The 138,806-nt window shown below is 40.0% G+C and overlaps 2 protein-coding genes, 1 long non-coding RNA gene and 1 pseudogene across 7 annotated transcripts; 3 read left to right on the top strand and 1 right to left on the bottom strand.

The window, feature by feature from the left end:
• Window positions 1–41,206: 41,206 nt before the first annotated feature.
• Znf474 (zinc finger protein 474) lies at window positions 41,207–89,173 on the top strand. Of its 5 annotated transcripts, none has more exons than XM_090340061.1 (3): window positions 41,207–41,371; window positions 64,086–65,328; window positions 65,491–65,814. In XM_090340061.1, exons 2-3 carry the CDS (start codon window positions 64,298–64,300, stop codon window positions 65,540–65,542), a joined length of 1,083 nt encoding a protein of 360 aa, XP_090196187.1. In that variant the 5' UTR covers window positions 41,207–41,371; window positions 64,086–64,297; the 3' UTR covers window positions 65,543–65,814. The 5 variants fall into 5 exon arrangements, with proteins under 5 accessions (XP_090196187.1, XP_090196190.1, XP_090196186.1 ...); XM_090340064.1 differs by lacking the exons at window positions 41,207–41,371; window positions 65,491–65,814 and adding exons at window positions 55,899–56,040; window positions 89,089–89,173; XM_090340060.1 differs by lacking the exon at window positions 41,207–41,371 and adding an exon at window positions 55,899–56,040.
• On the bottom strand, window positions 83,650–116,792 carry LOC150057320 (uncharacterized). Its single transcript, XR_016536815.1, has 3 exons — window positions 116,386–116,792; window positions 115,592–115,686; window positions 83,650–83,977 (listed from the first exon to the last, which is right to left on the bottom strand). It is a non-coding gene; the product is annotated as an uncharacterized LOC150057320 (long non-coding RNA).
• Znf475 (zinc finger protein 475) lies at window positions 89,095–92,553 on the top strand. The gene is made up of 2 exons (XM_090340066.1): window positions 89,095–89,269; window positions 92,386–92,553. The coding sequence occupies exons 1-2, from the start codon at window positions 89,095–89,097 to the stop codon at window positions 92,535–92,537; spliced, it is 327 nt and encodes a 108-aa protein (XP_090196192.1). The 3' UTR covers window positions 92,538–92,553.
• Window positions 116,793–116,840: 48 nt separating the features above from the next.
• LOC150057322 (glycerol kinase pseudogene) lies at window positions 116,841–118,739 on the top strand (annotated as a pseudogene).
• Window positions 118,740–138,806: the final 20,067 nt, after the last annotated feature.

The raw sequence follows: 138,806 nt of genomic DNA on the forward strand, positions 1-138,806 counted from the left end.
GCTAAACTCCTGGCCCCATTCCTCTGGATTTCTTTTTCCTAGGTTCATTTTCTCTACTTGAGGACTGCATATAAATTAAATTATATAGCAGATCCATTTTTGTGTCTGTTCTTTTGGATGTCTGCAAAATTCATCTGTGTCATTGCTCAGTCAGTGGTTCATTTGTTTTCCTTACTGAGTAATTTTCCATGCTCTGAGCATACCGTAAGGTTCAACTGTTAATTTGTTTCTTTGCTTGCTCGTTTCATCCAGAGATTGATGGTATTATGAATAAAGCTACTATTAAACATTCTTTAATATAACAGTCTTCATTTCTTTTTGGTAAATGCTCAAGTTACAGGTTTATTTTTTTTTTAAATTGGTCATGCGCTCGAACTCTGGGCCTGAGTATTGTTCCTGAGTTCTTCAGCTCAAGGTTATTGCCCTACTGCTTCAACCACAGTGCCACTTCCACTTTTCTGGTGGTTAATTGGAGATAAGAGTCTCACGGACTTTAGTGCCCAGAATGTCTTAGAACCGAGATCCTCAGATCTCAGCCTTCTGACTAGCTAGGATTACAGTCATGAGCCACTGCACCCAGCTCAGTTTAGGTATTTTTTTTAAGCCCTCGAATTCTTTTTAAGTACTTATATTGTTTTACAGTTATACTCACTGTGTATATAGTTCAGTTTCACTCCCGCCCCCATCTTTTCTTTCTGTATGTATGAAATTATTTCATACTGTCATTTTCATTTGGTATAAATTAATAAATTATCATTTAATGGCTATAGTCTTTTTTAACATAAGCACTATATGTGTGTGTGTGTCTGTGTGTAATATTATATATTTGAGTGTGTGTGCTAGTACATACACTTGAATTTAGGACCTTGACTCTTACTTGGCTTGCATACCCACAGATGGTACTCAATCTACTCTATCACACTTCTTCTAGTCAAGCATTTTGCTAGTTATTTGTAGATGAGATCTTTCAGACTTTTCTGCCTGGACTGGCCTTGAACTGTGCGCCTTTGGATTTTACCTTATTACATAGCTAGGACTTGCACCTGGTTTGAATATTTTTTTTTCATGTACTGTTATATAATTGTGTTTTTTTGAACTAATTTGAATTTATGTGAATTTTCACTGAATTATAAAAGTTTTTTGATACAATCTGGTTGTAAGATTGACATGAAATTTACATATTCATCACAAATATAATTTTTCCCATTGGTGAACTTGTACGATTACCCTTCCTTCCTTTGTTCCTTCCTTCCTTCGTTCCTTCCTTCCTCTCTTGTGTGCACGTGTGTGTGTGTGTGTGTGCGCACATACATATGCATTCATGTTGGTCCTGGAGCTTGAACTCAGGGCCTGGGAATGATCTTTTAGGTTTTTTTTTTTGCTCAAGGCTACACTTGAGCCACACTTGAGTCTCAGCTCCATTGTTTGCTTTTTGCTGGTTAGTTGGAAATAAGTCTCCCAGACTTTACTGCCCGACTGGCTTTGAACTGTGATTCTCAGACCTCAGTCTCCTGAGTAGCTAGTACCTTTTTTTTTTTTTAATAAGCCACAGTGCTGAAACACCATTTCTTTACTTTCTTTTTCCTGTTTGCAGGAATGGGTTTGAATTCAGGGGCTGGGAACTATCTCTCAGCTGTTCACTAAGGATAGCTCTCTACCACTTGAGCCACAGCTCCACTTCTGACTTATTTTTTTGTAGTCAATTGGAGATAAGAATCTCATGGGCTTTCCTGCCTTAGGCCAGCTTTAAACCACAATGCTCAGTTCTCAGCGGTTCTCAGTTCTCAGTTAGCTCACTTCTCTCTGGAGTAGCTAGGGTGCTAGGTGTTAAGCACCAGTAATTGGCATTGTTGCATTTTTTTTTTTTGCCATTCCTAGGGCTTGAACTCAGTGCCTGAGCACTGCCCTTGGGCTTTTCCTCAAGGCTAGGACTTTACCCCTAAAGCCACAGAACCACTTCTGGCTTTTCTACGTCTGTGGTACCGAGGAATTGAACCGGATCTTTGTGCCTGGTAGGCAAGCACTCTATTACTAGGCGTAACTCGCGACTCCACTGTTGCATTTTTAAATGATGTCTTTTGAAGAACAGAATGTTGTCATAATAAAATTTAGTTTGGGCTGGGGCGCTGTGGCTTGTGCTGTAATCCTAGCTACTAGGAGGCTGAGATCTGAGGATCATAGTTCAAAGCTAGCGCAGGCACTAAAAAAGTGTGAGACTCATTTCCAATTAACTACTAGAAAACTGGAAGTGGCATTGTAGCTCTAGGGGTAGGGCAGTAGACTTGTGCTGAAGAGCTCAGGGACAACGCCCAGGCCCAGAGTTCACGTCCCAAGACAACAAAATAAATACAAATAAAATAAAGTAAAATAAAATCTAGTTTGATAATTTACAATTTCTCTTATGGTTAGTGTGCTTTAAACCTTAAGAAATTTTATTCTGGCTGAAGGACACAAAGATTGGCCTCCGTGTTTGTATTCTATGTGCTTTCTTGTCCTTATTCTGTTTATAGCTGTGTTCCATTTTGAAACGCTTTTGTTTCTGACAGGAAGTAGGAGTGAGGGTTACATTTTTTCTGCATGGATTTCTAGTTGATTACTCTATTTCTAAAACACCTCTTTACATGTTGGTCTAAAATCAATTTATTCAATATGTTCCTGAAGCCTCAATATTTTTATATATGAAAGAATTCTTCACTTGCTCCTATATAAGCAAAATTATTTTAAGATAAAATGTTGTAAAATAATCATGTACAGGAGTATGTGAATGCACATGTCTTCTAAAACTTTTTTCTTTTTGTTGGTTGTGGGATTTGAACTCTGGGTCTGGGTGTTTCAGCTCAAGGCTAGTGCTCTACCACTTATGCCACAGTGCTACTTCTGGTTTTCTGGCAGTTAATTGGAGATAAGAGTCTCAGGCACTTTTTTTGCCCGGGCTGGCTTTCAACCATGATCCTCAGATCTCAGCCTCCTGAGTAGCTAGGAATGCAGGCATGAGCCACTGGCACCCGGCTAAAACTCTTAATAAACAATATAAAATACCAGACATTTTCTTTATTGTTTTCTGTCTTCATAACATCAGAAAACTAAGCTTCATCCTTAGGTCACTCTAAACCTTAACTCAGCATCTAATAAATAAATCTCCAAATATGGCCCATTATATCCCCTTTATATTTATGGGTCATTTCCACTTCTACCTATCTTCATTCTAGCTCCCATTCTCAAGTCAAGTAACAAACCATTTCTGTCTTCAGTCATAGCGTCCTAAATAGCCCCTCCCCCATCTATGCATGCCCACCACTCAAATATTCCACACTGTAGGCAAGGGGACAAATGAGGAGCCAGTGGTTCATACTTGTAACTCTAGCTACTCAGGAAGCTGAGATCTGAGGCTGCTGATCCAATGCCAGCCCAAGCAGGAAAGTCCATTAGACTCTTCTCTCCAATTAAATGCTACAAAGCTCGAAGTGGAAGTGTGGATCAAAAATGGTAGAGCAGCACCTTTGAGGGGGAAAAAGCTAAGGGCTTAGCACTTAGTTAAAGCCCGGGTCCTGGCACACAAAAAACAAAGACAATTTAGGAAAATCCCATTAAGGTACTCTAAAACCCACACTATGCCATACAGGAACTCTCCAGGTTCAACACCCGGGCTTTTTCTCCCATTATCCTGCTATATTTCATTGAAGTGTACAGACCAGTCTCTCTAGCTTTCTTCCTTAGGGTTTTTTACTTTTTCTATTCCCTTGAGGAAACCATTTTCCTTCTGCTCTTCTGCTATCCACCTTTGTCTCACCCTTTAAGTCCCAGCAGGCTGTCTTCAACCCCAGATAAGGTCATAGATACAGAAGGCACAGCAATGCTTTGCCAAGCTGCTCATATGTGATTATGTATTCAATGTGTATCTCCTCAACTGAACTGCAACCTCCATGAGCCTACAAACTGAACCAGCAATATATTCCCTCAGGCTATTCACAGGCTACCCATAGGAATTATGACTTCCTTTATGTATTGTATGTGCAGACCAAGTACAATATCTACTTTTAACACATGGTAATAAGTGCTAATCATAACAAAAATTATTTGTCCCAACCCAACCCTGCCTGCTTTCAACAAGCATGTGTTCCACTGTAAGGATCAGTGTGCCAAATGAATAGTCACTTCAGCTGTCTCCGCCTGGGATCATGATTTGGGAGAGAAACAGGCCTAGTTGAACCAGAATAGCAAGAGTGTCTGCACCAGTGAGGTCTCAAGCTGAGCAATTGGAACCTTCATCTTGTTGAAATGACAGGGCCTTGGCAGATGGGAATAAGACTCTTGCCCAATGGTTGACCACACCAAGCTGGCTTTAGTCAGGTCTCACATTACATGTGCCAAAAAAAGAAATCACATGCTTCACAATTTAGAAAAGGTAAGAGTTCTATACTACATAAATAGCTTAAGGGATATACCACTTACATTTATTTGCAACTGAATAATCTTTTTAATTGAGTAGTGTTTTGCATGTCTTTAGGACTCTAGTTATTGTGTGAGTTGTATTAAGAATTGTGGTTGGGTATATAAAACTATATGGTGACCATATGGTGATGGTGAGTACAATGCATCTTGATCTCTTATCCTTCTCCCTAACTCAGACCCAGCTCCTAAAACTCCTGTGGCTCCTTCTGGAAGATAGATAGCTGAGTCCAGCTAAAAGCGCCATCTGGAATCCAAATCAAGATATATTCCTATGTAAAATGCTAAGTGATCATTTAGTGATCTCTCAAGGTAACCACAGAGGAAATCCACAAATTACAATAGCAAACTTTGTGTATGTTCACAGTTGTGCACACAATCAAATAGGCTTCATTTTCTAAGTGTACTTGTTATATGGGAATTGAGTCATGAGAAACAGAGAAGCCACATTTTGAGAGGTTGAATTGGGAGTCTTTATTGGAGATCCAGTGGCTGCAGGTAAACTCCGGTCTCAAAGACCTACAGCCCAGAATTGAGCTTGAACAAAGCTTTTAAAGAAAAAAAAAATCAGGGGCTGGTAATTTGGCCTAGTGGTAGAGTGCTTGCCTAGCATGCATGAAGACCCAGGTTTGATTCCTCAGTACCACATACATAGAAAAAAAGCTGGAAGTGGTGCTGTGGCTCAAGTGGTAGAGAACTAGCCTTGAGAAAAGTCCAAGGACAGTGCTGAGGCCCTGAGTTCAAGCCCCACGACTGGCAAAAAAGAAAGAAAAAAAAATCACATACTTGGGGCAGAGATCCAACAGAAGCATGCATTATAGAGAGATACTCAGATGCAAGCAAAACTTTCCATCTAGGGAAATAAGTTAGGGTTCAGCTAAACTTTCCATATAGGGGGTTACTCAGAGGCTATGGAATTAAACCATCTGGGGAAAGTCAGAGGCAAATGTTCTCTGTAGCAAAGCTCTCCTGGGGCTAAATAGCATGACATTTGCAATGCAATGAATGGTCTGTCTCACCTCTAGGCTTTTCTGGGTTGGGTGGAAAAACCTCTACCTAGCAAGGCACCAAGATGGCTATGAGAACCAGGCGAAGTTATTTTGACCCAGTATGCTTATTTCATTCTCATTAAAAGGTTAAAAATATAATCCCAGCAAAAAGGACAGGAATAAGCATAAACAAAAATGATTATTTCCTGTATCAACATTTTTTATCAAGCTATAACTCTTCCCTAATAATCAGTCATGTAAGCAAGTGACTGGTGATTATGGCATTGAAAGAATTCACTCATTTGTACATCAGTAGTAGCACATAATATTAATTACTTTGGGAAAGAAACACGCTATCCTACTGTTACTAAGGGAATTTCCAATAAGGCATGACTACATTATATTATGGTATATTTACTTATCTTTTTTCAGAAAGGTACATTTTACATGATGACACTTTAACTTGATTTTTGAGGCAGGCCATAACTCCATAAGAGAATAGAGATCTGTCCTAATGACTCAGTGTTTTTCTTAGTTGATTAGAGATTGAGTCTGAAGATCTTGTCTAAAGAGATGTTTTTTGCTAGCCCTGGGGCCTGAGCACTGTCTTTGAGCACTTTTACTTGAGGCTAGCTAGTGCTCTGCCATTTGAACCACAGCACTACTTCCAGTTTTTTCTGTGTATGTAGTACTAAGGAATTGAACCTAGGGGTACATGCATGTTAGGCAAGCACTCTACCACTAGGGTACTCTCTAGGCCCTAAAGAGATTTTTTTTTTTAAGAGAAGACTAGTTATGTGTTGCATAAGGGTTATTTTGACATTGTCTTTGGAGACTGTACCTTCTGACTACTGCATTACTGGTGGGGTGATGTTCCATTGTTTTTGAATTGACACCCTGATGGTTTTGTCTGGAAGACGTTTTTTGTCATTATTTCTTGAATTTTAAAGTCTCTTTTTTTTTGCCAGTCCTGGGCTTGAGCTCAGGGCCTGAGCACTGTCCTTGGACTTTCTCAAGGCTAGAGCTCTACCACTTGAGCCTGAGCACCACTTCCGGCTTTTTTCTATGTATGTGGTACCGAGGAATCGAACCTGGGTCTTCATGCATGCTAGGAAAGCACTTTAACCACTAGGCCAAACTCCCGGCCCTATTTCTTGAATTTTAATAGCAGTGTCTTGTCATAATTCTTAGGCAGGGGAAGATCATGATAGGTTGTTTAAACTTGTTCTTACAAATTTAAGATCTCTGCTCCTTTTGCAAAATCCTCATGTCCTGAAAACATGGCTTCCATGGGGAGACTTGAAATCAACATTTTTTTTGGGGGGGTGGGATTTACTGATTCAGGCTAGGTGCCACTAGGAATGTGAATGGAGTCACATAGTGTGGGAGTGTTTCAATAGGAACCTAAGAAATGGAATGTTAGGTATGGCTAGTGAATGACTTAAAACTACTTTAGTAGACCTCCTTGAAGACAAAAAAATGTTCCCTGTAAGTTTAGAGGAGTCAAAGCTACAATATATTTTCCCTTCCATAATGGACTTCCTTGGTTTCTAGAATGAAGACTTGCTGGGATCATAACTGTGAGTGGGTGAAAGCATTGCTTTAAAAGGCCTCCTACAGAATACCACTAACATGAGTCATCCTCGAGGGGGCAGTAGAGTGACTCAGGCACGGCATGACCTAGATCAAGTAACTGATCATGAGAACTGACTAATCAATCCTGGGGCTTGAGAGAACCTTAAGCAGCCTTAGCCCTTTTATAGCATTCCCAGAATTGTCATGAGTTATGAAGGATAACTGAAGTGGTGTCCACTTGTCCTGTGGGAATACAATGGAGGCTAATCCCCGGATTTGGGAAGACTTGAAGAATAAGTCCTGACTCTTGGAATGGGTTTCCAGGGGCCTATGTAAAACAGGCCCCTGTATTTGATTCCTGGCGTTAGCTGCTCAACTTTGTGTTTTGTAGAGTCTGGGATGAATGGAAACATTTTCTAGATCACTACAGATTCCCCAAACATTAGTGACTTGGTTTGTACCCAACTGTCTGTGTTGGGTTGGTGTATTTGTGCATATAATACAAAAAAAGCTTGGTGAAATCACTGTGAAGTAGGACCCCAGACCGGGAGTGTGGCCTAGTGGTAGAGTGCTCACCTAGCATGCACAAAGGCCTGGGTTCGATTCCTGGGTACCACATACACAGAACAATCCATAAATGGTGTTGTGGCTCAAGTGGTAGAGCATTAACCTTGAGAAAACCCAAGGACAGTGCCCAGGCCCTGAGTTTAAGCTCTAGGACTGGCAAAAAGGAAGGAAGGAAGGAAGGAAAGAAGGAAGGAAGGAAGGAAGGAAGGAAGAAAGGAAGGAAGGAAGGAAGGAAGGAAGAGAGGGAAGAGAGGGAAGGAGGGAGGAGGGAAGGAAGAAATAGGATCCCAGTGGGTGGGACTAAAGTTTTAATGTCAATGTATTGTTGTATGGAAATTCTGCCTTCCTTATTTTGTGATAAGCTCAGGCGTAGGCTAAGTACACTTTCCAGGCTTCTGGTGGAAAATCAGCTTATGTAAAGGGAAGAAGAAAGTAAAAATTAGAGTTCAATGAGTGATGGGAGGTATTGTGGAAACACAAGACCACCTAAACACATAAAAACAAATGGTAGGCCAGGCATTAGTGGCTCATGTCTATAATCCTAGATATTCAAGAGACTGAGATCTGCAGACTGAAGTTTGAATCTAGCCTGAGCAGAGTAGTCATGATAGGCTTATCTCCAATTAATCACCAAAAAAGTGGAAGTAGAGCTATGGCTCAAGTGGTGGAGCACAAGTCTTGAGTGAAAAAGTTAAAGGACAGCAAGGTCAACTCCCAGAGTCTGAGTTCAAGCCCCAGTGCTGGCCAAAGTACACTTGGAGGAAGAATGGGGCGGTGGTAATATCGGAATCAAATTACAAATATCCATAGCGTTTTCCATCTCTGTTTTTGTTTTCCCTCTAGAGAAAACTTCTTTCTATCTGGATCTCATTTCTATGTAGAATTTGAATTGTGGGATAGTTTTTGTTTGTGTGTATACCAGTCCTGGGGCTTGAACTCAGGGCCTAGGCACTGTCCTTGAGCTTTCTCAAGGCTAGCACAATCTCACTGTAGTCATAGCACCACTATCAGCCTTTTCTGTGTATGTGACAATGAAGAATCAAACTCAGGGCTTCATGCATGCTAGGCAAGCACCTTATTACTAAGCCACACTCCTGGGCTTCTTAGGAACAAATCAAAGCCTAAGACAAAGGGCTGTGGGAAGCAGGCAGCCACAGCTGTGGGTGGGAGATTGGCCTTAGCTAAAGGACATTGCTGCAAGCACAAGGAGAGGAAAGAGAGCTGATATTTTAAATGACTGAGAACAATAAAACCATGCAAAAGAAGAAAAAGTGTATTAATTCATATGGCTTATATTAAAAATACAGTTTATTTTCAGAAGTTTTTTTTTTCCAAATGTTTTATTTACTATTTCAGAATAGGCCATTTGGGGGAAGAGACTTAATCATAGATTATACTTACATAGTATATTGCTTGGGAATATGGGTCTCTGTTAGTCTGATACTTCTTTTACTTCTTTCTCCACTTTATATTTTGATAATGCACTCTACTAAGTAGCAATAAATCTCACAAATATTTTAGAAATGTATTTTTAAGTCAATAAAAAAATAAAGTTCCAGCGCAGTATGACAAGCTTTCTGCCAAGCACAGTAACTGTTACTTGTGGAATTTTCGTGGAATGGCCAAGGCGTTTGCCTCAGGAACTATAACTTTGGAAAGAGTATCTGGGTGGAAACATTTACTGTGAAGCTAGCTGGTGAGCCAGTTCACGACCATGTGTTCTACAGGATTTCTTGGTAGAATCACTACCTCCATCCAAGAAACACAGAGTGGGTTTTGTTCAAAGTGGACATATCAAACTTAAATTCACATAAAACTTTGCTGCTTTCTCCCTTTGCTTCCAAGTAGATACTTTTCTCCTTTTTCTAGTTATCATTTTTGTTCATTTTCATAGTGTGATGAAACACATTCATTGGTTTACACAAAGCCTGCACTCCAGTCACCTGAAGTACCAGTGGCACTTATAATCCTAGCCACTTAGGAGGCTGAGATCTGAGGATCATGGTTCAAAACTAGCCTGGGTAGATAAGTCTGTGAGACTCATCTCCAGGTAAGCAACAGGAAGCTGGAAGTGGCTCAAGTAATAGAGCACCAGCATTTAGTTAAATAGCCAAGCAACAAGTGAATGCAGAAGGCCATAGGTTCAAGCCCCCTTATCTGCACAAAAGACAGAGGAAGAGGAATAGAAGGAAGAGGAGGAAGAGCAGGAAGGGGACTAAAAAGATGATGATGATGAGGAGGAGGAGGAGGAGGAGGAGGAAATTTTATGGTTATTTAATAGTATACCTGTACTGGAAACAAGCAAAAAAAAAAAAAGAAAAGAAACCATAAAAGTTAGAGGAACTGAGGCAAGAAGAGAGTAGAAGATCACACAATCAGATGGGAGCATAGCCATGAGGAGGAGACAGTTGTGAGCCATGGGGTTCAGCATCCTTCAAGCTGAAATTGAATTTCCTTATTCTTTCTTAGGTGGCCATGTAGGGAACCTAAAATTTGTAGAAATACAATATAAATGAAGAATTTGCAAATGGGTTATCAGTGTAAAAGTTAACTTAAAAAATTCATTTGTGAATGGGTTGGTTCATTTGTCAAGTGTTAGTCTATTTGGGCCCAAATAGAAAGAAAAAAAAACATTTTAATGAAATTTCCACTAGTGTTCATTTATTAGGTTATAAAAATGAATTTGATAGCCTTAGTTTTTTCCCTTTTACTCTACTCTACTGAACATATGTGTGCTGATTTGCTTTTCAATGCAAACTATTACCATAAATAATTAAAAAGAATAAAGTTTTTCCTCTTCCTTCATTAGACACACAAGAACACCAGATGTGGCCGTTCAGATCTCCTGTGGCATTTTGAGGTGCGCTGGTCCATTTGCAAGCACAGCAGTTAGGGAGAGACTGGTGGGGGCTGGGAATCCCAGCTGCCTCTGTACTCATTCTAAGCTGCTTTAAGCTTGGGAAATCCCTGCATCTCATCAAGATAGAATTGGTTACTTTATCAGATTGTATAAATAAAAGATAAGCAGGTTTTAAAATTTTAAGTTTACTTTGTGTAATAATTTATGTCTGTGAGAGAGAGAAAGAGAGAGACAAAGACAGAGACAGACAGAGACAGAGAGCGTACTGGGGCTTGAGATTTTTGTGCCAGTGCCAGTGCCAGGCCTGGACAGTGTCCCTTAGCTTTTTCTTCAAGGTTAGTGCTCTATCACTTGAGCCACTGCTCTACTTCCAGCTTTTTTATGTTTAATTGGAGAGAAGAACTTCACAAACTTTTCTGCCTGGGCTAGCTTTGAATCTTCTGAATTTTGGGGGGGGGGGAGGTACGAGGGGAGCAGGTCCTGAGGCTTGAACTCAGGGTCTGGGCACTGTCGCTGAGCTTGTTTTGCTCAAGGCTAACACTCTGCCATGTGAACCACAGTGCTACTTTCAGCTTTTTTTCTTCTCTCTCTTTCTCTCTCTCTCTCTCTCTCTCTCTCTCTCTCTCTCTCTCTCTCTCTCTCTCTCTGTCTCTCTCTATCTCTCTCTCTCTCTCTCTCTCTCTCTCTCTCTCTCTCTCTCTCTCTCTCTCTCTCTCTCTCTCTCTCTCTCTGTGTGTGTGTGTGTGGTACTGAGGGCTTCATGCATGTGAGGCAAGCACTCTATCACTAATCCTCATTCCCAGCCCTCGCTTTGAATCTTAATCCTCAGATCCCAGTCTCCTAAATTGCTAGGGTTACAAGCATGTTTCACTAATACCTAGCCTAACACTACATTTGAAAAGAAGCTAGCAGACAAAACCAAGGAAGAAACTACTCAAGCAGAGAACATTTCTTTGTTCTAGCAACAGCCTCTAGAATCAGACTCAAAGTACGAAACATAGCTAAACTACATTTATCATCAATGAGCTTAAGTCTCTCAACTTTTATTTCAGAACTTTAGAGAAGATGTGACTTCTTCCTAACCTGGGGAGCTGGAGAGCTCAAATCTCTCACTGTTCATCTCCCTTCAAGCTAGAGTTCGAGTCAGGTGCTAATATTCAATGTTCATATATGAGAATATATGAACATTGGGAAGGCTAGAGGAGAATGGGAGTGGTGGCATCGATTGAGAGTCATGGTACTTCATGCATTGTTGAATTGTAACCCTTTTGTATAACTAGTTAAAGATAAAAATAATTACGATAAAGAAAAAGTCAGGTTCTGTACAGATTTACGGATTAACTGGATTCTCTTCAAGCGGTGTCTTCTGATGTTCTGATACAAAGGTGGATCAATTGGAATTGTAGTGGCAGAAGAGTGCCAAGTGTGTTCAGTATCTTTGTGGATTTGGGACGTAATAGAACAGAGCCAAGCAATCCAGAATGGCTCTGGAACTCTTCGGGCCCAGGTCCACAGCAAAAGCATATGTTACAGGAGCAAGGCTTTCATAGCCAACAGCCAGGCCCCTAGCTTCCCCAATTACCTTCCAAGTCTTTCAGCAGTTATTTCTAGAAGCTAAGCTTGATCCCATTTTTTTCCCATAACTTTCTGTGATTTTATGAGGACCCAATTACCCAACTTAAATTCCTTTCTGGGTAAGAGAGAGTGTTTTCAGTTATTTGTACCTGAATCCACATAACAATGTTTCAGTCAACACTTTGGCATTTTGCCTACTTAAGTGAAAAGGAAATGAGAATCTACTTCCTAGTAAGTGATAGAATATCTACACTCTTCTTTTTTGGAGGTGGTAGCTGGGGTTTGAACTCAGAGCCTGTGTTTGCTTAGCTGGTACTCTACCACTTGAGCAGTACCACCAGCCTGGATTTTTGCTGGCCATTTCTGTAGATAAAATCTCTTGGCCTGGGCTGGGTTTGAAATGTGATCCTCTGAATCTCACCCTCCTGGGTAGCTAGCATTGAATGTATAAGCCATGGCAGCCGACTGAGTAACAGTAACTGTTGGCAGCAGGTGGTAATATGGTGATTCACCTTGAAAGAAGCACCATAGTAGATGTTGGCTGGGTGGAAAGGGCTCTGGTGCAGCTGGAGTACAAGATGGGCAAAATAAATTGGCAGCTATGCAAGGCACCAAGGAGATTTAAAAAGAAATGAAAAGTCCAGGGCTTAAAATCATCCATGCAATGTGGTTACAGAAGCAGGGAAAGTTTAGCCTTAAAAGAATCATCTTTCTTGTGGCTGTTGGGCTGATGTGGCCAAAAATCAATCACAGAGTCTGGGCCCTTGGCTTGGTAAATTATAGCATAAGCTGAAACCAGAGTAATCTGTCAGAATTCTTATATGAAAATACATTGCTTTGGAAAGAACGAGACTCAAACTTGGAGAAGCAGTCTTTGAGAGGGTTCAGAGTTTTATTTAATCCAGAACAAAATCCACTGGCCTTCCCATGTCAGCAGATGTGGCCTCTCTATCCCCGTGCAATGAGACACATCTCTTTGGACATTAAAACCTGTAGCTGGCAGGGGTGATGGTATGAGCCTATAATCCCAACTAGAGGAAGAGAAGCATTTTTCAAGGCAAACCTGGAGAAAAAGTTAGTGACATCCTATTTCACAAAACAAACTAGAGATAGCAGTTGGTAACTCACACCTATAATTCTAGCTACTCAGGATGCTGAGATCTGCGGATGGCAATTCAAAGCCAGCCCAGGCAGGAAAGTCTCGGAGACTCTTATTTCCAATTACCCACCAATTAACAGAAATGGATATGGATCAAATGGTAGAGGACTAGCCTTGAGCAGTCTAGCTTAGGGATAACACCCAGGCCCTGAGTTTAAGTTTAGAAAAAGCAGAAATCTTTATCTGAAAAATAAACTAAAGCAAAAAAGTGGGAGAGGATTGATAGTCTGAAATAAAAACTCCTCCACTATCACAAATTCCCCCAAACTTGTAGTAATCTTTGCTGACACAGAAATATTACATCAGATGCTAACTTGCCTTGTATACTTACCCTCTTAGCAGCATTTTCTCAAGAGCCCTAGGTGGAATCTGACCCCTGATACCAGATGGGGTCAGATTGCAAAGCTATACTTAGGAAGCAAGTGCTTTGTCCTTCAAGACACTGGAAATGTCTCTAAAAGCATTGAAGAAAAAGTGTTCTTATCACTGGATTTTAGACCTTCCCCCACATCCCACTGTTTGAAGAGCAGTGTCATGGAAGAATGGAATGGTCCATGAAACCTATGACTTCAACTCTGATTTGAGCTCTGCAGGGATGGACATCAGCTGTGAATGTGCAGGGCCTGGCGAAAGGTGGAACTCTGAGAACTCTATGATGAAATGACCACACATGCTACTTCGCAAGGACTGTGGAACTCAAGTGCCTCAGATATTGGTTCTGTGCCAAAACCTAGAATGGCTTGAGGATCCAAAAGAAATATAAAATGCCAGAAAAAGGGGAAAGAATTTTGGGGAGCCAACAGGCAGGTGTGAAGTCACTTCAGAAGCCATTGTCATAATTATCCCCTAGTCTATCAGAAAGCCTGGAAACATGGTACAAGGAAGCAGTGACTACTACTGAAGACGTGTCCGGACACCTGCCAGTGTGACCTACTGATTGCCTTCTCTTCCCTCTAAGCCCCAGAGCTCTGACAATCTGTCCATAGATCTGCTTGATTGCAAAGTCTCTGTATGTTCAAAGCAAGTGAGGAAACAGGCATGCACACATCTGATTCCAGCTAGCTTGGGCATCTGCCACCAAGTTTTGTGTTCTTCTGTGCACACCCATCTGCACACAGGTAAAAGCACATATAACCTTTTTATCCTAAAAAATGTAAGAAGATAGTATTACATCATATTTTATTTATTTATTTTTCTAAATTCACCTAGCTATCTTAGCAATTATTGCAAATTCTTCCAGGAGACTGCTCTTGTATTTACTAATTCCTCTAGTTCATTTTCTGTGTGAAGTCTATATGTAGAGTACTAGCTATCTGTAGCCTACAATCTGTAACTCTATACTCTATATTCTAGGGCTCTATACTCTATAACTCTTCTCTGTAGCTGTACTAACACATCCTTAAGTTCTTTCCAATCTTTTCCTATTGCAGGCATTGCTTTTAAAAAAAAAAAGAACACAAAAACTCTTGTTTGTATAAGTTTGAGCTCATGCTCAAATGTACGAACATGCAGGATAAATTCCGAAAATAAAAATTTTAAATTAAACCACATGTGCATTTTTAATTTGCTAGTTATAGCCAGATTGCCTTCCAAAAGGATCCATTCCATGTGTGCTAACAAGAACAGAATAGGAGGCGTCTACTTCTAAATCCTCCTTAGCTTAGGGCATAACTTGCTATTTTGGTGTTCATTAACCTGATAAATAGGATTTTATTGGGGTTAATTTTGGATATCTGCTCTTAAATATAAAAGTAATTTGTCTTGCCATTCCTAAGCATTCATAGCCTTTGTCTCCTGCAGTGTTAGTCCTTTTGACTTGATCGATGGTAGTTAATTATATATTAATAAAAAAGAATGATGTATTACATATTAATGGAAGAAGAGGAATGTGGAAATATGGTTCTCATCTGTTGATAGTATATTTATTCATAAGCAAAATAGGTTTTAACTTCCATGTAGTGCATATGGTCCCCCGTGTAGCTGAGGTGGTGAAAGTTTTAATGGATGGGGCCTACTGAAAGGCATGGGTCATGGGGTGACCACCATCATAGGAAATGAACATTGTCTTGCGATAGGCTCTTAAAAGACAATGCCATTGGGATGGCTCACCATGGAGCCTGGGTCTCATTCCCTTCCCACTTCTCTGGGTGGTGTGCTGCTAACAGGAAGCCCTTGCATCATTCCCAACTTCTAGGCACCAGAATTATGAACCAAATAAGCCTCTTTACTTTCTATGGGACTTAGCCCCAACTATTCTGTTACAGCAGCACAAAACCGATGAAGATAGTCTTATTCTAGACTAACTCAGCATTTTTTTTTTTGTCTGTCATGAGTCTTGAACTCTGGGCCTGGGCACTGTCCCTGAGCTCTTCAGCTCAAGGATACCATTTGATCCACTGTGGCACTTGTGGTTTTCTGGTGGTTAATTGGATGTAAGAGTTTCATGGACTTTTGTGCCCAGGCTGGCTTTGAACTGTAATCCTCAGATTTTAGCCTCCTGAGTAGCTAGGATTACAGGCATGAGCCATCAGCATCCAGCTGATTTATATTTCTAAAGAGAGGCTAAAAATGAGCTATTCTTTTCAATAAGTTTATTTTTGGTTCAAATAAAGAATTTTCCAATAGCTTAATAAAAGGGTTTTGCTGTTGTTGTGGTTTTGTTTTACTGTTCCTGGGGTTTGAACTCAAGGTCTGGGTGATATCCCTGAACTTTTGTGCTCAAGGCTAGCACTCTACCATTTTGAGCCACTGTGCCAGGTTCCAAGTTTTTGTGATTAATTGGAGATAAGAGTCTCATAGACCTTCCTGCCCAGGCTGAACAGAGCGCCATAGATCTCAGCCTCTCAAGTAGCTTGGGTTATTGTTATGAACCATCATCACTCTGCTGAGTTTACTTTTCTTTTTCTTTTTTTTTTTTGCCAATCCTGGGGCTTGAACTCAGAGCACTGTGCTTGGTCTTTCTCAAGACTGAAGCTCTACCACTTGAGCCACAGCACCACTTTTTTGGCTTTTTCTATGTATGTGGTACTGAGGAATTGAACCTGGGTCTTAGTGCAAGCTAGGCAAGCACTCTACCACTAGGTCAACTGAAAGTTTTAATTTTTATTTTTATTGTTGGGATAATGTATAGAGGGGTTACAGTTATATTCATTAGGTGGTAGGTGCATTACTTCTCACACATTGATATTCCTTCTCATGTTTTTGTCCCCATTTCCCTCCCCCAACCCCTCACAATCACTTTTTTTTTTGTCAGTCTTGGAGCTTGGACTCTGGGCCTAGGTGTTGTCCCTGAGCTCTTCAGCTCAAGGCTACCAGCCTATCCCTGGAGCCACAGCCCCATTCCAGTTTTCTAGTGGTTATTTGGAGGTAAGAGTCTCACGGACTTTAGTGCCAGGCTGGCTTTGAACCAGGATCCTCAAATCTTAGCCTCTTGAGTAGCTAGGATTACAGAAGTGAACCACTGTGCCCAGCACAATTGTTTTATTTTTAAAGAATAAACTACAAATTATAAATGTCATGTACATTTATGTTATAAACAGAAAACAACTAAAAATTAGAAATATTAAGACTGACTTCTGATCAACTCTCAGCTTACAATTAGTTTTTTGAAATAGGCTCTTGTCAAGTTTCTTATTTCTACATTGCTTAGCAAACGTTCCTGCAGGTTAAAGCAGCAGGCCTTTTTATGTGATTGCAGCCACTAATCTGGTGCCAGCCCCACTGGCCACGCGAAACATCTGTCCAGCTCGTCATGTGGAAACCAAACGTAGGCTGTAAAAAGACATCCTGGAACACAGGATGGGTTTTCCTCAGCAGTTCTCCCAACAGCTGGTTCTCTTTCACCTCTGCCTCCGGGGGACCCACAACGAAGAGGGCAATGCCAGGGGCCTGACATGGAGGATGCCCTTTGTTTGAGCACTGGGTGGTCCCTCTGAAGAAAACCAGTGGCCATGAGGGGATCCAGGCCTCCTCTTCCCACCAGCTAAGCGGCCACGGGCTGGGGGTTCCAGGATGTGAGGCAGCAGCTGGAGAATTTCTGGGCTCTGCATCTGTAGGGCACACTGGCGCTCCAAGCCCCCTCGAGGGCTCCTTCCAAAGTCAAGATCAGGCCAGAGACTCGCGGCTACCCACCAGGAAAGGAAGAAGTCAGAGGCCGGTGGCCAGGCTGGTCTGGCTTGGGGCGCCCCAGATCCTATCCTCTTGTCACCTGTGGGTGCTTTCCCCAGAGGGCCCCCTGCTGCTAAGGAGCGGCTAGGGCCGCCAGTGACACATGGGAAAACCTTTCCTGTTATTTTTACACAGAAGCTCACAGGAAGTTTTTACATGTTCCAAAAAAAAAAAAAAAAAAAAAAAAAAAGGGAACTGCACACACAATCTTAGGTACCTCAGCAAAAGAAAAAAAATATATATATATAATAAGAAAGCTCTCAAGTCTGTTGTATCACCTTGATAAAGCACAGAAAAGTCTTAAATTGCTGTGTGACTCTATAGCATATAGTGTTATACAATCAACCTCTTTGAAGTTTATATCTTATCCCAGATAATTGTAGATTTCTATGTCGAAAACTTGATAATTTGCTCATTATTTGATTAACAAGGCTTTGGTTTGGATTTAAAATAAAATATACAAGTAAATAGTAAAAAAAGTTCTAATATTTTATGAAGTAAGTATTGGGAAATGTATATTGTAAGCTTGGTACTTGAGTATCATGCCCACAGCCTACAATCTTGGCTACTCAGCAGGCTGAGAACTGAGGATCACAATCAGCCTTTGGAAAAAAATCTGAGAAACTCTAATGTTCCATTTATCTGGAAAAAGCCAGAAGCAGAGTTTTGGCTCATCCACTTGAGTGGGAAAAAGATAAGCAAGATCATGAAGTCCTAAGTTCTAGTTCCAGTCCTGGCACAAAAGAAAAACCCACTTAAAAAGTGAGACAAGAGTCTTTTGCACAGTTAAGTAATGAGGCTTACAAAGAGAATGGGATTAAGAGCCAGACAAAGCTGGGGCCAACTATCTTGTACCAAGATCTCTCTGTATTTGGGGGATAGTTTTCCCTCAGTCTTTATTTTGATAGGGTAGAGATAAAAAACACTATCTTGTATGACATTAAGCAGACAATGGCACATAGCAGACACTTAGCAATGGTACTAGTTATTAATGATACCGGATGAATTTCCAGTGTGTATTTCTTTCTTTCCTTTGAATGGGAAGTAACACAATGTGTGACTAAAGCTGGTTTCAGTTACTGTAATATAAATTAAACAGTAATTTGTTTGGATTGTAAGGATTTCTTCATATTTGTAGAAAAGAAAGATTGGAATTTGTGGATAATGTTATGGTATAAAAACATTACTTCATGATTGGAAATATTACCCCAATTTAAAGACATGGGATGTCCTTAAAACAAACCTGTCACAATTTTATTCTTTCTGAAATATTGCAACTAGGAAGGTACATTCAGGTTAAAATTAAGAACCATGATGATTTTGCTTTGGCAAAAAAAATTAGTTCATCAATATGTTTTTCTCCATAGCTATAAATATTTGAAAATAAAGTAGTAAATCTCTTGGTATGTATTTTTCCCTTGGATGATGAGGTGCTCATTCAAGTTTTCTTGGAAAAGATTATTTTGTGCTCTGGTCAAAGTGGCCTACTTTCTTTTTGTGTTGAAAGGCTCTGAAAATTAGAAGTTATTTGTATTTTCTCAGGGAGTTGTCCACTTCAGGAAGAAAGAAAATTATATGTCTGAAGAACATGGTTTGCCAATTTATTGTTTATGTCTGCTAGGTCTGGAAGACAGCACATAGAATTTGAATTTCTTCTTTTTATTCTGAGAAATACAGTGTTCCACTTTGTTTTACAATGGTGCAATTCCACCCCCACGCCCTTTTATTTGGCAGTATTAAAAGATGAATTCACTGAGTATGGTTTACAATCAAACCACAGACATATATAAGAAATGGGGGGGGGCCAAATACATTTGTGAGTTTAACCTCACCTGAAAGAGTGCTTAAATACATGTGGTTGCTCTCAAGTTTTGGATTTGGGGAACTATCTACAAAAGTAAATAATTCCTTCATAATTATTTTGTATTGGGGACTGTCATCCAAAAGAATGTGTATGTACCATTACTTTTAGATTGTTATGTGATCACAAAAAGTGAAATTGATTTGTAAAGTTCAGTGTGGAGTGGAGTTAAGGAGTATTCTTTAAAGAAATCCTGGTTGGCTGAGTTACCTCATTTGTTTGTGCTAGGTGCCCTCTTCTGGTCATGATGAGTACTGTTTATTAGCTTATTTCTGGATTCTGCTTTACAATGAAACCTGTATAACCAGCACATATACTGATGGCTAGACTTCAGGTAACAAGCAAACATCTTAAGATAACTGGTGTTTAGTTTGATAAGAGTTGGACTCTCTGGAGCCAGTGGCTCACAATAGTAATTCTAACTACACAGGGGGCTGAGATCTGAGGACCATGGTTCAAAACCCACTCAGGTAGTCAAATCCCAGAGATTCTTATCTCCCAGCAAAAAGCCAGAAGTATAAGCATGGCTTAAGTGATGGCCCACCATCACTCAAAAAGATGAGGCTCTTGAATTCAAGATCTATTACTGACACATATCTACAAAAATGTATTTATTTATTTATTTATTTATTAATTTCTACACCCATACTTTTGATCACCAGTGTTTTGCCATCATAATGTGTGGTTAACTTTTTCCTCCTGGTTTTACTATTAGTGAGGTTACTCTCTGCCTTTGACTTGTTACTTCATGATAGGAGTCATACAGGGAGCAGGAAGTTTCTGGAACCTGAGCAGACCTGTATGTGGACATGCTCCTTTCCCCTCAGGAAATGAGATGCCCATTGGGATTGAATGTGACACTTGAAATATACTAGAAATCACTCAATTTTACATTATTTTACCTTAAGTTTGTGGTATCAGAATGACAACCCCCAAACCTGAAACATTACTGGCTTATTGTTGAAAAATGATGTTTTGTAATACTTGCTTAAAAGTGGCTTGAATTAGGGACTCTCATGCCAAATGGCTTCACTAAGAAATCACAACTGCAGATCACAAGAGAATTAGAAAGTGAACAAATATGTCCTCTAGCCTAAATTCTAGTCTGGGATACACTTGAACTTTCTATCTGTTCTGAGATGTGGTAAGTGTATTCAACTAGGGAAACAAGAAAACCAACCAGACAAACCACAGTATCAAAAGAAATCAGTCTCACTTAACTGTTTGTTATAAAATCTGTGATTCCTCAAGACCAGCATTCATAGCTGTGATGCAAATCCTTCCAAGCTTGCTGAGTCAAGCCAGTGGGATCTAGCCATGGGAGGAGGGAATGAGAAAGTGCCCTGAGCATATCAGTCAGTTCTGAGGCCTCCAGTGTCTATCTGCTGCCAGCAAGGCAGAGACAGACTAACATACATACTAGTATGGAACTAGGTGTATGTACATAATCAGAGCCCAGAGTTGGCAGTGCCCCCTACTGAGCTGTTCTTTTTCACTCTATTATTCTAAAATTTCCTGTTACTTTTTTATATCTGTATATGAGATGCTCAGCCAAATTCAAAAGCAAATTCTTCTTCTCTTAGTGATCGATCTCATAGGTGACAGGCTATTTAGACAAAACAATAGATTTAAAATACTCAGAATATGAAAATATGTTGTTCCTACAATTACTATGTTTCTTATCAGAAAGCAAAATGCAGTACTATTTAAGGATGGATATTTTGATTTTCCAAATGAGAAAATAGCCTAAATTCTGTGCACATTTTGTAATTGTGGGTTTTTCGTGTTAAGCTTTTTGTAAAGTGTCAGATAAAATGAAATCCACTAAGCCTGTTTTGCTGGAAGAAAAAGCATTGGCAATCCAGTGACTCTGAGTATCTGTGGAGCTAGTTTACAATATGTGGTGGCCACTCTATAGTAATGTAAACGAGAAAATGTCATTAAAATTACCAGAGATGGGATGAACTTTTCTTCTACTGTCTTGTAAAGCTATGCTCGTGTTCCTGAAGGTTAGTGTTTCTTTTCAGGGAGAACTGGAAAAAGAAGGAAAGTTGGCCAGGTCCTGTGGTTCAGGCTTGAGAAGGTTAAGATCTGAGGATCCTGGTTTAAAGTTCGACTGAGCCAGAAGGTCCATGAAATCTTATCTCTAATTAACTTTCAAAGCTCTGGAAGTAGAGGTGTGACTCAAGTGGTAGAGTACCTGTGTCGAGTGAAAAAGCTAAAGGGCCTCACTTAGGCTTTGAGTTCAAGCCTAAATAAAAAGAGAATTTCCTTTCATCATTGTTGGTTTCATCTGTAAAATTTGATTTTCATAAAAGACTGACATTGTAGTGTGCCTTCAGGTTTGTGTATCTTAGTACTCTCTAGTGAACTTAGTTTAATAATGTTGGTAAAAAAACATTCATACTTCAAATTTCTCACATTTTTAAGTACAGCTCAGAAAGCACTATTACTTGGACGCATTTACGCTATTTTCATCCTTTAGTCAAGTAAACTATCTTTTCTAAATCTTTTTCTTTCTTAAAAGTGTTTTCCTTCTTTACTAACAGGTATTAGCTATAGAAAGATGTGTCATGAACATGTATTCCCTAAATGCATACAATGTCTCACTGAGACTTGGAAAGGAGTGACTTCACTAAACACTGATAAACTACTACATTTTCTTAACATTGCAGGAAGAGTTCAGTAAATAAACCAAAACTTTGTGTACTCTGATGGTGAGCTCAAAATAGTTTCTCCAGTTCTCATAAAGAGGACTACTATGAGCAAATGAAAAAGAGCTTATTTTAATAAGAGATTAATTTTATTTGTGTGTTAGTATGGAAGCTTGAATTTAGGGCCTTTCTGTCTTGCTTAGCTTATCCACTCAAGGCTATCATTCTATTACCACTTATATATACATATATGAATGGATGAAGATTAGTACATGTGTGTGATCAACTTCATTAAAGCATGGCATAGTATGTGTGAAATGGCATAGTGAAAACCCTTTGAGCAAATAATATGTACTTTAACAAAAATAGACACTAGGAAGTTGAAGCATGTCCTGTTCTGGGTGTGTGGGTACTAACTGGAGATAAGCAGATAAATGGGGGGGAATGGAGAAAGGTGAATCTGATCATAATACTTTATGTACACATGTGATAATAGACCAAAAGCCTACTGATACTGGTTTGGAAAGAGGAGGAAGAGCGATAGAAGAAATGACTCTGATCACAATATATTGTACATATATTGTACATATGTACACATATGTATGTATACATATATATATATACATCTAATTGAACATAGTACAATGAAAACCTCTTATAATTAACTGATGCTAATTTAATTCATTAAAAAATAAAATGGTTGTTAAATTAGTTTTAAAATACCTTTTAAGAGAAAGATGTGAAATCAGAGTACAAAAAAAGACAAATATAATCTACCTGAGTGTTTGTACCCCAGATATGTAAAGAGTTCTCAAAATTCAGTAATGGGGTAACAATGGGTATACAATTCTACTTTCTATTTTTAATGGGAAAATGTTTTAACAGATTTTTCACCTATAGAAATCTAGCAATAAATAAATACCTGAACAGATGATTAAAATCGTCACCAAGGAAATATAAGAAAAGACACAATAAGAAAGTACTAATCATCTATTAAAAAAGGTACAATTGGGGGCTGGGAGTTTGGCCTAGTGGTAAAGTGCTTGCCTAGAATGGACAAAGACCCGGGTTCAATTTCTCAGTACCACATATAGAAAAGGCCAGAAATGGTGCTATGGCTCAAGTGGCAGAGTGCTAGTCTTGAGGAAAAAGTCCAAGGACAATGCCCAGACTGAGTTCAAGCCCCAGGACTGGAAAAAAAAAATAAAGCTACAATTAAAGGATTAATCACATCAAGTATTGGCAAGGCTGTGGAGGATAATAATCCTTCATCTGTTGCTATTGAGAATATAAAGTGTCCCAAGTACTTTGGAAAGCAATTCTGTAATTTCTTTGACAGATAAACTTATATCTATCATAGCATTCAATTGTTCTACTTCCTTTGAAGCATTTAACAAAGAAAAATGATCGTGTACATCAAAGACTTACATACATACATTCACAGCAGTTCTATTGATAACAGCAAACCACCCACCACAGATGGGTGCTGATTTTCAAAATTGTAACTCTTTGTACAGCTACTTAATAATAATAAAAATTTAAAAAACGAACACACCATATATTCATCAGTATATGACTACATTGACATAGTAACATATTTGGTGAAACTCTACAATGGCATCCTATGCCATTGAGCTGATGAATAAATGCAACATGAGTGAAATAAAATAATTTTGCTGAGTGAACAAAATTGAATAGAAGAAAATATATACCGCATTTTCTTTTTTTATTAAAAGAATTTGTTAACATTGACTTTTACATCTTCTTATGATTCCAATTTTCATATGATTCCAATTATACACAATTCTAGAAAATACAAACAAATCTATATTGCCTGAGAGTATGAGTGGTTACTAACAAAAGTTAAAAAGATAGCTTATTAGTGGGATTGGAGGGTTTGAGTGGCGTGGTCAGAAGAGAGACATTCAAAGAGCTAAGGGGGACTTTTAGAGGCTCTGGAGGTGTTCAGGACATTGATTATGATAATGCTCGTGTGTGTGTGTGTGTGTGTGTGTGTGTGTGTGTGTACACAAAGCTTGCCTCTTGACTCTGGTGTGCTGAAAACACACCCACTGCCCACCCTCAAGGATGAAGAGAAAGAAAATTTCCCTTCTTGCTCTACATATATTAAAGATATTGCATGTGTACATTTCCTCTTCATCTGTGTTCTGTGGATTAAGAACAGCTGGTGGCTGAGATCTAAGGACAGTGTTTTGAAGCCAGCCTGAGCAGAGAAAGTCTGTGAGAAGAAGCAGTGGGGACAAAGATGAGCTGATCATGAATGATACTACACATGAACTACACAACTCATGGGGGAGGATGGGGAGGGAAAAACAGGGAGAATCCGAGGGAAGATGTGACACTGTTCACACTGTTCAAAAAGAAATGGATTCATTACTTGACCTATGTAACTGTAACCCCTCTCACATTTACAAAAAAATAATAAAGTCTGTGAGACTCTGATCTCCAATGAACCACCAGAAAATGAGAAGTTAGACCACAGCTCAACGTGGTAAAGCACTAGCCTTGAGCAAACACAGCTCAGGGACAGCGTCCTCAGTTCAAGCCCCCCAATGTTAGTTTTCTGGATTCTTGTTTTTCCAAGTAAAGTTTCATTTGAGGAAGATTAGATCTGCCACCATCTTACAGAATATTGAGGAATATATTAATTGATCAATTCAATGCCTGAATATACCTGGCAAGAAAAATCCAAACACTCTGTGTCACCCCCAGAAGAGCATCGCCATTATAAAGTAACTGGAATTAGGAAGTAGAAAGGAGGGTCTGAAAAAATATAAATAAATAAAAAGAAAGGAAGGTCTGTTATGTAGCTTCATGATGAAATTTCCATTTACTTTATTACTTTAATGGACTTCCTTTGACTAGAGCATGGATATCTGATTGCTGTGAATGATCAGATGCAAGTGTGTGTGTGTGTGTGTGTGTGTGTGTGTGTGTGTGTGTGTGTGTGTGTGCGTGTGTGTGTGTGTGTTGGTACTGGGTCTTTACCTCAGGGCCTGGATACTGTTCCTTACCTTTTTTTTTTTTTTTTTTTTTTTGCTCAAGGCTGGGGAAAAGCTTCTTTTCAACTGAGTGGGACTAACAATTTGGTCGTACAATTGTGTAAGATACACCAGATGTTTGGCTAGACCTAGAAAATACACAATTGCTTTCAATAAACCTTGGGCCAGTGTTCTATGTTTGGAGAGTCAGGGCATGCGCTCTGCCAGTGAAGCCAGGGTCTGTGGGTGACTGGAGTCTCCTGCCAGGGCGTCTCTTCAGCCCAGGCCAAACACACAGTGGGACCAGAAATGCAAGAGACCAGGCAGAAACAACCCACCTGCTGGACCTGGCATGTGCTGGGGGACCAGGGGTCGTGACATCCATGGCTGCTCAGTTCTTTGTGCTGCCAAGTGGCAAACCTGTCACAAACAGTCACATCTGTGACTGAAGGGAAAGAAAATGTTCGGTGTTGATGCAATGACAGCTCCCAGGACATCCGTGTGCTCAGCGGAGGAAATGCCACAGTTATTTTTGGGATTCCTTTCATTTAGGAAGCCTTTACTATTTGCAAGGCTGACCAAAGGACTTTACAAATCCCTAAATAAACACACCACATTCTTGTTTAATATGGCGGATGTTATTGGTCTTTGAAAAAGAAAGAAGCAGTCAGTCATTCTTCCACCCATCCAACAAGCTTAACAGCTTAACAAGCTGTTTCCCCCCTTCCCTTTCCTATTTCAAATAAACAAATAAATGTATATAAAATATACCAGGTATCGAAGTCAGATACAGTAACAACATGAGATTAACCATAAAGGCAGAAAAAGAGAAGAGAAATAACATAGTACATGAAGAACAACAATCACTCAAGATAAAGCTCTTGTTTCCATATGCTAGAGATCCTTTCATTTAGTCTCATCCTGTAAGACTTTATGTACCTAGGTTTTACGCTGTTGTAATCCTCTGCTAGGAGAGTCCTAAATGTGTACTAATTATTATAAATGAGGGAAACCATTGAGCCTATGTTCCTTTGGGTCTGGCTAACTTCACTTAATATGATTTTCCCCAAATCTTTCCATTTCTTTACAAATGGGAGATGTCATTCTTTCTGATGACAGCAGAGAATTCCATTGCGTGTAAGTATCACATTTTCTTGATCCATTCATCTACTGAGGGGCATCTGGGTTGGTTCCATACCTTTGCTTTTGAGTATTTGAGGGATTCAAATTTTTTAGCTGTAGGTATATTTTAGATATGAGGCCATTGTCTGTTATATGGCTAGTAAGATCTTCGCCCACTCTGGGTTTTCTATTTAAAGTGTTAGCAACGTCCTTTGCCGTTCAGAAGCTCTGCAGTTTAATGCAGTCCCATTTGTCCAAACTTCCTTTAATTTGTTGTGTTTCTGGGTCTTTATTAAGAAAGTTTCAACCTGTGCCAAGGAGACCTAGTGTATGTCTTAGTCTGTATTCTTCAGGAAAAAAGGAGTTCTGTGAGAGAAACTTTTGTGGTAGGACTAGCAATTACCTCCTGTTAACTTTATCATACTCATCTTGATGTCTGATCAAATCAGTTCTGATTTCTGCTTGTTGGATCTTTATTTTTGAAACTTTCAATCATGGCAGCTGGGAAAGCTGTATTTTTATTTATGTATATCTTTCATTTCCCCTGATACCAGAATCTGAACTCAGGGCTTCATACTTGCTTGGTTTGTTTGGCTGGCATTTTGCAACTGGAATCTATATCCAGCCTGCTTTTCCTTGCAATTTTCAATGTGGGGTCTCATAGACTTTTCTTCTGAAGCTAATTTAAAACCATGATCCTCCAGTGCACAGCCTCCTAAGTAGCTGGGATTATAGATTAGCTTTTGTTTTGCTATCCATAATATATATTAGTTAACTTTTAAAGTCGCTAATTTTTTTTTGCCAGTCCGGGGGGCTTGAACTCAGGGCCTGAACATTGTCCTTGGGCTTTCTCAAGGCTAGTGCTCTACTCCTAGAGCCACAGCACCACTTCCAGCTTTTTTTTTCTATGTATGTGGTACCGAGGACTCAAACTCAGGTCTTAATGCATGCTAGGCAAGCACTCTACTACTAGGCCAAACTCCTGGACCATCACTAATATTTTTATTGCATGGTCTCATTTAGAAATGTACATCCTATGGATGAAATATAAGCTGAAGAAAACATAACCATCTACCAGTTTAATACAATACTTCTCAAACGTCTATATCCACACAACACAATTACTTTATAATTAGTCAGCTTTTTTCCCCCATTTTTTGTTATGACGTTGGGGCTTCAAATTGGGGTGTAGGCCCTGTACCTGAATAATTTTTGCTCAAGGCTAGTTCTTTGAGCCACAGTACCACTTCAGGATTTCTGGTGTTTAATTAAAATATAAGAGTCTTATAGACTTTCTTACCCTGGCTGGCTTTGAACTATGATCCTAAGATCTCAGTCTCCTGAATAGCTAGGATTACAGCCATGAGCCACCGATGCCCAGATTTATTTAATACTTCACTGCAAGCCTTTTTCCCCCCATGTTATGACAGCCTCGTCAATTTCCTTTTAAACTTTTTAGCACACCATCATCTCAATGGGTTTAAATTATTCCATTCAGATATTATACTACATTACTAAAACATTTCCCAATTGATTAACATTTAGAATATACCAAATTTGAGTTTGATAAACAAGGCATCTTTGTGCTTAGTGGTTTTTTTTTTTTGCTAGTCCTGGGGCTTGAACTCAGAACCTGAGCACTGTCCTTGGCCTTTATCAAAGATAGATCTCTACCTCTTGAACTACAGTACCATTTCTGGCTTATTTTTCTATGTATGTAGTACAAAGGAATTGACCCCAGTTCTTTGTGCATGTTAGGCAAGCCCTCTACCACTAGGCCAAACACTCAACCCCTGTGGTTAGTGGGTTTTTTTTTTTTGCCAGTCCTGGGGCTTAAACTCAGAGCCTGAGCACTGTCCTTGGGCTTTCTCAAGGCTAGAGCTCTATCACTTGAGCCACAGCACCATTTCTGGCGTTTTCTATGTATGTGGTAATGAGGAATTGAACCTAGGTCTTTGTGCATACTAGGCAACCATTCTACCACTAGGCCATCTCCCAGCCCCAATGTTTTTAACATAATTTGTTTAAAATAATTATAAGAGTATTATTTATTAGAAACTTATTTATTCACTTACATCTATATCTACCAGTCCAATTTGGAACTGGACTCTGGTGGCTCAATCTTAGCTTTTCAGGAGGCTGAGATCTGAGGACCACAGTTCAAAGTCAGCCACCAGCCCAAACAGAATGTCTCTGAGATATTTTATCTCCATTTAACCAGTAAAAAGCCATAATTGGACATGTGACTCAGGTGGAAGAGCACCAGACTTTAGTGAAAAAGCCAAGCAAGCGTGTAAGGTTCTGAGTTCAAGCCCCATTACAGTATATAAAAATGAATAAATAAGATAAAAGGGTTGGAGTCCTAACTTCAGGCAAGAATATATTCATTAGGCAAGATAATACTCAGTAAATATTAGGAAATGATATAATTTTCTACATGCTTAGTGTACTAATTTATTGATATATTCTTTTTGAGCACCATATCCCTGTGACCTAGTTTTTTATTCCAGTTAGTATAGCAAACAGCTTGGGTTGGGCAGCTTTAAACAAGAAATTTCTGAGTTCTACCAAGTGGTAGAGTGCTTGCCTAGTGTGTACAAAGACATGAGTTTGATTCTTTGGTACCACATACATGGAAAAAAAAGCCCAGAGTGGTGCTGTGGCTCATGCGGTAGAGTACACTAGCTTTGAGAAAGCCCAAGGACACTGCTCAGGCTCTGAGTTCAAGCCCAAGACTGGAAAAGAAAAGAAAAGTTCTGAAAGCTGGGAGGTTCAATGAAGGTGCATGCCAGGTTCTGGCAAGAGCTATCTTCCTACTTGTGTCTTCACACAGTAGCCCCATTCAGTGGAATGGTAAATAAATACCCACTGGCTTTATTTATTGAGAGAGGACACAGCCTTCAGAGCATTTTCCCTACAGTGGCACCGTGGGCATTTCCTCTCATGAGTGATGTAGACCGTCTACAGAGCGATATTCAGGAAGTTAGAGGTCTTATGGGAACACTAAGGAGGAGCCAAAGCCCTGTTCTCAGAGCCTGGAGTGTCTTCTTGAAGGAAGTGCCATTCAGTGAAATCTTGACAAAGGAGGAACTCATCAGCCAGATCATAGGATAGGAGAGGAAAAGAGTTGAGTGCATCTCAGGAAGAACACATAGCAAAGTGAAAAATATGGGACAGGGTAACAATGTTTGATAAGAAATATACTCATTATCTTACGTAACTGCAACCCCTCTGTATATCATCCTTACAATCAAATAAAAGAAAACAGAAATGTTCTTTTTCCTTGTTATCAGGCATGTGACAATTGAACAAGGAGGAGAGAAGGGAAGTGTGAAGCATTAGCTAGTGGAAGATGAGATCAGATGGACTAACTTTGAGCTACACCCATTAAAAAGCCTTCAGTGAATATAGAGCTGTTCTCTTCAACATAGCAAGAGGGGGAAATGGAAAATTACAAGTAAATATTTCTCTGGCCACACTTTTTTTTGTGTGTGTGTGTGGGGGGTGGTCACGGGCTTGAACATAGCCTGGGCACTGTCCCTGAGCTCTTCAGCTCAAGGTTACCGCCCTACCCTTGAGCCACAGCCCCGATTCCCATTTTCTAGAGGGTAATCCGAGAGTCTCAGGTCTTTTTTGGCCCAGGCTTTCAACTTTGATCCTCAGATCTCAGCCTCCTGAGTAGCCAGGATTATAGGCGAGAGCCACATCACCCAGCTGGCCACACCCTCTTTTGTATCATCTGTGATTAATGTTTGCTTATGGTGGCAGGGATTATGGACAAAGCAGAAATGTACCTCAGGATACCTTTACTGCTCTGCTTCTTATTGCTGAGCCAAAGTGGCAATGCCATATTGCACAGGCAGTACTATCTAGACCAGAAGTTCTGCTGTCACCATGAATACAAATGGAGGCTTGGAGTGCTGACACAACAATGCTCTGTAATCTCAAACATGTTATCTAGTTTTGCTTTAATTCATTTCTTTTCATTACAATTCCTTTTGGTCTCTGAGCATAAATGTGAGGTAATGGAGGCTAAAATAAAGTGAGGCAGAAATTGGGCCATAACCTGAATCATGTTTACCTTTTGCCTCTCCACTTCAAGTAAACCATTGCATCTTGGGTTGGGCACAGGGTTTACCCCAATAATTCCAGCTACTCAGGAGGCTGAGATCTGAAAAGCAAGGTTCAAAGACAGCAAAAGCAGACACATTCAAGGGACTTTTATCTGTAATTATCCAGCAAAAAAATTGGAAGTGGAAGTGTCACTCAAGAATTGCAGCCTAAAAGCTGGGTTTAGTGGCTCACACCTGTAATCCTAGCTACTCTGGAGGCTGACATGTGAGGATCTTAGTTCAAAGGCAGCCCAGGCGCGAAAAAGTTCTCGAGACTCTTATCTCCAATTAATCACCAGAAAACCAGAAGTGGCACTGCCACCTGAACCACAGTTTCCATTTGGAAAGCAATTTTGTTTTTGCCAGTCCTGGCCTGGAGCTTGGGGCCTGACACTGTCCTTGGGCTTTCTCAAGGCTAGAGCTCTACCACTTGAGCCTCAGCACCTTCCTGCTTTTTCTATGAAGTGGTACCGAGTAATCGAACCCAGGTTTTTGTGCATCCTAGGCAAGCACTATACCACTAGGCCCAACTCCCGGCCCTAAACTCATGGTTTATTGTAGTGCAATTCTATTGATACTCTTCACTACAATGAAGAATTTTTCCAAAATTATTTGTAGGAGGGTCCCTAAGATATTAATAGATCTGGAGAAATGTCATTCTAATCTATTAAATTTCTGTGTGGAAATGAGCCCAGGGAGTTATTTCAGCAGGAAGTAATGTCCAAAAAGGAATCCTCTAGATGCAATGTTCTGTTTTGTCTTTGTTTCTTTTTTGCTGATAATGGAGCTTGAACTCAGGGCCTTACATTTTTGCCTGACCTTTTCACTTTAGGCTTTTGGTTTTTTTTTAGTCATGGGACTTGAACTATGGGCCTGGGCATTGAGCTCTTCAGCTTTCTAAGTAACTAGGAGAACAAGTACTTTGCTTGTTTCTATCTAATTTAAGCTACTGATATTTGTTTTGTTTTGTTTTTACAGTTGTAGTCTAACTGATAAAAATGTGAAAATTGAGATGGCAGAAAAAATAACACCATAGATTTTGACAGGACTAGACTGATAAGTACTCATTGCAGGTAAATGGCATTTAAGATTTCAAATACTTGGCTGATAAAGCTGCATCACCTTATTTCTGTTTAATGTTCGGAACAGCAAATGTTAGGCTTATCTAAAATAGGACACACTGGTTAATTTATTCTAATTCTTCCATCCATATACTCAATACCAAGTACCAAATATTGCCTTTTGATGTCAGTCAGATTTAACAACTAACTTCAACTTGTAGATTCGGGCATGGAAAATCACTTACTCTTTCAGAAACAATCCTCAGAATCATTAGGAGGAAAAAATACAGAGGAAACGCTTCCAGGTTATGTGTTTCTCTTCACTTTTCTTCTGTCCACTTAGTACCACAGGTTAAAAATCAGATTGCCACAGTCCAAAGAATATCTTTTCTAGTGGCACGAATGAATGTCCTCTGCTTCTATAAGCCCTGGAGTCATAAAGTTACCATTAATTTTTATTTTTTTTGTTTTATCAGTCGTGGGACTTGAACTCTGGGCCTGGGCACTGCCCCTGAACTCTTCAGCTCAAGGCTATCACTCTATCACTTGAGGCACAGCACCACTTCTGGTTTTCTGGCAGTTAATTGGAGATAAGAGTCTCATGTATTTTCCTGCCCGGGCAGATTTTGAACCTCAATCCTGTGAGCTCAGCATCCTGGGTAAAGATCACAGGTGTGAGCCACCAGAGGCTGGCTAACCCATTTCTTTAATTTACTTGTCTGTCCAAAGCAAAAAACTCTTTCCAGTAGTCTTTTAATACTTTGCAACTCAAATTATGGTTTGTAGATCACAGAATTGCCCACCTGTACACTTATTAAAATGCAGTGTCCCAGGCTTGGCCCATATTACTCACTGAGATTCAGCATTTTAACAGTACACATGATTCCTATGCATAGTAAAGCATTGAAGACCCCTGCTCTAATAAATGCTTTCCTAGGCATTTTAGTTAGAACCTAGTAGCAGAGATGATGGGAAGGATAGCAAATGAAAACTGATGTAAGTAAAAAAAGAAAGACTCTAAAGTAGGAAATTCCCTAAGGTAGGGATTTTTTTCTGGGGACAGAGTGGTACCCAGTGTGATTCTTCCTGTGGCTCAGTGGCTCACTGTTGCTTGCTGTGATCACATCTGTGGGGCCTATAAACACTGCTCATAGAATGGAGCTCTGGCCTGTGTGCAGTATTTTTAACAGCAGGTTGAGACTTTCCCCATGTGATTTTGGAAAAGTTACTTGTTTTTATAATCTTGAGGTTAAGAGCACTGTCTGACCCAGGGGAATTCCAAGGGGAAACTTTAAAGCTAGCATAATTGAAGGGAAGGTGAAGGTTGTAAAATAGCAGGTCTCTTTTTAGTTCTAGTTGGTATGAAATGTTTTTATTCACTAGAACAGCTAATAAAATGAATTCTCATGTACATTTCCCCCCTCTGCTATGTGTCAATTTTCTAGCTTTACTGAAAATATTTACTAAGAAAGTTGTACAAAACTATAAAATGGCTTGGCTTAGAGGGCTTTGGATGAATTTAAAAAATGAGAATTGTACTGTTGAAAAGATTGAGCCATTAAATACTAAGTCTTAGCCTGGCACTTATGGCTCATACCTGTAATCTTAGTTACCCAGAAGGCTGAGATCTGAGGATTGAGACTTGAAGCAATAACAGGCAGAAAAGTCAGTGTGACTCTTATCTCCAGTTACCCAGCAAAATATCCAGAAGTGGAGGTGTGGCTGACATCATACGTTGCCAATCTTGAGCAGAAAAGGCCAAGTGAGAGCTCAAGCCCTTGACTTAAAGCCCTAGAGTTGACATGCCAAAATATTGCTAAGTATTTCATTAAATAAAATGGTAGCAAGCTTTCCAATCATACAAAGAACTAAAACACAATGATAAATTGCCATAGATGCAATAAGATATTGTGAAAATCTTGGGAAAAGGGTTTTGTGAACTCCAATTTAAGCCAATTTCAGTTTGACTTCTTTATGATTATATGATGATCTGTGTTATTATGGGAAAGCAAAACCTGCGTATTTTGAAGCTTATTAATGAGTATACTGGTCTCACTGCTTATCCAAGAGCATGTCTTCAATCAACAATAGGCCTCACCTTTTTCTAACCAAATCTTTATTTTGTTGCAAACAAGCCCACCTACCTCATTATTGCCTTACCAGTTTGAAGTAATAACAATGGTTGTTTTACAAAAAAGATGCAACTCAGAGAAACAGACACATTGGCAAGGGAAAAGCGGAGGTCTCCTCAGTACAGAAATCACTGATTGCCATGGGGAAACATGAAATAAACATTTCCTGATGATCATGTTTCTGATCACAAGTGGGAGAGCAGAAAAGCAGAGACATGGCATTTCTCTCAGCACTTGGCATGCCATTGGTGCACACGGTTCTCTTGGCACTGGCTGGAAAAACCTTCAGAACTCTTCTGGCAGACTATGGCACTCACTAAAACAACTGTGATTTTCAATAAGGCTCCATACCATGGGTTCCAAAGCAAACTTGTGAAAATTGTCCACTTTCAGGCCATAAACCTTAGGAGGGCTGGCAACACTATTTAAAGGGTGCTATAAGAGCCAAGAGAAAATGTATCCCTGATTTATTTCAACCCTGGTTCTTGCAAATGGCAAAGCCACAATTCGCCAAATTCACATTTCATACCTGGAGCCTGGAGTAGGTTCAGCTGGATCCAGCCAGCCAGTGAGGCAGTTTGGCCTTCGCACTTGCACATTGACCAGAGATATCAGAAATTTGGTGAGGTTTGATCTGCAATGTCGAGATTTGCTTATAAATTTGTGACTTAAAAGACAGTTTTAGTTCTTCCTTTTTGTGTCAACTAAAAGGAAGATGAAGTTCTCAAGAAAACAGAAAAGACAACTTTTATTAAGAAACTAGAAACTACTCCCCCTCCTCAAATTTGCCTTTCAGATTCTCATTATGTCCATTTACTTTAGGGGTAAATACGAATGTCCAACTTGACATTGGCACAGGAACCTGGTAATGAGGATGAAAGGTGCACGGAACAATTTTGTCTATCTGAGTCACCGTGTTTCCTCCATCACCAATGTGTCATCTGTTTTGTCCTGTCTCGTCTTGAGCAATAGAAGCTGTTGTGGCCACAGACAGATGGGAAGAGCCTTGCTCTGCAAGTCAGGAGGCAGAAATACCACATAGGTATGAGCTGATTTTCCAGAAGAATTACCAAAAATGGATAATAAATGTTGTTGATGGGGTAGATTTCTAGAATTGGGAACCTGATGAGTCATTGTGAAAAGTAGATTTTATTATTTTATTTTTTTCTTTTTAATTTTTTTTCTTTTTTAATTATTTTTTTCTCTTGTTTTAAAGTATATGTGGATGATGGATGGAGAGATAGATAGATTTTGAGGAAGTAAGTAATAATCAAAAAGAAAAAAAGATCTTTATTGGCTCTGGAAAAATAATTTCCTCCCTCTGGATTTCAGTTCCTGTATTTTAACAAAAGGTGAAAGAATCCAGAGGCATCAATAGCCTATGCTTGTAATCCTAGATACTCAGGAGGCTGAGATCTGAGGACTGTGGCTTGAAGCTAGCCTGGGCAGGAAAGTGTGAGACCCTTATCTCCAATGAACTACTCAGAAAAGGCAGGAAGTGGTGCTGTGGCTCAAGTGAAAGAGTGCTAGCCTTGAGTCAAAGAAGCTCAGGGACAGTGCCCAGGCCCTGAGTTCAAGCCCCAGGACTGGAATAAATAGATAGATAGATAGATAGATAGATAGATAGATAGAAAGAGAGGGAAAATAGTGATTATTTCTTAAAGCAGCAACTCTACAATTACAGAATTAAATTTTTAGCCAGGCACTGGTGGCTTATGCCTGTAATCCTAGCTACTCAGAAGGTAAAACCTGGAGGTCTGTGGTTTGAAAAAAGTCAACAAAACTTCACCTCCAATTAAGCAGCCAAATGCTGGGCTAGAGAGATGGCTTAAGTGGTAGAGCACCAATCATGAACAAGAAAATCAAATGGATATATAGGCCTTAAATTCAAACCTCAGTTCCAGGGGGGAAAAAAGAAGAAAACACATTGCATTCTGAGTCTCCTGTTGAAGTGATAATGCATTATTAATAGGAACAATGTGTCAATAAGTAACAATGTTTACTGGACAACTGCTCTCAGGAGCTTCGGGAGAGAAGAGAGGGAAGAAACCTTTGTGTTGGCATGGGAGCAGTGGAGGGCAGGACTGCAGAGCTTGATTATTCAGAGCCCAGGAGATGGAACCAAAAGGGGGAATATAAGGATGAAATGTGCTGTTGAGGGAAGGGACAAGATTCTAAATTCCTTGAAAGCGCCTCACTTTCTTACTTGGCTTTTTTTGTTTTTTTTTGCTCATATTCCCACTTCTGGATTTTTGGTGGTTAATTGGAGAGAAGAGTCCCACAGACTTTGCTATCTGGACTGGCTTAAAATCCCAGTCCTTGAATCTCAGCTATCTCAGTAGCTAGGATTGCAGGGTTGAGCCACTGGCACCAGGCTGTAATCTGAATTTTTTTTTTTGCCAGTCCTGGGCTTGAGCTCAGGGCCTGAGCGCTGTCCTTGGACTTTCCTCAAGGCCAGAACTCTACCACTTGAGCCTCAGCACCACTTCTGGCTTTTTTCTATGTGGTACTGAGGAATCGATCCTGGGTCTTTGTGCGTGCTAGGCAAACACTCTACCACTAGGCCAAAATCCAGGCTCTGGAATCTGATTTTAAATTTAAGTCACATAAACAAATATGCGTCTACATAAATGACTCATTAATTCAAAAACAAAATAAAGAAAATCATCAGTGCTTGAAGAAAGCTGACTAGTATGGGTGCTATTGTTTTTGTTGTGTTTTTAAATTTAATGTTATTGTCAGGGTGATGGATAGAGGGGCTACAGTTGCATATATAAGTACATTTCTTATTGGACATTGTTACCCCCTCCCATATTTATCTCCCACTTTCCCTCTCCCCCTCCCCAAGTTGTAGAGTTCATTTCCAACATATTGTCTTTTGTGTATTGCTGCTAGAGTGGATCATCCTTTGCTCTTTGTCTCCCCATTTTTCTGTTCCCCTTCCCTTCCCTAATTCAAAATAAGCGGATATACAATGCACCAGGTACCCAAATCAGATACAATGACAGCAGGGAATAAAACCATGGGCGGGGGAAGGAAACAGAAAGAAAAAAAATAACTTCAATTGGCACATTAAAAACAACAACCCCAAAGAAAGACATCTTGTATCCATATCCTGGAGTTCATTTCACCTAACATAGGTGCTATTTTGAACTTCAGTTTTACTCCCAGATTTCTAGTTGTTTGAAAAAAATGTTCAATAGCATAAACATATATTACATTTATTACTTCTTTTCAAGTAAGTTTATTTTATTTTGTTTTACCACAGTGAAAGGAAGATTTGCTGTGCTTTTTGATTTGGGCAATTTAGAACCCGAATTGCTAACCCATTGGTGTTTGGGTCACTTTTTTAGCACCATTTTGACCATGAAAGGACAGAATTCCAAAGAGCTGACATGTCCTTACCATGAATTACACCCTGGGGCCATAAAACCTGAAATGATATAAACTTAGATACTACATAGTTCATGGTCCACCAAAGGCCATAATACAAACATAGATAAAATATATATTTTAATATTAAAATTTCATGATGAGAACAAGATGATAAAAAAGAAACACCTAAAAATCCTGGCAACAAGGGAGGTGTGGAGGGTAGGACTCCAGCTATCAAACACGTGGCTTCCTAACCCCCCCAAAGTTGCATATCTTCCTCCTTTTTTGCTTATCTCCTCATGGACGCTTTTAGCAATGTTTTAAATTTTAAACTTTTCAAAATCAATGAAAAATATAAAACTGAGTTTATGTCAAGTTATTATTTTTTAATAACAGAAGACATTTTAGACAACCTATTGTGTAAGGCCGATCTAGCAGCAAAGTTTTTCAAGGGGCAGGAAAGAAATACCAACTATCACAAGAAAGACATCTCAAATTTGCTTTGTGTTATTTTTTGCAATCTATGACAAGTTCCTTAGTATCCAAGAGACCCAATTTCCTCATTTATCAAGAAAGGATACTAATCCAAGCCATTGCCAAGCTGTTGGGCTGGCACAGAGTTTCAGATATTGGAGGTGAGCTGACTGGTGCCACTGCTTTTGAATTTGTAAATGATCATTGTGTAAAACAGAACAAGATACCAGTGGGACTCTTTTGTAAGACTTCATAAACATCTTGGTTTTCATTCCATTAAAAAAAGCAAACAAAATTTAAATAAATAAAAGTGAGTTATCAGCTACCTTTGGAGTAAGGTTCAGTTTTTTTTTTTTTTTTTTTTTTTTTTTTTGCCAGTCCTGGGCTTGAGCTCAGGGTTTGAGCACTGTCCTTGGACTTTCTCAAGGATAGCAGTCTACCATTTGAGCCTCAGTACCACTTCCAGCTTTTTGCTATGTATGTGGGGTACCAAGGAATCGAACCTGGATATTCGTGCATGCTAGGCAAGCACTCTACCACTAGGCCAAACTCCCGGCCCCCAAGGTTCAGTTTTTATTCAAGACAGGAGGATGGTGAGAAACATTTCTCTTACCATAAAAATCATCATGATTTATTGGCTTACTGAGAAAGGCAAGGGCTTGAGTGGACCCCATAGCTGTGGTTCTCGAGGTGAAAATGAGTCAGAATTTCTTTTTTTTTTTATGGTAGAGCCATAAAGGGTCACATCTGGATTATGCCATCACCCCATATTGACATAAATCTGATGGGATATCATCTAATTTGATGTAATTTGTAAGTCTTTTAGGTGAGAAAAATCTCAGTCTATAGCAAACCAGGCAGTTCTGTTTCACTGAGGGTTTGGGTGACTTTGGTCTGAGCTTGAGCTGAGCATTTAGTCTGGGACGAGTAGGGAACATGGTTATCTTAAAGCTCATGCCCATCCAACAGATGTGAGCAGTTTAGCTGTCACCATAAATCAAGGCCTTTCCCCCCAATGTTATAAATAGAGATGGATAAATATTTTGGATTCATCAGCCTCCAACTATTCTTCAGATGTTTTGAGTTCAACCAAATAGAACACGTCGTGCAGAACACAGCCCTCCTTGCGTATTTTAGAACTGTATGTGATTTATGGGAAATAGAATCCATATGTTTCTGCTTCATTTACACTTAAATAATAAAAAGATTGTGTGTTGTCAGAACTGTTTGATAGCCAAGGTGCTTTCTTATTTCTTAATTTTCTTGCTCCTCCCCTCAAATATAAGCTTTAGGACCAAGACCAAAACAGACATCAGTGGCTCAAACTTGTAATGCTAGCTACTCAGGAAGCTGAAAACTGAGGATCACAGCTCAAAGCCAGCCCAGGCAGGAAAGTCCATAAGACTCACGTCTCCAATCAGCTACCAAAAGCTGCAAGCACAATTGTGGCTTATGTGGTGGAGAGCCAGCCTTGAGCAAAAACACTAATGGGCAGTGCTCAGGCCATGAGTTCATGTACCAGTACTTGTATGAAGGAGAGAGAGAGAGAGAGAGAGAGAGAGAGAGAGAGAGAGAGAGAGAGAGAGAGAGAGAGAGAGAGAGGGAGGGAGGGAGGGAGGGAGGGAGGGAGGGAGGGAGGGAGGGAGGGAGGGAGGGAGGGAGGGAGGAGGGGGGAGGGAGGGAGGGAGGGAGGGAGGGAGGGAGGGAGAGAGGGAGGGAGGGAGAGAGGGAGGGAGAGAGGCAGAGAGAGAGAAAGAGGAAAAGAAGAAAGGAAAGAAGAAAAGTGAGGGAGGAAAGAAGAAAAGTGAGGGAGGAAAGGAAGGAGGAAAAGAAGGAAAAGAGAAGGAAAAACAGAAGACAGAGAGAAAGAAAGATAGAGAGAAAGAATGCAAGAGAAAGCAAACAATAAAGAGAGCTACAAAGAGAGAAAGCAAGGAAAGGAAGGAAGGAAGGAAGGAAGGAAGGAAGGAAGGAAGGAAGGAAGGAAGGAAAGAGAAAGAGAGAAAGAAAAGAGAAACAAAAAAGAGAGGGAGGGAGGGGAAGGAAGGAGGGAGAGAGGAAGAGAAGAAACAGGAGGGGAGAGGGAGAAACCATACAAAGTCTGTGTTGTCAAAATGAAATAAATGTGAATGCCAGGGAGTTTAATTTAGGTTGGAATTACAAACCCATGAATTTCAAGTGATTCCAGAATTCAGGTCAAAACAAAGACTGCTTTCCAGCCCTGACAAATGCAGAAAAGAGACTGGTGCCTGGGTCACCACAGCAGGGAAGCAGACTGTGAAAGCCCCTAGCCAAGAGCTGCTGGGGGCTGCGCTCTGTGGGGTTTTAAGAGTGGTTTCTCTATTGCCAGTGAAGAACTCTGCCTGATTTTAGCCTGGCAATGTCTGGGCAATGTCTTATGATGGGCAAGTTCTTTAGAAGAAATGTCTCACTTAGCTCATAACAGGGTGAGTAAAGCATGCAATTTGTATAACAAGGGAAATAAGTTGACTAAGCTCTTCCAAAATAACAAATGTAAATAACAAAATGTAAAAGTAGGTTTTCTTCATTTCCACATTCAGTCCCTAATAGCTTTCAATCACTCTTATCATTTTAAACATGTATTGTATTTTAGTAGGGCATCTTATAAATGTTTCAGATAGAAATATTCAAATTAGTAATACTTAAGGAATAGTCCTTTCAATAGAAATCTCTTCAACAGAGATTTCTCTTCAGAGAGAAAGAAAGAAGAGAGAAAGAAAGAAAGAAAGAAAGAAAGAAAGAAAGAAAGAAAGAAAGAAAGGGAAAGAAAAAAAGGTACAGAGAAAGGAAGAAAAGAAGGAAGGAAAGAGAAAGAAAAGAGAAACAGAAAAGAAAGGGAGAAGGGGGAAGGAAGGAAGGAAGGACGGAGGGAGAGGAGAAACAGGAGAGAAAAGGAGATCGCAACAGAGGTATCCCTGGAAGAGATTTGTATTGAGTTTTACAGCATTATAGCAAATCTGGTCTGAAGTCACGTCAACAGAATTAGTTCTGTGAATCACTTGTTTAGGGGCCAGGGGGCAGGACTTTGAATATCACATACTAAAATTTTTTTCCTAACCCTATTTCCTAACATTGAATAATACATTCCTTAATCTTACCAGTTGCTGGCAATCACTGTAAACCTTTTGCTGTAGCCCCTTTAGTCTTGCATGTTGTACACACACTTGTGTACACAATGAAACTAGATTGTTTATTGTTTTGTAGCTTGTTCTGAGCATTCTGAACTCTCTCCCATATTAATCAATTATTTTGCCTTTTCATTTGTATACTTCTAGAGCATTCCAGGGTGAGGTTGTACCACAATTATCTCAACTTCTCTGAGGAGTCCTAGACATGAAAAATTTGTAAACATGTATTTCACATTTACATTTTAATGGTGAACTTGGTTTCTCAAACATGTCTTGTGTATTTTAGGACATGCCAGAAATGAGTGGAGCATAACTTTTGCATGTAGCAGTTTCTTGCATTTTAGAACAGAGTATTGAAGGTTACTTGTGATCCATTCAGACTGTCCATGCTCCTGTTCTAGAAGAGATCAAGCTCTTAGATGTATAAATTAACTTTCAGGGCCTGGAGTTTGGCATAGTGGTAAAAGTGCTTGTCTAGCATGCATGAAAACCCGGGTTCGATTCCTCAGTACCACATACGTAGAAAAAAGCCGAAAGTGGCGCTGGGGCTCAAGCGGTAGAGCTCTAACCTTGAGAAAGTCCGAGGACAGCGCTCAGGCCCTGAGCTCAAGCCCAGGACTGGCAAAATAAATAAATACATAAAATGAAAAAAATAAATTAACTTCCAATTCCATAGAAAATGAGATTGACAAACCAGTAAATTCCAAGGTTTTTGTATCTTCATAACATACATTGTTTCCACCCTATTCTGATACCCAGATGAACCCCACGACAAATCATCTTGTTTCTATCTGCTTCTGATTTTTGCTTCCCTTGGTACAGATTATTTTTTTTTCCAATCCAGTCACTAGAGAACTCAGTCTTTCCCCTTTTGTTGGCAGGTTGCTAGGAAACATCCAGGCAACCACAGCTGGGCTCCTGTTACTAAGCATCCTCAGGACTCAAACACACTCCCACAAGAAGGGTGTGAGGGCTGAACTTCCAAGCATTCTATTCCATGTCCACCAGTCTTCTGCTTGGGTCTTCAGAGAGACAGACTCAGAATGCCATAACAAAGGCCGCTATGAAATGATAAAGACAAATATAAGGTAAAATGATGATTAGTGATATTGAGTATCAGTGGTTACTGAGGGTGGAGTCTAGGAGAGGGAGACTAATTAAAGGCTCCTTATCTTTAGCTGCAAGATGAAGCACTGTTGGAGAACGAATGTACACTTCAGGGACCATTATTAATAATAATGCGTTATATATATATACTGAAAGTTGGTAATGGATTACAAGTATTACGACTGCAAAAAAAACAAATAAAGGAACTGTGAGACAATAGATACTCAATCTTTTTTATTTCCAATGTGTATATATATCATCGTGTTCTCTAAATATCTGCAGGCTTGTCCATCAAACTTATGAAAATGGAAAATATGTAAAACATAAAATTAGGGGGAAAGATTCATGCTAAAATATTTAGATATAGAAGACTCTTAGGCAGTTAGATATCGCCATTTAGATATAGAAGACTCAAATGGGACAAATGTCAATCAAGAGAACGGATATGAAATGATCATATGGTACAATTATTCTCACCTATAGAAAGAACTGAACTATTGGCATGCAAAGCAGCATGGAACAGCTTCTAACCATTCTTATTTATTTACCAATTTATTTATTTTTTGTTGATCATGAGTCTTGAACTCAGGGCCTGGACGCTGTCCCTGCTCTCTTTTGCTCAAGGCTAGCACTCTACCACTTTAAGCCACATCTCTATGGTTTTCTGTTCAGTAAGTGGAGAAAAGTATCTCCCAGATTTTCTTGCCCAAGGTGCCTTTGAACTATGATTCTCAGATCTCAGCCTCCTCATGAGCTAGGATTACATGCATGGGAATCTTTTGGTGGATATATGTTTTTATTGAATCTCATAGGATAGAGTCACTTAAGTATACAAAGTGATATTTGACAATTGATTATCTGTAGATAATCATTAATTCTTAAACCACATCCCTACCCACCGAGCTATCACTGGTCAGTTCAACCTGCCAATTAGGCAGCATGTCTTTGAGAGAATCCAGGCTGTGTGTACTGGTGTTTTGTTTATTTTTAATGTGAAGCAAGTTTCACCGAATGAATATGTCCTGATTTGTATGCATAATCATGAGGATTTATATCACTTCCAATTTCTCATTATTAGTAGCAAAACAAAAGTCTTTTATATGCTGTAGTGTGGAGTCACGGTTCCATTTCTTGAAAGTAATTATGTAGAATATGTACACCACTGGGAAGGTGCAGTTTTAACTTTGTAAGAAACTACCCAACAGTTTTTGAGAGTGATTATAATATTTTGCATTGCTACCAGAAATGTGTGGATTCTAGCTTTCCACATCCCATAACACTTATACTGGCAATTGTTTTAACTTTCCATTACAGTTTGTATAATTAGTGTCTTTGGGGCTTTTACTTAGGTTTTCTTTATGACGAACAACTAGAAATTTCAAATTTCATTTCATTAACTTATTGAATATATATTTTTGGTTGTCTATAATGTATTCAAGGATTTTCCTCATTTAAAACACTGGGATCTTTGTTTCATTATACATAATAACATAACCATAGAATTAATGATTAATATAAAAACAATATAGGGAATAAAAGCACATTAATCTTTTTCAAGTGTGTTAGTGTTTTTTACCTTTTTTTTTCCCTGTCACTTCTTCCTGGCCTTACACTCCACACGCAAACCCACTGTAAAACTCAGGATCTACTTGGAGTGTTAGGGCAAAGGAAATCCTTGTTACCTGACCTCATCAACAGTGTGACTTCTCCCAAGTTAAAAGTTACAATAAAAAGTGTAGATGAATAAAACTACAGTGAACCCCAACAAAGAATGAAATGACAAAGAGAATTGGAGGTAGAAGAAATAAATAAGAAGAAAGAGTAGAACTCTATTTTTGGCCAACAGTTGTTCTCTCTCTCTCCTTCCTTCCTTCCTTCCTTCCTTCCTTCCTTCCTTCCTTCCTTCCTTCCTTCCTTCCTTCCTTCTTTCTTTCTTTTGTCAGTCCTGGGGCTTGAACTCAGGGTCTGAGCACTGTCCTTGGGCTCTCTTAAGGCTAGTGCACTACCACTTGAGCCAAAGCACCATTTCCAGCTTTTTCTATGTATGTGGTTCCTAGGAATCATCGTGCATGTTAGGCAAGCACTTTACTACTAGGTCAAATTCCTGGCCCAGCAATTGTTCTTATTAGTACCATCTGACCAGCAGGTCATAACCAAATATGCATTAGACAGACAAGCATGCATTGTTACAGGATGGTTATGATTATTATCAATGTAATATTTCTCTGAGAAAGAATATGAAAAAAATATATATATATACATATATATATATATATATGTTGTTGTTGTTCATCATGGGGCTTGAATTCTGGGCCTGGGCACGGTCCCTGAGCTCTTCTCGAGGCTATTGCTCTACCACTTAAGACACAGCGCCACTTCTGGTTTTCTGGTGGTTAATTAGAGATAAGAGTCTCACAGACTTCCATGCCTGGCCTGGCTTTGAACTGCAATCCTCAGATCTCAGTCACCTGGGTTGCTAGGATTACAAGCACGAGCCACTGGCACTCAGCTATGTGTATATTTCCATGAATAAGAAATTGAAGGCAGATTGCTCAGTGAAATGATGCAGTTAATAAAATTTCAGTTCATTGTTAGTCAAATATGTACTTATTCATTAAACAATGTAAGTGCATATATAGTAAATATATAGTAAAATACTATTTTAAATATATACTCAAAAGCTAATATTTATATCACTTGAATTACTTCATAGCATTTTTCTTTCAGAAAGCCTGGATGATTGTGCAATTCTAAAATCAGATAAATGTTGGATTACTTCATCTGTTTATTTCCAAACGAACCATCTTATACATGAAATTCATGCCATCCAATAAACAAAATTAAAACCATATTTTCCTCCTCAGTCTATCTCTTGTGTAAAACTATGTAAAACATTATATCAAGTGAAATTTAATTATCCCAGCTATTGGAGCATATATGACTGATAAGAAATTCCTAAATAATGATTTCCACAGAGACTCCCAGAAGAACAGACGCAAGACCTGTTTTAATCACAGTCAAACAGACGCCTGGACAAAATAAAATAAGTTTCATTGTGATTTCCTCACACTTTAATAATCTTTACTATAATCGAACCAATTTTATTACTAACTTGTTAAACTGGAATTTTACAATTAGCTAAAAAGAATCAAAATGAAGCCAAGCTCCGGAGCTGGATGCCAATGGTTTATTCCTGTGGTCCTGGCTTCTCATGAAGCTGAGATTTGAGAATCAAAGTTCCAAGCTAGTTCAGGCAAAGAAATTCATGAGATTCTTATCTCCAAATAACCAGGAAAAGGCTGGAAGTGGAAGTGTTGCTCAAGTGGTAGAGCGCCAGCACTGGGCAAAAAAATTATGCAAGAGAAGGGAGGCACTAAGTTCCATTTCCAGGACTGACATTAAGAAAAAGGAAAGAAAAAAAAGTATTTGATTATTTAAACTTTGCAGAAAACGATGAAACAATTCAGACGTATTTGTCAAGATTTTAACGAAATTAGACATATATCAGCTACTATGGACAACGATTTTGTTAGTGAAAGGGATATTCAAGTTGTGATTCGACATCTTTTAGAAGCTGGGTGCAAACTGTGGTTTGCAAATCAGAGCAGTGTTTTCCTACTGAAGGTTTTCATTGAGAGGAAACTTGGTAATATGTTCTTTTTGGAAAGAACTTGCTTTAGTTGGTCCTTAAAATATTTCATAACTCATGTAATACTTTCAGCCTTACGTGTTACATATTGTTAAAAAAAATACGTATCTTTCCCATTTCCCAGAGAGAACTCATAGTTACTGATTTCAATATAAGGTTTTTCATTGTTTGTTTCCAGCATACTTCCCCAATCAAATATTTCCTATGTTCCTCTCCTTTTACCCACATGCACACATACACAGTTATAAACACACACACACACACACACACACACACACACACACACACATTTACAGCTCACGCCTCTCCATAGAACTCTTTGGCAAACTCCTATGGTTATGTACATTCATCTTCTCATCTCTGAACATTGATTCCTCAATCACTCACAACCATCTATGTATTTCTACTCATATCCATATACTTACTATCTATTATAATTCATAATATTTAAGCTGTCATGTCTCTGTATTCCTCGATACCATCACACTCACATCCGTGACTATACGCCATCCACATACTTACAGTCATCAATATACACACCCATCCTCACAAGCCCATAAACAAACTAAGAGAAATTAAAAAATCTATGATGGGATATATACTGTAGACATAATGTTATATAGATTGATAGGGATCTATGACATACAAACCCTCAGCTTAATTTTAATTATGTTCTAAAATCTATGTACCAGTGATTGTATATAGAGATTCCTTTCTTGAACACCTGCTTGTTAAACATGACATTTGAAATAGGATGTAAAAATCAGTGTTAATAAAATCTTTCAGTAAACACCCTACATGCATCTATATACACATCCTAATCTCATATGTGAACACAACTTACTCAAGCCCTCTCTGACAGCATAACACATGTATGTCATATACTTGCATCCATCCTGCCACAGCAAAATCCCACAATTTTCGAGAATATCTTTAAATACTTGTACCTTTGCAACACACCACTTGATAAACTAGACATAACTTTTTTCTTCTCATTCATCTTTCAAAAACAGCTCATGAGCATATGAATGGTCATAGTAGCTTTAGTTATAACAGCCAAACCATACTCGCTTGTAAAACACTATTTATAGTACGTACATACCAGTAGATATTATTAAGCAGTTCGAGCTAATTAGACACATGGACATTTGAACGACTTTCCAAGAAATTAACCAAGTGAAAATGTTCATCTGAAATGGTATACTTCCATTCATGCAACACTTTGAAATGATCAACTTTATTTAGTTAGTTAGTTGTGGGGCTTGAACTCTGGGCCTGGGCGCTGTCCCTGAGCTCTTCAGCTTAAGGCTATTGCTCTACCACTTGAGCCACAATGCCACTTCTGGTTTTCTGATGGTTCCTTGGTGATAAGAGTCTCACAGACTTTTGTGTCCAAGCTGGCTTTGACCCCTGATTCTCAGATTTCAGCCTCCTGAGTAGCTAGGATTACAGGTGTGAGCTGCCAGTGCCCAGCATAACCAGCTTTTAGAAAAGAAGGGCAGGTAATGCATTCCAGGAGTGAGGGATGTGATTTGGTAGAGCAGTGGGAAGAAGATGGAGGTATTTACATGAGATCTTTGTGGTATTACATCTCTTCAGGACCTTGACTATGACAGAGTATATGCCCCATAATTGTATCATTAAAATTGTATGGATCTTATGACAGCATGTGCAAACAAATGAAATCAGGTTATGAAATGAAATTCTGTGTTAGGTGGGTAGATTCTATCAACATCAATTGGCTTGGTTGAGATCTTATACTATAGTTTTGCTTTGTTTGTTTGGTTTTTTTTTTTTGGCACAAAATGTTACCATTGAGGAAAACACAAAAGCTCTTCACATTCTTTCAACTGCATTTACATCTATAATTATTCTTTATTGCAATTGATATTTTATCACAATGTCTCCGGTCCACTGGGTCTAAAACATTAGCATTCTTAATATCTGAGTGGAAAAATGTATTTTAAAGGGGCATATTGTAATAGGATAGAACAGGATCGAGTGCAACCTCAGACAGTCTGAGCTTCTATGAGTAAATAGCCAATTCTACCAGACCACATAGAGTGAGACTTGGCTGAGCAGCAAGCCAAGCTAGGACCAGAGCTAGGAATTGGGGACATGATGACAAGCAGGGCACAGCCCTGCACAAGGCTCAAATCAATGATCTCTGAGGTTGAATTATTGCACATGTTCTTTTTCATGAGGGAGCCCACAAGAAAAAAAAAGACATGCCTTATCCTTGGGATGAGTATATAACATAAATGTTAACTATTTGTTTGTGCTTTTCTCCTACTTGTGAAAAAATCCCAAATATGAATCATTTCAATCAAAATAATCTCCCCTTCATTCAAAGAAAATACATTTATTGTGTGTATGCGTGTGTGCGTGTGTGTGTGTGTGTGTGTGTGTGTGTGTGTGTGTGTGCCAGTACATAGTGCTGTCCCTTAGCTTTATTTGTTCAATGCTGGGGTTCTGTCACTTGAGCCACACCTCTATTTCTGGCTTTTTTCTGGTTAGTCAGAGATAAGGATCTCACAGACTTTCCTGCCTGGACTGGCTTTGCTTAACTTTTATTTTTTCTTTCTTTCTGAGAACAATAGACAATAATTACTGAAGATCAAGTGAACTATCTTCCAAGTTCCATCTACTTTGCCTGTGTTTGTGTACAGCATACACACTAGTGTGATCTAGATAAGTAGTAATTTCACTAGCAACTGATGTGGGACCATAGAAGTAAGACACTGTATGATACAGGATACTTCATGTGCTAGAAGTTCAAATTGGAAATGATTGTGTAAGACAGAAATGTGTTTTCATCTCCACCCAAGATGTTTCAGCACTGACACTCAACCGAAGATGTTATTGAGGGTTCTGGGGAGGCAAGTGAAGAAAAAGAGAAAACACTGCTATCCTATAAGTCTCATTAGTGAGAAATGCAGCTGGCTGTGCCTGCTGTCCTAGTGGCTCAGAAAGCTGAGCTCTTAGGATCTATGTTTCAAGCCAGTCTAAGCAGACAAATCCTGTAGTCTCTTAAATTTCCAATTAGCCAGCAAAAAATAGGAAGTGGTGAATGGCTCATGTAGTCCAGTGGTGGCCTTGAGAAAAAAAAAAAGGCTAACTGAGGGCACAAGGTCCTGAGTTCAAGCCCCAGTTCAAGCATAAGAAATAATAACACACTCAGTTTCTCAGAAGTAGTGTCGAATGTACGAATGTAAGTGCGTTTCTGAAGTAAACCACATAAAGATATTCTCTGATGCAACTATGCAGATGTAGAGCAAAGAATGTAAATGCAATGAAAAATTAAGGGAGGGAGAGACTAATGGTACGCACCAAGAAAGACGTACTCACCACTCTGTAGGGAGAGCAAATGTGACAAGTATTTTTTCAGATTTGAGTATTCTCACCAGATTAAGAAAGGGAAAGACTGTGGTGGTATGTATTTAGGCTTCTGTTACTACAGAGTGAATTGTATAACTTGTTCTAGAAACCTGACCACGCCAGCTCTGATAGGTTCAGGAGGTAGAGTCTCCTCTTATAGTGTGTTTTTTTGTTTGTTTTTGCCAGTCCTGGCTTGAATTCAGGGCCTGAGCACTGTCCTTGCCCTTTCTCAAGGCTAGAGCACTACCACTTGAGCCACAGCACCACTTTTGGCTTTTTTCTATGTATGTGGTACTGAGGAATCGAACCCCGGTCTTTGTGCATGCTAGGCAAGTACTCTACTACTAGGCCAAACTCCCGGCCCTCTTGTAGTGTTTTCTACAGAGACTTGAGCTGGTTTTCTATCCCCTGGCTGTTAAGACTGGGGCACAGTGTGGACTAAGGCAGCTAAATAATTTCATTTTTTTCTCCCGTAAAAACCTGTATTTACAAAGAAGCTTTCTTTCTCTTGAAAAGGTAGTTCTGTTACTAAAATAGCAAACTCATGAAATTGGTTTTTAAGGTGTGTGTATGTGCATGTACATACACATGCCACTGGAGCTTTGAAGTCAGGGACTTGTACTCTCTTAGCTTTCTTGCTGATTACCACTTGAGCCACATCTTTACTTCCAGCTTTTTCTTGATTAATTGAAAATAATCTGATAACTTTTTTTCTGCCTATACTATCTTGGAATTGTGATCCTCAGATCTTAGCCTCCTGAGTAACTAGGATTACAGGTGTGAACCACTAGCACCTTGCTAATTAGTTTGTTTCTTGCCAGTCCTGGGGCTTGAACTCAGGGCCTGAGCACTGTCCTTGGGCTTTCTCAAGGCTAGGGTTCTACCACTTGAGCCTCAGCATTATTTCCAGCTTTTTACTATGTATGTGGTACCCAGGAATCAAATCCAGGTCTTCGTGCATGCTAGGCAAGCACTCTATCACTAGGCCAAACTCCCAGCCAAGGTTGGGTTTCTTTTGAAGGCCATTAATAAAGTCTGTTCTTGGATCTTCCCAGCTTCTTGAAGGAAACCATCTGGTTCAAAAAAAAAAGTAAGAAAATAGAAAGAAAAAGAGGTTGCTCAGTACTAGCACAGGTTTATCATGGGAAAGACCTGTGAGAAAAACCTCTAGATACATCTCGAGACTCACTCCTTACTCATACTTGCAGATACTTATAGTAGGTACCAAAGAATCTGGAGTTTTCTGATGGGAGCTTGTACAAAAGTAACTCATCGTAGTATATAGATAATGTGGAAAAGGGTCACAGCTGAGGGTAGGTAGGAGGCTCAGGCAAGAACATCTGCTCAAAGCTTTATTGGCAGAAAAAGTTTGATCTAGTGTGACCCACGTGACTTCAATCAGCTAAGGATGGAGGATAAGGTTAATAGGTTAGGTGTTAGTAAATTAAGGCACTGATCCAGGGTCTCATGGTAAGTACATCTGGCTATTCAGACCTAACAGGGCCATATTTCTTGGATCATAGACCTCTTCCTTCATCTTCAAAGTTAGCAACAGCTCCTTGAACTTCTCTCTAGAGCTTCGTCTGAGATTAGACTAGGTACAGCATCTCTTTTACATCCTGTTCATTTTCTAGAACAGATTGGATTTCCAATATAAACCACATTTCCAGTTGCTAGCTGGTTAGTATTGCCTTTGTCCATCCAGCCAAATGGAAAAACAGGAGAAAAATAATGGTAGTGTCAACCACCAGATGTATTATTCTTTCTTCTCTTTCTAACCTTGTGCCCATTGGAATGGGTTTACCTAGATTTATTGTGAAGACACACAATGCAAATAATAAATCAAGGTGCATAAGACACAAGGGGAAGAAAGTCTGTTGAAAGCACCAAAAGATAAGAACAAATCAGTTTCTGTGAATTTGATTTGTAATTTAATTCTTCTAGTCAAATTTATAATCATTTGTGTAATTAATATATGTGTAAACCTTCCTGTTGATTAGTTCAGGAATTCAGAACAAGAAAGTTGACATTTTCACTGACTTCTCTAGTTAATAGCACTTGAACATGGAGTGGAAGGATGCTTTCAGTAAATTTTAAACCACAAAATATTTAAACTATAAGCTAAAGAGATTTTCAAATAAAGAGCTGTCACCACATTTATTCTTTATCTGGGCTCTTGGGACACAGAGAATGAAGAAATTCATGCAGGACACCGGGAGATTCCTTCTAGTGGTTTTCTCCTGGGGTTATCCTCTCTATGTGCTCCTAAGATGAGAAAAGATGCAGTGTGGAGGATTCTGGGTTATATATTAGCTCTAACCATATGGCCAATGAGGGAATGCCTTGTTTATAAGATTCAGCAATGTCAAATGGATTGACAATAACTTTTTGGATGACTTACCTATATCTGAGAATGAGAAATGTGGGCATAAGAGTTACAAAATGATGAACAGTACTCAGCTCATGAGCATGCATAAACAATCAGGTCTCTAGAGTCACCAATGGGGAAATGATGGGAAACATATGAGAAAACAGAGGGCTCATTCTCTGATGCACACTGCCCAAACTACCTTGTAGGCCCTGCTCTATTTCACTCTGCCCAGGGACTTTCCCTCCATTCAGTTTTGGATAATGAAAGCATTATTAACAAAGGGTGTTGAGGTCTGTAATGAATGGTAATAATGATCAATTTAAGAGTTAGTCAGGCTCTGGGAGGCACTGACCCAGAGGTGGGTAGAGAAAAGGCACAACTTTGAGCCTGTTGTAGAATAAATGGGTGTGGAGGGAAGTGTGGGAAGGCAGTGGATGTGGATGGGGGAATTAAAACATTCCTCCAAAACACAGGCTCATCTTTCTTTTATTGATCTATCCTAGCCAAACAACTGCTTTCGAGGTCAGTTGTATCCACTGTTTTATATCCACCTGGACATACTGACGCTGAGATTACTCTTCAAGGCCTACCATCATGTGGCATGGAGCTCCAGTGACAGATGAGAAAAGGAGAATGAAGGCTCTGGAACTCTGCCAAGTTTATCATAGAAGGGGGCTAGTAAACACATGCATCTATCGCCATTTTTATCTGTCTTTCCCCTAAATTAAAATCATCATAACATGTCAGTTTCAGAGACCTGATAGAGTTAGATCTCATTCTAGATTGAGAAGAAATGGCTGTTCTTTTCTTCCACATTTCCAGTTCTAATTTATAAGTACTTCTTGACATTTTGACCAACTTGTCAAAAAGGAAAATTGTATCAAATTCTCTAATCCCCCCATGGAAGTGTAGTTATCCAAAGAAGTTATTTACAGAATAAATCTTGAAAAGCTAATGACAGTTTATTTTGTTAACAGAATACTTATGGCTTTCTTTTTCTTATTCTTTTATAGCCCTGGGGATTGAACTTGGGGCCTAATGTTTGCTAGACAAGTATTTTACCACATGAGCTGTGCCCCTACCCTGTTTGTATTTCACTTTTGAGACAAAGTTTTGTTAACTTCGCTTTAGCTAGACTTGAACTCATGATCTTTCTGTCCCCACCAGATTATCTGAAATTATAGATATGCACTACCATTCCCCATGGGATTCTTTTTAACTGACTAGTTGATATTAGAATATATCTAACATACACCATCAGGAAAATTTATGGTTGATAATGGAATATCTACTCGCTTAAGTAGAAGAGTAGATCTTCATTACATCAATTAATTGATAACTTTCAAATGATCTTCAAAACACATTTTTGTTGTTTTCTAGTGCTTTATCTTTCATCTTTTGTCTTTCTGGTGGAAATTCTAAACACTGAGTTTGTATTCTTTTCTCTCTGGAACTGTATGTACTATCTTCTGTGACCCTCCAATAATTTAGGAACATTCAATCATGCAATTTAACTATCGTCTATTTTCATAAGGAAGATTCCCTTGTAAATTTTACTAGTATGTTTGTTTTTAGTAGTAATGTATTCCAGATAAGATAGGATTATCTCCAATTGGAATCTTAGTTTCTGAAGAGATAGAATTCACAGTTCCTTTCAAATATCTAATTAAAAAGAAAAATGTGGGAAAGGGACAATTTTGAGCAAGGATCACAAGCCCTAATGCCCGTGAGGATGAAACATAAACTATAAAGAGGCATGCTGGAGGGGAACTTTGAAAGAATTCAGACCAGCTGTCTGACCAACAGGGAAAGATTTTACATGGAAATAGGGCCTCCTTATGGCCTCTTTATGGCCCTTTCAAGAGCAACACAAATCCCTGTTTTATCTCTCAGCCTGATTTCTCTCTTGCATAGTTTTTTATTTTTTATTTTTTAATTTGTTTGCCAGTCCTGGGACTTAACCTCTGGTCTGGGCACTGTCCTTGATTTTCCTTTGCTTAAGGCTACCACTCCAATTCTTCAGCCACAGTGCCACTTTTGGCCTTTTCTGTTTATGTGGTGCTGAGGAATTAAATCTAGGGCTTAATGCATGCTACCCAAGCACTCTACCATGAAGCCACATTCCTAGCTCTATCACTGAATTTTTATTTATTATTTATGAATGGATACGCATTTGTAACATGCAAATGTGTCATTTTGACATGTCCATACATGCATACAGAGTACTTTTAGCAACTTATCCTTTCTGCTATACTGCAATATATGAGTAGGTGTGTGCTTGTTCTCTGGAATTGTATAGTCAGAACAGTGAAACACTTGGGCTGACAAAGACTTTACTGAGAAACAAAAAGAGAAAAGCTACCCAGAAGAATGGGCAGCAAGACCTGAAAATCAATAATCTGTTCTTGCGGCTGGCCATAAGGGTTTCCATTTATTCCTTTTTCCATGAGTTGGGGTTCTACCCCCATGGGGGTACACAGACAAAGACCTAGAGAACAGGAGCCTCAAGTAGGAGGGAGTTGTTTGAGTAGTATTTTTTTATTAAAAGATTTTATTAACATTAGTTTTTACATATTTCAAATGTCATGTTTAACAAACAAGTATTCAAGAAGGGAATCTATGCATTTCCTTTATGGCCATGGATGATGAACATTTTCCCTTTTTTTTTTGGCATTTTTACCTCTTTCTCTGATAAGTCTTTAGTTCCCTTGCATATTTAGTGATTGGTTTGTTGGGTTCGGGGGGAATTAGTTTCTTGAGTTCCCTGTAGATATTGGATATTAAGCCTTTGTCTGATGTACTATTGGTAAATATCTTTTCCCAGTTGGTTGGCTGTCTTTCTACTTTAGTAGCTATGTCTTTATCTGGGCAGAAACTTTTTATTTTTAGGAAGTTCCATTTGTCGAGTCTCTCTCCAATCTGTTGTGACATTGGGACTCTGTTCAGGAAGTTTTTGCCTGTGCCTATGAGTTCCAGTGTTTCTTCTACTCTGTTGTGTAGCAGTTTCTGAGTTTCACGTCTGATATTGAGATCTTTATTCCCTCTTGGGTTAATATTTGTGCATGGCGAAATGCTGGGAACAATTTTTAGTTTTCTGCATGTGGCTGCCCAGTTTTGCCAGCACCAATAATTGAAGAGGCTGTGTTTATTCCAGGGTATATCTCTGAATCCTTTGTCGAATATGAGTTGACTGTAAATATATGGTTTCATTTCTGGATCTTCTGTTCCATTGATCTTCTGGTCTATTTTGAGTTGAGTAGTTTTGCAGGAACTGGGGACTTGATAGGGAAAGGTGAGTTTTCAGAATGCCTATTTGCACATAATCAGGAGACTCCCAGCATGCTAGTGAGAAGACTGGGTGAGTGCAGACAAGTAAGTGTCCCGAGAACACTAATGGGGCCTGGATGGGGGTCACAACACAGCTATTGAAAGTTTACTAACTAAAGCTTTTCCCAGCATTCCGTTGCTTTAGCCTGTAAATTTTATTATATGACAGACCCTTAATACTATTCTACCAAAGTTTCTGGAACTGGTTCTCCATCACTCCAAATGCCAGTGTCACAATCCCATTATCATACCTGTGTATGCCAGCACTCTGTGATTTGGATACTCAATATAGAGTGGAAAGTGCAGGCTTGCTCTAACAACAGCTTGCATAGCGTGACATTATGAGCCTTAATGACATGTCCCTGTTCTAGGCTCTACTTAGAAGTATAAAAGCACATTTCTCTCATTTTAAAAAAAATGCCCCCATAGCTTTGCTTACACTATAGACTATGAGGCCAACACCAATTAGACTGAAGGAAAGTGAGAGTATTTCTGTTGGCTTAAATTTCCTCACAGTGATGGAAAGACAAGAAGAGGAATTTTTTATTGATAATTTAGCATCCATTGGAAATGCTAATATTTCTCCCAAACCAGTCTAGCTTTGCTGGAAGTATTTCTACTTCTTTTCTACTACTTTTCTACTTCCCCTTCCTGTGTATCTCAAACCCTCCCCTCCCTCATTCTCAGATGTTCTCATGGTGAGTTTTGTCCACTCATATCACTAAGACTGGTAGATACTGGAGGCTGTAATGTTGCCTAGAGGGAGTGAGGAGTGGGTAATGGGCTGTACTGGAAACCTCAGCTCTACTGGGTAAGCTCTCCTGAGTAGGACTTTTGATGTGGATTTCCTCTGTGAGATTAGCAGAGAAATATATATGTATATATACATATATATATATATAGAGAGAGAGAGAGAGAGAGAGGGTATATATAGTATATATACACACATGTATTTTTTCTTATATATATTCTTACTCAAATATTGCTATGCTTAAAATGGCTGATTTCCCTCTTTGATTTAGTTGCTATTGGTAAAAGGAATAGCTCTTAAAATATGGTGGTGGCATGAAAATTATGAAATTATGTTTTCTGCATTTGGAATGAGGTGTGTGTGTGTGTGTGTGTGTGTGTGTGTGTGTGTGTGTTTACTGGGGCTTACAAAGTCTCGCACTCTAGTTTGGCTTCTTTGCTCTACTAGCTGGTCAGACCTCCACTTCTGGCCTCTTTGGTGGTTAAACTGGAGATAAGAGTCTCATCCTTTTTCCTGCCAGGATTGTTTTAGAACCATGATCCCCAGACCTTAGCTTCTTGGGTATCTAGACTTATAGGAATGCACATTGAGTGCCTGGCTCTTACTTTGGGAATGAATTTTAGCATTAAGGCAGTATAAAATGCTGCAAAAGAATTCCTTTGACTCTTGCAATAAACAGCTTGAACAGCATCAATTGTTTTTTCTAGAGGCTAGCACTCTACCACTTGAGTCACAACTCCACTTCTGGGTTTTTGGTGGTTTATTGGAGAAGAGAGTCTCATGGGCTTTCCCGGTCGGGCTGGCTTTGAACTGTGATTCTGGGATCTCGGCCTCCCGAGTAGCTAGGATGAGAGGTGTGAGAGACCAAGCGTCAGGCAACAGCGTAGACTTTCGTTACTCGTTTTCTGGGTATGGTTGTCTGTATACGGAGACGAAACCATCGCAACTATTTAAACAGAAGGGATTTAATAGAAAGTGCTAAGGACTAGGAATGTAGGGATTCAGTCGTTAAGGAACGCAGTGCGGGTAGTGGGAGGGGCAGGGACAACGGCTGCTCTTTCGGGCTGCAGTAGGATCAACGGGAAAAGGGACTCGAGCTATGAAAGCCTAGAAGTCCCCAATGGAAAAGCCTGTCAGAGCTTCAAGGACGGTGTCCGTCTGTCCGCAGGGAAAGGTCAGGAAGTGTGGATTTACAAATGTTGGAAGGAACATGAACTCAGCAGCTGCTCAGAACACAAATGCTGCTTTGGGAACTTAAATGGTGCTGGAGGGGTGCGCTTAGCACCTACAACCAGATAGGAAGCTTTTCTAAAGGAGTGGCGCTTCCTAGCCCAGGTGCCAGCCTCAGACAGCGCATACAGAGCTAGGGCGCAGAGTGCAGGTGTGACACACTCATCACTGGCACAATAATGCTCCTCTCTTTGAAAAGCTCCTTTAAAAAAACTGTCATTTTCTTGTATTCAGTATTCATTTAAAAACTTGTTTCTTAAAATATTACTAGGCAAGAGGAAAGTGCTGCATATGAATCTTTCTTTGTGATGGACCTGGGGCTGGAAATTGAGACCGAGGCACTATCTTTGAGCATATTTTGTTCAAGATTGGTACTATACTGCTATAGAGCCACAAGCTGGCTGCACTTGAGACTTTTTGGTAGTTTTCGAAGGTAAGAGTCTCACTGAACTTTTCTGCTGAGACTGGCTTCGAACTTGTGTCCTCAGATCTCAGTCTTCTAAGTAGCTAGGATTATAGACATGAGCTACCAGCACTGGGTTTTGAATCATCTTTTTAAGAAGCCTTTTAGAACTTATACTATTTTCTTTTTGAAAAAAGTGTTTAAAGGCTTTATTAATCTTGTCTTTAGACATTCAAATATTTCTGATTTTCAGGAAAAGCACATATTTTAATAACTCAAGTTAGCTCTCAAAATATACCCTTCAATGAAGAATTCTCTAATGAAAATAGAATTTTAAAATTTGAAATATCACTGGTATTCATTCATTTTTACCAAGACACAAGCTATTATTAAATCTATATTATTAAGATACACATAAAATTCTATCAAAATTTTATATGAATAAGCAAGCTCTTAAAAAATCAGCTAAATGGCCAGGAGTTTGGCCTAGTGGTTTAGTGCTTGTCTAGCATGCACAAAGACCCGGGTTTGATTCCTCAGTACCACACACATAAGAAAAATCAGAAGTGGTGCTGTGGCTCAAGTGGTAGAGCGTTAGTCTTGAGAAAACCCAAGGACAGTGCTCAGTCCTCAGTCCAAGCTCCAGGACTGGCAAAAAAAAAATCAGCTAAAATTAGCTGGGGACTAAGTGGCTTATGCCTATAATCCTAGCTACTCAGGAGGCTAGGATCTCAAGCCAGCCCAGATGAGAAAGTTTGGGAGACTCTTATTCCCAACTAAGTACCAAAATAATAATAATTAAAAAAAAACGCAAAGACAATGCAAGCCCTGAGTTCAAGCCTCAGGACAGGGGAAAAAATAAAATGCAGTTAAAATAGAAGCGGATATCTCTTATGTGTGAAGATTATCTAATTGTCTAATTATATGGTGGCTTCAGCACTTAGCAAGGACCCAAATCTATTTGGTCTCTGTCTTACCATGTGGTACATCATTGTAATCTGGCCCAATATAGATGTTACAGTTCAGACTCTACATCTGTGTTCTAAGAATCACCATGAAGAAAGAAAGAGAAGTAACCAGGTAGTCTCTGACTTTTCTTCTCCTATTTTCTTCTTTCTTTTTGGTACTGGGCTTAAGTTTAGGGCCTTCAGCTATTGCTTATGATTTTTCTACCCTAGCTTGACAATTTACTACTTGAGCCACACCTCCACTTTCGGCTTTTTATTTGTTGTTGTTGTTAATTAGAGATAAGAGACTCATGTATCTATCTGTCCAAGCTGTCTACGAACAGTGATTCTCAAGTCTCAGCCTCCTGAGTAGCTAGGATTACACATGTGAGCCAACAGTGCCCCATTCTGCTCCTAACTTTTCAAAAGCATCTTACAAGGCCTACCAATTCTTCCAATAACTACAAAGGAATTCATAGACTTTCACCTAAAAATAAAGGCTGCATTAATTTGAGAAAATTGGGCAGCATTGCCATTAGCTATGCTTGCCAGACTCTTGGAGAGGTATTACTCACCAGTCATTAGCCTTGGCGTGAAGGAGTCTATCAGTTCCTTTTTGAAAACAGACTTCATATGTGAGAAAGACCAGAGCATTATAAGGATTTTAGCCTGAAAAAGGTGTAAGCTGTTGAGTGATATGAAGAATATTGGAAACAAGCCAGCTCTATTTTAGAGTTTCTTCCCAGGCAATATTAGCCTCAACACATTTACAGTTGTTTTTTTACTTAAGGATTTCAGTTTGTGCCAGTTGCCAGGGGCTCATGCCTGCTAGTCTTAGCTACTCAAGAGTCTGAGACATGAAGATCCAGGTTCAGAGTCAGCTTGGGAAGAAAAATTTAGGAGATTCTAATATCCAATTAGCGAAAAGTTTAGGAGATTCTAATATCCAATTAGCCAGCTAAAAGCTAGAAGTGGAGCTGTGGCTCAAGTAATAGAATACTAGCCTTGAGCAAGAAAGCTAAAGACAGTTCAAGCCCCAGTACTGGCAGAAAAAAAATCAGATTTGATAGTAACAGAAGAGGGACCATCCTATTTACTTTTATTCCAAAGAACTGAATTTGGATTGTATTTTTTTCACCTCTCTTAGAGAAACACCTCTTAATGCCAAAATAGGTTTTAGATTTCCATGGTTATTATATTCAGCTTTGTGAGTTTGTTTCTCTCTTCTCAGGAACCCCAAAGGGAATGGAAAAATGGCATCATATTGATAAAACATAAGCCTTCCAAGACATTCTTTAAATGGCCAATGTGCAAATATGGTCAAAATGGATGACTCAGGCCAACAAAGTGCAGATTGCTTTGCAGATGCTTGGGGTGAGGCTGGCTGGCTTTGCGAAGTGGTTTTCTGTATAAACTAGTAACATTGCTTTATGATGTGTCTCGGCGACAGGCCAGTTTCTTAAGTGATTTAAGTAAGTTATGCATTTTGTATCTTCCAGTCCTTTTGCTTTTCAAATGAACCTATAGGGAACAGCATCTGATCCTGCTGGGCCATGGCACATTGCCTTAGGAGAATCACTGGCAGAAAGTGAAGGAACTTCATTTGTTTCCAACATCAGTTGTTTCCTCATCTTTTATTTTCACCTGTACTAGGGCTTGGGCACTGCCCTTTAGCTTATTCACTCAAAGCTGATGCTTTACCTCGAGAGCCACAGCTCTGCGTCCAGCTTTTTTGTTGGTGACAGTCTCATGGACTCTTCTGCCCAGGTTGGTTTTGAACTACTATCTTAAGATCCCAGGATCCCGAGTAGCTAGGATTACAGGTGTGAGCTACAGCACTTGACTACTCCTCATTTATATCTTCACTCATGGTAGTACATTTCAGCAAGAAAGGGATGGTAGAAAAGGCAACCTGAAGATTCCAATAGAATTTTACAGTGGTTGATGGTGCTTGCTGCAGAATCCTGAACAAGAACTTCCCTAATCAAAGTAGTGGGGCAGCTGCAAACTGAGCCTCACCTGGCATTTTGGGTGACTCTGTCTTTGGGCCTGCATTCCTTATAAAGGCTAAACTTCACCGTGTCAGGTCTGAGGCACCCGATGCCTGTTCACCCTCTCCTTTTCTAGCTTCTTGTACAGGTCTTCTTAAGAACTTCAGGGAGTGGCCAGGAGTTTGGCCTAGTGGTAGGGTGCTTGCCTAGCATGCACAGAAACCTGGGATTAAATCCTCGGTACCTCATACATAGAAAATCTGGAAGTGGTGCTGTGGCTCAAGTGGTAAAGCTCTAGCCTTGAAAAAACCCAAGGTCAGTGCTCAGGCCCTGAGTTCAAGCCCCAGGACTGGCAACAAAAAGGAGCCTCAGGGAAATCAGGGAGAGTCCATGTTGTATTTTACTCAGTAAAGTACCAGAAAAATTATAAAGAGAACAAAATCAAGTGATTGCTCTACATAAGGAGAAACTGGTGTATGGTTCTCTAGTTTCTTCAGAGAACCAAGTGTTCCCGTTCATTCCTATGAGGCACAGGGATAGTACTTTAAAACCAGGATAAAACTAAGAAGAAGCTCTAAACCAGGATAAAACTAAGAAGAAGTTCTATCAGAATTTAGGCAGCTTGATTCTTGGGAAGTGCCATATACTGGAGCCAAAGAGACCTGGAACTGATTCATAGTTCTGTTAGTTAGAAACTGTCTCAGGCAAATTACTTACCTAAGTTACAGCTTGTTTATAAAATTGAAATAATCATACCTGCCTCATCATCATTTGAGAATGAACTGAAATTATGAATATAAAAAGTCAGCGTAGTTTCTGGCACATATCTGACTTTTAAAATAAATTCTATGCCGTTACCACAGTAGAAAGGACATTGAAGAGTTTCTGGAGAAAGTTATGGGGCTTTCTCAGAATTCTAAGGGAGGGGCAGATTTTGTGTGTGTGTGTGTGTCAGAGAGAGGAGAGGAGAGAGAGAGGGAGAAAGGTAGGGAGGGAGAGAGGGAGAGGGAGAGAGGCAAACAGCAAGAGGAAATTGAGGGAAAGGAAGCTTCTTTACTGCATATATTCTTCTGATCCATCTTCAGTACTTTTAATTCCTGTAACTTCCTCATGTCAGGGAAAATAGGAAAGCAAATCAGAAGAGCATTGGTGATCAAGAAATAGGAGCCAAGAAAACAGGGTGGTTCGGGGATATTTTATTCACGTGCTGATTAAGATCTAATGAAATTTTTTAACCTTATTTCTGAGGCTCACAGATTCACTTTGATTTCAGGATAGTACTGATCAAGTGATAAATTTCCCGGAGTCTCATTTTCTCTGCTGGCTACTCTACTTTGGGCCAGAACATTCTTTTGTCACATGTTAATATCACTGTCTCAGGCACTGTCAAAATGAAGAATAACATTTTTTTTGTGCCAGACCTGATCTGATACTTTCAACTGCAAAGATTCAAACCTTCCCTGGCACTGAAACACAGGAACAAGGCTCAGACCTCACAGTTCTTTGTGTCTATTATAATCTCAGAGCCAAATGTTTCCATAGAGCCTGAGCTCTTGCCCTGCATGAGCTTATGTTTTCCATGCTGTGCAAGATCCCATTCTCCCCCACTCCACCCCACCCTGATAAAGTGACGCTTCCACTGCAGTCTCAATACATGCTTTTGAGTCCCAAGTCCTGATCTGGGGCATCTGGGGTACCCAGGAAATAAAAATTCTTGAGACTTCTAAAGGCAATCATTCTTAGGGCTAGATCATCTACGGGGCATAAAAGTAATGCATGAATTTCCTCAATATAAAAACACTTAAGCTTTTTTTTTCTGCCCATAATGAGATCTTCTTTTTTTGGGCCCTTTTTCTAGTTTGTTTTAGAAGAATAGTGGCTTATAGGTGTTATATATAGCACTTAAGAAAGAGTGTCAAGTAACCCTTGGACATTTTCATACCAGATGTGAGAAGGTGGGAGTTTTCCCACCAGAGTTCTTCACTTAAGGTCCAAGGTCAAGAATTCTGTGGTGCACTGCTTCTCAATTTCAATGCATAGCAAAGCTGGATGCTGATGGCTGGTGATACCTGTCATCCTAGTTACTTAGGACTCTGAGATCTGAGGATCATGGTTCAAAGCCAGCCCAGGTGGAAAAGTCTGTAAGATTCTTCTATTTCCAATATACCTGCAAAAAGCCAGGCCCAATGGTAGAGTACCAACCTGGAATGAAAGCACTAAGTAAGGGTACAAAGCTCAAGCACATGTGCACGCAAGCACCCCCTCCCACATACATACAATGCAATTAAAATCGACAACTTTCAACAACACTGATTTTACTTTTAGGACTACAAATTATATTGTTTGCTTTTTTATTTATTTTATTAGTTTTTCTACTTAAAAAACAACAACACCCTGAGATGCTTCAATGGCTCACACCTGTAATCCTAGATACTTGGGAGGCTGATATCTGAGGTTTGAAGCCAGTTTGGGTAGGAAACTCCATCGCATTATTTTTTTAATTTTTTTATTTTTAACTGTTATTATAAAGGTGATATACAGAGCAGTTACAGTTATATAAGCCAAGTAATTAGTACATTTCTTTTTGAACATTGTCCTATTTTCCCCCAGCTTTTCCCTTCTGACCCCTCCCAAGTTGCACAGCTCATTTTCAACATAGAGTCTAGTGATATCACTACTACATTTGTTCACCTTTTGACAGGCCATTTCTGTGCTCCCCCTTATTCTCTCTAAAACAGATAAGCTTACATATAAGACAAAAGACACAAAAATCAAAAACAGTGACAAAAGAGAAAAAGAAAAAAGAAAAATCACAAGAAAACTGTTATTTCCATTCCTTGTACTTAATTTTAATAAACACAATTTTATATGGTATGCATATAGCTACTAAGCCTTTAAAAATGTCTTCTGAGAATACCCTCATTTGATTTCACTGAGTGAATATCTACAGTTCTATAGTATTTATGTTGAACTGTAATCGTTTTGCTATTTCACCATCTAGTGTGTTTACTTGTAGATTTATAGACAACAAACAAGGGAAACCATTCAGCCTATGTTTCTTTGGGTTTGGCTTACTTTAATTTTTTCCAAGTCTTTCTATTTCCTTATGAACGGTACAATGTCATTCTTTCTGATGGAAGTATAGAATTCCATTGTGTATAAATACCACATTTTCTTGATCCATTCATCTACTAAGGGGCATCTGGTTTGATTCCATATCTTGGCTATGGTAAACAATGCTACAATGAACATAGTTGTGCTGGTAGCTTTAGTGTGGCCTTATTTGTATTTTATTGAGTAAATGCCCAAAAGTGGAATTGCTGGGTAATAGGATATCTCTATGTTTAGTCTTTTGAGGAACCACCATACTGCTTTCCAGAGTGGTTGAACAAGTTTACATTCCCATCTATTGTGTAGTAGAGTTCCATTTTGGTTGTATCTAATAGATGATATTTTAGGCCATAAAGAAAATCGGTGTAAATTCAAAATAATTGAAATAATTCCCTGAATCATATCAGATCACAATGAAATAAAACATTAGAGTTCAACACCAAAAACCATCCCAGAAACTTCCCTAACTCAGGGAGACAAAACAATACATTGTTTAATGACTAGTGGGTCATTGAAGAGATTAGAGTGGAAATGCAAATGTTTATGGAATTTAGCAAAAATTAACATCCAGGATACAAGCTCTTTTGGGACAGAGCTAAGGCAGTCCTCAGAGGAAAATTTATAGCTCTGAGTTCCTACATTAATAAATTAGAGAACTCTCACACCAACACTTTAATAATGCACCTGAAGCTCCTTGAAAAACAGGATTAAGCCAAAACCCCAAACCAGTAGAAGCAAACAAATAAAAAAATTAAATCACAAATAAATGACTTAGAGGCTAAAAAAACATAGAATCAACAAAACAAAGAGTTGGTTCTTTGAAAAAAGTTAACAAAATTAACAGACCCTTAGCAAATCTGATAAAGAAAAAAGAAAACACACCCAAATAAAATTAGAGATGAAAATTGGAACAACAAAAGAGAAACAAGCAGGGTGCAGTACATTATAAGGGAATACTTTACATGGGACTCATATCCAATTAAGCACCAAAAAGAATTGTAACTGTGTTTCAAGTGGTAGAGTGCTAGACTTGAGAGGGAAAAAAATCTCAGTTACAGCACTCAAGCCCTAAGTTCAAGCTATACTCTTTTCCCTCTCCTCCCCAACACACACTAACAAGTCCACAGGCCTCATGGAATTGTCAAAGGATGCCACGACACAAAAGATTGAGCCATTGGTGAGGTAGGAAGATGCTGTGGCATCTGAGGAGTCTTTCCCCGTGATCTGTTGACTTTAGGGATTTCATTTTCACTGCTCATTTCTCCATGGTGTCCTCACCCTGGACTTGGACAGCGCTCCCTGTGTTTATGCTAAGTTCAAATGATCAGTCCTTCTTTGGTCTGAACACACATTTCCATTAAGTAGCAGTAAAATCTGTATATTCATTTGTGACATGATTTCTTTTTATTAAATTATATATGCGGGTCTCTATATTAGCCAAGGAGGTTTTAAAGCCATTTTTTTAAAAGTATTGCTTTTTATCATCTTATTATCTAAAGGGTATATAATAACAACTTGATTTCTGTCTTCCCCCCAGATCCTGGAGACATCGGGGGTTTAGGGGGGACTTTCCAGGACTCCAGGCTGTGGCCTGCAATGATTGCTCTGAGTCACCGGCTTTGGGCTGAAGATTCTGGCCAGGATGTGGAACCCCCAGGCATCCAAGCTTGCTAAATTCCATGTTAAGCACGGGCCCGGGTCGAGTCTAGCCTGAAATCAGAGCAAGAGCTAGAGGAGCCTTCTCTGCTCATGGAAAGAGGAAAAAAGAAGAAAATTCCCAGCAAACTCCAGCAAACCTTCTACCGCTCCAAAGAATCCACCTTCTTTATCAACCGCGCCACTCTACCCAGTGACTCTCATTCTACCGAGAGCGTCAATCTAGGGGAAAAACTCACAACAAACGCTCTGACAAGCAGGCCTGGAACGGTGATTTTGTCAAAAGGGACGAGCAGAAGTATGTCCGAGAGGCAGCTTCAGCCTCCTGTCATCGCATCCCGCAGGCCTGGCTTTCACGTCTGTTACATCTGTGGCCGAGAGTTCGGGTCCCTCTCTATAGGCATCCACGAGCCCCAGTGCTTGGAGAAGTGGCGCATTGAAAACAGCAAGCTGCCCGCGAACCTGCGGCGTCCAGAGCCCTCCAAACCGCAGCCTGTGGGCCCCAGCGGGACCGGTGGTCTTCAGGCTGCAAACGAGGCGGCATTTCAGAGTGCCCAAGCCCAGCTGGTGCCCTGCATGTGGTGTGGCCGCACCTTCTTGCCAGATCGCCTCCTTGTTCACCAGAGAATCTGTAAGCCCAAGAGTGGGGACCTGCAAGCCCCAAACTCCAACAGTTCTCAGGATCTTACTGGCCCCCAAAACGCTTCCAGCGGCGTTCCAGGCCAACCGAGGATGCTTATCTGCTATATTTGTGGTAGGGGATTTGGCACTCAGTCCCTTCCCATTCACGAGCCCAAATGCCTGGAGAAGTGGAAAGTAGAAAATGACCAGCTCCCTAGGGAGCTGCGCCGGCCACTCCCGCAGAAGCCACAGCCCCTTCCAACTGGACAGCCTCGTCAAGAGGGGACAAACGCAGCCCAGCTTGTACCCTGCCCAAACTGTGGCCGGACTTTCGCACCAGATCGCTTGCTGGTACATCAGCGAAGCTGTAAAGCTCAGCCGAGTGGAGCAAAAGTTCCAAATGTGACACTGGGAAATAAAGGTGGCCTCGATGCATCCATGTACCCCAAGCAGCCAAGGAATGTGCCTGCGCCCAGTGTGACAGACAAGGTAATTCATGCCAGGTAGGACACAGTAGGGTTTCCCGGTGTCCACTCTGCCTCTGGGGGAATGAGAGAACTTTCCAGAACTGGCCAACTCATCTCCTAGAATGCCCCTCCCCAACCCGCAACTTCCTCCGGCCTCAGTGCAGCCATTTCAAGTGGACCTCCCCCCCTCCCCAATAGATCCTCTGATGGACTCCAGGGCCTGCCACCAGTCTTTCGACAAAACAGATGACAGAGCCTCCGGGGCCGACAGGTTCTTCTTCCTCTTCTGCTTAAAGGAAGTGGACATTTTTTCTCCTTGATCCCCCTCATAACAGCAATCCCTAGGGGAGACTGTTCTTTGAAAATGACTCAATGCTGTGGCTACATTTCAGAGCTATAATTCCCATTCCAACGGCCAATATTTACTGCTGGTTTACTTTAGTCATCTACCTTAGGAATTCAGTTTGGGCAACGGTGCATTACATTGAGCTTATCTTACAAAAATAGAATCTGTGTCAAAAACCTCGAATGATTTTAGCAGTAATTAACCAGTGGAGTGCTTGCAGAAAGACATACAGATACAGCATGCTTTGGTTTAGAATATGAATTTGTCTATGTAATTAACCATTGTAGAGAAACTGAAAACAAGTAATGTACATACATGGTTCTGCTCTGTCCCTGGTGTGGAAACTGTTCACAGAGCCCAAACCCAATCTTGATCGTTCTAAACAAGCATAACCACAGATGGCCCCAGCCCGTGTGTTGGGGAGGTACTAAACTCTTCCCTGAGGTCTTATAATAAGCCAGGATTGGGTGGGAATGTTTTTGAGGGTGGACACCTGCAAGACAGCATATGATCACAATTCTTTGATCACTGAGCCAGTGAGTGGATGCATATATTACAGAATATCAACTCCTGTGAAACAGGAGCTGATGTCTCATTGGTTGAATATCTTGATAACAATAGTCCCTACAACATTTAGACCATTAAATTTGACTGTTTTAAGGAAACAAAGATTATTCAAACTATTGTTAAAAAAAAGATTAAATCAGAGACACTGGAAGGGGGGAATGGAGGGGATGTGCCTCTTTGTTTTTAATCTAATTAAAATAGTCCTTGTTCCTAAGTTCCATACTTAGAATAAAATGATTGTGGACTGAAGATTCCAAGACAATGATTCCAAAGCTCAAGAGTCAGACTAACATATGCTGGGCAAGTTTTCCAATGAACATCGAAGAAAAAATATAAACCCAGCTGGTTTCTTTGCTTTGTGAAAACCCAAGTATGCCACGGGCTTCAAGCTGATCTTATAAACACAGATCCGCTCTCCCCATCTTCGGGTTGTTGCTTTCCTTCCAAAGTGTGTGGAGTCTGGGAGGAGAGAGTGAAAGGAGCTGTGACTGGGCTGCAAAGCACACAGCCCCTCTGCATTCTCATACACAGTCCTGCTTCCTGCTTTTATGCACTGCACTCAAATGGTCTCATGACAGATGCAGAGCTAGCCAGGCCTGCGGTCAGGATTTGACAAAGTATACAAAGAATGTAACACATACACATACTTGGTGTCCAATCTCTGAGCCAACAGGCTGAGCACAGTGTGTTCTCTCCACTACAGGAGGCTGGCCCAGCACACAGCATCACAAAAAGACACCTTCCTGACTCACTGGGTCACCAGGACAAGAGAGTGTTGGGAGTGGCTAAGAGGGGCTGCTTGGTGACTCGGGAATGTAGAGGGTGGAAGGGCGCACTTAGAGGCCATACTTTGTCAGACTACACCCAGTCCTGTTTCCAGACCCCCACTGTCACATGTGTGCTAACCCTTTGGGGATCGTAAATTCATTAGTGAGGACAGATCATGCAACATCAAATTCCTGTATACGTCAGACTGAAAGCAACGTTGGGCTAATTAAAAATTGCTTGGCTTCAGAAAAGTAAAGGACTTTTATGATCTACCAGTTTTATCCCTTCTCTAGATTAGACATTTGTCATTCCACAGTGCTTTTCAACAGAGAGCCTGGGTTGATTGTGTTTGCTTTGGTTTTTTTCTTCATTCACAACTTGATAGTGCTGTGAATCATTAGATTCTCCTAAAGAACATTGCCCTATACATGATTAAATTTCATCAGTGCATCTGCCCATGACTGCTGACTTTTGGCTGACTGTGGCATGCATGCATTCCTTTCTACAATGAAGAAGTTTGCTTCCTTTCTTCTGAGGCTGACTCAAGTTTTTTTTCTAGACTCCTTCATCGGATTCTGCACTAGAATCAGCTAAGTTGTCTGATGATCACAAGGGGTTCAATTTGAAGTCAACTGAAGGAAAAGACTCAGAACCATGATTGCTGTACTTGGCAAACAACACATGCCATGTGGATGACAATGACTGTTTTGCTGGCAGGGTGTGATACCCTCAGCAGGGAATGTTCCTCCAAGATGGGCTGGGTTACTTCATGACACAGATGCTCCTGCCGTCTTTTTTTGTGCCAGTTTGGAGCCTTGAATTCAGGCCCCTTGGTCTCCCTTGACATTTTCTACTCAAGGCTGGCCCTCTACCACTCGAGCCACACCCCAACTTCCAACTTCTGTTATCTTCCAATCAGATCTGAGCCCCAACAAACACCAGAAAGACATACTATCCTCCAAAACTCAGTGCACATCTCGCTTTGTGTCCTCTAATCACTATATTTGAATTGTCCCAAATATCTGTACTGCAAAGCCAGATTTCTTCCTTCTGTCCTCACAGGAATGTCATGAAGGACACCAAAAGTGTTTTTAAGGAGGAAATCAATTCCAGCACGGAACTATATATTTCGAGGGTGTGACTGTTCTGGGCCTTGCTTGTTCATGAGCAGCAGAAGTCTTCTGATTGTTTTTTCCCCTCTGAAAAAGAAAAGTCAGGGGCCAAGAGCACTCAGCCTAGTGGTAGAGTGCTTGCCTAGTATGTATGAAGCCCTGGGTTTGATTCCTAGGGACCACATACACAGAAAAAGCCAGAAGTGGCACTGTAGTTCAAGTGGCAGAACACTAACCAGGCCCTGAGTTCAAGCCCAAGGACTGGCAAAAAACAAAACAAAACAAAAAAAAAACTGGCTGAGTAATATGTAATTTAGCAAGAATTAAAAGATAGACTGTATTTATTGTATTTATCAACTGTTTTGTTACATGGCAACTCTCTCATACAACTATTTAAAAAAAATTTAAAAATTTGTTATTCCAGATGAAACTTTGGTACATGATGAAGAAAATTAGCGAACATTATTCCTGAGATTATTTTATATTCATTTAGTAAGAAATTTTCTAATCAATGATGGGGAATATAGAATTTATTATTCCTTACTTGAATGAAGAGACTTTAATATTTGCCTTAATGTTTAGTTGTTTTCTGGGAGCTGATAATTTATTGTTTAGCTTTAGAACCTTGCAGGCTATTGGAGCACATGCTGATAAAATAAAGAAATATAACTACCAACTACAATAGAACCCTTTCACTAGGCAGTGATGCTTGGAGTTATTTTCTCAGGATTTTGCTGGTAGCATATGAAAGACTGTCAATAAAAATTTGTGTCCCATAGAGAAATTGAAAAGCAGACATTATTTTCTTTAACTGTCATTATCTTCTTCACAAATGATTGCTAGTCTGAGCTCAGCTTTAACGCTATCTTTGGCATCCACCAAGGTCAAGTTTGAGTAAAAGTTCTTCAGACACATCTCCAGCATCTGGTGCTGCCACCTGGTGTTTTCTTTTAAAGTCATGTTTCCTACACTAGTAAGTTTATTATTGCCTTTCTCCTCTTTGTTTTACCACTATATATTTTTGAGGAAGTACTCTTATAATATGAACTCTGGCTAGAGATAGTTATATATCAGCAAGTTTTGAAATGCCAATCTAGTAAACCACCTCACTCTTTAAAGGAAAAGCTTTCTGTGCAATGTCACAGAAGGCAGGAAGGAAGTCTCACATTTCCATATTTTGGAGATGTACCTGTAGATCTGTGAAATAAGAATTTAGCATTGAGGTGTAGAAAGAGAAGGAAAGGAACTAATTTTATTCTGGTTTAAGGTCTTGCATGCTACTGTAACAAAATACTGGGGATGAGTGAAAGTAGTTCTTTTTTTTCTTTCCGTGTGTTTGTGTGTGTGTGTGTGTGTGTGTGTGTGTGTGTGTGTGTGTGTGTGTGTGTGTCTTGGGGCTTGAACTTGGCCTGGGCACTGTCCCTGAGCTCTTCAGCTCAAGGCTACCGCCCTATCTTTGAACCAAGCCCCATATCCCATTTTCTAGAGGTTAATTGGAGATAAGAGTCTCAGTTCTTTGCCTGGGCTGGCTTTGAATCTTGATCCTCACATCTCAGCCTCCTGAGTGGCTAGAATTACAGGCATGAGCCACCCTGCCCAGCTTTTTTTTTAATGGGTCATGGGGCTTGAACTCTGGGCTTGGGCACTGTCCCTGAGCTTTTTCAGCTCAAGGCTACCACCCTACCCCTACCGCCCTACCGCTACCCCAGGGCCTGGGCCTTGTCCCCGAGCTCTTCAGTGCAAGGCTACCACCCTACCCTTTGAGCAATAGCCTCACTTTCAATTTTCTTGTGATTTGTGACTGGGCTAGCTTTGAACCGGTATCCTCAGATCTCAGCCTCCTGAGTAGCTAGGATTATAGGCATGAGCCACAGCTCCTGGCTTACACTTATTTTTCGTAGCACTAATGGATGAAAAGTCCAAGGTCAAGGCACCAGTAAGATGTGTCTTAGTGTCTTACTGCTTCAAGATGGTGCTTCTTTGCTGCATGCCGTGGTGGGAAGATGGCAGAGTGAGCGAGTGCTCCCTTCAGCTTCAAGCCTTCTTGCAGTGGTGCCGGTTCCATTTGCCAGGAAGAAGCTCTTCTGACTTGCCACTTCTTAGGATCAACATTGAGTTTTGGAGGGAGATCTTTATTCAAACCATAGCCCTTGGTGATTAACATTTATGTCTAACCTATTTTATGTGTTACTATAAGATAGATACTAATTGCCCTAATATCCAGGTGGAAAGACTGAGGTTATGCAGTACTTTCTCAGTTACCTTGGGGGTTCGCAGATACCAGAGTCAGGTCTCTCTAATTTTCAGAACTCATATATTTTTCACATATTTTTATTGGAATTAATAGAGGGGTTACATTATATTCACCAGACAGAAGGTGCATTACTTCACATACCCTTTCTCATGTCTTGGTCCCCATTTCCCTCCTCCCACCCCCACCCCTCATCTTGTTTCCCCCCCATCCCTATCCAACTTCAAATAACCAAATAGGCATATATACAATATATCAAATAACTAGGTGAAATATTGGAATATGAAGTAACCAAGGACAGCAAAAGAGATGAGAGATAACATAGTACATTAAGGACAACCATCACTCATTATATGACTTTTCTTTCTATATTCTGGAGGTCCTTTCATTTAGGATCATTCTATATGGCCTTAGGTTTTGTTCTATTGTAAATCTCTGCTAGGAGAGCCCAAGGTTTCTACTGATTATGACAAATGATGGAAACCACTGAGCGTATGTTCCTTTGAGTCTGGCTTACTTCACTTAATATGATTTTTTCTAAGTCTTTCCATTTCCTTACAAATGGGGTGATGTCGTTTTTTTTTTTCTGACAGCAGCATAGAATTACATTGTGTATAAATACCACATCTTGTTGATTCACTCATGAACTGAGGGGCATCTAGGTTGGTTCCATATCTTTGCTATGGTAAATCGTGCTGCAATGAACATCGTTGTGCTAGTGGATTTAGTATGTCCTTGTTTCTGGACGATTGGGTAAATGGCAAGTAGTGGAATTGCTGGGTCATAGGGGAGTTCTATGGTTAGCCTTTTGAGGAACTGCCATACTGCTTTCCATAGAGGTTGAACGAGTTTGCACTCCCACCAACAGTGTAGTAGTGATTCCTCCTGGCGGCATTCCCTCCAGCATCTGTTGTTACTAGATTTCTTGATCCTGGCCATTCTACCTGGAGTGAGGTGGAATCTTAGAGTTGTTTTTATTTGCATTTCTTTTATGACCAGAAATGTTGAGCATTTCTTTATGTGTCTATAGGCCATTCTTATTTCTTCTTCAAAGAAGACTCTCTTTAATTCTCTGGCCTATCTTTTAATGGGATGGTTGTTTCCTTGGAGATTAGTTTGGGAGTGATTCAGTTTTTAGAACTCATATTTTTAAGGCACTGGGAAAGAGGCACAAGTGGCATAAATGTCAAGGCCATGGTGAATGGGGTTATAACTCAGTGCTATAACATGGCAGGCATGAGACCCTGGATTTTACCTCAGCATCTCCAAAAAAGTATGCATGGGGTGAGTAGCTACTTTCCAAGCTTCAGAATTAGCAGTCCAAGGATGCAAGAAGTTTATTTTTCAGTATTTTCCATTAGGCATTGGCCTACATACTAACTACCTAGTCATAGAAAGAATTAATAGACACAGCATGGTGTTTTATATCCTGTGGAGGAAATGTGAAATCATCCACACAGTCTGACAATGTATTACAGTAGGAGGATCTTGGTTTAGAGAAAATCTCAAGGAAGGACACGTTTCAGCTGCAACCCGAAAGCAAGGGTTAAGGAAACCATGAACAAAGCTGTAGGAGAAGGGAACCACTGTAACAGGAGACATTTGGACTTAGGCAACATATCCTAAAGGCTCTGAGGTGATAAAGATCATATAATGGTACCACAAAACTCACATGCAGCCAGTGCCTAACAAGGGAGGGAGAGGCGTATAGGATAAAGCTGGGTGTGTGTGTAGGGGGGGAAGCATGGATTTGTCTAGTTGCTCTTCACAGAGCAGAGTTCAATGGCTATCTCAGGAACTCAGGTAAGAGCTAAGGGCAGCTTAACCTATGTTCTTTGTAGCAAAGATAGAGATCGGGGGGCCGGGAGTCTGGCCTAGTGGTACAATGCTTGCCTAGCATGCACTAAGACCCGGGTTCAATTCCTTGGTACCCCACATACATAGCAAAAAGCCGGAAGTGGTGTTGAGGCTTAAGTGGTAGAGTGCTATCCTTGAGAAAGTCCAAGGACAGTGCTCAAGCCCTGAGCTCAAGCCCAGGACTGGCAAAAAAAGAAAGACAGAGATCAAATATGATTGGGTAGGTCTTGATGACTGTCCAGGTACAAATGATTTGAAAGGAAATCAGGAATCGTTCTAAGATTTCTCTCTTGAGCACTAGTTTTGTCATTTTATAAGATGGAAAAGATTTAAAGAAGGATCGGCCTCAAGGTATTCAGATGAATAATTTCACAGTGACCATACTGAATTGAAAATGCTTGCGAGACACTTCAGGAAGTTACACTGGGTGGGAGACTGAAACCCAGAGGAGAGGACTCTCCAGGAAAGTTGTGGTTTATTAACAAGTGCTTAATAGAAATCAGATTGTGGTTCAGAGTTCAGTGGTTCGTACCTTAGCTATTCAGGAGGCTGAGATCTGAAGATTGCAGTTCAAAGCCAGCCCCCGGGCAAGGAAAATTCTGTGAGACTGTTACCTCCAATTAACAACTAAAAAGGTGGAAATGCCATTGTGTCTCAAGTGGAAAAGTGCTACACTTGAGGAAAAATTTGAAGAGACAAGGCCCAGGCTCTGAGTTCAGGCCCAAGGACAACAAGCAAACAAACCATCAGACTGAGTATGGGCTTTGGAAAGTAATAAGAGTGAGCTTAGAAGCAGCTGGAGAATGAGTTAGGAAGTATTAGACAAATACCCAGAGAGTATGCTGCTGTAAAAGCTGAGCTCAGGGAAAATGTCTGGAGTGAGGATATAGGAAACAAGGCAGCACACTAAACAATTAAGCAAGATAAGGATCAGAAAATATCTATTTAATTTGGCAATGTGGATTTAGTTACTAACCTTCAGTGTGATAGAGGTTGTAGACTTAAGTGTTAAAGAGAAGGAATGCTTTGAGAACTTTAATCAGGGAGATGAAAGAAAGAAATTATAGGTATGTTAGCAATGGAGAGAGGTAGATTTCTTTATAAGATGGAAGCTTCTAGCCTACATTTGAATGAGAAGGATCATGAGCCAGTGGAGAGAGAAGGTAAAAGAACCAAGAGATCCAATCATGAAATGTGGAAAACATGGGGTGACCCCCTGCATAGGAAATTATGGTGCTGGTTTAAGCAAGAAGGATGCTTGGAAGTAGTCCAGGAGGATGTGGAAGAAGTTTGTATGTGATCAGCAAGAAGGTGGAGGAGCTGCAATCTGCGGTTTTACTTATTTTCTCAATGGAATGTCAAATGAATTTAGCAGATAATTGAGGGACAGAAAGGAGCTATTTTTTTTTTGACGGTTTGGGCTTGAGCTCAGGGCCTGAGCACTGTCCTTGGACTTTCTCAAGGCTAGAGCTCTACTATTTGAGCCTCAGCACCACTTCCAGCTTTTTTTTTTTCTATGTATGTGGTACCGAGGAATTGAACCTGGGCTTTCGTGCATCCTAGGCAATCACTCTACCACTAGGCTAAACTCCTGGCCCTGAAAGGAGCTAATTTTAAGAACTTCTTTAAGTGCACTGTCCCTTTCCCTACCATTTTGTTAAGCTAAGGTGGTGATATCAAGACTTAGGCCACCATTACTACTTGCCTCTGATTTCTAAACCCAGCCATAACTTGGAGTTCTTTGGAAATACTGGATAAAGTATTCAGTACCTCCAAGCTGAAGTTCTGACCCTTTCAATTGCCTCCAGTGGTTCTAGTTCAGAGGCTCAGCTGTTCTGATGTCAGCAAAAACCAGACTTGACGTCACAAAGTACCTTTTGATGATGCTGCAAATCAGGCCACATAGGTCCATCTGCATGGCCCATCTCTCCAACTTCCCTTGGGGCCAACCATGCCTGGATATCAGGGCAGCAATATAAGATCCTGTACTTCTCTGATGTACAGCGCCCAACAATAAGGTAATACAATGGGTTCTAAGAGCTGACTCAGGAGATTCTATGCATGTGTGTTCAGGATGTGGCTTATGTGAGTGATGGGTAGAGGTATAAATTTTAAAGCATCAGCATCAACAGTGACATTATCTTACGATAGAATCTAACATCTACCTATATAAACTGTAATCTACTATAATTATGTTTTTAAAAAATTGACCTCATCCTATACTTATACAAGAAGTATCTGTGTGTAGAAGACCAAAACAGGTACTAGTTACCTCTCTCCAAGCCAAGAGCCCCCAAACAAACATGTACAATCTTTTTAATTGTGTATCCTGCTTCTCTAGGAAGAAATAAAATACTACAACTTCTATAAGAAGATAGGATCGTGTCATAAGCCAAATATTATGCAGACCTAGAACGAACAATAATTGCAACATATTCTCCACAAGTTAACATAGCTTAGATGATTTTACTAATGCCAGGTGCTTAGGAACTCTTCATGTAATGGCTGAATGTGCATATGCATAGCTCTGGGAAATGAAAATTCCAAAGCCAACACTAAAATATTTCTGAAGATTCTTAGAAATCCCTCAAAGATGGAACTGTTCAGCCTGGAAGGAGACATTATTGAAATAGCAGTGATTGATACTTTCCAGAAACGACCCTGTACAAGATCAATTTGTAGAACAGAGATTTAAGACTTTACCTTCTGCTCTCTGTGTTATATCATCCTTCTTACAACCTCTTCTTTCTGTTTACCTCTTTCTGATTCTCTTGTATTTTAACAAAGTCCTACAAATTTTGTAAAGGTCTAATAAATCCAGTAATTTTCAAGTTTCTAGCATTCCTCTTGCAGGCTCCTGCTTGAATACCATGACCATAACTTTTTAAGAATCATACACATTTTAGTTTTTCTCCTTTTTATTTTAGGTTTCCAAATAGCATAAACTGAAAATATATACTTCATATGCATATATGTCTTGCTTTGTGTCATGAATAAAATCACATTAGAACGTGTTGAAAGTAAGGTATAAAAGCACAATGAGAAATATGCTTGCTTTATAGACATCAAGGATGTGAGAATTGGGCACTCTGCTATGACCTCATTTTCACTCCCCAAATAACACTCCCATCCCAGGCTACCTTCAAGCAGAAAAGGAGAAAACGAGTCCTAACTTAGAACTTCAGAAAAGATGGAGGCATGTGGCAGAGAGCAAAGATGGGAAAGTTCTGGGTCTAACAGCCATGATAGAAAAAGAAAAGAAAGCCATCTTAGAGTCCATGGTAGCCTTCTTTCCATGGAGAACTCTCTTTGTTGACTTCACTCTGGAGCTAGAAGTATTTATAATGAGACTTATGAACATATTAGGTGCTTAAAAAACAACTAAGTTCAGGCCAGATGATCTTTTCCTATTTGTCTAACTGTGCCTCCTGGTGGCTTTTTCTGTCTTTCCTTGATTCTGTTTTTCCTTTGCTCTGTAAGCCATGAGGGTGGGCTAGAGGCCTAAACACAAGGGATATCTTTCCTCGGGAGAAGTAATTCCCACCAAGAAATTTCATCTATCAATGTCTATTAAAGTACTGGGGTAGGGCAGCCAGAAAGCTTTCAGCTCCAGTGTGAAAAAAAAGGGGAAAAAATTAAATGTTTTCCTTTTAGGAGCATAGCTGGATATTTGGAATTAGTTATTTGACCTGCATTTTTATACTACATCTTAGAATCAACAAATAAACACCATATACATACACACACGCACATATATAGTTACCTACACAGCACACACATATGTATGTATGTACTTATGACATATACAGGCACTTGTTTATATACATTTGTGTATTTATGTGTATAGCTGTACATACACATACAATACACATAATCCAGTGCGCCTTTTTTAAAAGCAAGGTCTAGCAACAACTTTAATAGTAAGAGTTTCCCATTGTGTGAGAAGTGATGTATCCTCTGTCTGGAAATTGTAACTGTGACCCCCTCTATACATAGTAAGAGTTTCCAACTGAACAGGCAACTCAAAGTTGCAAAATAAAACTCTAAATCATAAGGAACGGGCTGTCCCTTATAGTTGACCCATAGACAGGCAGGGTTGGAAAATTCCTTTACGTGGTATCCAGTGATTTCCAAAAACAATTTTGTTTCAAACAATGATCCTTCCAGATGTTACATTTGGATAGAATTGTTTGAAAACACCAGAAGTAAATGAAACCCCTGTGGTTTCTAAAACAATCACATTCTAAAATTGTTGAGGTTTAAAGTTGAACTGGGCAGTTACTTCTGTATTTAAGAAAAGCTATTGGGGGGGGGGAGGGTAATGGGTACCAAGACATGTGAAAGGGTATCAATGTATGTGAATTAATGCACCTTCTATCTGGCAAATATCATGTAACCCTTTTATTAATTACAATAAAAATTAAAAAAAAGAAAAGCTATTTGTATTTTATATGCCATGCTGGGCATGTTTGAGGGTAATCATCTTCCTGATACTTGTTTAGCCTCAGTGAAGTTGAGTCAAGTTGTTTTAATGGCCATGGAGAAAATTCTCACATTCGGAGATGAGTCCTCATAGTCAAACCTTTTCTTTTTAATTCTCTCAATCCTTGAGATAACCTGATAAACTTTGTCAGAGAAAAAATCTCCCTCTCTCTTTTGCATTCTGAAAGGGAGTCCAAAATAAAATGATGCTTAAGCCAAAGAATAGACTTTTGAGTCATCTAGGGGGAGCAGGAGCTTCAGTGGTTCATCTCAAATCCTATGGCGAATTCAACAGACATGGAAGACAGAGTGTGACACTCCTATAAATCCTGGGCAACCATCACACAAACTTACATTTACATCCAGATGCACTGCAAAAAGTACATATGATTGAGCTCATTACTTAATTTCCCCAAGTTCCTCAGCGGTGGAACATGAGAAGTAGACATAAGATAATGCCAGCAAAGGTTCTATGAAGAGGGTTTGCTCTTCTTTTCCACAAACGACAGAAGTGACTTTCCCTTTCGTTTTTCCCATGTAAGCTTTCTGAATTTTGATATGCCCTGTGCTCCTTTCCTAATAGAGAGGATCGTGAGGGTGGAAAATCTAAACTAGCCACAAAGACCCAACTTCTTTATATTTAAATTTGTCCTATAGAAAAAGAAACATTGATGGAGGGATACCCATTCAAACAGCTGCACAACTGCATTCTGGAGAGATGGGTCTTGTTGTCTGGGATCCAGCCAGACTGAAGAAAACAAATCCTCCAGCAAGTAAATGGCTTGCTTATCCATCATTACTGTGGGCATTTCATGCCTTATTGCAGCAGTTTTTTTTTTTTTTGGTCAGTTATGGGGCTTGAAATTGGGGGCCTGGGCACTGTTCCTGAACTCTTCAGCTCAAGGCTAGCACTCTACTATTTGAGCTACAGAGATACTTCCAGTTTTCAGGTGGTTAATTGGAGATGAGTTTCACAGATTTTTATGCCCGGGCTGACTTTGAACCATGATTCTCAGATCTCATCCTCCTGAGTAGCTAGGATTACAGGCGTGAACCCCTGGTACCCAGCTGCAGCAGCGTCTTTTATGTAAGATTTGGCTTTCTAGGTCACATTCTCTTCAGCTCTAAGTCCAGTCATGCTTAAATGTGAAGTGAGTGGACAATCCATTGTGGTGATCCCTTAAGGGATTACTTTTGCCATAATATAGGCCCTGCTTACCTGGTTTTTTTTTTTGTCATTTTAATGTCCTTTGAATTAAAGTGCTGACTCTATAAGAGATCCCCAGTAAAAGGCCAAGATTCTTTAGATAGGTGACAACTCCTTTTCTAGCCATTGGTACATAAAAAGCAATCACATAGTATTCATAGATAGGAGAATAGAAGCAAACAACTGTTTATTGGGAAAACAAACTTCTCAGTCTTACAGCTCAAAAGTGTTCAAAGATAGTGGGCTACACAGAGAGCATTAAAAATGAAGTGGAGCCTGTGTTCTCTTGGACAGTTGTGGAGCCTGTGTTCTCTTGGACAGTTGTCCCATCTGAAGACATTCACATGCAAGACTTTGGGAGAATGCCAGACTACCAAACTAAAATGTGGCTAGCTAAAATGGCTGAAGTTCCATCAGCTTACCCTCTGACAGGCATAGGGAAGGCCTATAGTGGAGTGATAGGGAGTGAGATGTCATAGAGAGACCAGCTAGATGTGGATGCAGATAGATCCACAGGATCTAGTGACAGAGCAGAGAGCAGGAGCACGCACGTTTCACGCCTACACTCAAGTAACACACCCATGGCCAGTGGAAATCTCCAAAACATAAGGTCAGTCTTACAAATCAGATACATGAGAGCCAAAATCTTGTGAGAACTTAATAGGTCACAAACAATTGAACATCCGTGTCTACACAACTGTCCTAACAAGCTAATCTGAGTGTCACACAATCTAGCCTCTCACCTGCACCTCTCCCCCCCCCTTTTTTTTTCTGTGGGTCCTGGGACTTAAACTTAGGGACTGAACACTGTCCCTGAATGTTTTTTGCTCAAGGCTAGTTCACTACCACTTGAGCCTCTGCTCCACTTCTAGCTTTTTGGATAGATTAGTGGAGGTAAGAGTCTCACAGACTTTGTTTGTCCCGGCTGGCTTTAACCTGCAATTCTCAGGTCTCAGCCTAAGATCTAGGATCACCATAGTTAGGATTTTAAGCAGGGGCCATTGGTGCCTGGCTTCTCCCCACTTTTTGACTAATTTCATGTGGAAATTCACCTAGAAACAGAACTCAGAATAAAAGCTGAGTATAGCCAGTCTACTGTTAGGGCTGGTTCTTAGGTGCCTTCAGTCCATGGGCAAAACTTGCTTCCTGAGCAACATCTGGGCTGCTGTGGAGTGAAGGCTGAGATGGCCTTTCCTCCAGATGTGTTTGGTCTTGGAGCAGGGCTTATTTGAATCAGCCCCAACTGGGCTGTCAGCAGTATCTCTGCTGCTGAATATAATGCAACTACTCCTATTAATATTTAGAAACCCATAGTATTATTAACTTACATGAAGTTGAAAACTACCTGATCAAATCCATAGACTGGCTGAGCTAGTTACCAGTCCGGCGCCATCTGAGAGACAAAAAAAATTACATATTGGCACAATGGGGCCAGTCTTGGACAGTAAAAATTGTCATGTCTATCTTTCCCAGATTGTGTTGTCTTGTATTGTTACACATTAATTATTACAACCATATGGTTGGACGGCATCTGGAAGTAGGCGTGACTTTTTTTTTTTAACAAAATTTCAGGCAGGCAGAAGCTTCCCTGCTGGATTCTCTTGAGTTCTGCTTAACTTGACTCTTAGGTTAATGAATGACTTCAAATGAGCCCAAGGAATAGGATTGTTCTATATAAGGATGCATTATCCCCGCTCCCCACCCAAAAAAGACCATTAAAGTTTCTACATTTTAAATTAGATACCAAGTGTGTTCTTTAGAAGACACTTTAGAATCTAGGTGTTTAGTCCATTAAGTTTGCTTGCATGTTAGTAACACTGAGAATATCATTTACACATAAACATGTCTTTCTTTGACCTCTCTCCATTCAAATGGTGTTATCAGCCTGGGCACTTATGGTTCACACCTGTAATCCTAGCTACTCAGGAGGTTGAGATCTGAGGATCGAGCTTCAAAGTCATCCCAGGCAGGAAAGCCGATGAGACTTAACCGCCAGAAAACTGGAGTGGCACTGTGATAAAGAACTAGCCTTGAGCAAACAGAGCTCAGGGATAGCACCCCAGCCCTGGATTCAAGCCCTCCGACTGATAAAAAAATAAATTAAAATAAAATGATGGCATCAAAAAGAATAAACTAGTACTTTGGTGACAAAAAAGTAAACATGAGCTGGGCGCAGTGGCTCTCGCCTGTAATGCTAGCCACCCAGGAAGCTGAAATCAGAGGATTGTGGTTCAAAGCCAGCCTGGGCACTGAAGTCCATAAGACTGTTTTATTTTTGTTTTTTGTTTTGTTTTTCCATAAGACTCTTATCTCCAGTTGACCACTAGAAAACTGGAAGTGGATCAAGGGGTAGGGTGGTAGCTTTGAACTGAAGAGCTCAAGGACAGTGCCTAGGCCCAGAGTTCAAGCCCCATGACCAACTAAACAAACAAACAAACAAGCAAACAAACAAATGAATGAATGAATAAATGTGAGAAATGGATAGGTTGAGGCCAAGGGGACCTTACTGATATCCCTAAAGTCATATGGAAGCAATGACTACCTGAATATGTTTCTGTGCATGCTTGCTTGCACACATGTGCCTGCACAGGAGTATGTCTGCACAAAGGGTCTTGAAGTTTGTCTTACTGAATGGTGAGAAACTAGTTCATTAATGTCTTAAGAGAGAGTGGCCTGAACTTCGTCTCTGATTGTAGGGCTCCATCTGACACTTTTGAGTTGGACTTTGCTGGACAAAATTATATGGGAATAAAGTTGATTGCCATTACTATTTTCCAGGGGTGGAAAATAAATAGCCCTTTAATGTCTTAAAAAAAGCCTTTGATAATTTTAAAAATTGTTCTCTAGGTCTACGTTGTTTTTATTTTTTTTCAGTATGACTATATATATGTGAACATGTGTCTGCCTGTTTTAGTTTGTTGACCTAGAAAACTTCTGCATCTGTATCATCTAAAATATTCTCTAGTTGCTGACAAAACTGACTAATAAATTTATTATTTGATTTTGGATTTTTGCTCATTGAGCTGCCTGCCTGGTACAAGCATACAAATGAATATGGATTCCACTAAACTCTATCTCTGCACATGAATGTTTTTCATTTCAAAATACCTATCGGATCAGCTAAAAGATGAATGTTAATTTTATTGTTGGGGTGATGTACAAAGGGTTACAGTTAACATTCATCAGATAGTGGGTACATTACTTCTTGAATATTGTTACTCCTTCCCATGTTTTTCTCCCCCCACCCCCTTCCACTCAACTTGTTTTTCCCTTAACTTCCTTTTTCAAATAAGCAAATAAACAAATACAATACACCAGGTACCAAAGTCAGATACAGTAACTGCATGAGATAAACCAAAAGGGGAAAAGAAGAGAGAAGAAATAGCACATTCACAAAGTACATTAAGAACAACAATCACAAAGATAAATCTCTTGTTTCCATATCCCAGCGTTCATTTCACTTGGCCTCATCCTATGTGGACATATGTACATAGCTTTTTTTTTCCTTTTTCTTTTGTCGATCATGGGACTTGAACTCTGGACATGGGCACTGCCCCTGAGCTCTTTAGCTCAAGGCTACCACCCTACCCCTTGAGCCATAGTGCTACTTCTGGTTTTCTGGTGATTAATTGGAGCTAAGAGTTTCACAGACTTTAGTGCCTAGGCTGGCTTTGAACTGCAATCCTCAGATCTCAGCCTCCTGAGTAGTTAGGATTACAGGCATGAGCCAACTACGTCCAGCATGTATATAGCTTTTGAACTAGGTGAATCCTAGACATGTACTAATTGTTATAAATGAGGGAAACCATGGAATCTATGTTTCTTTGGGTCTGGCTTACTTCACTTATGATTTTTTTCCAACTGTTTCCATTTCCTTACAAATGGGGCAATGTCATTCTTTCTGATGGCAGCGTAGAATTCCATGGTGTAAATATACCACATCTTCATGATCCATTCATCTAATGAGGGGCATCTGGGTTGGTTCCATAGCTTAGCTATGGTGAATAGTGCTGCAATAAACATGGTTGTGCTGATAGCTATAGTATGGCCATGTTTCTGGACATTTGGGTAATTGTAGAGGAGTGGGATTGTCTTATGTTTAGTCTTTTGAGGAACCAACATACTGCTTTCTATAGTGGTTGAATGAGTTTACACACCTACCAACAGTGTAGTAGTGATCCCTCCTGGCCATGTCCCCACCAGCATCTGCTGTTATTAGATTTCTTGATAATGGCTAGTCTAGCTGAGGTGAAGTGAAATCTCAAAGTTGTTTTGATTTGCATTTCTTTGATGGCCAGAGATGTTGAGCATTTTTTCATGTGTATATTGGTCATTCTTATTTCCTCTTCAGAGAAGTGCCTCTTTAAGCCTTTGGCCCATCTTTTAATGGGATGGTTGTTTCTTTGAGGATTTGTTTTTGAGAGATTTAATTTCTTGAGTTGTAGGTATATTTTAGATATAAGACCCTTGTCTGTTGTAGGCCTAGTAAAGCTCTTCTGCCACTCTGTGGGTTATTTATCTTGCTGGCTATGTCCTTTGCCATACAGAAGCTCTGCAGTTTAATGCAGTCCCATTTGTCCAAACTGTCTTTGATTTGTTGTGTTTCTGGGCCTTTATTAAGAAAGTTTCAACCCATGCCAAGGAGCCCAAGTGAGTCTCCCATTTCTTCTTGTAAAATTTTCAGAGTATCTGCTTTTACCTCAAGGTCTTAAATTCACTCAGAGTTGATTCTGCTGCAGGGAGACAGATAAGGATCCGACTTTAGTTTTCTACATGTGTTCAGCCAGTTCTGCCAGCACCATTTGTTGAAGAGGCTGTCTTTCTTCCAGCCAGTATTCTTTGCCATAAGTCTGTGGGATGATTTCTGCGTCTTCAGTTCTATTTTATTGGTCCTCAGGCCTGTTTTGTGTCAGTGCCAAGCTGTTTTTATTACTATAGCTTCGTAGTAGAGTTTGAAGTTCGGTATTGATTTTCCTCCAGCTCTACTCTTTCTGCTAAGGATTGCTTTTGCTATTGGGATCTTTAATTATTCCATTTAAATTTTTGGATTTCTTCCTCTATTTGGTTAAAGAATTACATTGGCATATTGATGGTTATTGGATTGAATTTGTAGATAGAATGTTAATATTAATTTTTTTAGTGTGTCAGTGCTGGAGTTTGAACTCTGATCCTGGGCACTATCCCTGAACTTGTTTTGCTCAAGGATAGCACTCATTTGAAACACAACTCCCCTTTTAGATTCATTTTTTTGCAAGTTAATTGGAAATAAGAGTCTCATGTCCTTTCCTATTCGGGCTGTCTTTGAACTGCAGTCCTGAATCTCAGCTTCCTCAGTGGCTAGGATTACAGGTCTGAGTTACTGGCACTCAGCTAAAAGTTGATTTTGTGAAAAATGGGTGATGGATGAGCAGCCATGGCACCATGGATTAGGAGAAAACTCATTCAGTACCCACTTCCCTTTGTGTTTAAACTAGAGTTGGCCTAAAACATTGTACATGAGGTATTCCTGATAGAGGAAAAAAAACATTGGAAAAAGATGTTGCATGAAAAATACTGTCATTAAAATGGTTGAAAGCATATGAAAAGTGAGTGGATTCAAGTTCCAAGACAACTCACATAAGCATTCCCTGAAGTGTCCGAGGGTGTATATTTGTATTCAGCTTAAGTCAACTTTCCCAGGAAACTAACAAGACAAAGTTGTGTACAGGGACACCCTCTCTTCGCCAGTCCATAAAATGGCTCACATCTGGCATAGTGCTTTATGTAGATTTAATGGGTAACTTTTTTTTTTCAAATCTTCCCCCCTGGTAATAAAGTGAATGCCACAAATATTATCTGAAATGTTCATAGGAAAACTGTAATTGTAATCCTTTGCCCTGTAGACACTTTCAGCTTCCTCCCTGCCTTCCTTTGATTACTGTTTGCTGGCCCTGGCAGGCTGCACAGATTCTCAGGTTACCAGAGGCCACCTTTTCCTGCCTTCCCCTGGCCTTGCTCTGTGTGAGGCCATGTCACCTAAAACTCACTGGATATTAGGCAGGAACAGCTCTGCGGGTTCTGTCAGGTAGTGTCTCCATCTCCCACACAGCCACTGTCTGAAAACATTAAAGAAAAATGTTAAGAATTGGGGTGGGGAAGAGTGAAGCTTGTTCAGCTTTCCTGGTAAGTTTCAGACTAACAATTATGAAGTTAATGACAAATAATGTAGGTTATCTCGTCTCTCATCAGATCTACAGGAATGTGCTTTTCTCTTCAGCTACAGCTGAGTGGGTTCCACTTCCCCAGAGAATGGCTTAGAAGTAAGATGTTCAAAACCTTAGAATATGAAGGAGGCTTCAAGTTCAGCTGAAGTTCAGCCACAAAGCCAGAGCAGAGATGTAATATAGAATATCTTGCCAATTTAATGGTATTAATTTCCCCCACATCCCTTTCAGTTGTTCACTGTGTGTACTCTGGCCTCTATGCCTGCCTATTTTTTTCTAATTTTACTTTATTAATGAAACCTTTTGATTCTTTGACATGAATATCTTTATTTATGACCCACACCATTGAGTTTACTAATATGCTCCATTAAATCCAGGGTTGGGCTCACATTTTCCATATGGAATTTTAATGCATTCACAATACTCATTGTTAAAAAATAACTTTCCATTTTTCAACTAAAAATACCGTATTTAATTAACCTTTCAAATAAATAAACATATAAAAATAGCAAAATAAAATTATTTTGAGTGTCGTGAAAGTTATTGCTTTTTAGACCTTAATCTTCTGGGTAGTTTTAAACTCATCTTTCAGGTGTTAGACTTTGACACAGCCTAAGTAAAGGAAAAACAACTACTGATTTTGATAAAAATATAGTCAAATTGGCATAATTTAGGTGGGGCCAGGAGTTCGGCCTAGTGGTAGAGTGCTTGCCTAGCATGCATAAAGACCTGGGTTGGATTCCTTGGTATCACAAACATAGAAAAAGCCGGAAGGGGTGCTGTGATTCAAGTGGTAGAGCTCCAGCCTTGAGAAAGTCCAGGTTCCAAGGTTCAAGCCCCAGGACTGGTAATCAATCAATGCCAAAGCAAATAAAATCTATCTCAAATAATATAAAACTTCGAGTGCCTTGGAGTTGCTCCCTGAATATGTGGAGATTCAGATATTAACAGATTCTATTTCAGTGCCCAGGCCCTGAGTTTAAGCCCGAGGACTGGCAGGAAAAAAAAAAAAAGGGCAGGCTGATTATAAAACAAACATATGTGTCATGTCATAATTTAATTCCATCAACAATGTATCAAGGTAATTTGTTTCTATTTCAATGTCCCCTGCTGCTACTAAAGAGGTGTCAAACGGTTTGTAACTGTACACACATTTCTTGAATTTTGTACTATTTTATTGAATTAGATCTTTTGCATAAATTAGTGAGACTCTTTCTCTAATTGAATTACAATATCTAACTTTATTTTACTCTTCTATTTCTCAAAATCTGAATGTCTGCATTTCTCATTCAGGACTAAGGCCCATTTATGTGGCTTCTGTCTAATCCTTGCATCTCTAAAGCCACCTCCCTCTAACCTCATCCTCTGCCTCTTGCTGCCCTTACAGACTACTTTAATCATTCCATTGCTCCCCATTTCTTGCCACCTTTTCTGAGCTCTTCCTCTATGGATTGTCCAGTTTTCCATTGGACCAATAATCTCTCACCTTCTGAATGAGATAGCTCTATCCTATAAGTCACAAACAAATCTTTCTTTTAAAATCTGTATTGTAAAGAAGGTATACAGAGGGGTTACAGTTACCTAAGTCCAGTATTGAGCACATTTCTTTTGGAACAGTATCATCTCTTCCCTCACTCTCCTAGCCTCCCTCCTCCACAAGTTGTCAAGTTCATTTTCAACATAGTGTCTAGTGAGTACCACCACTGTGTTAGTTCACCCTCGATCCCGTCATTTCCGTGCTTCCCTTTCCCTTCCCCTCAAACAGCAAAACTTACATACAAGAAAAAGGTGCAGACATTTTTTTTTCAAAAATCAACAGCAAAAGGGAGAAAAAGGCCCACAAAAAGTAAAAACCTTCTATACATCACAAATGGTTCTTTGACTAGACTTATGTCTTGACTCTTTTTGTTTCTTTTACCAACTCTTAAAACCTTTCTTCCTTGATCGAATTTTAACTCCCAACTATTTATTTGTCATCCTTACCAATCCATTAGAACTAAACTCTTCAAAGTCACTGGTATATAATATGTTGCTAACTAAATTTACTGTAATCAAGCATTACTTATTAGAGCATTTGCCAGAAAGGGTAATGCCATTCTTTCTGGAAATGAGAATAAATGGATTCCCAGGACTTAGAATGAAATCTTTTCTCTGTTCAATTGTAATTTCCTTTGTCTCCAAGATCCTTAATAGACATTCTACAAAAAATATTTCTCTGTAGTCCTTTTGGGTATACCTCTGGTTTCTCTGTTTTAAACATTTTCTGTGCTCTTTAGCTCACTTGTATTTATTGCAATATTCACCCATTGGAAGGTTTTATTTGGTGAAGTAGGGTTGTTACTGGGATTTTGAGTTCTGTCCCTCAGTTTTTTCACCCAAGGCTTTTGCTTTATCACTTGAACCATACCTCCACTTCTAGTGTTTTGGTGATGGATTTGAAACAAGTCTCTTGGACTGTGATCCTCAGAGTTCAGCCTTTTGAGTAGCTATGGTTACAGACATGAGCCATCAGTGCCCCCATTGAAGTTTTAGTTCTATTAAACTACTTAATTCTGTTAAAGACAGTGGTGGGAGGGGCTTTACTAAGCCCCTTTGTTTCTTCTTCCTACTTTATGCTGGGGAAGGTTCATTAATCCATCATATTTCTTAAAATACTTTTATTTCTTCTCTTAATTTTCAGTTATACCTCTTTGCATCTGTTTTGTACTAATGGCTATAAGTTAATTATAGGCGTTAAAATAAGCATTTTTCACTTGTATTCAAAACTATTTCAAGGAAAATGCAAAGAAAACAAGCATCTTGACATTTTGTGCTCTTGTTTGACAAGTAATACACATATATACTATGACTATTGTCTTTTGTTATATTTTTAAAGCCCATTATGAAAAGAAATTCATACAAAAATTAGAAATATCTGGACATTTTTATAGTTTATTGACTTGTTTGCATTTATACTGTTCCTATTCTTTCTTACACAGTCAGATTTCTGATATTTTTAACATTTAGAGTTTCTTGTAATTTTTTTGTAGAATAAGTTTGTCAGGAATGAATTGTCTCACCTTTTTGTTTGGCAAAATATGTCTTGATTTCTTCTTCACATTTGAATTTAGAATTTTTAATCAATATGGTATTATATTTGGGGAGTTGGGTCTTTCCTTTCTCTTCTGTATGCTTAGATTTGTTTTTTGTTTTGCTTTCTGGCATTGCTTTCTTTTTCTGATGAGAAATTACTTGGAATTCCTAATACACTTTGTATAGAGATTTTAATTCTGTACTATCACTCAATCTTTTTTTTCTCTGTGTCATTCTTTCTTTACCTTTTTGACTACAAATATATACATGTATATACCACTTGATATTTTCTACTTTTTCTCACTGTTTAAATTTTTCCATCTTTGGAATAGTTTTAAAATTTTTACTATTAGATTTTCATGTTTATTTTTTGTATTTAGTATGGGCTTTTCCTAAAAGACCTATCAAATTGATATTTCATCATGTTTTTAGTTCTTCCCATTGGTCTCTCTCCTTAAAAAAATAATATATATATATATGCATACATATAAGCTGGAATTTCCTATACTTTCATACATGCTTTCTGTCTTGTCACACTTTAACATATTCAATGTAATTAATTTTAGATTTAAATAAAAAATAATTATATTAAAATAAACATTGTAAAGCCCTGATAAATGTCTATGTCAATAGTAGATAGCTTATTCTCTTGGTCTGGTAATTTTTTTTTTCCGGTTTTGGGACTTGGACTCAGGGCCTGGGCACTGCCACTGAACCTTATCATTCAAGCCTAGAACTCTTTCATTTTGAGGCACAATTGTGCCTCTGGAATTGACTTCCCAGGCTGGCTTCGAACTGTGATCTCAGACTTCTAAGTAACTAGGTTTATAGGCATAAGCCGCTGGCCTCTAGCTTGTTCTGATGATATTTTGTATTGTATCTGTTGATGGTAGGTACATATGTGTGTGTGTGTGTGTGTGTGTGTGTGTGTGTGTGTGTGTGTGTGGAGGGGGTTCCTGAACTTGAACACAGGGTCTAGTTGCTGTCCCTGAGCTCCTTTTGCTGAAGGCTAATATCCTACCTACCACTTCAGCCACAGCTCTACTTCTGGCTTTTTATGGTATTTTGTTAGACATAAGAGTCTCATGGTCTTTCCTGTCCAGGCTGGCTTCAAATCATGATCTTCAGATGTCAGCCTCCTGAGTGCTGGAGATTTATAATTCCTCTCGGAATTATAAGCATGAGCCACTGGTGCCACGTTGTGCTTTGTAATTTTGATTGAATACTGGATATCATGTGTAACAGAATAGTGTATTTTGAGATAAAGTATACCTACACTCAGAAATGCCATATTGCCTTTTCTGCCAGGCTGTCACTATAAGTGGTTTATCGATGTCATCTGTACTTCCAATACCAATATAGAGACTTCTGGTCGATTCTTTTTTTTAAAAATTGTATTTTAGGGGCTGGGAGTTTGACCTATTGTAGAGTGCTTGCCTAGCATGCACGAAGACCCAGGTTCAACTCCTCTATGTATGTACCACATACATAGAAAAAAGCTGGAAGTGGTGCAGAGGCTCAAGTGGTAGAGCTCTGGCCTTGAGAAAGTCCAAGGACAGCGCTCAGGCCCTGAGTTCAAGCCCAGGACTGGCAAAAAAATTGTATTTTATCGTCAGGGTGATGTATAGAGGGGTTACAGTTACATTATCAAGTGGTGGGTACATAACTTCTTAAACATTGAAACCTCTTCCCATGTTTTTCTCACATTTCCCTTTCTCCTTTCCCTTGGTTGATTCTCCATTTCCTTCCAAACTAACAACCACTCATATAACATAGTTTAGTAGTCTCTTAATTGCCAGAAAGGTTAATTTCAACACTTGGGTTGATTTTGTTTAAGTCATATTAAGTTTCAAACTAGTTTTTATATGTTATAATTTTAAAAATACAATTTCCAAATACAAATGTTAATGGATATTTTCTATTATTCTTAGTCAACAATGATAAGACGTCCACCAACTGTTGTTTGTTACATCTGTGGTCGTGAATATGGAACAAAATCTATCAGTATCCATGAGCCACAATGTCTGAAGAAATGGCACAACGAAAACAACCTGCTGCCTAAAGAACTAAGGAGACCAGAACCCAAAAAAATAGAAATCAGGACCATCACTGGTAAGTTCCTCATTAAAAAGACTTTTGTATATCATGGGACCTGTCTACATATATGTAGAGGGATATTTGCTCAAACATTTAAAATCAACGTTTACTGCCTTGGCCATAGCCAAATAGGAAGCACCAGTTCTGGAATCCTGTTGAGTAGCATTGTCAGACATACACCATAGAGACACTGTACTCTGGCACCATGAACCTGGACAGCCCCCTGGCGTTCACTGTATTTTCCAGAATTTACTTTCCTCTATGATCAAGCACAATACTTTAGAAACATGAAGTTTATCTAAAACCTTTGGAGACAGATATCCAGGGTAATTGTGCTGATGCTCAGATAGCAGAAGTACCAAACTGATATTACTAAGGCCCACTTAGCTTAGTGATAAAATTGGAATAAATCGATTAATGTATGAAAAAGCAGGAAGGTAGGAACTATGCTGAGCTCTCTCTAAAAGAAGCAGCAGTTTCTCAGTTCCAGCTGGTGTTATCATTAAGAAAGTTGGGGTCCAAAGCAGGAAGATATTTCAATAACAGAAAGGAAACTGGAAATCCAGACATCTGTGTAAAATATCCAGACTTAAGAACTTTTTTTTTCAATGAACAATTTGTAAAGAACTACAAGCCAAATGAAACTGGAACTATGTTGTCACTTTGTCACAGTGTCTTGTGCTTACTCATATGGAGTGCAATGGTTAAGAGAATAGTTAAGGGCCAGGAGTTTGGCTTGTCTATCATGCAGGAAGACCGGGGTTTGATTCCTTGGTACCACATACATAGAAGAAAAAAAAAAGGCCAGAAGTGGTGCTGTGGCTCAAATGGCAGAGACTTGGCATTGAGAAAGCCCAAGGACTGTAAAAAGGAAAGAGAGAGAGAGAGAGAGAGAGAGAGAGAGAGAGAGAGAGAGAGAGAGAGAGAGAGAGAAATAAAAGAATGTCAGCTAGTGAAAATAATCACTAAGAGATTTTTTTGCCATTCACTCGCAGATTCACTTATCACATTTCTAGCACTGACCTTTTCTCAGTTTACTTCATTCCTTCAGAGGAGATTTGAAAAGGAATAGCTTTCAATTCCTTCATACTTGATTAGCAGCCACAGTGACCATGGAGATATAGGGTGTCATTAGTCCAAGGCACTCTTCTTACAGATCCCATCCTAGGAGTTAATGAATCTAGATTTCCACAAGAACGCTCTAGAAGCTCCACCAGTCAGTCCTTGAGAAGACTGAGACTCGCACACAAATGGAAAAAGAACCCAAGATGAAAACTGTAACTGAAATTAGAGCAGTTGCCCATTGAGCTTGCTTACCTTTTCTTTCTGAAAGTGTCTGTCTACTGTAGGCAACTGAATGTCATTCGGGTTCAATGTAGTCATAGAGTTCAAGTCTAGATTCAAGGCTTTGGGACCAAATATTTAGAAATGTGATGAATCACCCTCAAATGGGGACTATTCCAGTGCTTTTGAAACCACATTAAAACTCATATGAATAATTTAAAAATACGTGCTGTTGTTTCTTCAACAGATTTTCAAAATATTCAAAACACAATACACAGGGTGCTGGTGGCTCACATCTGTAATCCTAGCTACTTAAGAGGCTGAGATCTGAGGATTGTGATTCAAAGCCAGCAGAAGGAAAGCTTTGGCTCAAGTGGTGCAGTGCTAGCCTTGAGTAAAAAAAGTTCAGGGACAGGTCCAGGCACTGAGTTCAAGCCCCAAAAGCAGCACACACACACACACACACACACACACACACACACACACACACACACACACACACACATTTATAACCTACATCAAATGTGATCTTTGCTTTATCCAAAGGATAAAGTTGGACAAGGCTTTAATTTTCATGCCTATCGCTGTTGGGCACTGGTAGTTCATGCCTATAATCCTTCAATCTCACTGAAATTGGAGGGTCTTGGTTCAAATCGGACAGTGCAAAAGTCTGAGACACTTATCTCCAGTGAGCCAGAAAAATGGTGCATGGATCAAGTGGTAGACTATAGACTGGAGTGAAAAAGCTAAGGGACATCCTCAGGCCCTGGGTTCAAACGCTCAGTACCAGTACCCCACAGAAAAATTCCCATGGGAAAGGAAAATGAACTGAAGGCAGACATGTTAAGAATCTAAGGTTTGTTATGGTTGTATGAACTATTTGATGAAAATCACATGAGAAATGCTGAGACTTTCTAAAGTAATCTAGGCTTTGCCAATGATAAAAACTAAGCAATATGGTTTTGAGTGCTTCATTACATTTGGGGGGGCCTATTTGGGGTGATTCTAAGACATAGTTAATTCTATGTTCTCATTCTATTTAAATAAAGCTTATTAAAATAAGCTGTTTCTCTAAAATAAATCCATATGGCTTTTCCCCATGCTCTACCAAAGAAAATTATACATTTCTCAGCTGCCTGCTCTGTTTTCCTAAGAACACTTCTTTTCATCAGATTAACTCTTCTGTTTGCATTCTTTATTTTAATTACATAAAGAATCTCAGCGTTCACAGCCATGAAGAGATGGTAAATTTTTAGGACATAATTCATCTCAAATTTACTCTCAACTGTCAGTTGTGGCCTCTGAAAACATTCCATTGAAGGATTACAGAGGAGGAAAATAACAAATACATGTTCTTTCCCCATTATAAGCTTAAATTTAGAGTCAACTGAAAGGAAGCCAACAGTTATATTTGCAAGATAATATATAAGCAAAGATGTTAATAATTAGTGAAGAATGCATGTCAAAACACATAAAACTCCATTTTAAAGTCCAAAGACTAAAGACTCTGCTTCAAAGCTCACTTGACTCAATCCCTGAAAGAGAGAGAGGCACTTTTTTATTTACTTATTTACCTATTTACTTTGGACAAAAGTCATATGATTTATTTAAAATCTCAGCCAACAGGTATTTCCTGAAAATAGTTTATTTAAAAAAAAAAGGTTCTGAGGAATGAAAACTAATCTAATCTACCTTTCCTCCCCCTACTTTCATTTTCCTCTTTCTTTCTCTGTCTCTGCCTCTTTTTCTCTTTGTCTCTCTTCCTCTATCTCCCTCCTTGCCTTTGTCTGTCTGTCTGTCTGTCTGTCTGTCTGTCTGTCTGTCTGTCTGTCTGCGTCTCTCTGCAGCCAAAGGGTTCTACGATCTCGATGCCCTAAATGAAGCAGCTTGGACAAGTGCCCAGAGCCAGCTAGTTGCCTGCAACATTTGTGGGCGGACCTTCCTGCCAGACAGACTCATTGTTCACCAGCGATCATGTAAACCCAAGGCTGCCAAGTAAAGCCCTTGTCTCTCCACTGGAATCAATCTCTTTGAACCGTCATCAGAAAACGGAGATGGGGAGAATCCCCATCTCCCCCACTCCCTCCGTGCTTTGATGACAAGCCTGTTTGCCCATCCTTAGGCCCCAGATTGAACAAGCAGTTGCATGTGGTTAGGGCACACTAGGGAACTTTTCACACTTGTTCGTCAGGCAGAATTTCAAGCGGCCTGCTTCTTATCAGAGCTGGAAATTTTGTCCAAAGGAAATTTCTGAGCCAATTGTTGGCTTCTCCCATCCCCCACTGCCCTTTCCTGAGCAAAAGTTTTGAACCCCACGATTTCCAGCGCACTGAAGAGAGACGGTGGGAAGTAAATCTCAGTCCGTTTCTTCTTGTACCATTGTTTTCTGACCTAGGGTGCTTTCTGAGTTATGCATTGAAAAGTTTCTTTTCTCTAAGATCAGGAAAGACATTTTAAGATTTATTGAGGACAGAACAGGGACCCTTGTTGACTCCTGGTCTCTGTTTTTTTTTTTTTTTTTTTTTTTGTACCAAGTGATGTTACAAAGATTTCCTGAGGAGGGCAGGCTTGTGTCAAAAGACTGTCCTGATGCATTCATTACCATGGGTTGAGGCTACCTCCTTTCTCGCAGGGAATACCTAGCCCTTGGTACCCTCATAAGGATTTAGGGCTGTTTCATTGTCTCTGTGCTTGGAGTGGTTTGGAAAGTGCTCTGTATTTGAGAGTCCTCCATTGTGAGTTCAAGCAGGTAAGGCTCTGTCACAGAAAGAGAGCGGAAGGAGGGTGGGGCTTGCCCAGGAAATTCAGCTATGCTGGGAAGATGAGGCTTCTCCTCTACGACTAGTGATCTTGCTTGAGATCTTTCTTTTATAGCTGAATTCCAGGGTTATGCCTGATGCACTGTAAGCCTCACCTCTTTGACCTTACACAGCACAGTCAGCTCAAAATGATGTAGACTGACTTATTCATCCTAATCATTCGGTCATCCAACTACTTATTATTCAAGGTTGGGTAAAGGTAAATGTGCTAGCCATTCTGTTTTTTTCTGCTTGTTCCAAAGGAATCAAGAAATATGTGTCTCATGAGAGACATGGCATTTAATGAATTGTAGTGGATTGCTTAGTTGGTTTGTTTTTGTTTTTGTTTTTGTTTTTGCCAGTCCTGAGGTTTGAACTCAGGGCTTGAGCACTGTTCCTAAGCTTATTTTGCTCAAGGTTAGCAGTCTACCACTTGAGCCACAGCGCCACTTCTTTTTTTTTTTTTTTGTCTTTTCTTTTTTGGGGGGCACTGGGGATCGAACCCAGGACGTTGCACTTCCTAGGCAAGCGCCTTGCCACTGAGCTACATCCCAGCCCTGCCACTTCTTTTTCTATGTATGTGGTATTGAGGAATCGAACCTAGGGCTTCATGCATACTAGGCAAGTACTCTACCTCTAAGCCACCTTCCCAGTCCAACTCCCTAGTTCTTTTATCTTGTTGACTAACAACTTGAGAACATTTAACGTATTCTAAGCGGGTACGGGTTTGGCACAGTTATAAGCACTTTGTGTGCATCAGTTTATACACACCTTTCATTGGCCCTACAAGAGGATATATCCTGATTTCACAAGATAGGAAATACTTAAAGAGCTAACTCAGGCTCACCCTGGATTTGAGTTAAGGGACAGAGTACAGAGGCCAACTCAAAAGTATTGTGCTTTAAGTACACAATTGTTATCTGTAGCTATTTGACAGTTATCATCATCAATAAGATTGCACATAAAAGATCTGCAAATGGAAATATTTTGTAAAATGTACACTGACACTTCACACAGGAAATTTTTTCAATTGAATGTTCATGTACGCGAGGGTATAAGTAGAATTTCATGATTCCATGATACTCATTCGTACACTGAATTTACATCAGAGTTCCAGTGTCTGTCTTACCCTAAGAAAACTAAGCTCCTTCTAGTAAGGAATATGACAAATGGGATCTCAAGGACAGCTTCCTGTTATTGCTTTGGTTTGGAGAACCCTGGTCTCTTTTTTTATTTAAAAAGACATTACTAAAAATTGCAGTTAGCAGGCCAGGAGTTTGGCCTAGTGGTAGAGTGCTTGCCTACCATGCACGAAGACCCGGGTTCGATTCCTCGGTACCACATACATAGCATACATAGCAAAAAGCCAGAAGTGGTGCTGTGGCTCAAGTGGTAGAGCCCTAGCCTTGAGAAAATCCAGGGACAGTGCTCAGGCCCTGAGCTCATGCCCAGGACTGGAAAAAAAATTTTTTTTTGCAGTTATTTGTGAGCAAGGAAGAGATTAAAAAAAAGCAGATGCCCAAAGTCCTCTGCTCCCTGAAAAATCTGAAAATATCCCTATTCCTTCTGTGCTTGTCTGCTTCTGATACAGCATTTCTTCTATATATTTCAAGCTTGCATGGCTTGAATGCGGTATCATGTCAGAGCAGGAAGTTCTGCCCCTTCCTTCCCCGGTCTCAGAGCTCCCTTCCTTCCTCTGGCAGTGGTCCCCTTTTCCTTATCACTTGAGGCTTGCACAGTGATTCAGTATCTGGCCCATGCAAATGGTTATGCTTGTTTCTGCTGGCCTTGCTCGCTTTCTGTGACCAGAAGAGGCAAATGAGATTTTTTCCTGAACTGCGAAGACATGACACAAATGAAAATCAGTGGAGTTTTCCATAGAGCCAAATTGGGTGCTGTAGAGAGAGCAGAGGAGGAAAAAAAATCTCTGTTGAGTTTTAACAGGATAGTACTTTTTTGTAGGGGGGCTACAGGGGTGCTGTTTCTGGGGCTTGAACTCAAAACCTGGGCACTGTATCTGAGCCTTTTTTGCTCAAGGGCTAGCATTTTAACACTTGAGCCACAGCTTTCCTTTTAGCTTTTGTTGTAATTAATCGGAGATGAGTGTCTCAAGGGCTTTCCTGCCTGAGCTGGATTTTTGAACCATGAGCCAGACCTCACAGCTCAGCATGGATGGGAAGCATTTATTCTTTATTCCATTAAAATTCTGTTACAAAAATATTCAAACAGGGCCGGGAGCGTAGCCTAGTGGTAGAGTGCTTGCCTAGCATGCACGAAGACCTGGGTTAGGTACCACATACACAGAAAAAGCCAGAAGTGGTGCTGTGGCTCAAGTGGCAGAGCACTAGCCCAAAGCAAAAGGTGTCCAAGGGCAGTGCCCAGCCTCGGGACTGACAAAAAAATTCAATTATATATTCAAATAGGAAAGTGTAATGAAATGTAATGTTCTTTACATTCAGGTAAATGTAGTTTTAAATCTCAGCTATTATTTTTGGGTAAATGGCAGATAGAAATATCAGCCCAATATTCTGCTTGCTCTTCAACACCTTTTATTTCCATTTATGGAATCATGAGATAAAGCTAGCACAAAGCTAGGCTTCGTGGAGCTATGCTTATTACTAAACTGGGAAAAAAAACTTTCAAATGATTTTAGCAAAGGATGTGTTATGCAAAATAATGGCTTCCAAAAATACTGACATTGTGGGCTGGGCGTTTGGCCTAGTGGTAGAATGCTTGCCTAGCATGCATGAAAACCCGGGTTCGATTCCTTGGTACCACATGCATGGACAAAAGCCAGAAGTGATGCTGAGGCTCTAGCCTTGGGAAAGTCCAATGACAGTGCTCAGGCCCTGAGCTCAAGCCCAGGACTGGAAAAAAAAAATACTGACATTGTAAACGCTGAAGCTTCTCGATGCAGGGCTAACACTGTCAACCTTGAAAACTGGGCTCTGGTGGCCCAATCCTGAATTCTAGTTCTAAAAATGATGGTTTGAAGCCAGCCAGGGCAGAAAAATGTCTGCTATACCTCATCTTTAAAATAACCAGCAAAAATCAGGGCTAGAAAAATGTCTGCTATACCTCATCTTTAAAATAACCAGCAAAAATCAGGGCTAGAAAAATGGCTGATGTTTCAAAGCACTAGCTGAGCAAAGAATCTCACAAAGCCCCAAGTGTGTAGAGGAGAATACACACACACACACACACACACACACACATCTATATAGGTATGTACATATATATATAGGTACATATATACCCACATATATGTATTACATATACATATATGTATATGTAGGTATATATTAACATTGGGATGGAAAGATGATCCTGGTGAGACCACTATAAACACAGAAGTCTCTAGAAGAAGCCAGAAGAGGTCAGGTGATAGAGATGGCAGCATAAGAGTTTAACATCCTGCTGGTGGCTCTGAAATGTAGGGAACTGTTTAAGGACCAAAAGAGGCCAAGAGGAGCTAAGGGTACCCCCAAGTGATAGCTCAGAAACTGAAGTCTCTGGCCCATTCCTACGTGCAACTGAATCCTGCCAGCAATAAGAATGGGCACGCATTCACCTCGAAACATAATCCGCTCAAAGCAGCACTTATATTCCTCCAGAGGAATGCATGGTTCAGCTGGTAAGCACAGGATCAGGAGAATATCTATGCTGCTTAGGCTACTCGACTGGTAGAAGTCTGTGATGGCAACACTGGATGACTAGCACAAAACCCATCTGCATGGGCTAAAGCAAAACAAAATCTGAGCACATCAGAGAGGCAGAACTCCCCAGTCCCGAGGGGACGATGGATTCCATTACCTGGCCTTCTTGCTTTCAAGAGAGACTGGACAACACACACTGAGACACCTAAGGCAAACTGAATCTAATGTTTTCCACTGGCAATGCCTTCCTCCTGAAAAATCAGTATTCACAAACCCAGGAGAACAAATAAATTTGGTAAATTAGGACAAAAAGGAGATGTTAAAGTTTGTGACCATTTTCACACATTGGGAATGCCAGCATTATTTCATTTTTAGGAGAAACTTGCTATTTGTATGAAAAAAGGGTTTTTCCTTTACTTTTATTAGAATATCTTAATTGCATAAAATGGTTTGTTAGTGGTGATGACATCATGTCTAAGAATGGGGTTTGTTTCTCTACTGATGAAAGAATTAAAAGGCATGAGAGTGTTTAAATCAGAAAGAGTAAGTTTATTTCAATGCAAAAGGAAAACAGTGAAACCAGCTCTCCAAAGAGAGGATCCCAGAGTCTAGGGAGTCCTTTCAGAGGATGGTTATATAGTCTCCTTCCCACTTCCTCTTCCCCCACCTCCTCCCCCCCATCCACCATAAGTTTTCCAGTTATTACCTGATGGCTTGTGTATGCTCCACCCTGGCTCTTTACACTGGTTGATCAGGAACCCAGGGCATTATGGGGGGGAAGAAGCACCATGAATAGCCATATATTACATCCACCACTTTTTAACAGTTTCCCATTTCTATGCCTCAAAGAGATAGGATAGAGAAGGAAAATTATATTTTTTTCAAACAAATCTCAAATGGGCCAAACTTTGGAGTTGAAAACAGGAGGTAGGCCGAGGAAAAATAACAGCTCCTCTCATACCACATCTAATTCTGGATGATAAATGACAAGAATAAGAGACTCTAATCTGCCTTCTCCTTAAAAAGGATAAAACGTGGTGACCTCTCCACAAATGAGTAGAGCTAGGAAATGAGGAGCACATGCTTTCACTTCTTGTCCTTGTCTTTTAAGTACTCATCTCACCCACCCACCCACCCAGAATGCCCATCTCACCCACCCACAACCATTGGCAAGGGGTTGCTAGATTTCATGACTACATGGAATCTCCCAGCTCAGAAAGTATAAAGGCTTCAGGTAGGAGCTCTCATTTGAAGTTCATAACTCATTACCTGAATGAGAAGCAGGTAATGTTTCTCTTCTCCACTTTGAGCTACTTGTATTTTGTTAAACACAATAAAACTTGTTAAAATTTCAACTTGTGACACTCTCCTTTGTCATGAGATCCATTGGGATTCTTTGCATGAGTGACTCTGTGATTGATTGTGGACACTGGAAGTAAAGGACCCTGCCCTCCAGTGTCCATGGTGTTTTCATTCATGCTTATAACATACTTTGGCCATATTCTCATATGACTCTCACTTATTCTCTCTCTACCTCCCCAATCCACTTCCTCTTCCACAAGAACGTTTAAGAGTCTTTTTTTTATCTATGTTAGTCCTGGATTTAGACTTACAAGGGCAGTTGGACACAAAGATGAGAAACCATTCTGTAAAATAATGTGAATGGCCAGCTCCAGCCAGTTTTGTGAACTAAAACTGGTTTTTCCATACACTCCCAAGCACTTAAAAGAAAGTGGAATTTTAGACTCAGTGTTAGGTAAAGGGAAGCTGCCACTTACCGAAGAAAGGTCTAGAGCCTAATAGCTGCCAAGTTCTCATTTTCTGCATTCTACTTTTTTTTATTAAAGAATTTATTAGCATTGCTTTTTGCATCCTATTTCAAATGGCGTATTTAACAAGTGTTCAAGAAGGGTGCATTCTACTAATTTTATGTATTGTTTTATTCTTTACTCTGGCTGATCACTCTGGGTAATGGAAGGGAACTATGATGTATCAGAGGGGAGATGAGGTCTGTAGAAGAACAAATAGCACAGTGGTTGACACTTCCCAGAACAAGCAAAACAGCATCTTAGAAACACCACAGTGTGATCAGGAGGCTGGTGGAATACTACAGTGACCCTTAGAATCCCTGCAGGAGGAGGCTAGCTTTGCTAACTTCCTAGAATTTGGATTTGGATAGTGTTCCTTGGGCTAGCAAAGGGGTTTGAGATCGTGGAAATGCAGAGAACACGGGCACATAGTCAGACGTAGTCAACTAACACATGAGCAAATAGTGCACGACTGTGGTTTGCCAAATGGCACCAAACAGGCTCTAAACCTTGCAGCCAACATGCAGGGGAAGAATAAAGCCATTAAAGATCTCACCAGAAGAGGAAAGTAGAGTAAAAGGCAGCAAGGGCATTAGAGGGCAGCCCACGAAGAAACCCCAGGAACTGCAACCATTTCTAGGGAGTGACCAGAGGACAGAGTTTTGTTTCTATTCCAATTGGCCTGGTTTTCCATGGGGTTGGGCCACAGAATTTCCTGTTAAGTTGATAAGGCATGTTACATTACCTTATTCTGTTGTATTTTCTAGACCATTTCTGTCTACTCTGCCTGTGTTGCTAGCATTATCTTCCCCAGCCCTCCAGGCTGTCTTCCAGGCACTGGGGTCATTACCCCTGGCTAGAAGCAGTCACCTTGGTTCATTGTGGCATGAAGAAAAAGAATCAGCACATTTTTAGAAGTGCTCTAGAGGGAGAGGAGAGGAGATTTGTATTCTGTATGTTATTTGGGGATAGTGACCAACGGGGTGGTGGGGGATAGGTATAAGAGCCTGTGGCATTCTACACTGTGGAGGCAACTTCTAAGGAATTTACAAAGGTTGGGGGTGTGGCTCAGTTGGTGGCAGGCCAGCCAATAGGCAAAGTGTTAGGTACTGAGTTCCAGTCCTCATCTCAGAACAAAAATGAAAATAAAGAGGAAGTGATCAAAGTTAATGTTTAACGACTTATTCTAGTTCAAGTTATGATGCCACTTCCTTTTGGGGGGTGGGGCTTGAACTTTGACTCTGAACAGTGTCCTTGAGCTCTTCAGCTCAAGCCTACTGCCCAAACACTTAACCCACAGAGCCACTTCCAGTTTTCCGGTAGTTAATGGGAGATAAGAGTCTCTAGGCCTTCCCTGCCTGGGCTGGCTTTGAACTGTTATCCTCAGATCTCAGGCTCCTGAGTAGCTAGGATTACAGGCATGAGCCACCAGTGCAGGGCCCTGCCTCCTTTTTTCTTTACCTGATTATTCCTCCAACTTTTTATCACCATTGAGATGTTTTCCAGACCATTGTAGTTCCCATATCTAGGAGATGGAAAATCAGTGCCATATCCTTCGCTCTAGCACTGTGCAAAGAAAATTCACATAGAGAGCAGCGACAAGGGTTCTGGAAGCATTTGAGAGTAAGCATGTAGTGTGTGGTATGGACCTTATCTTGAAGAGAATGAAGGGTAGCATAGGATTTGCATGCTGGGAGAAGAGAAGAGTTACCAATGAAAAGATTAGCTGTAGCTTTCCATTCCATGAATGCCTGTTGAACAAGTGAATTAATGACTTTCCTGTTGCTGGTCAGAAGGGCTGTGGACAAGATAATCTTTTCAGGAAGAGTGGGTGAATAGACATAAAGACAAAAGGACATAAATCTGCTTTGCCATTGTGTGTGTGTGTGTGTGTGTGTGTGTGTGTGTGTGTGTAGGTGTGTGTATGTAGGTCCTAGGGCTAGAATTCAGGGCCTAAGTGTTGTCCTTGAGCTTTGATTGCTCAAGTCTAATGCTCTACCACTCAAATCACAGCTCCACTTTTGGTGTTTTGCTGATTAATTGAAGGTAAGAGTCTCAGGGACTTTTCTGAACAAGCTGGTTTCAAACCTTGATCCTCAGATCTCAGCCTCCTGAAGAGCTAGGATTACATGTATGAGCCACCAGCACCCAGCTTTGCCATCTTTGTTCCCACATTTATCTTCCCATTTCTACTCTCACAGTATTGGGAGTGTCTCTGTTTCATTTCTCTTTCAATAAACAGCTCTAGTCACTCCAGCACTTTCTGGCCAGCAGAGGGCAGTATTTGGATGCAATGAATGTAAAAATCTTCAGCGCATGTATTACAGGCAGGGAATGGAACATCTTTATATATATTTTAAACTGCACTAGAGCAAGCTATAAAAAGAACATGGGCTCAACTCCTGAAGTCATATCAAGTGAATCTTCCATCTCTCATCTCCCTGCCAACTTTGCAAAGGAGTAAGCAAAAATATTTAAGATATAGATTTCATCTTGGCTTCATTACAAGGCTATGTTTTGGCCAGTTCTCTAACAAAATGTACACTGAATATAGAATGCAAATATCTTGATACTGAAATCATAATGCATGCAGTGACTCTGGAAAACACTTTTTCTTGTTTTCCTGCTCTCTTGCACCTGTGCAAGTAAGCTAAATATTTTACCAGGTTTTAAAGTATGTTCAAGCCATTTCTTATTCCCAACACATATTAATCAAGCACCTACTAAGTGATATGTGCTGGCTAGAAAAGAAAAGGCACACAGAAGGGTGCAACAGGAAGGGATTCTGAATGGCACTAGTGAAAGGTATGGGATTCAAAAGAGTAGTTTTTGTAGAAAGCAAAAACACTGCACCCTTTCCCTACCCTTGGTATGTGAGATATGGCAATATGATAGATAATGTTCTCAAAAGCAGCTCAATTTCAAATCAAGAATTCTTATTTAGCAGAGTGACTCAGGCTTGTAATCCTAGCTACTGAGGAGTCTGAAATAACAGTTCAAAGCCAGCCCAGGCAGAAAAGTCAATGAGATCCTTATCTTGAGTTTACCAGTAAGAAGCCAAAATGGAGCTGTGGCTCAACTGGTCAAGTGCTAGCTTTGAGGAACAGAGCTAAGGAACAGTACCCAGACCCTGAGTTCAAATCCCAGTATTGCTTTCTCCCTCCCCTCCTCAAAAAAAAAAAGATAATGCTTTTTAAAATCCTGCTGTAGCCAGGCTATATGTGGAGAGAGACAGTCTTATTAAAAACCATTTAGCAAATCCAACATTTCAATGTAGTCAAATATGCTAGAATTTTACCTGCTTTTTCTAACATATGAAGGTAGTTTTGCCACCTTCACAACTCCCTCTCAAAACTATTCAGTGTTTTAATTTTCTTTTTTTTTCTTTTTTTGCCAGTCCTGGGGACTGAACTCTGGGCCTGAGCATTGTCCTTGGACTTTCTCAAGACTAGCACTCTACCACTTGAGCTGAAGCACAACTTCTAGCTTGTTCTATGTATGTGGTTCCGAGGAATTGAACCCCAGTTGTCATGCATACTAGGCAAGCACTCTAGCAATAAGCCAAACTCATGGCCCCTTAATTTTCTTTTAGTAGTGTTTACTTTTAGACTTTACCTCTAGATATATTTTATTTGGTGAATATATTTCTCTAATGAAGTTTTCCACTCTCACTGTCAATCTCTTTCTCCTACATATAAGTAAATCCACTTTGAATATTCCATGTTGTATTATTAATCTCCACTTGTGCATTTCTAACATTACCATTTAATAATTAAATATGACTTTACAAGGTATTTTAATATTGTGTGACAAAGCCTGTCCTTTTTTTCTTTTTGAAGCCAGTCCTGGGCTTGAATTCAGGGTCTGGGTGATATCCCTGAGCTATTTTGCTTAATACTAGTGCACTACCACTTGAGCTGCAGCTCCACTTCTAGCTTTTTTTTGTAGTTATTTGGAGATAAAAGTCTCACTCACTTTCTTGCCCAACCTAGCTTCCAACCTTGATCCTCAGCTCTTAGCTTCCTGAGTAGTTAGGATTACAGGCATGAGCCATGGATGCTAGCTTTTGTCTTTTTTGTTGTTGTTGTTTCTGTTTGTTTGGTTGTGGGGTTTGAACTCAGTGCCTGTGGGCTGTCCCTGAGCTTTTTTGCTCAAGGCTAGTGCTCTACCACTTTAAGCCAAAGCTCCACTTCTGGTATTAAGAGTGGTTAATTGGAAGTCAGAGTTTCACAGAATACCAGCCTCTGGTGCCTGGCTGAACATACTATTTTCTTTTCTGTCTTTTCCTTTCTTTTCTTTTCTTTCTTTTTTGGTCAGTCATGTTTTTGTGCATGTAGTAATTAAAATCTTCAAAAATACCCGTTTTATAAAATAAGGATATTCTGAAAGAAGAAATATTTTTCAGCTAGTCCACTCATTCACTGTCCTAGGGTAATCAAAGCAGATAATTAATAATAGAGTATTCTCTTAAACTTGTATGGTGGGCAGTGTTTTCACTTCGCTTTAATGAAAAACACTTGGAGGCGGCCCAGTGCTGTGGAGAAATGGTTAGTTATTATCCTTGTTTATAAGTTTAAAGAGGAGTTGATGCTGAAGACTAAATTTTTCCATTTCTTTTTCACCAGTATTTTTCCATACAAAGTAAAACTAAAACACTGACAGACTCAGAGGTGAAGGTTAGCCTTCCAGAAGAAGCAAGAGGCAGAGATTGGGAACAGCCATGCTAGACTGGAGAATCCCAGGAAAACATACAGAGGGAGCTCAGCAGGGGGCGATAGAGGTTCTTCTCTGCCCTCCAAGTCTGAGTTTTTAAGTCACTAGCTTCTTAACCCATCATTAAAGAAAACATAATTACAATTTTCTATGGTTCCCTTGTTCTCATGGAAATAATGATAGGACGAGTTAGAGCTCAGTCACAAGAACACAAACTGTACAAAATATCTGACCCTGCAGTAGTTTGCTTTCCCCAGTCACTGAAGACCCCTAGTCTGTAAAGCACGGTTGAGCAACCTCCAGATATGTTAACATGGTAAGGATTTTTATGTTTTAGTTAGGGAAAACAGTAAAATTTTAATCAAAAGTTGCTTTCAGCTTTCAGCAGTAGGACTCTTGGCAGACTGTTTGACATGGCTTATTAGTTCAAAGGGAGATCACTGAAAGCTTTCAGATATTAAATGGCTGTTATAAAAAGTGAGAATTTTTAAATTCCAACTAATCTCATGCAGAACAGAGAGAAACTAAGCATGAACCTTCAGAAGGATTTGGGGGGACTTGGATTCTGTTATAGACTAGATTAGTGTTTGTTTGTAGATTATACCAAAATGAAAGGCCTTCCTATAAGATGTTCTCACAAAGATTTGTCCTGAAAGGAAACAGACACTTGTATAAAGAGGTTTATTTTGTTTAATTTTTAAAGTATACTAGGTGGAAATAGAGTGAATCTCAGAGTTTAGAGGTTGAGATTTAAAAAAAAATCTCACTATCAACCAGGTAGTGGTGGCTCAAATCTATAACCCTAGGATTCTAGAATTCTAATCAGGAGGCTGAGATCTGATGATCTTGGTTCAAAACCAGATGAGGCTTGGAAAGTTGAGGAGACTACAAAAAACAGTAGTAGAGGCATGTAGCTCAAGTGTCACACTTGAGTAAAAGAGCTAATATATAAAGGTATAGCACCCAGGCGTTTGAGGTCATGCAACAGTACACACATACACACACACACACACACACACACTTCACCATCACCAATTATTGCTCATAGGTTCTTGAGAAAATAATTTCTAAGCCTAGAAAATTGAATTGATATGTTTTTATCTCATAAATTTATAGTAAATGCAAATCATTCAGAGTAAGTATTGTCACATAGAAGTACTCACACAGTGGCTGTTATGGCAAACAGGCTTGCTGCTTCTTGATTTCTCTTTTTCCCTTTCCCAGACTCCTTTGCTAACAGATTAAGGCCATGAGCCTGATCATAACCAAGCCAAGGACTGAGTTAAGAACCTGTGTGCCCTAAGCAGTCTCCTTGATGAAGAGAACTTGAGGACCACCTAGTCCAGATGGTTCAGCTCCAAGATAGAGCAGAACAATGAGCCCCACATCAGGGTAGGATGAGAATGACAAATATGTTCAGTTACTGACAACTCAGGGCTAATTAATAACTACAATTTTACTGTGTTAGTACAAATGGAAGATTAACCTATCTGAATTTCCTGATAATGAAATACCAAAATGAAGGAAGTAGCAGATAAACTTTTAGATCTTAATAATGAAAAGTCATCACCTTTGACAGTTGGCTTTCTATCTTACTTACCTTTGAAATGATAGTACCAAGAATAGTTGTTGGCATGAGCTAAGTATTAAAATGTGTGTGTATGTGTGTGTGTGCGTGCGTGAGTGCGTGTGTATGCCATACATTTTCAATTCACCAAGCACTCCGAATACATTAAATAAGAAATCCAAACCTTTCTTTGTCTTCAAAGAGTATATAATCTAAAGAGAAATTCATTTATCTTTTGTTGCCCATTCTGGCATGATATACACAGCAATGGCATTGCAGCTTCACATAAGAAATGTTGTATTTAAATGCTCGTTTAAATCAGGCACCAGTGGCTCAAACCTGTAATCTTAGATACACAGGAGGCTGAGATCTGAGGATTGTGGTTTAAAGCCAGCCAAGGCAGAAAAGTCCACGAGATTCTTATTTCCAGTTAACTAACAAAAAGCTGAAAGTGGAACTATGGCTCCAATGGTAGCGTGTCATCCTTGAACAGAAAAGCTACAGTACAGTTCCCAGGCCTTGAGCCCAAGCCGTAGTACTAGTGCACACGTGTGCATTACACACACACACACACACACACACACACACACACACACACGCTCAATTTTGCCATGACTGGAGACGCATTCAAATGATATGAGGCTCAGATAAGGCTGCAAATACTTGGGAAGCAAAGAAGGAATAGTATCTCAACAGATTAGAGAAAGAAAGGCCAGGTTAGTAGGTTAGATAGAGAGATTAGTAAAGTAGAAGAGATAATAAAGAATTGGTTTCTGAACCTGAGAATACGGATGCTCATGAGCTAGAGCCTACCTAAAAGAATAAAACATGCTAGAAGGAAATTTTTTCAGGTGGATGTGCCACCTAGAAACATCTTTCAGAATGGTTTTGTGACTGAGCTCTTAGTTCAAGGGGGCTTATATACTGTATTGTTGATTGAGCTGATGCTATATTGTTTAAAGATGAAGATGTATTTATTCACATTAGTGAAAGCTAGAATATGTACTAGAGCAAATCAGAACAACTGAGTCTGGAATGGGGAGCCACAGTGAGAAAAGACTGCTTTATTTCCTTCCTTCCTTCCTTCCTTCCTTCCTTCCTTCCTTCCTTCCTTCCTTCCTTCCTTCCTTTTCATGTGGTGTGTGTGTGTGTGTGTGTGTGTGTGTGTGTGTGTGTGTCCAGGGCTTGCATTCACTCAGGGCCTGGACCATGTCCCTGACCATTTTTGTCTGTGTGTTTGTTTTCAAGGCTCTGTTCTACCCCTTAAGCCACAGTTCCACCTCCAATATTTTGCTGGTTAGTTGGAGATAGAAGTCTAACTGATTTTCCTGCCTAGGCTAGTTTCAAATGTCAGATCCTAGTCTCCTGAGCAGCTAGGGTTACCAGCACTCAGCTTCAGAGAAATTTTTTGTGAACCCCAAGAACTACTAGCTAAAGCAGATAATTCCAGCACTTCTGATAAAAGAAACGCAAGGGAAGATGATGTGGTTAGAGGAATCTGAGTTCACCGAGTGTCAACCTGCAGCTATACAACCTTGCCTAGCTTCCTTCATCTCTCCAACCCTCAGTTTCTAATATGGAATGGGTGCTAGAAACCAATGAGAATGCATGTAAACTGTTGGGGACCCAGTGTGAGGTCAGAGCGACCTTAAACCTGCACAACTGAGTACCCAAGGAAATACATTGTTATCATGATGACTTTGGGCTATGCCAATCGCTTCTCCTTTAACTTATCTGAGACTTGCTTGCTGTTTTGTATGAATGTAACCTCGGGCAGTTTCCTGGTTTTAAGAAAAGTCTTTAAGATTGGAACTTGATATAAACGGGGCTACAGTCTTAAGCTCACAGCCTTCTTGGGCTACTGACTTGAGCTGTAGACCTCCTGACCCCATCTTTTTCTTGTCTTCTTCTTTTCCAAGTCCTCACCCCCTAAATCAGGCATTCCCATTTGCTGCCAGCCGGCAGTGAAGTGGTAAACCCAATATCTAACATTCTAAGTCTGGAATATATTTACATGTGCTGCATGCTGGGAAAATACCACTGAAGAGGGGGATTTGACTAGGGAAAGTAAAAGATCACCTAGCCTTAGGACACAGTCTTTGCAAATGCACTTTCCTGAAGTTCCAAAGATGGAAATGGAAAAAAAAGACCCAACACTAAGACCAACAGTACTCTTTGAAGTCTATCTCACTGCAGACAATCACACCAAGATTTCTTTCCACCTAAGTTTATAACTTACACAGTGTCTTGGCATCTGAGAGACTGCAGATACCTTCTGATGAGACTTAAGTAACTTTCTCAATAATTCTTCCTACATGCCAAGTCTGCATGAATAATTTCTGGGTGATGAATTAGTGTATAAATCCTCAAGAGCTTTATGCAATTCATTGAAAAGACTTTGCAGGGTCTATCTGTGGAGCTGGGGGCTTGTTGAATGGTAAGAGACAAGAGCCATGTGCTCTAAATACTGGCGCATTGTCCTGTGTGAGAAAGGCTCTGAGATTCTCTACATCTTGAAACTATTCTTGGCTTTTAGCGTAAGTGCTTTACCAAGAGCAGCAGTGAGCCGGGTCCACAGAACAATTCTGTTCTCACTGCTTGGTCCTTGTGAGGCGTCACAACAAATGACTTTTCTTCTTGTTTCTTGACCCTGGAAACTGCTGACCTATCTGAATTCTTTCTCCTGAGCCTTCGGTGGCCTTGGAGCAGGATAAAATTATTGCATATTAAGTAAGCTTTAAAAGGGTCATCTTGACTTTGATAGTATAGCTCCTCTGAACAAAATAAAATGAATTTTAATAAAATGAATTCCAGGAAGCTGGAACTGGTAGTAATGGTGCAGTTCCATCAAGGGGCATGGAGTAGACACACGGAGAGAGGAAGGATGGATGCATGCAGTCATAACATCCAAGATACACAGGTGAAAATGGAATTAGGAAAATTGAGAGGCTGGGTGGGGCTGGAGGGAGAATGGGGAGAATAATAGAAGAACTGACATTGATCAAGACGCATCATATGCAAACTTTGACATGCCGCATGGAAACTCCTTTGTGTAACTACTTAAAGATAACTGAAAAAGCTAAAAAAAAAAATAGCAGGCACTGGTGGCTTATGCTGCTCAGCAGGATAAGATCAGAGGATTGTAGTTTGAAGTCGGACAGGTCAGGAAAGTCTGTGAGTTCTCTCCAATTAATTACTCCCAAAAGCCAGAACTAGAGCTGTGCCTCGAGTGGTAGAATGTTAGCCTTGAACAACAACAAAAAAAACTCAAGGATAGTGCCCAGGCCTCAAGTGCAAGTCCCAAGACTGTCACACACAGAGACAAAAAAAAAAGACTAGTTAAAGTCAACGTTCAGCACAATATAATACCAGGAAGTGGGTACTTGAAAGACGTAGAGCAAGGTCAAGGAAAAGGGGATAAACAAATGAGGAGGAGAAGGGGGGAGAATGCAGTGAAGAAGCCAGTGTATATCCTACAAAATTACGAGTGAGAGAATGGGGTAGTTGAAAGTGGTGACATTAAGAAAGATACGTTATGTTCATAAACTGCTTTTGTAAATGGCAACCCCATTGTACAACTACTTAAAAATAAACATGGCTTAGTGGTAGAGTGTTTGCCTAGCATGCATGAAGCCTTTGGTTCAATTCCTCAGTACTACTACACACAGAAAAAGCTGGAAAAGGTGCTGTTGCTCAAGTGGTAGAGCACTAGTCTTGAAGCCAAAGAAGCTCAGGGACTGTGCCCAGGACCCTGAGGTCAACCCCAAGACTGGCAAAACAACAAAAAAGTTAATAAGCAATATTAATGCTTAATGGAAAAAAATAGGAGAGAATAAATGCAAACAAAGAGCTTTGTCTCATGACAGTACAGCCTAACAGAAGCAGAGGAACAACCTACTGAGTTTTCTCTTCCTACTCGCTGTGTTCTGCATTAATCCTGAACTCCCACCAGACACAGGAAAGCCAGCTGGTGGAGGGCACAGTTACTACCCCCTCCCCCAACCCCTCCCACCTGCTCTCTCTCAACTGGTCACTGACATGTCTGGCCTTTCACATGCCTCACTTTATCCCCTGATAGTATGCACAATACTGAATTAACTATCTTAGTAAAGTTCTTAGAGAAAAAAAGCCCCACAGACATAATGTTGAGTTCTTTGTGTATCTCATGTTTCTGCACAATTTATTGATGCTACTGGTTATTAGTTGACTGCACTCTATTTTTCATGTGGGTAGATAGTAAACAACCTTAGATGATATGGTATCTTCATCCAAAGCAAAAAGATAGGAAAACTGTAGGTGTTCTGGGCTTTTAATTCCTGTCCTGTAGAAAATCACTACAAACCCGGGTCTCTTCAATTGATTGGGAAGCATGGAGGCTCAGGGACCAGCATTACAAATGTGATTGCTACGGCTGCATCTAATCAACAATTTATCTCTCTCATTGGGATCCTTATGTCTTCTGCCAGTGGCTATGAAGCTGTGGCAAGCTAACTTATTTGTAGAATAAATTAGAAGTTTAGCTCTTTCCCAGACTCAATATATACATCCGCACTTAAAGTGATCTCAAAATATCTAATTTACAGTGTGTTAACCAGGTGATGGGTTACTAAGCTCCTCATTATATATGCTGCTTTTCTTTCATTTTCTTCTTTCTCTTTTTCTGGTTCTACTGGAATTTGAACTCAGAGCTTTGAGCTTGCTAGCCTGACATACTACCATTTGAGCCATGCTTCTAGCCCATTTGGGGCTGGTTATGTTGGAGATGGAGTCTAGGAAACTTTTCTGCCTAAGGTGTCCTCGAACCATAATCCTCCAGATTTCAGCCTCATGGGTAGCTAGAATTACAAGCTTGTGCTACCAGTGCCTTTTTTGGCCTCCTTAACATCTCAAAAACTCATCCTGGTATGAGTTTGTAAAACCAGCTCTATTTAATTAGCATTACCCTGAATCTTTATTTCTAGAACCTTCTTAAAAGATGGCAAAGGTACATGTTAAATGTTCTTGTGCACAAAGAATTAAATCCACATTAATGGCTAGGACAAACTGTTTTTAGCAAGAACATGAAAAGTGTGTGTGCTTTTGCTGTAAAGATCATGCAGACATTAAGGATCATTTGTTTATCCAAACAATTTATCTATTAACTTTAAAAATACTCTTCATAGATGTAGTAAGCAAGTCAAACCTGCAAGGAACTTTCCCACTAATAAGGAGGAAAAGATTTAATAATATTACATAAAAAGTACTTCTCCAAACTGGGCACAAGTTGATTGTAATTCTAGCTACTCAGGAGACTGAGATCTGAGAATCAAGCTTCAAAGCCAGCTCTGGTAAGAAATTTTTTGAGACTCTTACCTTCAATTAACAACCAAAGAAGCTAAGTGGAGGTGCGACTCAAGTGGTACAGGGATAATCTTGAGAACAGAATCTAAGGAACAGAGCCCAGGCCACGAGTCTAAGCCCCAATGCCAGAAAACACACAATGAAAACACTTAATGGATCAGGAAGGCGATAAAAGAAATAAATTCTCTGACATAAATTCATGACATATTTTTATAGTCATGATGCAAAAGGATAAAACAAGGGATAATTTTTATTCTCATAAATCAGAATTCATATAGGTTAGCATATAATGCTATTTCGAAGCTTCCCCTCATCCTTCCCCTCTCTTAGCTTGGATTTAGCAGGTAGACAAGAAATAAGAACTAAAATAGATGTTCTTTGTCATTTACCCAAATAAAGAAGTAATTAGTTACTTGCTTCACTAACCTGGATTTGGTGAAGGTGCTAGGCAACTCTCTTTAGAGAATGAAAACTTTGTTTAGTTGACAATCTCTGAAGAGAAGTTTACTGGTTATTACGGACGAATTAGAAGCCGGAGGGAGTGTGTGGAAAACAAAAGATGAACTCTATTGCTCCAAACTGCAAAGCCACACACTTGGAGACTAGAAGAGCAAAGACACACCCTTGAAGAGCTAGAAGAGCGTGTCCACCCTCACCAGTGATTAGACTGTCAGCTCTGTTGGGGATGAGCAACTGCTCTTAATTGAAAAACCAGACTGTGAGAACAATGGTAGGTTAAAAAAAAAGTGAAATAGCACTTAGCTACAAACATTTTAAATAAAAATTTCAGAGATGCAGAAACTGCAACTTTCTAAACACTTCAGCTTCCTTGACTCTACAGGTGTGTTCTAGGCAGAATGATTACGAAGTACATTGAATCAGCCAGTGCCCTGGAGCTACAGGGAATAGGGGAATACTTGCTTTCCCTCCCCTCCTCTCTCCTTCCCATCTCCTCTCTCCTTCCCCTTCCTCTTCCCTTTTCTCCCCTCCCTTCCCTTCTCCTCTTCTCCCCTCTACTCTCTATTCCACTCTCTTTCTCTTCTCCCTCTCCTGCTCTCTCTTCCTCTCTTTTTTCCTCCCCTACACACACACACACACACACACACACACACACACACACACACACACACACATATCTACATATACATGTGTAAAGCAATAAGTATTTCTCAATAATTTAGTTACTCACTTTCTCAAAATTGGTACTCTTATATGTTAAGGATTATTCAGAAAAATCTGAGTAACAAAAGCTGTTTCATGTTGGTAATACTGGCGTATGAACTCAAGTACTCTACTACTTGATCCTAGCTCCAATCTTCTTTTTTTACTTTAGTTTATTTTAATAATCTCCTTCATTGGTCCTGGGACCAGCTCAGGAATAAGAACCTTGTAACTCTGTCCCTCAAATGGCTGGGATTCCAAGCATGAATAACAGTTCCCAGCCCCAACTAAAGGCTATTTTTAAGTGTTAAAAGAAGGATGGGTTAGGGAAGAATGTGGCAAAGATTTTTTTCAATACGTATTATTTTCATCTAGATTAAAAAAAACTAATCCCACTGAAATTCTTCCTTTAAGATGGTGCCAGAAAGGAATGTTTCTTTGTAGTAATATGAGGACTTAAAATAACTTACCTAGTAATTAGCTACTTCATGGGAAAGAAAAATCCCATTTGTGTTCACATCACTAAAAATGAAGCCCAAGAAGTGAAGATGCTGTAGAGCAGGTCTCTCCGCCTGTCAGTAATGGCAGATGTTTATCTATGTATATCTGGATGAGGCTGAGGCTTTCTGCCAAGGCACACAGACTCCTCCTTCTTATCTACCAACCACATTGCTTGCAGCTATTGTTCTGGCTTGTGACCCTCACTTCATAACTCATTCTGGGCAAGGATTGTTTGATACCATTGTTACTGGCTCTGCAAATTAAATCCATTTTATAAACAAATGCAAACAGCTTATTTCCTTTTAGACACTGTTTTGTGCTAACACATACTCTTTTCTCTGACATTTTTTAAAATTTTTTTATTGTGATTAACAGAAGGGTTACATTATATTCACCAGATAGAAGGTGAATAACTTCACAAACATTGATACCCTTTCTCATGACATGGTCCCCATTGCCCTCCCACCCTCTCCCCCTCCCAGCTCATCTTGATTTCCCCTTCCCTATCCAATTTCAAATAACCAATTAAGCACATATAAACTATATCAGATAAGGTGAAATATTGTAACAATATGAGATAACCAAGGGACAGCAAAAGAGATGAGAGATAACACAGTACATTAAGGACAACAATCACTCATTATATAGCTTTTGTTTCCTTATCCTGCAAGTCCTTACATTTAGCATCAGATTATCTGGCCTTATGTCTCTAGATTTTGTTCTATTGTAAATTTCTGCTAGGAGAGCCCAAGGTTTCTACTGATTTGATTATGACAAATGAGGGAAACTATTGAGCCTATGTTCCTTTGAGTGTGGCTTACTTTACTTAATATGATTTTTTTTCTAAGTCTTTCCATTTTCTTACAAATGGGGCAATGTCATTCTCTATGACAGTAGCATAGAATTCCATTGTGTATAAATACCACATCTTGTTGATCCACTCATCAACTGAGGGTTGGTTCCAGATCTTTGCTATGGTAAATTGTGCTGCAATGAACATCATTGTGCTAGTGGATTTAGTATGTCCTTGTTTCTAGACAATTGGGTAAATGGCAAGTAGTGGAATCGCTGGGTCATAGGGGAGGTCTATGTTTAGTCTTTTGAGGAACTGCCATATTGCTTTCCATAGTGGTTGAATGAGTTTGCACTCCCACCAACAGTGTAATGGTGATCCCTCCTGGCCACATCCTCTCCAGCATCTGTTATTAGTTTTTTTGATCCTGGCCATTCTAACTGGAGTGAGGTGGAATCTTAGAGTTCTTTTGATTTACATTTCTTTTATGACCAGAGATGTCGAGCACTTCTTCATGTGTCTATGGGCCATTTTTTTTTTTGGCCAGTCCTCAGCTTGAGCTCAGGGCCTGAGCACTGTTCTTGGACTTTCTCAAGGCTAGAGCTCAACCACTTGAGCCTCAGCACCACTCTGGCTTTTTTCTATGTATGTGGTACTGAGGAATCGAACCCCGGGCCTTCGTGCATGCTAGGCAAGCACTCTACCACTAGGCCAAACTCCCGGCCCTCTATAGGCCATTTTTATTTCTTCTTCAGAGAAGACTCTCTTTAAGTCTTTGGCCCATCTTTTAATGGGATGGTTGTTACTTTGGAGATTAGTTTTGGAGTGATTCAATTTTTTGAGCTGTTGATATATTTTAGATATGAGACCTTTGTCCGTTGTATGGTTGGTGAAGATCTTCTCCCATTCTGTAGGCTTCCTAATTAATTTACTAGCTATGTCCTTTGCCATACAGAAGCTCTGCAGTTTAATGCAGTCCCACTTATCCAGACTTTCTCTGATTTGTTGTGTTTTTTGGTCCTTATTAAGAAAGTTTCAACCTGTGCCAAGGAGACCTAGTGTATCTCCTATTCCTTCTTGTGAAGTTTTCAGTGTATTTGCTTTTACCTCAAAGTCTTTGATCCATTTGGAGTTAATTCTAGTGCAGGGTGACAATCTCCTTCCACATTTTAACTATATGAAACCTTCAATCCTGCTAGCAAGACGAATCAAGGATCCCAAAGGCTGTGGGAACTACTTCTTCCACTTCTCCATCCCATTGAGGGAGTGAATCTGGGCATGGCACAGAAGGGGTTAAGAAATCTTTCTGTGTAAAGAACAAGCCTTTATTGATTGTGTTACCTGATTTGGAAATATCCAAGTGGTGTTCAATTTCACATGCAACTCTGGCTGTTTCTGGCACCCAACAATAAAAATCCTAATGTTTCCTGTGGGATTCTTGGTGACTGCTACTATTTTATCTGAATTACCTCTTGTAAAATAATGTAAACAACTGCCCATATTGTATTCATGAAGGAAACTCTCCTGCTGAGCCCAAACCTCAAGGCTGTCTAAACAGAGATCAACTGCATTACATTATGATGAAACTCTATCCTTATCTGTTTCTACAAGACTGGATCTAGGTCCTTAGGTCTGGAGAATTTTGTATAGAGGAAGCTATTTCCACTCAATGACATCTTTAGATAATAATCTTAACAGTATGCAGATCTGATGCTTTGAAGGGCTCTGAACCAATCATAGATGCTCTGGCTTTGGTGGGTGTGGTTTGAGTGAGTGATTATAGGTGGGCTGAGGAGCCAATTTTGATGGTCTAAACGGAAAGGATTTCAGACTAAGTATATGAGAAGCCATTGAGGAATTTTTTTAAATAATACAAACTTCCCAGGAGCTGATGGTGCATGCCTATAACCCTACCTATTCAAGAGGATCACTAGCCCAAAAGATACAAACCTGAAGGTAATAGTTACAAAGATGCAGTCAGTCTGAGGCACAAGGTAGGAATCAGTATTATTTATGTCTCTCGTGTGCTTTTAAGATATTTTTGATAAGTAGTTTTTGAAATGCATGAGGCTAGAGCTGGTTTTCCTCATAATGCTTTTTTTATGAAAACAGAAGGACATAAGATTATGACCTTTGGATCATGCTAAAATAAATATCCCAGTGCACTTTTTGAAAAATTCGTTTTTCAAATATAAGGTTGGGATAGCAAACGAAGCATTAAATTGTTAGGAAGAAGCAGCTTGGTAAATCTATGTAACATGTCAAATGTGTTAGGTTCTCCCAGGCACTCTCGTGGCCCTGGTGGTCTGGCTGTCTCTGCTAGTCAGGATAAATTAGGTTATAACTATGGAAACAGTCCCTAAATCTCAATGGCTTGGTACAGCAGTGTTTATTTACCACACATTTGATGGCTGTGCTCCACAGCATTTTCTCTGGGGCCCAGGCTGACAGAGCAGCCTCTGTGTTGCACATTCCTGGTTACTGTGGCAGGAGGGGCAGAGAAGACATGGCGAACCACACAGAGGCTCTTAAAGCCTCTGCCCAAATAGGTTCACCCAGCTGGGCCCGAATTCCATGGGTAGACTTGTGTAATTCCACCACAGGGTAGGATATCAAATATTTAGAATGAAAGCACACCACATAATTCTTTTAAAAAAAAAATAAATAGTTCTTGTCTTAAACTTCCAGAAAACAAGTGTTTGTGTTGAGTACCTACCATGTTGCAGACACCGTGTAGCCCCTGGAAGACTCTCTGGAGTTTTCATAGAAGGGATAAAAGGAGAAAATAAATATTTCTCTTCGAAGAAAAACCTGGATAGGGTGGGCAGTGAGTATCTTCATAGGAGATGTTTGAGCTCAGAATGTAATCCTGGCCTAGGGGAGACAAAGCTTAGAGACTTCAGAGCAGCAAGGGTAGATGCTTAGGTCGGGACCAGGACTAAGTAGCTGGGGAACCACAAGTAGACTAAAATATCTAAAACTGAGTGAGCCTGGCATTGGTGGCTCATGCCTGGCATCCTAGTTACTCAGGGAGGGGCTGAGATCTGAGGATTGGCATTCAAAGATAGCTTATCCCCAAATATCCACCAGAAAACCAGAAGTGACTCTGTGGCTCAAGTGGTAGAGCCATAGCCTTGAATCGAAAAGCTCAGGGACAGCGCCCAGGTCCAGAGTTTAAGCCCATGACTGACGGAAAGGAAAGGAAAGGAAAGGAAAGGAAAGGAAAGGAAAAAGGAAAAGGAAAAGGAAGAAAAGAAAAGGAAGGAAGAAAAGAAAAAAAGGAAGAAAAGGAAGAAAAAGAAGGAAGGAAGGAGGGAAGGAAGGAGGGAAAGAGAGAAGGAGGGAGGGAGGGAGGGCAGGAAGGAAGGAGGAGTGAGCCTCTAGAAGGGATAAATGAAACCGGTACGGTCAGAACCCTTGTATGTTCACGTGGAGACGAGGAGCAGTGGCGGGAGGTACAGCAAAGGCGGGACCGTGTTCCTATCTTTCTGATTAAGGAAATCGTCCTACCTCCCGTTTGAGTATGGGCTTTTCAGCGAGAGATAAATCCAAGCGATGACTGGTCGGGAGAATTCCTGGACTGGTGTGAGTAAACGTGTAGATACAGAGCTTGGCCGCTTCTGGACTTGAATTTCAAAGGAAGAGACGAGAAAGCCGTGGAGGAGGTGGACCTGAGCCACGATACGAAGCAGAATTCCAATGGCTGAGTTGGGGGGCGGGGAGGGGGAGCCCAGGGGAGGCCGGAGGAGATTCCAAGGGTGCTTTGGGCCAGAGTCCGTTTAAGATGCCCATTGTCCGTCTAACGTGGCGAACGTGGATCTGCACACAGGGAGGGGCCTGGATGAAGTGGGGCGCCAGGACGTGGTGCAGGAGGATGTACCCCCAGCCTGGGCCTCCCCCCCCACGCCCACCCCCGGCCTCACGCGCCCCCACCCCACCCCACCCCACCCCCAGCACCCACACGCGCGCACGCGGTCACCGGGGAAACGGGCAGAGCTCACCCGCCAACCTGAAGCTGGATTCATGGCAGCCACCAACAAAGCAGTTGTGGGGCCGTTGGTGGGGGCAGTGGACCAGGGTACCAGCTCGACACGTTTTTTGGTGTTTAATTCCAAAACAGCCGAAGTGATTAGTTATCACCATGTGGAAGTGAAACTGCAGTACCCCAAAGAAGGCTGGGTGGAGCAAGACCCGGGGGAGATCTTACAGTCGGTGTGCGAGTGTATGGAGAAAACGTGCGAGAAGCTGGGCCAGCTCAATGTGGAGGTTTCCAACATCAAAGCTCTGGGCTTCACCAACCAGAGGGAGACGACCGTGGTGTGGGACAAGGTCACCGGAGAGCCGCTCTACAACGCGCTGGTGTGGCTGGATCTCAGAACCCAGTCCACCGTGGAGGTTCTGAGTAAAGAGATCCCCGCCAACAACAACTTCCTCAAGGCCAAGACGGGCCTGCCCCTCAGCACCTACTTCAGCGCCGTGAAACTCCGCTGGCTCCTGGACAACGTGATCAAGGTGCAGAAGGCGGTGGAGGAGAAGCGCGCCCTCTTCGGCACGGTGGATTCGTGGCTCATCTGGAACCTGACCGGAGGAACCCGCGGGGGCGTCCACTGCACGGATGTGTCCAACGCCAGCCGGACCATGATCTTCAACATCCACTCCCTCAAGTGGGACAAAGAGCTCTGTGAATTCTTCGGCATCCCCATGGAGATTCTTCCTAACATCCGGAGTTCTTCGGAGATCTACGGCCTGATGAAATCGGGGCCCCTGGAGGGCATCCCCATCTCTGGGTGTCTAGGGGACCAGTCGGCCGCTTTGGTGGGACAGATGTGCTTGCAGGACGGACAGGCCAAAAACACCTATGGAACGGGATGCTTCTTGTTGTGCAACACGGGCCGGAAGTGCGTGGCGTCCGAGCACGGCCTGCTGACCACGGTGGCTTACAAACTTGGCAGAAACAAACCGGTGCACTACGCCCTGGAAGGCTCCGTGGCCATAGCCGGGGCCGTGGTGAGCTGGCTGAGAGACAACCTCGGAATTATTAAGGAAACGGAGGAAATCGAGAAACTCGCCAAAGAAGCAGGCACCTCCTATGACTGCTATTTTGTGCCAGCCTTTTCGGGGTTGTACGCGCCCTACTGGGAGCCCAGCGCCAGAGGGATCATCTGCGGACTCACCCAGTTCACCAACAAATGCCACATTGCCTTTGCGGCCCTGGAGGCCGTCTGCTTCCAAACGCGAGAGATCTTGGATGCCATGAATCGGGATTGTGGGATTCCACTCAGTCACTTGCAGGTGGATGGAGGAATGACGAGCAATAAGATCCTCATGCAGCTCCAGGCAGACATTCTGTGCATCCCCGTGGTGAAGCCCTCCATGACGGAGACCACGGCCCTGGGCGCCGCCATGGCCGCCGGGGCTGCAGAAGGAGTTGGCGTGTGGGATCTCGAAGACAAGGACATGGAAGATGTCCCGACAGAGCGATTTGAACCCCAGATCAACGCGGAGGAAAGCGAATGCCGTTATGCTACGTGGAAGAAAGCTGTGATGAGATCCATCGGGTGGGTGACGACCCAGTCTCCGGAGCAAGGTGATCCAAGCGTCTTCTGTAGTCTGCCGTTGGGCTTCTTTATAGTGAGCAGCATGGTAATGTTAATCGGGGCCAAGTACATCACAGATACCCTATAATGCCATCTGATGGGCCCCCAAGATAGAAGCTTTGTGTGCAATCAGAGAATCCAGGGGTTCTTTTTTTTTTTTTTAACCTGATGATGACATTTATAGACTGACATTACTTATCTTCCGCTTGTTACATGGTCTTCCCAGAAGACCTGTGACTTGAAATAAAGAAAATGCAGCCGAAATGATGCTCTAGAAACCTTTTGGTGTGTTTTTTAAATGTTGATGGTCACGGCCTGCAACCCTTGAGGCTAATCCCTATATCAACATAGCATCCGCCCTCCCCCCTCCCCCCTTCCCTGTAAGATCTAGGAGGAATTCTCCTGCTGTTGGAATTTCTCCACAAACCTATATTAGACACTAAAAGACCAGGGTTGCATTCTCTGTACTACATGTGCCTGAGGAAGGGGCTATTCATAGATTATTGAAAATGAAGAACCTTTTGTTTATAACAGAATTCCCAAGTTGTCTTTTCCACACACTAGAAGATAACATCTTCACAGAATATTTAAATGGAAACTTCTACTAAGCAGCTAACATGGCGATTTACTACTCATAACTTGGATATCTCCTGAAAAGTAGTTGCCAACACTGAAATTGTTCAGATATTTTAGATTGTCTAACTAATTATCATGGCTTCTGGCCTGGATCTTACAGGGAAGGACACTTGCAGTCATTTGCCACCTCTTATCTTTTGTATATGAATAACATATGTGCCTGTAGAGTTCCCACACTGAGCGTAACCTGTTTCTAAATTAAGAGAATATTGAATTAAGGAGAGTAGAAATGATGCTGGGTGTTTACGTGTTTGCTGGTTTGATTGGTTGGTGGGTGGATGGGTAGTAATAGATTCTAAACTGGGCCTTGTAGGTATTAGGCAGTGTTTAAGGCTAAAGGCATACTCCACCACTTAGGGTTTGTCTGAAGCAGACTATTATGTGCATCAATATTTTGGGGGGAAAAGCTATGTACATTTTAGGGGCAAGGGAAAACTTTTTTTTTTTTTGGTCGGTCATGGGTCTTGAACTCTGGGCCTGGGTGCTGTCCCTGAGCTCTTCAGCACAAGGCTACTGCCCTATCCCTTGAGCCACAGAGCCACTTCAGGTTTTTCTAGCCATTTCCGGTTTTCTAGTAGTTAATTGGAGATGAGTCTCACTGTCTTTAGCTTCCAGGCTGGCGTTGATCCTCAGATCTCAGGCTCCCGAGTATCTAGGATTACAGGCACGAGCCACTGCACCTGGCAAGCGCAAATATTTTTAAGGACATGTTGCTTACAAAACTAAGAGAAAATGACTACAAAAAAATAAATTAGGGAAGTGGTGCTGTGGCTCAAGGGGTAGAGCGATAGCCGTGAGCTGAAGAGCTCAGGAATAATGTACAAAGCCCAGAGTTCAAGCCCCACAACTGACAAAAAATAAGAAAGGAAGAAAGAAAGGGAGAAAGGGAGAGAGAGAAAGAAAGAGAGAAAGAAAATAAATTAGGAAAGCAAGAGCTGAATTAGATTAAGAAATGAGTAGAAACAGGACAAAAGTCTAGGGTTGAACCCAGTGAAATGAGATGCTCCCTTTGTCTAACAAACCTATCACTTAGTAGTTGTCCCAGTTACCAGATAGATTGTTAGGGACTCATTAAATGAGTAAATGGCCCAAAGCCCAAGAGCATAGATGCTGGCAGTTTCATAGTAGTATGTTTTATAATTGTTCTACTATTATTATTGTCTCACTTTATGTAATTCAGAAATTGAACTTTTCTATACGAATGTTTGTGTAGTATAGGATAGAATTTAGTGCTGTCTGTAGCCTTAGACATTTACTGGACATCTGGTGTGGGTTAGGAGAACACTGTCTGTATACTCATAAACACAAACACACACATACACATTCTATTTTGTTCCTTTTGAGTGTGTGCTGGTACTGAGGCTTGAACTCAGGACCTAGGTACTCTCCCTTCACTTTTTCCCTCAAGGCTATAACACTACCACTTGCACCACCCTCCACTTCTAGCTTTTTGGTAGTTAGTAATGAGAATTTCACTGATTTTCCTTCCCTGGGGTGGCTTTGAACCATGTTCCTCAAACCTCAAGCCCCCTAAGTAGCTAGGATAACAGGTGTGAGCCACCAGCATTCAGCATCTATTTTGTTTCTTTTAGTACTTTCAAGTTAGTATTGCCATTTACCTTGTTTGCTTCTATTCTAAATAAAATTCAATAAAATTGTGTTTGGATTGGGAAACTGATGGTAGGAACTGAATGACATTTCTTTCATGAAATGATAAATGGAAAGATACAATATAGATTGAAAAGATTAATATTGTTAAAATATATTTACATCCTAAAATGTTCTAATATTTAATGTTGTTACCATAGAAATCCTAATGACACATATTTGTGTGTGTGTGTGTGTGTGTGTGTGTGTGTGTGTGTGTGTGTGTGTGTACTGGTCCTGGGACTAGAGACTGAGACTGAGGGAATAGGTATTCCGGGTTTTTTGTGCTCAAGGTTAGCATGCTGCCACTTGAGCCACAGCTCAACTTTTGGCTTTTTTTTGGGGGGGGAGATAATTGGAGATAAGTGTCTCAGGGGTTTTCCTGCCTAGGCTGGCTTTTAACCAAAATCCTTACATCTCAGCCTCTTAAGTAACTAGGATTACATGTGTAAGCCACTATGATCTGGCCTCCAATAATACTTTTTTGTTTTGGTCAGTCGTGGGACTTGAACTCTGGGCCTGGGCAGTGCCCCTGAGCTCTTCAGCTCAAAGTTACCCCCTACCCCTTGAGCCACAGCGCCACTTCCAGTTTTCTGGTGATTAATTGGAGATAAGAGTCTCATGGACTTTTTAGTGCCCAGGCTGGCTTTGAACCACGATCCTCAGTTCTCAGCCTCCTAAGTAGTTAGGATTACAGGTGTGAGCCGCCATGCCTGGCTTCCAATAATATTTTTATAAGAATAAAAGAAATAATTTAATAATCTAGATTATCACAAAATAACAATAAAACTGAAAACATTACTCTTCTCAATTTCAAAATACATTGTCAAGCTGCAGAAACCAAAATAATATGGTATTGGCATAAAATTATACACAACTAAAAGACATGTATAGACATTTCTCCAGAGAAGATATAAAAATGGCCAATAGGCATATGAAAAATGCTCAACATTACTAATTATCAGGAAACTTCAGACTAAAGTCCAAATGAAAGTTCATTCTTCTTTGGATGACTATTTTGTAAGGAAAAGTGTTGATGAGGATGTGGAGACATTGTTATGTGCTGTTGCTTGAAAAGCCAATAAAAAATATTATGGTTGGGCTGGGAGTGTGGCTTAGTGGTAGAGTGCTTGCCTAGCATGCACGAAGCCCTGGGTTCAATTCCTCGGTACACACAAAAAGCCAGAAGTGGTACTGTGGCTCAAGTAGTAGAACATTAGCTTTGGACAGTGCTCCGGCTCTGAGTTTATAATCTATAAATTCTAGTTTGAGACATTATGTAAAACAATGAGCCCCACACAATATTAGCATTCCCAGGCTACTTTATAATAGTTCATGTCAAACAAAAATTTCAAAAATTCTAAATGTCCTTGAACAGGAAAGTAAATATAGAAAGCACGGCAAGCGCAAATGATTAAGCTTTTAAAAAGTTGGAAAATTTGCAACAGACAACAACAAGGAGAAAACTCGAAGTTATTTTGCTATGTAAAATGCAAGCCACAAAAAAATCAAATACTGAGTAATTTTCCTTATATGGAAAGCCACAGAGTTATATGTCAAAGTCACAGAGTTACAGTGATTGAATGTGAGTGAAAAAAAATGAGCAGTTATGAATCCCTGGGCATCAGATTTCAGTTAGGAAAGATGAATAAGATCTAGAGATATAGTGAACAACACTGTACTTACAGAGATAGTACAGACATACACAGTAATAAATGGGAAAGGAGCCTATAAAACCAGCTCGAGAAATGTGGCTCAAGACAGCCTGAGCGAGCAGTTAACAAGAAACGATCTCAACAAAACGAGCCAATCCTGTAATCTAGTTGTATAGGGATAGGTAGGAAAACTGAAAAACTGTATGACTCTTAACCTAAAAATAACTAGAAGCTGGGTGGCATTGGCTCACGCCAATCATTCTAGCTACTCAGGTTGAGATCAAAGGACTGTGGTTCAAAGCTGGCCTGGGCACAAAAATCCACGAGACTCTTATCTCCAGTTAACCCCCAGAAAACCAGAAGTAGCTCAGGGACAGTGTGGAGGCCCAGAGTTCAAGCCCCAAATCAACCAAATAAATTAAAAATAAATAAATAAAAGCTAGAGTATGAAAAGTAGAGATGAGGTTTTGGCTCAGGTGAAATATGCCAAACAAGTGTAAAATCCTGAGTTCAAACTCTACTACTAAAAAAAGGGGGGGAGTTTGGCCTAGTGGTAGAGTGCTTTGCCTAGCATTCACGAAGACCTGGGTTCGATTCCTCGGTACCACATACATGGAAAAAAGCTGAAACTGCTGAGGCTCAAGTGGTAGAGCTCTAGCCTTGAGAAAGTCCAAGGACAGTGCTCAGGCCCTGAGCTCAAGCCCAGGACTGGCAAAAAAAAAAAAACAAAAAACAAAAAACCACATTAAGAATGTAGCTCTCAACTCATTTGTTCTTATCACCATATAATGAAATCACTGGATATATTGGATGAAGAAATAATTTAACATTTTAAAGTAGTTAATTACAGGGGCTGGGAGTAAGGACTAGAGCAGAGTGCTTGCCTAGCATGCACAAAGACCTGGGTTGATTCCTTGGTACCACACACATAGAAAAAGCTGGAAGTGGTGCTGTGGCTCAAGTGGTAGGGCTGTAGCCTTGAGAATGCCCAAGGACAATGCGCAGGCCCTGAGTTCAAGCCCCAAGACTCACAAAAAAAAAAAAGTTAATTACAATAGGACCATTTTTTGCCTTGTCTTGTTTTTACTGATCTGAAATAGTTTCCTTTTAGTATAAATATCTTAGTAGGCATATTGGTATACATAAACTTTACTTATACTATTACACTGTCCTGCTTATTATTTTTCCAGGATTTAGTACTATTACATTAAACTCTTTTTTTAAAATGTATGATATATATTGCTACTTTACTAAAGTTGTTCATTAAAATGCTAGTTTTTATTTAGGGTTTTTACATCCAGCTATAGAAGTCTATAGTATTCTTTTAATAACGTGGTTTGATTTTGTAAAAATCTATGCCAACTATTCTGTCATTACACTGCATTTTCTATTTTTTCTGTGGATCTGCTCTATTTTAGTTTTACTTATTTTTTTTAGAGGACACCATTTTATTCCTTTCCTAAATGTTACAGTTAAACTGAGTAAAAGAGAATACTATTAACAATTAGGAAAAGAACAAGTACAAATCTGAGGTTTGGCCATAAAACATTATTTATAACTGGAAAAAATCAACAAGATGTTGTTTCATATTACAGACCTCCTTCCCACCCCAAAGCCTGACACTTCTTACCATGTCACAAAAGAGGCACAGTCCATTTGCCAGCTGGAGGTTTGAGCCAGTATGGCATTTATAAAAACATAGACAAGGGATATATCTACTCAGGCCAGGCACCACGAGGCACACAACATAGAAACTGAAAAGCTCACAGAGGGAATGCTGAAAGCTAGGATTTATAAGCATCCCAAACTGGCTTAGACATCTGGAGACTAGGTCATCAGACACACACACACACACACACACACACACACACACACACACAACCACACACCACCACACCCAGCTTTTCCAATGAGATGGAGTTTCAAGAACTGTTTGCCTGAGTTGGCCAGGAATGCTTGTCTTCTCCATCTTTTCTAAGTAGCTGGGATTACAGGCATAAACCACCATAAAGTAGTGAAGAATGGGTCCTTAGTTTTGTGGTTTTTGGTTTTCTTTTTTTTTAAATTTTCGAGAGCTGGCTTTGGCTTTCTTCTTGTTTTTTCATCTTTCCTTTCGGGATGTTTAACTTTTTAAATTTTGATTTATATATGACACATTATGCTTCTGATTTAAAGAATTCATTATGATTTTATTTTTAGGTGACTATGTGACTTACTACTGTGAATAAATTGTATGTATTTGAGAGAACATTCTTTTTGTGAATGTACTTATTTGTTTAAGCATTTTGTTTCTAGCGAAGTCCTGTATAGAGTGTAACCATACATGGATTTGAACTACATGTATTCAAATATATATATATATATATATTTGCACAACGAAGCTTGAATTCAGGGCCTTGCACTTATTAGGCATGTGTTTTACTGCTTGAGCTCCTCGCTAACTCTTGATTACTTGTATTTCTGTGAGAGATTTGTTCAAGTGTTCTGAGTTATGCTAATTGTGATTGTTGGACTAGTCCTAGAGAATGGCCCCAAAAACCTGTGAACTGCACTTTTTGTGGATTTCCATAGCCTCTGTTACTAGCTCAGAGATCCAGAGAAGAGCTAGAAGGCATTCTCATCTCTTACTGTGATGGCTGCTTCCCCAGCCAGTAAACCAGATCAGCAGCCTCCTCAAAACTCGCTCTTCTATGGAAGTGACTTGTATCATTATGAGCCACGTGGTCTCTGTAAGATATACTTAATGTGCTACAACTAGAGATTTCCTAAGAAGTGTCTTTCCATACACAGTGAATATTTACTTCCATGAGATAAATATGTATAAGCTGCTCAGTGAGTAAAGGTCTTTGACAACGATACTACCTCCTCAAGGAAGAAGGTTTGATTTATAAAGAAATCAAAGTGTGTCATGGCTTCAAAGGAAATTAATATTTTAATGTTTATTACAGTTGCCTACTATTTTCCAATACACTGAATGGTTTATAGTAGAATAAAGCAAAAAGTAACATGACCATCATCATCATTCTGACAGTCATTGAATCCCAGATCAGAGTGATTCATTCATCTTTACATGACATTCTAGATAATAAAGCTGATATTGAAATACACACCTTATTGATGACAACTTCCATGTCATTCACACCTCATCATCATCACAATCCCCTCCAAATCCACAAACTCAATGCTCATGGAAAATTCTCCCTCAGCTCCAGTCCATATATACATATATATATATATATATACACATATATACACACACATATATGATGTACCTTTAGAAATGAGAACTCCATTTGTTGATGAAAAAATATTGTCAGTGATTGAAAAATACTAGTTGATTTTAATAGGAAGGTGTTAGGTTTTTCTAGCTGCTCATTTATTCTTGACCCCACAAGTAAGCTGGCTTAAAAATGGTATCATTGACTCCCTTCTCTATGAGACTTGTTAGAATTTCCCAATAGGATGAGACAGACAGTGTGGGAGTGAAGAATGCAGTTGAAGTATTCATTTCCCTAATTTCTTCTTTAGTTGTTTCCTGCATGATAACCATGTACTTTCACTGAGAGCTCTAGATCTTCTGAGGCCTGTTTTCACATCATTCTTTCTCCCAGTTCCAACAACAATTACCCTACTTCACACCTCAGGCCTACTGTGGGGTGCTTCCCTACTGTCACCTACCCAAGTACTACATTACCCCTGCAATTTCTCTACATCCTTCTCACACCTTTGTGAATGTTCTTTAAAATAAAAAATAAATGAGGCCGGGAGTTTGGCCTAGTGGTTAAAGTGCTTGTCTAGCATGCACAAAGACCTGGGTTCGGTTCCTTGGTACCACATACATAGAAAAAAGCCGGAAGTGGTGCTGAGGCTCAAGTGGTAGAGCTCCTGCCTTGAGAAAGTCCAAGGACAGTGCTCAGGCCCTGAGCTCAAGCCCAGGACTGGCAAAAATAAATGAATAAATAAATAAATAAAATGAATCCCCAGGCCAAGTGCAGTGGCTCATGCCTGTAACTGTGGCTACTCAGGGGCTGAGATCTGAGGATCAAGGTTCAAAGCCAGCCCAGGCACAAAAGGACCTGAGACTCTTTTTTTTTTTCTTCCCTTTTTTTTTATTGTAATTAGTAAAAGGGTTACATGATATTTGCCAGATAGAAGGTGCATTAATTCACATACATTGATACCCTTTCACATGTCTTGGTCCCCATTTCCCTCCCCCCACACACACCCCCTACCCGTCTTGGTTTTCCCCCTTTCCCTATCAAATTTCAAATATCCAAATACAAATAAATTCAATATATCAGATAACAAAGTGAGATACTATACCAATATGAGATAACCAAGGGACAGCAAAGGAGATGAGAGACAACATAGTACATTAAGGACAACAATCATTCATTATATGGCTTTTGTTTCAATATCCTGGAAGGACCTGAGACTCTTATCTCCAATTAACCTCAAGAAAATAGAAAGATAGAAAGTTGGGCTTGGCTCAAGGGTAGGGAAGTAGTCTTGAGCTGAAGAGCTCAGGGATAGTACCCAGGCTGAGTTCAAGCCCCATGACCAAAAAAAAAAAAATTAATCCTCAGATTTTCAGTTTGAAATACTAGCTATTTTATGCAAAGATCCTGACTGATACAGAAAACAAATGACTCTTCAAATGTATGGCTTATGTAAATATGGCTTAAAGTAAACACGGGGGTAGGGGGTAAATGTTTTTAGCCGTGCCAAAAGCTATTCTTATACTAGTATCTGATTAATACAGTTTGGGAAAGAAATTGGACTTTTTAATATATTCTTCATTGGGGATTAAACATTTTTCTTAAGCATAAACATAATCAGGTCCAAAATTTAACAGTAACAGGAAAAAATAAAAATAAAAGCAACCCGTTCTGTTTCCAAAGCAGAGAGAAAACCCAGTGCATTGAGAGAAAATCCACTGGTGGCCATGCAAACTCTCTGTGGCATCACCTCAAGACCACTCAGCAGAGCTAGTTGTCTTTCCCCCATACTCACGGCAGGCCATGGGGTACTACAAAGGTCTGGGGGTACCACAAAGACTCATTTCCAACAATTCAGAGGAACTCAGATGATTAATGTGTTGGAGGGAGGTTTTAAAAAACCCTTTTCCAGCATTCTGTGTGCACGGTAAGGACTATAGTTGCACATTAGAGTACACACACACATACACACACACACACACACACACACACACAAATCAAAGTCATAAAGGAAAATCTGTAGAGACAATGGTGTGATTGTCAGAATTCATCCTAGTGCTTGGGCTGAGATGGGAATAAGAAGTTCAGACTTCCATTCTGAGGCAGACCAGGGCAATATGCTGACATGTTTAGTATTTCCTGCCAATTGGCCACAATTCGGGTGGGTGGGGAAATATATAATTTCATCCTCCTCCCTTATTCCCTTGCCATGGACTAATGTTTACTATAATACCACAAAGTATATGATTCCAAAAATAAGAAAGAAATCAGGTTAAGTAATTGGTTAATCAATATTAGCTAGGTTCACATGATCAAAGTGGAGCATGCCTCTTTCTCCCGAAGATGTGTTTGTTGATTGGTCAGGAATTTGCCTTATCACCTTTATTTTCTCTCTTGAATTTTAATGCAAAACATTTATATGTATTTTTACTATATATAACAGTATATAATAATATGTAATTTTGTATTTGAGAGCTAAAATATAACAATATAAGAATCCTTGGATCCTTAACACTTTCAGTTTATTTATTTATGCTGGTACTGGAGCTTGAACCCAAGGCTAGCATTCTATCACTTGAACCACAGCTCTGCTTCCAGCTTTTTTTTTCTTTTCTGTTGTTATTATAAAGATGATGTACAAAAGGGAGAAGTTATGGCTCAATTCCAGCTTTTTTGGTGATTAATTTGAGATGAGTCTAATGGACTTTTATCTCTCACTGACTTCAAACTTTAAGCTTCAGATCTCAGCTTCCTGGGTAGCTAGGTGGAGTCACTGACGCCAGCTAACATTTCAATGTTGTCATTCAAGATAAAGAAGTCGTTTTCTACAATATTTTTGGGGGGGGTATATGTCAAGCTAGCTTTATTTCCTTCCTAGATTGAGATTTAATTATTTTTTAATTAAAGAATTTATTAACATTGATTTTTACATCATATTTTGAATGACGTGCTTAACAAACAGATATTCAATAGGGAATCCTGTTACAATCACTGGCACTTAGATTTTAGAACATAATCAAAATTAGGCTGAGGGTTTATATGTTATAGATACATAATAATCTATGTAATTAAACATTATGTCTATAAAGTCATAAGTTTTTATGACTATGTAGTTGTGTTTATATTTATTTGCAATACCATGTCCGTAGCATTGGGTATGCAACTTTTGAGTCCTCGCTCTTGTACTGTTTGGATCTAATAACCACATATTAAGGATACCATGTTCCTTTGGTCTTGACTTGTCTCACTCAACATGATTCGCTCTAGATTCATCCACTTCCCTGCAAATGCCGTTTGTTTTCTATAATATTTTTAAGTTTGAAACTTGGACCTTGAACAATTTTTCAGTGGTGCTAATCCCAGCATGCCTCAAAATAGCAAAACAGTTTCTGCATTAGTATTTCTGGGGTTAAACCGAGAAAATCAAAATAAGCACTTATAAGCTCAAATGCAGACTTTATTGCTTTCCTGGGGTGCCTCACACCCCCGGTCCTAAGGAGGCTCAGATCAGAGATCAGCCATTCAAAGTCAGCTCAAGCAGAAGAGTCCATGACTCTTATCACCAACGAACCACAAAAGAAAAAGGGTGAGTTGGGAGTTTGCCCTAGTGGTAGAGTACTTACCTAGCTTGCACAAAGACCAGGGTTTGATTCCTCCGTACCCAGTACACAGAAAAAAAAGCCAGAAGTGGTGCTGTGGCTCAAGTGGTAGAGTGCTAGCTTAAAGCAAAAAAGGTTAGAAACAGCTAGTACCCAGGCCCTGAGTTTAAGCCTCAGGACCAGTATATTAAAAAAAAGAGTTTTGTGCTGTTAAGAAAATAAAATGAATAGTTGAATATTATCAGTTTTTCATACTAGATAGAAAGAGCTATATTTTCAATTGCTGAGAGGACATCTGGCAAATAGCCAAATACAAGCTCCTAGCACAATGCCTTAAAAGCCAAAATAACAAACAATTACATGTTAACCAACATAACTAAATGGGCCAGGTACTGGAGGCTCAGGCCATTAATTCTAGCTACTCAGGAGGCTGAGCAGTTGATCCAAGTTTGGAGCCAGCTTGGGGCAGAAAAGTCCATGGGAATCTGATCTCTAACCATCAAAAAGCCAGAAGTGGACCTTAATCCCTCCCCTCCCCACCACCACACACACACATCTCTAAGAAAGAACAATGGGTGACAAGAGAGAAGCCCATGAGCCCAGGACGCCACCCAGCAAGGATGGAAATGGCTTCCCTCTGCCACTTCATCTCTCTAGTTGGGATCAGCTCAGAAACAGGAAGTGAAAGGTAAGAGAATCGCAACACCTTAATGACCACTTACTGTCATCAGTACTGGAGATACTTAGTCATCACAGCTTCTGAGTCCATCTGAGGGAGTACACAGAGTCCACATACTGTGTGCTCCCCAGGCAACTGTGCCTTGCCAACCTCCCACCCCTACAGTATGTGTTGTGCCATCTTGAAACCAAAGCCACTTCAAGAGTGCATCTCTCACCAGCGGTGAGCAGCATGGCATTCCTTATTCCTAACCCAAAGCAAAGCTGCTACTAGCTCGACCCTGTAGGGCCAACATGAAGTGGTCACCTACTTCTGGGGATCCAGAGCCTTGAACTACTGGGGCAATTACTTCCCTGCCCTATGTAAACTAGTATCCTTTTCCCTGGAGGTTGCGAACCTCTGATACATTTGAGCAGTTATAGACTCACTACCAGAGTTCTGGTGACCAGAGGCTCTGCTGAACTATATAAACTAGTAGATGCAGCACTTCCTGGCCCAGTAAATCAACCAGAGCTGGGCTTTTTCATCCTACCTTCCTGGCAAGAGTCAGTGAGTGCCCTATTTTTGCAGAACTGGTCTAGTTCCTGCAGTGAATGCTGCTTTCACACCCCATTTATTCCTCACCCCTCAAGGTACAAGTCACAGCAGTTCCTTGCCATTCCTGGGTCTTTCCTCTCCTCAAAGATCCTGTGCAGCATACATGCCACTCTCTCATGATCATGATTCAGAGCCATGTCTCAGTGACCATCCCATTCCTCCAGAGCCTGAGCTACTCTATTAATACTAATATGCTGCAGACTGCGGCCCCACCATCTTTTCTACAACCTTACCAGGGATTGGTGATGACCCACTAGTTCCTGCTTTTAAGAGCTGCTACAGAATCAACAGGTCCCAGTTTACTGAGAGAGCTGCATGCATTCACATCTTGAAGAATGAACTCATGCCTTGAGTCTCATAAGTTATAGTAATTCTATTAGACCTAGAGAACAGAAGCCAGACTTCATAGCAACTTTAAGAACCTGCAATCTGTAGTATGGAGGAACTGGAATCATCATTAATACTCACCAAAACTGAAGATGTTGCATAGACACCATATGAGCACATTGCCCACACAGAACCATAGCCCTTCTCCCATTAAGCTGGATTAAAGTCAAAAGCACTCCTCTACAAGATTACTTGCAAGGTTTGGAAGAGGGAAATGCACCACCAGATGCATAGATATCAGTGTAAGGACACAAGAAACTTAAAAATTTAAGGGAACATGACATCACTGAAGGAACATACCATGTCTAGTAGCTGACTACCCCCCCCCATCATGGACAGGACATCTAAATTTGCAAATTGCCTGAAAAAGAACTCAAAGTAATAGTGTTAAGAAAACTCAATGAGACATAAGAGAATAGAAGTCCATAATACAATAAAGTCAGAAAAGAACTCCAGATAGAAACTGAACAGAAATACTAGAACTGTGATATTCAATCAATAAAGTTAAAATACACACTGGAGAGTTTGGGCAACAGACTAGACCAAGCAGAAGGAATTGTCTGTGAACTTGTAGAGACTTCTTTCAAAATGATTTGGTTAGAGGAAAAAAGAAAAAGAGAAAAGAATGAAAATTTGTGACAGTCTAGAAGGGCCGGAGAACAAAAATTCGCATTATGAAAGTTCCAAAAGTAAACTGAAAGGAAAAATAATCCAGTAAGCTTATTAAATGAAATAATTCCTGGCTACGTACGCTGGCACATTGTTGTATTCCCAACTGTGTGGAGATGGAATAGAAAGATTGATGCTCAAAGCCAATCAGGCAAAAAAGTTAGGGAGACGCTATCTCAACCAATAAGTAGAGCAAGAAGGTTGATGGCTATAATGCCAGATATGTAAGAGGATCATAATTCAAGGCCAGGCCAAGACAAATGTGTGAGACCTTATCTGGAAAATAACTAAAGCATTAGAGAGTTGGAGGTATGGCTCAAATGGTAAAGTACTTACCTGGGTAGTAGAAGGCCCTGGGTTCAAACTCCAATTCAGCAACCAAAAAAGTGAAGATATTGTTGGAAAGTTTTCAAGTTTTGAAAAGATAGGGGCACTCTGATTTCAAAAAATCCAAAAATCTCAAGTATTGAAGTTAAAGAGGTCCTCTCTGAGGACCTTGAAGTGTCAAAAAATCAGTGTCAAAAAAAAAAAAATTAAAAGCGGGGAATAAAATGTGAAGTCATGTAGAAACGAATCTCCATGAAACGACCACAGATAGAATTCTGAGTGGGACTTCACTGATCAAGCCAGAAAGAGATGAGGTATTCAAAGATAATCAGATATTGGATTCAGCAAAGCTGTCCTTCCAAAATGAAATCAATCTTTCCTGTCTTTTCATGGAAAGAAATAAGGGAATTTATTATTACTAGACTTGCCTTATAAGAAATGTTCAAGAATAATCACAACCAGAATTCTATGCAATTGAAAATGAAAGAAAACTAAAATGGCTCTACTCAGAGCTGATTATACACACTTCAAGTCTAAAGCTGTTCAACAGTCAAAGGAGGTTCTTACTTAATAATAAAGGGGTAAATGCATCATTATATATTGGTGTGCGCCCAATTTGCAGCACATGTATGCATAAAGAAAGCAATGACAGTCATTAAAAGAGAGATACATAGCAATACAAGAGTAGTAGAGGAATTAAATATTCCTTGATTTAAGTAATAGGTAGATCAATTAGATAGACAATCAATGAGAAAACGTTGGATTGAACCTCAGTTTTAAATAAATATATGTAATAATTGATACAGAACTCTGTATCCCAAAGAACAACTACTTGAAAATAGTAATGATGATGATGATGATGATAAAGAACTCTTCATCCAATGGAAGCAGAACACAATTTTGTCTAGCATACATGGACTATTCTCTAGATAGGCCATGTGTAAAGCCACAAAATTCTAACAAATCTAAGAAGATTAAAATTGTATCTCATATTATTTCAGATCACAATGGTATGAAGCTAATAAGTCAGTAACATTAGGAATCTTGGAAATGCGTGAATATGTATTGTAATAATAAGTCTTGATTTTCAATTTTCTTGGATTGGGAAGTGCCTAGGAGATCAGCAAGGCTCTGGGTAGGTCTAGGTGTGTCTGTGAGAGTGTTTCCAGCAAGGACTAACTCTCAATATGGACTGCACCTCTGATAGACTAGGGGTTCAGATGAATTCCGAACAAGAAAAGAGAAAGCTAGTGAAGATATTCTCTCTCCACTTCCTGGTTACAGGAAGCAGTGTACGCTCTTCCTCCACACACCTTCCGTGTCATGATACACAAATACCTCTGAAATCAAAGTCAAATAAGTCTCTCGTCTCTTAGACTGTTTTGTCAGGAATTATGTCAGAGTGACGAGAAAAGTAACTAACAGAATGTAGGAACTTAAAAACGTGCTTCTACAAATCTCAAAATCAAAGAAGAAATAAACATACTCTAATGTATCAGGCATACAAATGGTAGAACATGGGTGAATTAATTCCGCAGTGCATTATGTTGAAAATGAACTACACAGCTTGTGTGGGAGGGTGCCAGGAGGGAAAAACAGGGAGAAATTTAGGGAGGGATAACACTCTTTGAAAAGAAATGTACTTATTACTTGACCCATGTAACAGTAAATAAATACATGTATTAGAAGTCAAATGGCAATGGAAATAGGAATGTTACTGCAAGCAAAGCTAAGATGGAAGCTTACAGAATTAGTATAACAGGTATTTCTCTAAGAACTAGAAAAATAAAGAATCCCAAGATTACCAGAGGTGAGGAATAATAAAGATCCAAAAAGAAATATATATATATATATAAAAACAGAACAAAAGGAGTATTTCTTAAACGTCAGTAAGAGAGGTTTTAAAAAATAATAGCAAATTTGACTGACTCTTAGCTTAACTATAAAAGTACTAAAGGGGACTTAAACAAATAATATAAAACATGGTAATGGAGAAATTATGAAAGAAAGCTCAGAAATAAAAAGACCTATAAAGTACAATTGTGAATAATTTCTATACTAACAAATTGGATAACCTCAAGGAAATGGAGTATTTTTAGAAATATATGTGAAGTGATGAAGAAAAAAAAATTCTGAACAGACTAATAAAAATAGAGACTAAAAGGGTAATCAAATACTTCTCAACAAAGAAAAACACAGGACCTCAGGACTTAGCAAAATTTTTACATTCAAAAAAGGACGTATTAGCAACACGTCTTAAACTTTTCCAGAGAAAGAGCGAGAGGGAGAGGGAGCAGGTGAGAGAGAGAGAGAGAGAGAGAGAGAGAGAGAGAGAGAGAGAGAGAGAGAGAGAGAGAGAGAGAGAGAGAGAGAGAGAGAGAAAGGGAGAGAGAGATATTAATGAGACCATACCAACTAAATTTTATTTAAAATATATTAATGACACAAAAAAAGCCTCTGGAAGTCATGTAAATAATCAACAAAAGGCAGCAGTAGCATAAAGATTTGTCTGTGTGTATGTGTGTGTGTGTGTGTGTGTGTGTGTGTGTTGTATTTCTGACAAGGAAATAATATTCAAAACTTATAAAGAACTCATAAAATGTGATAGTCTAACAATAAATTACCCAACTGATAAATGAACAAAATCCGAGGGTGGGCTTGTGAGCCTGTAATGGCAGCTGGTCTGGAGGCAGAGATCAAGAGCATCTATGGGAGATATAGATGTTGATATAGATATAGATATGAACTGAGATTGGTGGCTCTTTTGTAGTCCTAATTACTTGGAGGCTGAAATTAGGAGGATTGTAGTTCAAGATCAGCTCAGGCAAAATGATCATGAGACCCCATTACAACCAATAGTTAGGTGTGGAGGTATGCATGCACTTGTCATTTCACCTAGGCAGGAGGCTAACATAGGGAGAATTGTTAGGCCAGCAAGGGCAAAAAGAAGATTCTATCTTAAAAACATTCAGAACAAATTGTATAGCTTCTGCCCAGTAAGCCTGAGGCTTTGAGATAAACTCCAACACTACTTTCCCAAAGAGTATATTCTGAAAGCACAATTATAGGAAAAGCTAACATCTCACAGTCAGTTTTTATGGATGAAAAAGACAAACTTTAGTCAATAGTAGAGATTTCAGTGGTCATTAATAGATATGTTCTGGTCAAATATCAAACATTGGAAACAAAGATTATTTTTTTTGCTTCAAAGACTTGTAGGTACTCACAAATATTTATTATATTTTAAATTAAAAATAATTATTTCCAAATAACCAGCAAAAATCCATAACTCCCAGAGCCAGATGGATTCACAGCTGAATTCTATAAGGTCTTCCAAGCAGAGCTCACACCAATACTCAAGCTCCTCAAGAAATTAAAAACAAAGGCTCTTTGCCAAACTCATTCTATGAAGCCAGTATAACCCTCATCCCCAAACCAGACAGAGATACATCAAAGAAAGAGAATTATAGACCCATTTCTTTGATGAACATCGATGCAAAACTTCTCAACAAAATACTGGCCAACCCTAAACATAGAACTCCCCTATGACCCAGCAATTCCACTACTTGGCATTTACCCAACCATCCAGAAACAAGGACATACTAAATCCACTAGCACAACAATGTTCATTGCAGCACTATTCACCATAGCAAAAATATGGAACCAACCTAGATGTCCCTCAGTTGATGAGTGGATCAACAAGTTGTGGTATTTGTACACAATGGAATTCTATGCTGCTGTCAGAAAGAATGACATTGCCCCATTTGTTAGGAAATGGAAAGACTTAGAAAAAATCATATTAAGTGAAGTAAGCCAGACTCAAGGGAACTTAGGCTCAATGGTTTCCCTCATTCGTCATAATCAGTAGAAACCTTGGGCTCTAGTAGCAGAGATCTGCAATAGAGCAAAATCTTGATACATAAGGCCATATAATGTGAAGCTAATTGAAAGGACCTCCAGGATATTGAAACAAAAGCCATATAATGAATGATTGTTCTCCTTAATGTACTATGTTGTCTCTCATCTCCTTTGCTGTCCCTTGGTTATCTCATATTGGTATAGTATCTCACTTTGTTATCTGATATATTGAATTTATTTGTATTTGGATATTTGAAATTTGATAGGGAAGGGGGGAAAACCAAGACGGGTAGGGGGTGTGTGTGGGGGGGGAGGGAAATGGGGACCAAGACATGTGAAAGGGTAACAATGTATGTGAATTAATGCACCTTCTATCTGGCAAATATCATGTAACCCTTTTACTAATTACAATAAAAAAAAATACTGGCCAACCATCTTCAGCAACTCATCAAAAAAATTATACACTATGATCAAACAGGATTCATCACAGGGAGCACGAATCAATTAATAAATATAATTTAACACATAAACAGGAGCAAGGACAAAAATCACATGATCGTCTCAATAGACGAAGGAAAGGCATTTGACAAGATCCAACACCCCTTTATCCTAAAAACTCTGGAGAAACTAGGAATCCATGGAACATTTCTCAGTATAATAAAGGCTGTGTATGACAAACGCACAGCTAGCATTATACTTCATGGCAAAAAGCTAAAGCCATTCCCTGTAAAACCAGGAATGAGACAAGGATGCCCACTCTCTCCACTCCCCTTTAACATAGTATTAGAATTCCTAGCCAGAGCAATAAGGCAAGAAGCAAGCATAAAGGAGATCCAAATAGGGAAAGAGGGAGTGAAACTTTCCCTCTTTGCAGATGACATGATTCTGTATTTAAAGAACCCTATAGACTCCACTCCCAAGCTCCTTGAGCTGATTTAAAACTTTGGCAAGGTAGCAGGTATAAAATTAACCCTCAAAAATCACTTGCCTTCCTATATGCCAAAAATGAGAGGAATGAGGCAACAATCAGGAAAGCAACTCCTTTTGCAATAGCCTCAAAGAAAATAAAGTAGCTAGGAATTAACTAAGAATGTAAAGGAACTTTTTGATGAAAACTTTAAAACCCTGAAAAAGGAAATTAAAGCAGAACTGAGGAAATGGAAAAACCTCCCATGCTCCTGGATTGGAAGAATCAACATTGTGAAAATGACAATCTTGCCAAGGGCTATCTACAAATTCAACGCAATACCCATCAATATCCCAATGTCATTCTTTAAAGAAATAGAAGAGGCAATCCAAAATTTCATATGGAATAATAAAAGACCCCATATAGCAAAAACACTTCTTAGCCGAATGAACAGCGCAGGAAGAATTTCAATACCAAACTTGACTACGGAGCTATAGTGACCAAAACAGCTTGGTACTGGCACAAGAACAGGCCTGAAGACCAATGGAATAGAACTGAGGACCCAGATATTAACCCACAGACCTATGGCCACCTAATCTTTAATAAGGAAGGGAGCCAAAAATTAGAATGGAAGAAAGACAGCCTCTTCAACAAGTGGTGCTGGCAGAACTGGTTTAAGCACCCTGCACTAGGATTAACTCCAAATGGATAAAAGACCTTGAGGTAAAAGTAGATACACTGAAAACTTTACAAAAAGGAATAGGAGATACACTAGGTCTCCTTGGCACAGGTTGAAACTTTCTTAATAAGGACCAAGAAACACAACAAAGCAGAGAAAGTCTGGATAAGTGGGACTGCATTAAACTGCAGAGCTTCTGTATGGCAAAGGACATAGCTAGCAAATTAACTAGAAAGCCTACAGAGTAGGAGTTCTTCACTAACCATACAGTGGACAAAGGCCTCATATCTAAAATATATCACTCCAAAACTAATCTCCAAAAACACAACCATCCCATTAAAAGATGGGTCAAAGACTTAAAGAGAGTCTTCTCTGAAGCATAAATAAAAATGGCCTATAGACACATGGAGAAATGCTCGACATCTCTTGCCATAGAATGGCCAGGATCAAGAAATCTAATAACAACAGATGCTGGAGGGGATGTGGCCAGGAGGGATCACTACTACACTGTTGGTGGGAGTGCAAACTCATTCAACCACTATGGAAAGCAGTATGGCAGTTCCTCAAAAGACTAAACATAGAGCTCCCCTATGACCCAACAATTCCACTACTTGGCATTTACCCAATCATCCAGAAACAAGGACATACTAAATCCACTAGCACAACGATGTTCATTGCAGCACAATTTACCATAGCAAAGATCTGGAACCAACCCAGATGTCCCTCAGTTGATGAGTGGATCAACAAGATGTGGTATCTATACACATTGGAATTCTATGCTGCTGTCAGAAAGAATGACATCACCCCATTTGTAAGGAAATAGAAAGACTTAGAAAAAAATCATATTAAGTAAAGTAAGCCAGACTCAAAGGAACATAGGCCCAATAGTCTCCCTCATTTGTCATAATCAATAGAAACCTTGGGCTCTCCTAACAGAGATTTACAATAGAACAAAACTTAGATACCTAAGGCCACATAGTATGATGTTAAATGAAAGGACCTCCAGGATATAGAAACAAAAGCCATGTAATGAGTGTCTGTTGTCCTTAATGTACTATGTTATCTCTCATCTCTTTTGCTGTCGCTTGGTTATCTCATATTGTTACTGTATTTCACCTTGTTATCTGACATATTGTATATATGCTTGATAGATTATTTGAAATTGTATATGGAAGGAGGGAAAACAACATGAGCGGCAGGGTGGGAGGGAGGGGAAGGAAATGGGGACCATGGCATGAGAAAGGGTATCAACGTATGTGAAGTCATGCCTTTGAGCATTCAAGATTTACTATCAGCACAAAACAAAAGTAAAACCCCACCTCCAACAAAAACCAACAAAAATTTTATTGAATAGTTCTTTTTACTTCAGTTATTTCATTTGTGTGTGTGTGTGTGTGTGTGTGTGTGTGTGTGTGTAGTAGGGATTGAACTCAGAGCCTTGCTCACCCAGCTTGTGAGCACACAGTTGACACTCTA

The sequence above is a fragment of the Megascapheus bottae genome, chromosome 10 (genome assembly GCF_031878675.1).
Source record: "Megascapheus bottae isolate mThoBot1 chromosome 10, mThoBot2.hap1, whole genome shotgun sequence".
Taxonomy (NCBI): domain Eukaryota; kingdom Metazoa; phylum Chordata; class Mammalia; order Rodentia; family Geomyidae; genus Megascapheus; species Megascapheus bottae.

Bases quoted from the DNA above. Each gene is read 5' to 3' on its own strand.
- Znf474 (XM_090340061.1), top strand. From the start codon at position 64,298: ATGGAAAGAGGAAAAAAGAAGAAAATTCCCAGCAAACTCCAGCAAACC. The intron at 65,329-65,490 runs GTAGGACACAGT...CCTCCCCAATAG, and splicing joins GACAAGGTAATTCATGCCAG to ATCCTCTGATGGACTCCAGG.
- Znf475 (XM_090340066.1), top strand. From the start codon at position 89,095: ATGATAAGACGTCCACCAACTGTTGTTTGTTACATCTGTGGTCGTGAA. The intron at 89,270-92,385 runs GTAAGTTCCTCA...GTCTCTCTGCAG, and splicing joins AGAAATCAGGACCATCACTG to CCAAAGGGTTCTACGATCTC.